At 32.6% G+C, this 119,099-nt stretch overlaps 14 protein-coding genes across 26 annotated transcripts; 11 read left to right on the top strand and 3 right to left on the bottom strand.

Moving 5' to 3' along the window:
* The first annotated feature begins 6,166 nt into the window (after positions 1–6,166).
* On the top strand, positions 6,167–8,098 carry LOC124848676 (WEB family protein At1g12150-like). The gene is made up of 2 exons (XM_047326431.2): positions 6,167–6,331; positions 6,505–8,098. Exons 1-2 carry the CDS (start codon positions 6,167–6,169, stop codon positions 8,077–8,079), a joined length of 1,740 nt encoding a protein of 579 aa, XP_047182387.2. The 3' UTR covers positions 8,080–8,098.
* A 1,211-nt stretch (positions 8,099–9,309) lies between these two features.
* Positions 9,310–13,161, bottom strand: LOC124848656 (phosphatidylinositol/phosphatidylcholine transfer protein SFH9-like). Its single transcript, XM_047326399.2, has 11 exons — positions 12,855–13,161; positions 12,713–12,744; positions 11,975–12,058; positions 11,633–11,686; positions 11,363–11,440; positions 11,160–11,213; positions 10,986–11,045; positions 10,789–10,884; positions 10,471–10,572; positions 10,291–10,371; positions 9,310–9,883 (listed from the first exon to the last, which is right to left on the bottom strand). Exons 1-11 carry the CDS (start codon positions 12,910–12,912, stop codon positions 9,590–9,592), a joined length of 993 nt encoding a protein of 330 aa, XP_047182355.2. The 5' UTR covers positions 12,913–13,161; the 3' UTR covers positions 9,310–9,589.
* A 19,336-nt stretch (positions 13,162–32,497) lies between these two features.
* On the top strand, positions 32,498–34,253 carry LOC124848657 (U-box domain-containing protein 35-like). Its single transcript, XM_047326401.2, has 4 exons — positions 32,498–32,963; positions 33,454–33,578; positions 33,658–33,773; positions 33,858–34,253. Exons 1-4 carry the CDS (start codon positions 32,645–32,647, stop codon positions 34,057–34,059), a joined length of 762 nt encoding a protein of 253 aa, XP_047182357.1. The 5' UTR covers positions 32,498–32,644; the 3' UTR covers positions 34,060–34,253.
* Positions 34,254–35,605: 1,352 nt separating this feature from the next.
* Positions 35,606–37,571, top strand: LOC124848629 (U-box domain-containing protein 35-like). The gene is made up of 4 exons (XM_047326355.2): positions 35,606–36,265; positions 36,603–36,721; positions 36,814–36,929; positions 37,018–37,571. Exons 1-4 carry the CDS (start codon positions 36,166–36,168, stop codon positions 37,232–37,234), a joined length of 552 nt encoding a protein of 183 aa, XP_047182311.2. The 5' UTR covers positions 35,606–36,165; the 3' UTR covers positions 37,235–37,571.
* A 1,429-nt stretch (positions 37,572–39,000) lies between these two features.
* Positions 39,001–42,985, bottom strand: D6PKL2 (D6 protein kinase like 2). 2 transcript variants are annotated; one of them, XM_047326405.2, is made up of 4 exons: positions 42,828–42,982; positions 42,625–42,696; positions 40,964–42,006; positions 39,001–40,011 (listed from the first exon to the last, which is right to left on the bottom strand). In XM_047326405.2, the coding sequence occupies exons 3-4, from the start codon at positions 41,917–41,919 to the stop codon at positions 39,129–39,131; spliced, it is 1,839 nt and encodes a 612-aa protein (XP_047182361.1). In that variant the 5' UTR covers positions 41,920–42,006; positions 42,625–42,696; positions 42,828–42,982; the 3' UTR covers positions 39,001–39,128. The 2 variants fall into 2 exon arrangements, with proteins under 2 accessions (XP_047182361.1, XP_047182362.1); XM_047326406.2 differs by lacking the exon at positions 42,625–42,696 and having other exon boundaries at positions 42,828–42,985.
* A 7,905-nt stretch (positions 42,986–50,890) lies between these two features.
* On the bottom strand, positions 50,891–57,117 carry PGLP2 (2-phosphoglycolate phosphatase 2). Of its 3 annotated transcripts, none has more exons than XM_088116037.1 (10): positions 56,928–57,117; positions 56,688–56,848; positions 56,525–56,596; positions 55,057–55,128; positions 54,590–54,664; positions 54,451–54,503; positions 51,807–51,904; positions 51,613–51,706; positions 51,412–51,515; positions 50,891–51,322 (listed from the first exon to the last, which is right to left on the bottom strand). In XM_088116037.1, the coding sequence occupies exons 1-10, from the start codon at positions 57,004–57,006 to the stop codon at positions 51,222–51,224; spliced, it is 909 nt and encodes a 302-aa protein (XP_087972163.1). In that variant the 5' UTR covers positions 57,007–57,117; the 3' UTR covers positions 50,891–51,221. The 3 variants fall into 3 exon arrangements, with proteins under 3 accessions (XP_087972163.1, XP_087972162.1, XP_087972164.1); XM_088116036.1 differs by having other exon boundaries at positions 51,613–51,712; positions 56,928–57,109; XM_088116038.1 differs by having other exon boundaries at positions 51,613–51,712; positions 54,590–54,649; positions 56,928–57,100.
* A 6,585-nt stretch (positions 57,118–63,702) lies between these two features.
* On the top strand, positions 63,703–67,574 carry LOC124848640 (farnesyl pyrophosphate synthase 1). Its single transcript, XM_047326368.2, has 12 exons — positions 63,703–63,982; positions 64,627–64,651; positions 64,823–64,938; positions 65,062–65,148; positions 65,254–65,370; positions 65,458–65,546; positions 66,019–66,070; positions 66,532–66,627; positions 66,787–66,831; positions 66,910–66,999; positions 67,077–67,148; positions 67,264–67,574. Exons 1-12 carry the CDS (start codon positions 63,872–63,874, stop codon positions 67,390–67,392), a joined length of 1,029 nt encoding a protein of 342 aa, XP_047182324.2. The 5' UTR covers positions 63,703–63,871; the 3' UTR covers positions 67,393–67,574.
* Positions 67,575–73,326: 5,752 nt separating this feature from the next.
* LOC124848625 (C2 calcium/lipid-binding and GRAM domain containing protein) lies at positions 73,327–79,428 on the top strand. 3 transcript variants are annotated; one of them, XR_007029707.2, is made up of 10 exons: positions 73,327–74,213; positions 74,780–76,003; positions 76,194–76,376; positions 76,506–76,789; positions 76,877–76,993; positions 77,108–77,370; positions 77,847–78,015; positions 78,174–78,446; positions 78,591–78,890; positions 79,056–79,428. XR_007029707.2 is itself a non-coding variant. In XM_047326348.2 (9 exons), exons 1-9 carry the CDS (start codon positions 73,865–73,867, stop codon positions 78,780–78,782), a joined length of 3,054 nt encoding a protein of 1,017 aa, XP_047182304.1. In that variant the 5' UTR covers positions 73,327–73,864; the 3' UTR covers positions 78,783–79,428. The 3 variants fall into 3 exon arrangements, 2 of the variants coding, with proteins under 2 accessions (XP_047182304.1, XP_047182305.1); XM_047326348.2 differs by having other exon boundaries at positions 78,591–79,428; XM_047326349.2 differs by having other exon boundaries at positions 74,094–74,233; positions 78,591–79,428.
* Positions 79,429–80,233: 805 nt separating this feature from the next.
* LOC124848639 (SMAD/FHA domain-containing protein) lies at positions 80,234–82,988 on the top strand. The gene is made up of 3 exons (XM_047326367.2): positions 80,234–80,358; positions 80,699–81,313; positions 81,716–82,988. The coding sequence occupies exons 2-3, from the start codon at positions 80,838–80,840 to the stop codon at positions 82,530–82,532; spliced, it is 1,293 nt and encodes a 430-aa protein (XP_047182323.1). The 5' UTR covers positions 80,234–80,358; positions 80,699–80,837; the 3' UTR covers positions 82,533–82,988.
* Positions 82,989–90,051: 7,063 nt separating this feature from the next.
* On the top strand, positions 90,052–97,132 carry LOC124848643 (BTB/POZ domain-containing protein At5g47800-like). 5 transcript variants are annotated; one of them, XM_047326373.2, is made up of 8 exons: positions 90,052–90,124; positions 90,572–90,655; positions 93,963–94,051; positions 94,460–94,584; positions 94,688–94,757; positions 94,848–95,246; positions 95,328–96,068; positions 96,310–97,132. In XM_047326373.2, the coding sequence occupies exons 4-8, from the start codon at positions 94,526–94,528 to the stop codon at positions 96,835–96,837; spliced, it is 1,797 nt and encodes a 598-aa protein (XP_047182329.1). In that variant the 5' UTR covers positions 90,052–90,124; positions 90,572–90,655; positions 93,963–94,051; positions 94,460–94,525; the 3' UTR covers positions 96,838–97,132. The 5 variants fall into 5 exon arrangements, with proteins under 5 accessions (XP_047182329.1, XP_047182334.1, XP_047182328.1 ...); XM_047326378.2 differs by lacking the exon at positions 90,052–90,124 and adding an exon at positions 90,134–90,293 and having other exon boundaries at positions 94,471–94,584; XM_047326372.2 differs by lacking the exon at positions 90,052–90,124 and adding an exon at positions 90,134–90,293.
* A 5,042-nt stretch (positions 97,133–102,174) lies between these two features.
* Positions 102,175–103,271, top strand: LOC148198800 (Ribosomal L5P family protein). Its single transcript, XM_088115206.1, has one exon. The coding sequence runs from the start codon at positions 102,714–102,716 to the stop codon at positions 103,269–103,271; it is 558 nt and encodes a 185-aa protein (XP_087971332.1). The 5' UTR covers positions 102,175–102,713.
* A 3-nt stretch (positions 103,272–103,274) lies between these two features.
* On the top strand, positions 103,275–103,806 carry RPS14 (mitochondrial ribosomal protein S14). The gene has a single exon (XM_088115207.1). It carries the CDS (start codon positions 103,275–103,277, stop codon positions 103,575–103,577), a length of 303 nt encoding a protein of 100 aa, XP_087971333.1. The 3' UTR covers positions 103,578–103,806.
* A 3,842-nt stretch (positions 103,807–107,648) lies between these two features.
* On the top strand, positions 107,649–113,606 carry LOC124848658 (calcineurin B-like protein 2). 4 transcript variants are annotated; one of them, XM_088115981.1, is made up of 9 exons: positions 107,649–107,800; positions 110,033–110,190; positions 110,734–110,816; positions 110,950–111,009; positions 111,293–111,401; positions 111,553–111,605; positions 112,140–112,220; positions 112,706–112,818; positions 113,130–113,606. In XM_088115981.1, exons 2-9 carry the CDS (start codon positions 110,064–110,066, stop codon positions 113,185–113,187), a joined length of 684 nt encoding a protein of 227 aa, XP_087972107.1. In that variant the 5' UTR covers positions 107,649–107,800; positions 110,033–110,063; the 3' UTR covers positions 113,188–113,606. The 4 variants fall into 4 exon arrangements, with proteins under 4 accessions (XP_087972107.1, XP_087972105.1, XP_087972108.1 ...); XM_088115979.1 differs by having other exon boundaries at positions 110,947–111,009; XM_088115980.1 differs by lacking the exon at positions 107,649–107,800 and adding an exon at positions 107,870–108,948 and having other exon boundaries at positions 110,947–111,009.
* A 1,401-nt stretch (positions 113,607–115,007) lies between these two features.
* On the top strand, positions 115,008–118,523 carry LOC124848619 (DNA-directed RNA polymerases IV and V subunit 4). The gene is made up of 11 exons (XM_047326342.2): positions 115,008–115,102; positions 115,310–115,374; positions 116,289–116,366; positions 116,478–116,537; positions 116,713–116,790; positions 116,992–117,103; positions 117,207–117,284; positions 117,461–117,494; positions 117,583–117,651; positions 118,154–118,255; positions 118,339–118,523. The coding sequence occupies exons 2-10, from the start codon at positions 115,329–115,331 to the stop codon at positions 118,226–118,228; spliced, it is 630 nt and encodes a 209-aa protein (XP_047182298.1). The 5' UTR covers positions 115,008–115,102; positions 115,310–115,328; the 3' UTR covers positions 118,229–118,255; positions 118,339–118,523.
* The last annotated feature ends 576 nt before the right edge of the window (positions 118,524–119,099 follow it).

The raw sequence follows: 119,099 nt of genomic DNA, 5'->3' as shown, positions 1-119,099 counted from the left end.
ATTATTATAACTCAACTATAACTTTAAATTATAAATACTTAAATTAAATGTTAATAATTTAAATTACAATATTATTATATATTTATCTCTTTAAAAACATAATATAAAAATTAATTTTTTAATTAGTTTGACCCTTTGATTCGTCAAATTGATGGATCAAACTAAAATGAACTAACAATCTTAAACTCGACTCGTTTCTTTCAACATGAATTGGTCTTTGAATATATCTTATTTTATCATCTTTAATCTTGCAGCTAATTTTAAGGACATGATTTTCTATGGTTTATAAGGACAGGAAAGAGACTAATTTTATATTTGGATAAGTTGCCTCTTTGGTTTCTCAAAATACTCTTATTTAAGTTATAACATAAAATATTTATAAGATATTATTTTGTCAAAATCAATTGATAAAATAAAAATTGAGTCATTTATATAATAAAAAATAATGTTATATTTTAGTTCATATAAATCTCTCTCTCTCTCTCTCTCTCTCTCTATATATATATATATATATATATATATATATATATATATATATATATATCATTTAATATTAATTTATTTTTACAAAATTCATTTATAAAGTTAAATTACCATTTTTATATGTTATAGATTCATTTTATTTGAGGTAGATTTCTAATATGTGTTTTGTTATCGTCTCACTTTACTCAAATTTTTTTTAATTTTCTAAGAATTATACTTTGACATCTTAAAAAAACTCACCTTAATTACCTTATATATATATATATATATATATATATATATATATATATATATATATATATATATATATATATATATATATATATATATATATATATATATATATATATATATATATATATATATATAAAAGGCTAACGCGCGTACGTCTGTTTTTCAGTTGGTACATTTTAGCAATGTGTATCGGGTTTTAGCAGTTGGTACATTTTAGCAATGTGTACCGGGTTTTAGTAGACAAAAATACCCTTATATATATCATGGATTCTAACTTTTAAGATTAAGGGTATTTTAATAATTTTCATTCTCAAAACTAAAAAAAAAACCCCAAAGCCTTACTCACCTCCCTCATTCCTCTCTTCTCATCTCTCTTACTCTAACCTTTTCTCTGTCATCCCAAACCCTTACTCACCTCCCTCATTCCTCTCCACCCTTTCTTTCTCATCTCTCTCACTCTAACATTTTCTCTGTCATCCCTACTGTAGCCCCAATTGAAACAATCATAAACACTTATTGTTAAACAATTTACCTTTATAAAGAGTTAGTCATTGACATATTCACCTTCAGGCAAATATTCATTCAAGATCTCTTCAATTTCACCATATTCACTAACCTCTCTAATTTCATCATCTCTAAAAAGAACCTTCCAGGCCCTTCAGATGTCATTATGCTTGTGAAAATTAGATAAAATTATATACGACAAAAATTATAAAATGAAAACTCATTATAAAATCATTTTTGTAAGAAATTGTTTAACAATGAGTGTTTCTGATTTTTTCCAAGTCAATTACCAATTCCTTTATGTTTGTGAAATGAAAACTCATTTTTGTAAGATTGTTTAACAGTTTCTGATTTTTTTCAATTGGGGCTATTATGATGAGAGAGAAAATGTTGGAGTGAGAGAGATGAAAGACAAAGGGTTAAGAGGAATGATAGAGGTAATTAAGGATTTGGGGGTTCTTTTTTTTTAGTTTTTGAAAATGAAAATTATTAAAATACCATTAACCTTAAAACATAGAATCCATGATATATAGGTTTATAAGGGTATTTTTTTTCTACTAAAATCCGGTACACATTGCTAAAATGTTCCAACTGAAAAATGAAAAACATATATATATATATATATATATATATATAATTAACCAAAATAAATGATTTTTTTTTAAACAGTACTTAAACTTACCCACTACACTATTTAATATGCTATACTTAATAACTATATATTCATTATCAAGAATATATTTATTTATAAAGTTTATAGTTTTTGAGATTCATAATTTTCGGGTATAAAAAAAATCCAAACTGCTAATGGTTCTTTAAAATATTACTATGATTTTCATCATTGCCTATTTTTTAACAAATAATTTGTTGGTTCCTTTTTAATGTTTGACAACTAAGCTATTCATATCAGATTGTGAATGTTGTTCCAAGTGCTAACGAACAAAAAAAATAGAAACAAAAAAATAACCTATGAATAACGTTGTTCAAAGAGTAAGAATAAAAAACAAAATAATGTTTCTGATGTCTTTCAAAGATGTGAAGGATGTTATCGTTAATGATTTAAAAACAACATAACTTTGTTATTTTCCATTCTAGTCTATATGAAGTCGTGCTATTGGAAAATAATCATACACGTTAATTTACTCTAAAAATCCTATATTCAAAGCCAAAATGGTGCTCCTCACTTTTGCTTTGATTGAATGGATAAACTCTGAAACAGTCAAAACTGTCACTTTACATTGCAGCTTCCAGGAAAGATCCTTTCACTTTTTCTATTGATATGTTAAAAACTATGTAAGAGAAATAAATGGAACAGAGTAGATTAATAGTTTAGAGTTTATTTAGTTGATTATATCGACATAATTTTTTGAGGTTTACAAGAAGAGAAATTTGACAAATAAAACAGACAACCTTTATTTGGATGCACCATACCGTCCCTAATGTTTTTGTGATTTCTTTAATTTTGTATTGAAATCAAAATAAAAAAAACTTATTTGTTTTACTTCTTATATAAATATTTATTTGATATATATATATATATATATATATATATATATATATATATGTTATTATCTAACTTCACTCATTTTTTTCTAATTTTCTTCTTAAAAAATTAGTGACGTCCTAGAAAAATCACTTTGACAACCAAAGTGATCTAGCTACGGATGTTCATTGCATCCTTTTAGCCAAAAGAATTATAAAAGAAGAATATTGGTAAATTGTAACTACCAAAAGTATATTTCATGTCATAGTTGTCATAATCAAAGAGTGAAGTGTCCTATGTATATATATATCTACAAACTTCCATAAACTCAATAGTTTCACCATCAAACAAATGAATGCAACAACCACAAACAAACATAAGTATATATGCAATTATATATACAATCTAACATTCACTTAAAGGTTATAATTTTTCCATCATAATAAATGTAATAGTAACAAAATTGTAAATAAGATAAGACTAAGATAAGACTTTCTATGTAGTTTATCACTAGAATAAGAATAAAAAGTTGAAATAATAACAATTTTGTAATAAAATATAAAATTTTTATATCAATTATACTTAGAAGCGGCATTGAAAGTAAGAGTGGTAATAATTTATAATAGAGTATAAATTTTGTATGTTGATTAAATTTAGATTTAACATAAAAAGTAGAAGCGGGACAATTTTATAATAAATTACAAGACTTTATATGTTAGTTATCACAAGCACGGTCATAATATCTTTAATTTCTTTCTTTCCTTCCAGTCTTTTTGACTGCACTTCTCACTCCCAACTCTCATCCCCTATGCACCTTATTTGCCTCTTCCTCTCCTCCTCACTACACTGCACACTCTCGCTTTCACTCTTGCTCTTGTTCTCCTAGGTCACTCTCACTCTCGCAACTCTCTCATTTGGCAAGTGGGTGATTTTTTTCTCATTTAGGGTTTTCTTCATTCCTTCTCTCTTCCTTTCTCTCTCTTAATCAATATTATAGTTTTTTAATATTGGTCATCACAACTCCATCACCATCGGCACCAACATGCTATTAGGCCCTTCATCTCCTCCAACACACATGTCTTCGTATTGCTTAACGACGCCTCCTTCACCATATTCTTGACAACATCAAGGTCTAGAAGCTTAATGTCCCCGACAACTCCTTCATGTCCTCCACCAAGTTCACCAACAGATTTCATGTTTGTGCCTACTTTGGCATGATGAAGCTTAATCATGAACTCGTCAAGAGCTTCTTCCTCCAAGCTCGACGTAAATATGACTTTCTCCTAGCCTTCTAAAACTGTCTTTGTCATTCGTAGAGGTCTAAAAACAATAAAAACACAAAAGTAGAAAATCACAATTTCTATGTTAGTTATAACACAACTAGCCTAGAATGTAAACTTTTTATGTCGATCCATAACTAACATAGAAAGTGAAAATTTTCTATATCAACTATATTTATGTCAACTCCATAACAAATATAAAAATATTTTTTAACTAACATAGAAAACCTGTGTTGCACTAGTAACTTATATTAATCATCGTATTTGACAACATATCACATTATTAAAGTATAACTTTCAAAAATTTAATTGTTTTGAAAAGTTATATATTTATTATTTAATCAAAATGACTTTATTTAACACTGAAAATAAGAATAATTACCTATAGTAAGAGTATGAATATTTTCAAGGGGACGGTGTTACTTAAAACAAAAGTTGATAATATAGTAAAATTATTATCCAAATTTATACTCTTCAATTCTAACATTATGTTCTTATGTCCTTCTTGTGCATTAGGTTAAAAAAGAATAGTTGAGTTGAAGAAAGAGGTGAATTGAACTATCACAAATTCTTTAAAACCTTAAAGTAAATAATGGAATTCTTATTAAATATATAAAGTGATGTACTTAAAACGTTTGGAATTAAAAGATTGATACAATCTACTCACAAACCAAAAAAAATATTAAATATACACAACTAAAACTAAAAATAATATGAATAGATTAAATATATATGAATAGATTAAAACTAAAAACTAATATACACGACTAAAAATAAAATACTTATAAAATATTAAGTTATCTTATAATTTAAAACATCACAATTCTTTGGTTTTTAATTTGTTCTTATTGTATTACGTTATTTCTAAATTAATGTATTTGAAGAAAAAGAATAAGGTCATTTCATTGAAATACATTGTTATTTGCAAGAGAACCTTTTGCTGTTTTCTTTACATTATAATTCATTTTCCTTATAGTAGTAATTTAACATTATTTTCTCAAGTCAAGACAATTTTTTCATTTTCAACGTAATTTTAAGTGAATTCTTTATTATTTGACTTTTCTCCAAGGTGCAAAGTCCTCGTATTAACACTCCAAAGTATACTAACTACATACTTTTTTATGAGGTTTATAAGCAGAGGAAAGAAAGGAGTTTGCAAAATTATAATGATAAAAATGTTCCCACCATTATTTAGATGCAACAGCCAGCAAAAAATATGGTCTGTCTGATTAATGTTTTATAATTTGTTTCAGAAATCAAAATCAAAGTATTTTTTTTGTTTATTTTTTATTTTTTATTTAACCATTTTATATTTATTCTATTATAACATTTATAGATATTTGTTATGCTATCTAACTATTTTATTTCCTTAACTTAGACTTTTTGTTTGACAAAAATCTCTTCAACCCTTTGTGGTTACAAGCTTGCAGCAACAAATGGGTAGTTATCACAATCAAATGACTAAATCCGTATATAGTTACTATAGTTGTATATATAATGGATCCAGATCAGCAAGGTATACGCAAATTTCTGCCATATCCTACCTTTAGAACCCTAAAAGAAGGAATTGCCAACCTCTAAACATGGTGAACTGAGTTGAAAAATGTTGACCCTTTGGTAAATTTTCCGACTCATATTTACTGGGGAATCATCATGGCTTTTTTGAATCTTCCTCATTTTCCGCAAATACAGAAAGGAAAAGGGTCATTTTTTGTATTGGATAACCCTTTTGCGGGGTTGGCATTTTCTGTCAGCACCACCACAAACCCATCTTCCCTCTAAAATATAAGTTATATATAGCCAATTCTACTCCAAGCAAATTTAACCAGCCATATTTTAGGGCGTTTCTTCTTTCAACGGTCTCATCAGGAAGGTAAATAAAAGTTGGACTTAAAAGGAATTCATTCTTTGAATTTCAACACCTTCACTTTCCAAACTCATTATCTGGGTCCTACCTGATCAAGTGCAAGGAGAACTCTCTGCCTCCATATTTGTTTCATTATATCTTTTGTTGTAACATCAGACATTAAGGTAAGCATTACATAAATTTATATGTAAGATGCGGTGCAATGATATAAATACGTTGTTATTACAAAGTTTCGTGTAATGAGATTTATCTGTACATTGCTCCTTACTATGTATCATCTGCTGCATGCATGCAGAAACCTTTTGCAAGCGTATAATGAGTTTCAGAGTGAGAGATCAAGAAAAAGAATCCGATTCTCCAAGAGAGGTTGGAGAGATTGACACAAGGGCTCCATTTCAATCTGTTAGAGCAGCAGTTAGTTTATTTGGTGAAGTAGCCGTGTCAAGGGACAAACGTTCTTTCAAGAGAAGATCGTCAGAGGTAAACATCAAACATAATTTTTCCTTAAATACAATTTAGTACAAGGACATCTGCTATTTGAAAATGAATAATTTATCCTTAAAAAAATATCTTTTTAAATTTAAGGATGTTAATTACCAGTTTGATTTTAAGATTAGAATATGTCGTTAATATTTTTCAATTGTGAGTTGCAGAATGTGCTGGAAAAGGAGACTCAGCTTCTCTTGGCCCAGAGAGAATTAACCACAATAAAGAAAAAGCTGGATAGTTCTGAGATCACAAAAGGAAAAGCACTTTCCGAGCTTGATAAGGCCAATTTAACACTTCAGGAATTGGCAAAGAAGCTCAACAGTGTGAGACAATCAAAGCAATCAGCCATAGAGGCTGCTGAAGCTGTGAAGAATCAAGCCAAAGAACTTGAACAGGCATTATCTCAAAAAGCTATAGGATATGAAGCATGGAAACAAGAACTAGAGCATGCAAGAAAAGAGTACACAACAACAGTAAAGGAACTAGATGCCTCCAAGCAAGAACTCAATAAAATCAGGCAGGATTTTGACACAGCTTTGGAGGCAAAACTGGCTGCATTCCAAACAGCGGGAGAGGCTCAGCGTTCTGCAAAATTGAACTCAGAAAAGCTCCAAGAACTCTCAAACCAAATTGCAACCATGAAAGAACAAATTCAACATTTGAAGGTTGCCTCATCACAAGCCCAAGATGGTCAGGTAAAGGCCATGGAAGAAAGAGAAGCACGAGTGAGTTTCTACAAAAATGCCAAGGAAGAAGCACAGAATAAATTGATGGCTTTGAAGAACGAATGTGACCAGGAACTAACACAGGGTCTAGAGGCCAAACTTCATGAAACAAGTATAGAGATTCAGGTTCTCCAAGAACAGGTGAAACAGGCACATGCTTCAGAGATGGATACAGTGAGAGTTATAACTTTGGAGATCGAAGAAGCCAAAAAAACACTTAAGGAAGTTCTAGAAGAGGAAACCTCCCTGAGAAACCTAGTGGATTTACTTAGGACAGAGTTAGAACAAGTCAAGAAAGAGCAAGAGAATCTCAAGGAGAAGGAAAAGGCAGCAGAAGCCCATGCTGCTACCCTAACTGATAAACTACGGAATGGATCAGAAGAGACAAGTTCTGCGGTGGAAAAAGAATCTGAAAACTGTGCTAAAGTAGAATTGAGGATCAAACAGCTTTCATTTGAGACAGAAGTTGCAAGAAAGGAAGAAGAAGAAATAAGAAGCAAAACTCAAGAGCTGAAGCATGAGGCTGAAAAATCCAAAGCTGTGGCAGAAGAATTGGAGAAGAAACTTGAGCTTTATATGAAACAGGCTGAGGAAGCCAGAGAAGCAGAACGAAAAGCCATTGTGGCGATGAAGATGATGTCTGAAAGTGTCGACAGTCAAGACACGGGCTCAGTTTTAGATGCTAATGGAAAGATCGTGTTGACAGTTGATGAGTTTGCAGCATTGAGTGGGAAAATCAAGGAATCTGAAGACTTGATTGACAGAACGGAAACAGCATCCATGGCTCAGGTGGAAGCAATCAACTTAAGAAAGAATGAAGTGAACAAAAAGGTGGAGGCAAACCTGAAAGCAATTGAGGAAATAAAAGCTGCGACAGACATGGCTCTGAAGAATGCAGAGATGGCAGATTCTGCTAAGGTTGTAGTTGAGAACGAACTAAAGAAGTGGCGTCTAGAAGAACAAAACTTTGAAGGCACAGAAAATTCTCCAAGATCAATCTCTCTGCGTATTTAAAAGTGAAAATCTCAGCCTCGGTTATGCAGCAAAAGGGACTAACACTTATCAGTATTCAATAGCATTCACTGGCTTTGTGCCTTAATTTCTCATGGGAGTTGAAAGGCTCCTTGCACCACATGATCAATCATTTAGCTTTCAAAGTCATATCACTGTTTCCAACTTCCATGCAAATGTGAATGCTTATTGTCAAATTCCTGGCTTCTTTAGTTCCTTGAGAACAGAAATTTTTCATGTTCTACATTTTTAGAGAAAACGTTCAGATCCTATTCTTTGGTGTTCATCGTTTACAAACGTGTCAATTAGGTGAAGAAGCTATAAACAAGTATAATCTTCAATGATGTTCTCCTAATAAGTATTTTTAAGAGAAAACAATTTAAAAAGTAAAATAAAATGGACTTCTGTCTGATATAACTAATATACAAATTAAAAACAAGAAGTTAAAAAAAGTATGCACAACTTTAATTTACGACATCAACTTCGTATTCTATTTCTATTTTTTTAACCTGAATGTATTTCCCAAGAAGTCATTCAAAATGGCTGCTGAAGCTACCTTCTGCTTATTCTTAGGAGAATTTCTTAGAAATGATAAAATAAAAGAGATTTGTTTGGAAAAAATCATAATCACTTTTATAAGGTAAAAATAATCGATTCTCTATATTAATTTATAGAAATTATTTTATATTAGTTTTCATATAAAATTTTATTTCAATTAATGTATGAGTTAATCCAACTTAGGAAGGAAGAAGTTTATTTTTTATTTCTTCTATTTTTTAAGAAGTGTTTACTTTTGAGTTTCTCTTAACATGTTTACAGAAAATTATCATATAAGAATAGTATGTGACTGTGACAATAAATCAAATGAACAATTAAGAAAAAAAACTGTTTTCAATGCATTGATTAATTATATATACATAATATAATTCACATCCCAAAAAAAAATATAAGAAAGTATCTCAACATATAACACTGTAATAATTGATTATTCTTACTTAATAGAAAAGATATACATAGTTTAAGATAGATCCTACTTATTGCATTAGATGTTGTTGGAAGAATTTTCTGTTCTCCATATAGGTACAAATTGAATGTCTTTTCATTATAATATTTTATGTAAAAAAATGGAAATGAATAGGCTCTTTTTCCCCACAAACATACACTATTTATCTCCAAGTTCAGTATTTCAAACACAAACTTTTATGTATTTGAATAGAGAAGGGAGTTTAAAGATTAAAAATGCAAATATCTAGCTTTAGAAGAAACATAATGGGAAAGATCACATTTAATAACATTTCTTACTTGCCTTATGGCATAATGCAAATCTAGGATCCGCTTTATTTTTACTACTACTCCCTAAATTTCTCAAGCTAACATAAACAAGGCTAACTTGTACTGCGGAATCCTGATGGTAGTGAAGAGGAAGAACCCTTGTACTATATTAGTTTTCAAATGGTTAGTAGGACTGGAAAAAGACCACATGACCAACATTGACAACAGTATCCATCAATCTTCAATCACAACTCCCATTGCTGATCTTAAACTTGTGTAGCTCAGACTCTAAAGTCTTGACAATCTCAGCTTTCTCAGCAGGAGGTTCAGGAAAATCTACATGGAACGATCCCTGCTTGATTGGTTCAACAGCTTCATGGATTCTGGATTGCTCCTTTATGTGATTGTAGAGCTTCTGATGGAAAGGATGATCCAAGGAATAGCAACTTTCATTTCCACTTCCATTATCTGAATGTTTCGATGATCCAGAGCCTTCTCTTTTACAGAAATGTGGCAGAGATGCAAAATCCATGATCTAGATGCAAATTTTATTTGTTAATTTCCACTGAAGGATATAAAAACAGACAACAGGTTATCAAACATTTATTTATGACAAAAAAAAGGAACTACTCCACAAGCTTATTAATAAGGACTGAACAGAAAAGTAAAGAAATTTTCAGGATAAGATTGTACACACTTCCACAGGAATGAACTACTCCGTTCTGGCTACTGCTACCTTTTATGGAAAAACAGTGCAGAGATACATATATGCCATAGAATAATTAATTTCTATGCTTGTAGATTTAAGCAGTGAAGAGCATGCATGCTGTTGAAAGAAATACAGAAAAGATTCTCATGCATAGGCATGTACTACTGTCTCTTATCTGGGGATAAAATTTCCAATTTAGCATCTCTACGACAAAATAAAAACAACCACTTTACCTTCAACAGTTCATCTCGCCCACAACCCGGCAAGACTTGCACTTTTCTTCTTGTTCTCTCTTGCAGAAGTGGCTTCACAACCTGCCAAAGCAAAGTGTTAAGCATTATCCCTAAGTGCATAACTTAAACCAATATAATGAACAAAAATATCATACAGAAAACAAAAGTCACAAGGAATACCTTCCAACAGGCTGAAAATATGTATGGGACATTTACAATGTAATAAGTATTTGTTTTCTCAGGGTAGTTCAGATCATCAATGGATGATATTATTGTTAACAACTGCATCAGCATGAAAGACAACTCAGCAATATAGGAAAATGTTTAAAAACAAAGGCAGTAGGTTGAACAAGTCTTCTGCTTTGTGCATTTCTGCACAAAGTAATAACAATAATAGTTTAATTTAAACTCAATCTTGGAGTGCAACGTTGAGTAAGTCCATTACTTCCAGATATGCTCTAGTTTACTGAACATGATAGCTGTATGAATCAGAAGTACCTTGATCTGATTTAGGGCTGACAACTTCAGACCAGTCATATCCAAAACTTTTATGCATGTGGTAATAGGCTGTCCATGCTTCTTTGATGCAGAAGGCTACAAGCATATACAGGTCAAAACAAATAAAAGGGCAGAAGCTAAATTAGCAGGTTAATAAAAAAATCAAGAATCTGAAGACTTCAAAGTGAAATGCCCACCAATATTACACGATCACGATATTCGTTAATTTGAATATGAGACTGCACATAATAATGAACCTGCAATCATACAAGCATGCAAAATAGTGTTAGAAAAGATAAGAACACAAGGCCTTTAAGATGAAGAAATAGATAGTGCCCCAAAGTCCCAAGGTAGCCGCTAAAAATGCTTACAGATGCTTTGTCAAATGTGCTAAGCCCAACACCAATTGCAAAGACAGGAAGACCCTGGAAAGTATGGAAGGCAGAACAAGCATTAAAATTGGGAAGATGTGATATAACAAGCAAGTTAGGTAATCTTGATTAATGACAATAAAAATGTAATCAAGAACAACTAAGACGATGTGTACTGAGATAAGATTGTGTTTGAAGAGCACCTCTCTTGAGTAACCTGACAAACCTATAAGTTGTGAATCACGAATGCCTCGGTATAAATCAGTAGGAAGTATGGGCTTCTGAAAAAATGAAACAGCATCCAAGCTTAACATGTAAGAACTCAGTCTTGTGCAATAAGTATACATTTTAATAAGATTTTGACAATAAATACACAAAGGGCCCCAATGAGAACATTTCCAAATTACAGACAAAACTCCAAACTAAAAAATCTGAACTGCCAAAAAAACGTCTAAACAATAAACTAGACTTACCGATAATATGTTGTCAATTTCATTTTGCACTCTCCAATTTAGACATTCGATTATCTGAAAAATAATACAGGCATCTACAACTAAGTTAAATGGATAACAGTCAATTTCCAACAATAAACTAATATTGCAAAATATCCATTACAGCACCGCCACAACACTATAACATGACTTTTCTGACCCCTCCACCATAAGAAATTTGTGAAGGGAGACCCACTTAGGTGGAGCCATATGCCACAACAGTATGTGTATACAGCAGAATTTGGGCCTTCTGACAGCCCTGTTTATCTTTGCATCAAACACATATGCAAATCATTCAATAAAACAACACTGCACATGTCTTACCATTTTATGTGCCTTGGAAACGTTCCACTCCCTTGCCTTTAGAAATCGAATTAAGGTTTCCGTAACACATCCTTGATGAACATTCTGCAAAAAACAGCAATTAAATTCCAAAAGAAGAGATAGAGTGCTTTTCTGGTGGCAAACATTTGTCCTTAAGCAGGTGCATTAAGTTGTCAAGAGATCACCAGATTTCACCAAACTCAAACTAGAATAAGTAGATAATCGCACACAATTGATTGAATTAGCAGCCATCCAGAAATAGAAAGATCTTATTACCAATTACATATTTGTCAGCACACTTAAACAATAAAAGGTGTGGAACACAAGAAATGATTGTCCCCTTCAACCAAGTTAACATTGAGTTTCGAAGAGAAACACAGAAGTTCAACATTGATACACCTACACACTTGAAATCAGATCTCATCCCCCTCCCCCTTTCTTTAGCTGAATCATCAGTATCCGAGAGAAGTCTTAAACAGAAGAGGAGGAGGAATGTAGAAGAGCCAATTAGTCAACAGCATCCATGAAACACACAGACAATCACCGGAATTTCAGGGTTCCAAAGACCACAGTAAACAAAATCCATTGAGCAATTTACACGGGTCAGACACAAAAAAGAGAGAGCTAGATCAGGGTCAGCTCGCAGATGTTGAACAAACAGACATCCAAGAAATAAAAACAGAAGAAAAAATATTAGAATGTTCAAAGCATATGGGAATGAGTAACCAAAATGGTCACCTGAAAAGTTCTCAGCAGTGGCTCCTCCTCAACTAGAAAGAAACAATTCAACAAAAGGAAGAAAGAAAAGAAAAAGGGGTGAGAGAGAAAAACAAAATAGAGAAAGATGAAAAAGAAAGAGAAGATGTGATAAAGGTAAAACCTTGATCCATGAGAGCTTGCAGCTTCTTGAGGGCATCCTCAGAAACAACAAGGCCCATTTTGTGTGTTGGTGAGAGAATGAAAAAAAACTAAAACCCCAGAAGAAGAGAGAAGAAAGAAAAAAGAGTAATTTTTGTCTGGTAGTTTTTGTAGCTTTAGCTTCACTCACTCACTATCTAGAGTGTTTGCATTGCTTGACTGTTACAGATACAGTACTGCACACCAAAGTTTGATGTTATATGCAGTCATTCCACTTAATGTTCAGTAAGTGACTCAGGTAGATAGTTACACAGATAGATATACCCAAGATTCAATCCACCATGCCATTCACCTCTCTCTTTCTCTCTTTCCCTCTTTCCCACTGTTTATATTAGTTTTAACCATTGGCTTTGCTTTTGTAATTATCTGGTTGGATGTCTTTTTCAAGACTACAATATTTTTTTATAAAATATATCATAATTGTTGTTCATGCTCAGTTATTAAAAATATAAACTAACTTTCTGTTATGTCTCTATTTTTTCCTTAATTTAAATTATATTTATTAATTGCAAATGTAAGAATATAACTAGTAATGCATGATTAAGATTGTCTTAAAACTTGAAATATAATAAAGAAAAAAAATTGGAGGGAATATCTTTCTTATTTTATCAGAACTACTTTTTCATAAATTAAATAAAATTGTTATAAACCATCAAATTTTGCTTTTTAATATTTAAATTAAAGCAATTCAATACTTTTAGCTTACTACAGTTAATTTTGTAGACAACTACTTAAGTGGCTTTGTATTAAGTAAAATATAAACAATTTAAAATAAAAATATGTACGATTAGTTTTTACTACAATTAAAGAAAAAACTGGAATGAGTTGTTGTTTTAAGAGAAAATATATTAAAGTAGTGATCATAAAAATTTATTTTAGTTTTACTGTCAAAAATATTTAATTAAATAATTAGCCTGTAAAAGATAAATATAGAAAATATAAAATCATAATTATAATTATTTTAAAATAATTTTTAAAACGTGATCACAATTATATTTTATAAATTAATGATATCGTGGTCTTCATTTATAACTGTGGAATGCTGATATAGGCATGACGAAATCTGAGCCTTCACTGCTCTGGTCCCGGCCTGCTCGATCTATATATTTTCCACCGACTGATTTAAATTTGACTTTTGCAAAGGTGACAATAATAGATAATTAAAAATCTAACTATTTAAAGTTTTAATTGGTTGTTTTCTTACTTATTTTGTCATGCACTTTATGGAGAAAAATCTAACCTATTCTCACATATTCTTTATGAAAAAAAAAAAGAATATACTTGCAGCATCATAATCCGGATTCCCTAATCATGAAGTTCCTATAACAGGTTAAATAAATGCTCCATTGGGAAACCTTAAATTTTATGGTTTTTCTTTTACTTTTTTTTTATTCAAAGTTAATGTTATTGGTTTCTTATTTAAGAGCCTCCTTTATGAATTTTACCAGTTACATAAGATAGTTTGTGTTTTATAAAACAAACCAATATTATGATTATTAGAAGATAACTAAACTCATTAACATTGTAATTGATTGGTGTGACTTTGGAAAAAATTAGTATAATTTAGATAACATGATAATATACAAGGTTAATAGTCAGCTACCAAAAATCAAGATTAATAAATAATATGATTAGATTTTATCTCTTTAGGGTTTATATATATATATATATATATATAACTAAGAGCTAATTAATCTGAACATTAGTATCAAACCATGAACCAAAACACACTTTGTATGATTTTTACTGTACCACCTGTTTTGCTAAGCAATTATAATTCATTGGTTGGAATGTATTTAATTTCATGAAACTAGTTTGTGAACTAGTTTTTATAAGCTCCAATCTTATAAAAATTTAATTTCACATTTTTTATATTTTAAAGTCAAACAAATTTATTCACTGTTGATATATAATTCGATTGTTAATAAAGAAGTGTTTTAGTTATTTAATTATAAAAATTATTTTATTTTTATCTTTTTTATTATTATTTTTTTCTTGTACTCAGTTTCTTTCTTTTGGCCACCAAACATAGCATTTAGCAAATAGGTGGTAGAATGGTGAAAAATAGATAATAAAGTAAAGGAAAGAAGATGATAAGATTGAAGAAATTACCTGGACATTTTACCTGGCGGTGGCATGGGCTCGAAATGGGCCAACAGTTGAATGTTTGATCAATTAAAGGAGCATGGTAAAAACATGCAACATGTTCTTCAAATTTTAAACATGGTTTTAACATATTCCATGGTGTTTGCCTCTATGGTCAACTTAGACATTTTCAGACTTTAATTCTGATTATACAGAAATGGTAAAAATACTTTTTTTTAAGGCAAAAGAGAAGGATGGGTGAATATTAAATGGTTTCAAAAAATGTGGAAGATTTGTCGGAAAGTAAAAACCCCAATTGTGGATGTCATTTTCGCATTGTATATAAAATTCTAAAGTGACATCAAAATACAATCAAAATTATGAGTTTTTATATCATCAATACAAATAAGTCAAATTAAAGAAGGATGAAAATATATTTTAAAAAATATTATCAATGATTTTAAAACAAATTTATTTTCTATTAAATCATTCCATTTTTTAAAACATGAAATATTCTCTCTTTTATATAAGTTTTCAATCTCAAGGCTTTTTTTTCTCCATCACAACATTTAATAAAGAGTCATAGACGATATCGAAATTTTAAATAATATAAGGTTTTTTTGTTTTAGGATAGGCTCTAACCATAGCTTTGATATCATATGAGAAAGTGAGTTTTAAGCCTAACTAAATCCCACAAAACCGGTTTGTAAGATGAGGTTTACATCCATTTATAAACTATGAATTGGTCTTATCTCTAGTCAATTTGGGACTTCCAACAATTAATCTATTACGATGTTTTGATTGTTATATTTTGCATTTATAAAGTTTTTTTAGTTTTTCTTTTCTTTTTTAATATGTTCAAAAGACTTTATAAATACTTTTGTGTTTTAGCCTATTATCTTGATATAAGAAAAACTAAACAATGTCGATGATTTTTAGAAAGTTGTAGTCATAAAATTTATATGATGGCGTAAATGTATATGAAAATGTTGATTTCTCAAAGTTATTAAGATAAACTCTTTCGGTCTTTTGTTTTGACTTTTTTTTTATAATCATAATCTGTATAAATATTAATCTACATTTGTTTAGTACTTTTTTTTATAAATATAACAAATCTATCACGGATTCAATTTAAATAAATTTGCAGATCAAATTTAATTTTGACCTAATTGTTTTAATTTAACTCGATTTAAATGTAAGATGACTTAAGATTTAAATCTAAGATGACTTAAGAGTTTTGGCCAGTACAAGAATTATATAGTTTTTATGAAGTGATTAAGTGATGATTTGAGAATTATATAGTTTTTATGAAGTAACTAATTGATGATGCTCTATGTGACATCCCAAAATATATAACAAAGTATATACGTAGAATGCATCAATTATAATAATAGAAACAGTTAGGAGTACGCAATAGATGGAATTAGGAGTACAGTTATCCAAGTCTGACTGGAAAACTTTAAAATATAAGTACAAGCTCATAATTCTCCAAAATACAGATCATGCTAAAATGAAGGCTAGAAGTTTTTCAAAATAAAAAGCTATTGAACATCATAGCTAGAAGAAATCCTAAGCACTAGGAGCTGGGTCTTCCTCATTCTCCAACGCTTGCTCCAAGGGTACATCATCACCTACTGCTCACATCCAAAGGATTGGATGATCATCGCAAGAGGGAAATCAAACACATGCAACACACACAAATGCAAGGGTGAGCTAGATCTCAAACAATCATACAATTCATTTTCAACCAATCTAGCATTTACCAGAATATCCATACACATAAGTCATCATAAACATAAGCATTTATTTAATAACACTCATCAAGACAAGTATCCTATCATGTTAAGACTCTAGACACGTCCGGACATAGAATGTATGTAGAGCTGGGGCGGGTTGTGCACTTGTGATGGCCTCTACTGCTTTGCAAAGCCATTGCCGAGGGGTTCCACCCGACCATACACAAGGCTAATCCGTTACCGCGGAATAGACCTCCAGTGATAGCGTCTACCCTAGGACCTCCCACTACTCCCACCACACGCGTCGATCCTCTCTAAGTGAGAATGAAAGACCGTTGGAGTGTTAGGGATAACCCCCCATATGGAAGCCTCTTACATTCATTCAATACACTAACTGATCTCACCGAGAGATCTAAATTTCCGATTTAATCCGACCATTTTAAATCTCATAATATTCCTTTTGAATCAACAATGTACATCATAAACCACTTATAATCATACACTTTCAACCAATCTGGATCACATGAAGATGCATTCATAAATTGTAACCGAAATATTTAATTAACAAAGCTTACTGGAATGAGAGAAAGCACAAAAGAAAATATCACTGGACGAACACTGTTTGGACGAGCGTCCAAAAGCCCTTGGGCGGACACTGTTTGGACGAACGTCCTAACACCATTGGACGAACTACTTGGACGAGCGCCCAAAAGTCCTTGGACGGACCCTGTTTGGACGAACGTCCTAACCGCTTGGACGAACTGCTTGGACGAGCGCCCAAAAGTCCTTGGACGGACCCTGTTGGACGAACGTCCTAACATCTTGGACGATCCCTATTTGGACGAACGCCAAAAGCACTTGGACGAACCCAATTTGGACGAACGCTGTTATAACTAGGACGAACGCTTCAATATCAAGCCTCATCATGACCGAACGCTAACTGATTACTAACACCGGCTCAAGGACGAACGCTAATCCCCCAACATTTGACCGAACGTCCCCAGACAAGGACGAACGCTAATCACACCAACCTTTGACCGAACGTCCCCAGACAAGGACGAACGCTAATCACACCAACCTTTGACCGAACGTCCCCAGACAAGGACGAACGCTAATCACTCCAACCTTTGACCGAACGTCCCCAGACAAGGACGAACGCTAATCACTAACACATTCCCATGGACGAACGCTATTACTATCATCTCCTAAGACCGAACGTTCATCCAACCAACATTTGACCGAACGTCACTCAGCACATGCATGGCCGAGCGTTCAGCTCCGCCATGGACGAACGCTCAGTTTGCGCGTTCTGCAGAATTTAATTCTGCAGAATTCTCAGAACTCTGCAGAATGGTAACAGAACCTCCCTTAACCATTTCTAACCACTTTTCCCAACTTCTTAGACTCTTAATTCTCATTTTAGACTTAATTAAACTTATCCAAATGATTCTAAACATTTCTACCACCATTTTTAAGTGATTAAAGTTCACTTTCAGCATCCAAAACACTAATTTCAACAACTTAGGGACCCAAATTCGATTCCACTACTTGGAACCTGTTTTCAACTACTGTTATGCTTCTAACAAGTCACAATGGACTTGTCTAGGCTGCCCAAACAGTCCAGGAACACTGCAGCCTTCATTTACTCAAAATCCCTACCTCACTTCCTCTAAAATGACCAAAAAGTGACCCTAAGACACTTGATTTTCCTTCCTATCAACACCATAACAAATTTTACACACCAAAACAGTTCCAACATACATAATTCATCACTCAAAATCATCCCAAACAGTTCACATCCATCAATCACCACATTCACGTAGCACTCACACTTTCATACATGCATTTCAAGTTAGCAAAATTCAAAATTATGCTTCCAACAACATACCAATTTGAAAATCATTATGTAATCACGTCATACAGTAAAATCAAAAAGAGAACTAGCTCCCCTTACCTCTAGTGTAGACAACCAAGCTCAAGTAGAAACCCTAGACCACTTGCTTGCACTTTCAAAAGGTTAGAATCACCTATAAATCATCAATTGATGATAGAAAACGAATCTTAGCACCAAATAGAAGCTAGATTATGGAAGAAAACGAAATGGGTTGCATGCACCAAGTTCAATCACATGCTTACAACCCTAGGGCACATGAGAAAGGGGGTTTTCTTACCGGTTCAGATTTGGGAAAATTGACCGACTAAGAGCAACACCCGCTACTTTGTGATCGTTGGGGCAGCACCTAATCAAGATTTTAATGGTTCAGTGTGAAGGATGGAAAGGGAGAAGATGTAGGAGGAGGAGAGAGCTTGCTGGAAGGGGAATGGTTTCTCAGACAAGAGGAATGAGTTAAAACCCACTGTTTCCAAACTAATGTAATTTTATTTTAAAGTACTCAACCTCTCATCCTTTGCCACTTGTCATCCCCTTTTTGCTGACTCAAATCCAAGTCCTTACATTCTCCCCAACAACAAGAATTTTCGTCCTCGAAAATTAGGACTTACCAGAAAACAAGTGAGGATATGACTTCTTCATCTCTTCCTCTTTCTCCCAGGTAGAATCGCCGGTTCTACTGTCCCAAATGACTTTGATCAGTCTGGTAGCTTTCCCATCTGGTCGTTTGGATAGCCTCTCATCTACTTTGACCGGTTGCATCTCTATAGAGAGATCTTCCTTGACTCGTACAGTGTCAGCTTCCAACACATGAGAAGGGTCGGGGACATACTTCCGAAGCTGAGAAACATGAAAGACTGGATGGAGATTAGCTAGCTGGGGCGGCATAGCTATCTCATATGCGACTGGTCCGATGCGTCTAGTAATCTGATATGGCCCAAGGTATCTGGGAGAAAGCTTCTTAGCACGGATAGCCCTCCCTACTCCAGTAGTAGGTGTCACACGAATAAACACATGGTCATCGGCCTCGAACTCCAAAGGCCTGCGTCTCCTGTCAGCATATGATTTCTGCCTACTCTGTGAGGCTCTCATTCTCTCTTGAATTACTCTCACTTTCTCAGTCGTTTGTTGCACTATTTCTGGCCCAGCCAACACAAACTCCCCATCCTGGAACCAGCATAAAGGTGTCCTGCAGCGCCTCCCATACAGAGCTTCGAACGGTGCCATTCCAATACTGGTTTGAAAGCTGTTATTATATGTGAACTCCACCAATGGTAGCACTTCATCCCAGACTCCCAGATGATCAAGTACACACGTCCTAAGCAAATCCTCCAATGACTGTATAGTCCGTTCTGACTGACCATCAGTCTGAGGATGGTAAGCAGAACTCATCTGGAGTTTACTGCCCATCTCATTCTGTAAAGTCTGCCAGAAACGCGAAGTGAAGCGGGGGTCTCTGTCCGATATGATGCTGGAAGGCACACCATGCAATCTAACTATTTCCTTGATGTACAACTGAGCTAACTTCTGCATAGACATCTTCAAATTAATTGCTAAGAAGTGGGCACTCTTGGTCAATCTATCAACTATTACCCAGATGGCATCATGCTTTCTGACAGTGTGTGGCAAATGGGTTACGAAATCCATGGCAATGCTGTCCCATTTCCACTCAGGAACCTCAGGTTGTTGTAACATACCACCTGGCCTCTGGTGTTCTATCTTAGCCTTCTGACAGGTAAGGCAAGAGGAAACAAATTTAGCTATATCACTTTTCATTCCTGACCACCAAAATGACTCCTTGAGGTCCTGGTACATTTTAGTCATGCCGGGATGCATGCTAAAACGACTGCGATGTCCTTCTTCTAAAATCACTCTTTTCAGCTCTCCATCATTTGGTATACATGTTCTTCCTCTGAATCGTAGAAGACCGTCTGTCCCAGTGTTAAAATCTTTTCCTTGTTCTTTACCAATTAAAGCCCTTGACTTCTGAAGCTCGGGGTCTACTAGTTGTCCCTCCTTAATTCTTTCAAAGATACTACTTGATATAACCAATTTGCAACATCTAATGCCATCAGGTTCAAATTCTACATCCAGCTTTAAATCACTGAAGCTCTCAACTAGCTCCAACTCTTTAACCATCAATGCAGAAACATGTACTGACTTTCTGCTTAAGGCATCAGCAACTACATTTGCCTTCCCGGGATGATAAAGAAGGTCAAAATCGTAATCCTTCAAGAATTCCATCCACCTTCTCTGTCTCATATTAAGCTCCTTCTGATCAAAGAGATACTTCAGGCTCTTGTGATCACTGAACACCTGAAATTGAGCTCCATACAAATAATGTCTCCATATCTTGAGAGCAAACACCACTGCAGCTAATTCCAGGTCATGTGTAGGGTAGTTTCTCTCATGAATCTTTAGTTGTCTTGAGGCATATGCAACAACTCTTCTTTCTTGCATCAAGACACATCCTAATCCCTGATAGGAAGCATCACAGAAAACCTCAAAAGGTTTACCTGTGTCAGGAATGGCCAATACTGGAGCGCTAGTCAATCTCTGCTTCAACTCCTGAAAGCTAGCCTCACAACGGTCTGTCCATGCAAATGGAGTGTCTTTCCTAGTTAGCTGTGTCAAAGGGGCTACAATCTTAGAGAAATCTTCAATGAAGCGACGGTAGTAGCCTGCTAACCCAACAAAGCTTCTGACCTCAGTGACTGACTTTGGTCTTTCCCATTGCAACACGGCTTGAACCTTGGCCGGATCTACAGAAATCCCATCAGCTGATATAATATGACCAAGGAACTGCACTTCTCTCATCCAGAACTCACATTTTGAGAGCTTGGCATACAACTTTCTTTCTCTCAATATCCTCAGCACTGTTCTAAGATGATCGGCGTGTTCTTCTTCACTCTTAGAATATATTAGAATGTCATCTATGAAGACGACAACGAATTTATCTAGGAAAGGTCGAAAAATCCTATTCATGTAATCCATGAATATGGCAGGGGCATTAGTCACACCAAAGGGCATGACCACATACTCGTAATGGCCATATCTGGATCTAAAGGCTGTCTTCTGAACATCATCAGCCTTAACTAATATTTGGTGATAGCCGGACCGTAGATCAATCTTGGAAAACACAACTGCCCCATGTAGCTGGTCCATCAGATCATCAATTCTAGGCAAAGGGTACTTATTCTTGATGGTTAATTTGTTAAGTTGCCTGTAATCCACACACAATCTCGAACTGCCATCCTTCTTCTTTACCAGTAATACCGGCGCACCCCAAGGAGAAACACTAGGCCGGATGAACTGTTTCTCCAACAACTCTTCAATCTGCTTTTTCAATTCGGCCAATTCGGCTGGCGCCATGCGATATGGGGCTATAGAGATAGGCCCTGCTCCAGATACAAGGTCTATAGAAAACTCTACCTCTCTTGGAGGAGGTAAGCCAGGAATCTCCTCAGGAAACACATCAAGAAATTCACTGACTACCGAGAGGTCTACGTCAGCATCTCCTTGCTTTACTTCCATGTGTGATAGTATCAGGAAACAACATGCACCTTCTATTAGGTCTTGCCTCAACACACCAAGAGTCAGAGGTGTGTAATCCTCCTCATTGGGAAATACTAGCTTCTTCTCTCCACAATCAATGAGAATACGATTGACAGACAGCCAATCCATCCCTAGGATGACATCCAAACCCTGCAAAGGCAAACATATCAAGTTTACCTTGTACTGACGCCCCTCAACCACTACTGAACATCTAACACAAACTGTAGATGTCTTCACTATCCCAGAAGTAGGAGTAGATACAGTCAAGTCATACTGTAGCTCTCTCACTGGTAACCCCAACTCTCTAGCACAAGTCTCAGACACAAATGAGTGTGTCGCTCCAGAGTCAAACAACACCATGCAAGATCTACCACCCAATACACATGTACCGAAAATCAAATCACCTGAGCTAGCTGCTTCTGTCCCTGTCAGTGCATAAACACGTCCAGTGGCCTGAGGTCTGATGCCACCTCTGTGCTGAGATCTCCCTGCATGCTGTGGCTGGGAAGTAGCTCTCCTTCCCATAGGGCAATCACGCTCATAGTGGCCCTCCTTGTGGCATCGGTTGCACCTCCGAAAATTAGTCCTCTGGGGACATGAAGACAAGTAGTGCGAACCGCCACATCCATAGCATCTCACGCCACTCTGAGATGAGGACTGGCTCGGCTGAACGGAAGGCTGAGAAGATCCTCCAGAACTACGAGAAGAAGAAGATCTGGAGTATGGTGTCTTCCTGGAACTGGACCCGCCTCTAGACATGGCTGGTCCCCCAACCCTCAGGGGCTGGGCCTGACGGCTCGAGTATCCCTCAGCTTCTTTCTTTGTCTTCTCCATATCCCTAGCCATCTCCACAAGAGCTGGAAACTCCCTCAGACGATGACCTCTCACCAAGAGCTTGATGTCGCCACGCAACCCGTTTTCAAACTTGCGGCATTGCCACTCTTCATCCACTGTCATGGTGTTAAATCTAAGAAGATGTTTGAAGCGGTCAGTATACTCAGATACCGACATATTCCCCTGCACTAGCTCCAAAAACTCCACTTCCTTAGCATATCTAAGAGTGTCAGGGAAGTATTCCCTATAGAACTTCCTCTTAAATAAGTCCCATGTGACAGGGGTTCTAGCTCCCTCCAAGATCAACCGTGTACTGCTCCACCAGTGGCCAGCTTCCCCGGTCAACAGATATTGAGTGTAGGCCAGCTTCCTCTCATCAGGACACCCCTTAGCCTCATAGATTCTCTCCATGTCCCTAAACCAATGGTCTGCTTCATCAGGGCTACATTTCCCAGTGAATCGGGCTGGATGATGTTGGAGAAAACTCTCCAGACTCCACTCCTGGGCAGGAGTAGCAGAGGAAGAAGCACCTGGAGTGGCCCTGCCGCTAGTCAACACTTCAATGAGCTGTCTTTGAGTGTTCTCAGATGCCACTCTAGCATTCTCAGCCGACATCCTAGCAGCTTCCAGGTTTTGTAGTGCAATGGTATTCTGTTGCACCAAATTAGCATTCTGTTGCTGTAATGCTTGCAGCACCTCATTCAGCATCTGATTAGAGTCAGACGGATCGGCCTGTGGGGGAGGAGGAGGAAGCCTAGGTGCCATATTCTGTTTAAGAGCAGAGAGTAAAACAATTAGTCTTACTCAAGAATTTAGAATGCTTCCGTACAATTAAGGCACATAAGCACAAACAAAGGATGCACACACCCTACAGGTTCTTTAAGGATAAAAACTGCTCTGATACCATAAATGTGACATCCCAAAATATATAACAAAGTATATACGTAGAATGCATCAATTATAATAATAGAAACAGTTAGGAGTACGCAATAGATGGAATTAGGAGTACAGTTATCCAAGTCTGACTGGAAAACTTTAAAATATAAGTACAAGCTCATAATTCTCCAAAATACAGATCATGCTAAAATGAAGGCTAGAAGTTTTTCAAAATAAAAAGCTATTGAACATCATAGCTAGAAGAAATCCTAAGCACTAGGAGCTGGGTCTTCCTCATTCTCCAACGCTTGCTCCAAGGGTACATCATCACCTACTGCTCACATCCAAAGGATTGGATGATCATCGCAAGAGGGAAATCAAACACATGCAACACACACAAATGCAAGGGTGAGCTAGATCTCAAACAATCATACAATTCATTTTCAACCAATCTAGCATTTACCAGAATATCCATACACATAAGTCATCATAAACATAAGCATTTATTTAATAACACTCATCAAGACAAGTATCCTATCATGTTAAGACTCTAGACACGTCCGGACATAGAATGTATGTAGAGCTGGGGCGGGTTGTGCACTTGTGATGGCCTCTACTGCTTTGCAAAGCCATTGCCGAGGGGTTCCACCCGACCATACACAAGGCTAATCCGTTACCGCGGAATAGACCTCAGTGATAGCGTCTACCCTAGGACCTCCCACTACTCCCACCACACGCGTCGATCCTCTCTAAGTGAGAATGAAAGACCGTTGGAGTGTTAGGGATAACCCCCCCATATGGAAGCCTCTTACATTCATTCAATACACTAACTGATCTCACCGAGAGATCTAAATTTCCGATTTAATCCGACCATTTTAAATCTCATAATATTCCTTTTGAATCAACAATGTACATCATAAACCACTTATAATCATACACTTTCAACCAATCTGGATCACATGAAGATGCATTCATAAATTGTAACCGAAATATTTAATTAACAAAGCTTACTGGAATGAGAGAAAGCACAAAAGAAAATATCACTGGACGAACACTGTTTGGACGAGCGTCCAAAAGCCCTTGGGCGGACCCTGTTTGGACGAACGTCCTAACCGCTTGGACGAACTGCTTGGACGAGCGCCCAAAAGTCCTTGGACGGACCCTGTTGGACGAACGTCCTAACATCTTGGACGATCCCTATTTGGACGAACGCCAAAAGCACTTGGACGAACCCAATTTGGACGAACGCTGTTATAACTAGGACGAACGCTTCAATATCAAGCCTCATCATGACCGAACGCTAACTGATTACTAACACCGGCTCAAGGACGAACGCTAATCCCCCAACAGTTGACCGAACGTCCCCAGACAAGGACGAACGCTAATCACACCAACCTTTGACCGAACGTCCCCAGACAAGGACGAACGCTAATCACACCAACCTTTGACCGAACGTCCCCAGACAAGGACGAACGCTAATCACTCCAACCTTTGACCGAACGTCCCCAGACAAGGACGAACGCTAATCACTAACACATTCCCATGGACGAACGCTATTACTATCATCTCCTAAGACCGAACGTTCATCCAACCAACATTTGACCGAACGTCACTCAGCACATGCATGGCCGAGCGTTCAGCTCCGCCATGGACGAACGCTCAGTTTGCGCGTTCTGCAGAATTTAATTCTGCAGAATTCTCAGAACTCTGCAGAATGGTAACAGAACCTCCCTTAACCATTTCTAACCACTTTTCCCAACTTCTTAGACTCTTAATTCTCATTTTAGACTTAATTAAACTTATCCAAATGATTCTAAACATTTCTACCACCATTTTTAAGTGATTAAAGTTCACTTTCAGCATCCAAAACACTAATTTCAACAACTTAGGGACCCAAATTCGATTCCACTACTTGGAACCTGTTTTCAACTACTGTTATGCTTCTAACAAGTCACAATGGACTTGTCTAGGCTGCCCAAACAGTCCAGGAACACTGCAGCCTTCATTTACTCAAAATCCCTACCTCACTTCCTCTAAAATGACCAAAAAGTGACCCTAAGACACTTGATTTTCCTTCCTATCAACACCATAACAAATTTTACACACCAAAACAGTTCCAACATACATAATTCATCACTCAAAATCATCCCAAACAGTTCACATCCATCAATCACCACATTCACGTAGCACTCACACTTTCATACATGCATTTCAAGTTAGCAAAATTCAAAATTATGCTTCCAACAACATACCAATTTGAAAATCATTATGTAATCACGTCATACAGTAAAATCAAAAAGAGAACTAGCTCCCCTTACCTCTAGTGTAGACAACCAAGCTCAAGTAGAAACCCTAGACCACTTGCTTGCACTTTCAAAAGGTTAGAATCACCTATAAATCATCAATTGATGATAGAAAACGAATCTTAGCACCAAATAGAAGCTAGATTATGGAAGAAAACGAAATGGGTTGCATGCACCAAGTTCAATCACATGCTTACAACCCTAGGGCACATGAGAAAGGGGGTTTTCTTACCGGTTCAGATTTGGGAAAATTGACCGACTAAGAGCAACACCCGCTACTTTGTGATCGTTGGGGCAGCACCTAATCAAGATTTTAATGGTTCAGTGTGAAGGATGGAAAGGGAGAAGATGTAGGAGGAGGAGAGAGCTTGCTGGAAGGGGAATGGTTTCTCAGACAAGAGGAATGAGTTAAAACCCACTGTTTCCAAACTAATGTAATTTTATTTTAAAGTACTCAACCTCTCATCCTTTGCCACTTGTCATCCCCTTTTTGCTGACTCAAATCCAAGTCCTTACACTCTACATATTTATTATTATAAAAATTATGGATGTAAATACATGTGCAAGGTTGCTTTTCTTATCTAAAAGAGAAAGTTGCACTATCTCACATAACATACAAGCACCACCTATCATGATAACTCTACGTAATGCATCTTTTACTTTTCACAAAGGATATTACTAAAAGCAATTCATATTTCTTTTTATTAAGATAGCATTTGAAGGTCATGAAAAAACATATAAAAAAAGTTTTAATGAAAAAAAAATGTCCCTCAACAAAAGAAAGCATAACATGAAACTTTACCTTTTAAAGTGTCATCCTTCCACCTTGTTAACATGAACGGATTGATTGGTTTTGATATTGAATGTTAAAATGTTATGATTGCTTACAAATTAGTTTTGTTTTGATTCAAGATGAAACAAAAAAAAAAAAGCTATACATTTTGGTTTTAAAAATTTTATTCAACTCAACCTATAAGTTAAAGTATTAGTTTATTTTGATTATTAGGTTTAAGTGAAAACATAAATTGTTATATTTAGAAAATTATATAATCGTTCATATTTACCAGTGTATTGTATTAGCCATTAATAACATGAAATATTTTTGTAGACTATTATAACATTCATTTATTCTTGTTAAATTATATTTTATTTCTCTTTAAGTAAAACATGAAATCTACCATGTGTGATCTATTTAATATAATAATAAATACACAAATTATTTAATTCAAATGTTATATGAAAACCAAACGGTTGTTTCGATAGGAAAAAAAATAGATTGGATGGAACACGGTTTTTCTTAAATTAATAGGTTTAAGTAGGATAATCATAAGATGAATGCGAGTTTGTAGCATTTCATTTCAATATCTATATCCATATTTAATGCTTATAAAATTTATATTTCATCCTGTTTTGATAAAATATATCCATATCCATGATTTTAGCGATGTGTTTATTGTTTCAGATATTAATTAAACAATCATTTTATGAAAAAATAAAAAAATACGATAAAGAAAAAATAATATTATGATATAATGTCATAAAGACTTAAATATTTACACAATTAAATACTTGAAAATGAGATATTTAAAAAAAAAAACATAAACAGTAAACAATAAATAAAAGTAATAAGAAAATGTGAAAATAATTAAATGTGTGTTGTGAACTTTATTTAATTTAAATACATTATTTAAATGAAAATGCATAAAAAATTGTGTAATCAAAGTTGTAGTAAGATAAAAAAATATTTTAGTAATATGAAATGAATTTTGTAGATATTAAATAATGAATTAAGATAAATAGTGAAAAATTATTCGATTAAAAAAATAAGAATTTTTCAAATGAAATGAAATTAAGAATAAGAGATCTCGGTAAAAAAGTAAGTTTGTTAGATTATTTATTTCATTATGAGTGTTTTAATAATTAAAGACGAGAATATAAACACGAAAATAATTATAAATATGAAACAATTGTATATATACTCATACTATTCCTAAACTCAATTTAAATACTTAAAAGTTATTTATTCATATATTCTATACTTAATCAAAGCAAATTTTTCTTATCAAAATCGAGACAAATTTAACACTATTTTAGACAACATCGGTTATAACGAACTCAATAAAATATCAAACAAAAAATAATATTTTCCATCTTTACATTTAAGAATCAAACACGTGTCATGCGTTATAGACTTTTTTATTTGCTTTCTATGTGTTCGTTTGAAACGATTAAGGAAAATATATGAACGGCTCCGTTAACTCATCTAAAAATTTGTTTACTTATTAAAAGTTTAGATAGGTTTTTACCTAAACAATTTAATAGTCAATGAGAAAAATATTTATGTAAAACAAATTATAAATCATCATGGTTGAAATAATTTATCATGGAACATTAATGAAAGTTAATAGGTTTGACTTTATAAGAATCTTCGAACAGCTAATAAAATATAAATTTGTTTTTAAGATCCCATCTTATTTTCATTCATAACAACTCATTTAAATATACATTTTACAATCAAACCAATAAACACTATTTTTTTTTAAGTTTAAAAAACTTGTTTATGACAGAAACATTTCAACACTAAAAATAATAAATAACTATTTGGGTTTCATATATATATAATTAAAATAATAGTACTAACAGAAAAATATTATTTATGTTTACTTAAATAAGTTAAACATTTTAGAATGAAAGAGCTTTTGAATAATTTCAAACTTAATATATGGCATTCGAAGTTTTATTCAAGGTGTATCCCTAGTCTAGGCGAATAGATGGTTTGTCAAGCCTATGCACATATTTTGACTAAGTTTAATAGTCAAACGTCATTATTTGACAACTAAATTATTTAATGTGTCATCTTTTGCAAAATAATATAAAGTAATTAATTCTTAAAAACATACAATTTGACATATATAAATATAGAGAATATAAAAGTATACTAATATTATATATAAATATCAATATTAATACTATTTAAATAAATTGTATATTTATAAACATACATAAATACTAAGATATGTTCTTATAAGATTTTTAAAAGATTGAAAATATACAAACAAAAAAAGTCATAATAATAAAAACTATGAACAACTCCGACACTACCTAGTTTGTTGGTATAATCAGGTTAGTTAGTCACTTAAAAGTTCAGCAAGTTGGGTTGATTTAGTATAAAAAAAATTATGATAATATTTTTTAAGATTTGTTCAAATTATATTCAAAATTTTATGTTATTTTAATTTTGTACAAATTTATATTTTATTTTAAATATTGTCATTTCTCTTTATATTACATATATATTCTCAATAAAAAAAACTCATTATTATAATAATAAAAATATAGAGGTGTAAGAGTATTTAAAATAATCTCATAAATATCTTACTTTTTTTTAAAAATAAAATCATATTAATTCTCTATGAGATTTTTGTCAAAATTCTCACACTTTTCTCTTTATACTACTATTTGATTTTTTATAAACCTTTACATTATATTTTTTATTAATTATATGGACATTGTGTAACATCCCAAAAATACAGTATAAAACAATATCATAAAATACTCACATATTAACAATATTACAGTTAAGTTCAGAAAGGAAGATTACGCTTATGACCGAACGACCTTACAAAATATTACAGAAATTAAACTTTACAAAGCTAAATACTTGACCGAACAGTTCCAACAAAACAATCTTAAACCGAACGGATATACAAAACGAAGTAACTATAACTACCGAACGGTTCTATGGTTCGGCCTTAACCTCCACTTCTTCAAGAGCCTCTTCCAGCAACTCCTCTCCTTCTGCTCACATCCACAGGATGATCATTGCAACAGAAAACGACAACAGGAAAGACAAAACAAACAAGACAGGAAATAGGGTAAGCTTATATAATTTAATTAATTCAATACACATATAATTCATATCAATCTGATATAATTCCATAATTCAATCAATCCCTCAATCATACATTAATGCATGCAATGACCAACCATTTGACTCTGACTGTCCGGACTGTGTGAATTCTGTGTAGCTACGACGTTTTTGCACACGGGTGATGTAGTAGTTGGGATGTCTCAACAACTGTCACCCGAGGTTAGTCCATTCTTACATCGCCCATCTTAACCTTATGGACTAGGACCTCATGTCATTCTCACACATGATTTACTCCTCTCTACTTGAGAATGAGTAATCATAGAATATCAGGATAAACGCCACCTTAGCATGACCACATTCATACTTTACCAATCCATAACAAATCTTGAGATATTCCTCCCTAGAATACTCTTTCATATCCATACCATTCAAATCACATCATACTTTAAAGTCATCATACTTCATTATCAATACATTCAAACTGAATCAAGGAAACAATATTCCATCTTAGAAGCAAGACCGAACGAGAGAAATACTTCTTAAGCTAATCTAACCAAACACTTAGTGTAAGACCGAGCGGTCTTTCACTTATCCACCAAATAGGACCGAGCGGTCCATGAGAGGCAAGACTTGTCATAAGCCTAACACTTATAATAATGATAAGAAAAGACTATGGGATACACAACAACTTTGAACGAAAGATCTTTATTAGACAGAACCCAAGAAATAGGTGGAATACTATATAATACATCTACTTAAACCTGACTGAATGATAAGGAAAGTTTTTATCAGAGACCTAAGAGTTTAAACCGAACACTACAAACTAGGCCGAACACTTTGGAGTTTGGCCGAACACTCTTAATACCCAAAGCAGATATATTAAGGAATATATTGTATAACCGAGCACTTATTTCGAAGCCTAATACTACTGAGATTGAGCGCTTGGTTTGTGACCGAGCACTACCTAGACCAAGAGCTAGGTTTACGACCAAGTACTACAGAGATTATGCAATGAAGGAATATATTCTAATTACAATTACATATGACTTATTTTCAACAAAGGATAAATATAATATTTAAGAATTTAGGTATTTTTGAATATCTTAACTAAGCTGATTTAAGAAGTACAAAGGAGAAACTATACGTAGACCGAACACTCATTTACATATATAATAATATAAAACCGATCGGTCATTAACTAAGTTCTCTACAGAAGAAGAATTCAGTTTAGACCGAACGCTCAAAGGAAAATCGAACAGTCAATAATGACTCTCGGTGTCAAACACAAGATTATACAGAAAGTTGCAGATTGAAGATCAAACTCTATCTCAACCCAATCTACCTTAGTTATAAATCACCCACTCATATAAACAACATACAGTAGCATCAATACTTCATATTCATCAAATAATCAAACCAACATACAACCATTCAGAACAAGAATCATAATCAAATTATATAAGTTTCCCTTACCTCTTAAGCTTAGCCGAACGCTCATAATTTGTATAAGATAATTCACCACTAGAAATCTTACGCTCCTACGGTCACGACTTATGAAACTAAACCAAACAAAAGACCAGAAGTGTGCTCAGAATAAGATGGCAAACTCATGCAACCAGAAACTCGGTTTGCATGTGACAGAAGACAACATTGTTGAGAGAGGAATGAACTTACCAGCTCAAACCAGCAATTTGATCGGTGTAAAGTGAAGCTCTTGGCACCACGAAGACTCAGACATGGTCTGATTGAAGATTGGAAGAATAAAAGGGTAAGATTCTGTAGAGAGAATAAGAAGGTTGTAGAGAGAAGGAGGAGAAAATGAAAGGTTCAAAAGGTTGAAGATGAAGGGTGCATGCAGAGAAAGTGACACGAAAATTGAAAGTTTAAGTTTTACATAACCGTCAAAACCGATCGGTCACTCAGCTGCTCACACCTGTCCTTCACTTTCTGATTTTCACTAACACCTGGCTTCCACTCACACAGGATTTTTAAGGGTTAACTACAACTTACAAAAATCAATACCTAAATATTTTTAAATATAAAAATAACACTGCTATAATTAAAAATTAAACAGTAAAGTTTTAGTTAAAAACCTTAATAATTTTACTTTTAAGTATATAAATATTTAAAAAAAAACAAATAGTAACTTTAAAGGAGATTCTTTAGTGACAACGTTAGTGTAAAAAGAATTAAGACTACTTAAGTAACAACTTTAAAAAAAATAATAATAAAGTTATCAATCGAGTGGAAGTTCTTCATATTTCAAGAAAAATACCTAAATTCTTAAATTTTAAAAAAAAACTACAGTATCGAGTGGCAAAATATCTTATAAAAGACATTTGGGTCGGTCTAGAGAAAAATAAAAGTCAAAGTTGATATTCAAACTCTAAATTTCCTAGTCTACGAATCACATGCCTTTTCACACCCTCAAATCTGTCTCTGAGGCCGGTGCTACTATTAATTAAACTCCATACATTTCTCTCTCTCATTTACACCACACTTTCTCTCTTCATTTACACCTTCAACTCTCTTCTAAACACAACTATTATTGCCCTTTCACCCAAACCAACACCACACAACAACAACTGTTCAGTCATATAAATGTCTCAAACCTTAACTCACACCATGCACCGTTCACCTGAACCTCTGTCCCTTCAGGTGGACAACAACCACTCTGGAAGAAGCACCACCGTCACTGAGATAGAGGAAGATAACTCCTCAGACTTCCCCTTCAACAATGATTCTCTTGTTACCATTAACGAACAAGACAAGGAGGAGGAAGACACTGTCTATGTCGCCGTCGGAAAGAGCCCCAGCAGCATCGAAGCCTTGTCATGGACCCTCACCAACTTCACCACTCCATCTACCATTCTCTATCTCATACACGTTTTCCCAGAGATCAAGCACCTTCCAAATCCATGTAACTTTTCTTCCAAATTTCTCATCTCCCTTTTCTTTGTTTCTTTCTTTCTTTTGTTGTTTGCTTTTTGGATTATTATAGTTTTTCAATCATTCTTTCTTTTCTGCCTCTACGGTAGATAGGTGCAAGTTGTTCACACCCTTGCCCTACCTGTGAGGTTGAGGTCTTAACCACCATGCTGTTTTCAAGACCACAGAAAAATTATTAATCGCTTCTGAGATATGTATACGACGGTTTACAGTTTGAAAGGTCAACACGGTTACTTAAATTTTTAATTTTTTTTATTCGGTTTTCTTCAGTATAACCCGGGAATCAATTTTGAGGGCTTATGATAATCCAAGAGTGAAAAATGTCTGCTAAAGTTAAAGTTGTAATGTCCTAACATGATTGAAATAAAGGAATGCGAAAAGGTCAAACATCTTTTGTTGAACTCTTGTGATTTTTATGCAAATAAGATTTTTCTTGTGAATGTGTGTTTGTGTCATGACAGTGGGAGTTGGAGTGATTCCGAAGGATCAAGTGAGTCCTGAGCAGGTAGAGAGCTACATGGCACAAGAAAGAGGCAAGAGAAGAGAGCTCCTTAACAAATTCCTGCAATTATGTTCTGCTTCCAAGGTACTCATTCTACAACTATATAAAATGGAAACTACTTTCCAATTTCACACAAAATTGAAGTAAGAAAAATATCAAACAGGTTAAGGTCGAAACAATCTTGATTGAGAGTGACTTGATTGCAAAGGCTATCATCGACCTCATTCCCATTCTTCAAATAAGAAAACTAGTGATTGGAGCAAGCAAATCTCAAATACGGTAGAATATTTTTGAAACAGTTAAGGATGTTGATTTATGAGAAAAGAATCGATAATTTAGTCTTGTAACATTTTGGTTGGACAGAAAATTGAGATCAAAGAAAGGGAGTGGCATAGCTGATCAGATACTTCAGAATGCTCCGGAAAGTTGCAATGTGAGTATTGTATGTGAAGGAAAGGAAGTAAATGAACAGATAGCCGCTGCCATTGCCACTGATACTTCCATGTCCCAGAAAAACAAGCATCAGCAAAATGCTTCGGTTTCGTGTGTTTGTTTCAACTTTTAAGACCAAAGCTTTTCATACGTACTGTGTGTCAGTCACTGAATTTCAGCATTGGGAATAGTTCACTATATCAATGTTGGTTTTAGATTTTACCCTTTGAAAAACCAACAATGTTCATGAATCTACCATTGTTTATATAGAGATGTGGATTGGGTTTAAGAAAATCTAGCATATATTTACAATTTTTTATTTATTCAGTTGCTGGGAGAAGAGTAGATAAAATAGGAGAATTTATCTTCAAAATCAAAAGGAATATATATACATATATCTATCATTCATTTTAAAGTACATATTCATCTGAATTTATTAAAATTAATAGTCCCTAAGAATTTTCGGAAAAAACAAATATTAATATTAAAATATATGTTAAAGTTTTTTTGTTGAAATGTAGTTAAATTGTCAATTCAACTTTTTTGGGAAAAAAAAATTTGATGTGTTTAACCATTGATTACATTTTGTTGGGTCAAGCTGATCAAGTCGTCAACTTCATTCAGGGTGGTTTATCCAGCAATTTGTGGGCTGGAATCCACACAGTTTTTGAAAAAATTTTCTTATGTCGATTTTTTGAATTTTGTAGACTTTTTTTTATTATTAAATATGTTCTTAATTCATGTAAAATAATTTATTTTGGTTCGCTCTAAAATAATTTAATTCCAATTACCACACATATTCAATCACAAGTGAAGTTGTACAGTGAGGTTTTTCTAAGCTACAATGCTACAAATGAACAATTACATAAGATGGAACTTATTGTATGGTATGACTCAATTAATAAAGAGATCTTATATTCATCGTAATGCACTGCATGCTTGATTAAAAATTTATCATTATAAGTTAAAAAAAGATATCTAACTCGTAATATCGAAGTTTATATTACTATTATAATCATTATAATCAATATCTCCATTATCATATTATTTCTCTGTCATATTATAATAAGCATTATAATTGTCATTATTATTACATTATTATCCGTTATCCTTATTTTTTTTCAATTGTGGCCAATGAATCAATTCTTCATTTAAAATCCTTAAACTTATTTGTCACAGATTTTTTATTAGAGACCCCAAACTATAATTATCAACCAACTAAAAATTATAGGTATGTATGTATATATAGTTCAAATATAAAAAACAAATAATATTGAAATTATAATTCTATTATTACTAACGAAAAACAAAATCCGCTAGCTACTTGTTACGGTCAACAATTGGCTATAGTATAAATCTTAATTAATTAACACAAGTGTCCAATGTATAGTCATTATCTAATCTTCCATTTGAAAGAGATGAGATAATAATATTTGATATGTTAACATGTTCCAATGATTGACTTTAAACTCAGCTACTTCTCTTACTTTTCCTCATCACAACCCCATTAATTTCTATTTTTAATCTTTTTAAAGAATATTTCTATTCATCTTCGTATCACTTTCTTACTAATTAAAAATCCTCCTCTTCCCACTTTCTTTATTGTTACAAAACAAAACATACACCATTGAAAATGTATGCCAACTCACTTCAACTTACTTTAACTTAATTCCAATAACATTTGGTTCAAGTCTTAAATATGAAAATGAATTAAATTATTGTATAAAACTTTCCTTCATAATAATTTTGTCTAGTTTGAACAACATCAACTTCAAAAACAAAATACCTATTTTCTACGTAAAAGACAAAAAAATGTTCATAAACCGCGTACTTACTCATTGAAGTTTCGTTTTAGCTATGCTAAACACAGTGAAACTCTAATCCAGTTCCCAGTTTCTTCTTAAATTTTTAATCAGAAAGTCTACAAATTCATCATAAGGCAAACCAAGCTGATGTAAAGTTGTCACAGTTGCTACCAATGATGTCAAGGAAAACGTGACATGATTGTTTGCACCACGAATCCGATGAAGAATGCCGTTGCGGTTTCATTCAGGTGTATGACTGCAGCGCCAATGAAATAAACAATGAAGATTCAGAGGAGCTATTTGAGATCAATCTGAAGGAATCATTGGAGACAATATCAGAAGACTGTGAGAGCAGCGTGTTCTCTTTTGACATTCACAACAACAACGACACAGATGTTGTTCATGTGGCAGTAGACCACGTTGGAGAATCAAGCATGGAAGCCCTTTTATGGACTTTGAACCATGCTGTCACACCCTCTACCACTGTCTATCTCATACACGTTTTTCCAGAAATCAGGCTCATCCCAAGTCCATGTGAGTCATCATCTTCTTGAAGATAAATTGTTGCATAGTTCATCGTTATCACACGGTCCAGACTAATTTATAAGTTGAAATTTTTGGTTATTCGTCATGAAAAGATTGGTTGGAAGTATAAACATATAGTGGTTTTAGACCATGTAATAGTTTTGCTGGTATAAGACTTCACAAGGTTAGTTGTTGTTGGAGTGATTCGAGGAATGAATAACATGGTTCTTACCTTTTTTATTAATCAAAATGCTGAAGTCAACGAATGAATGAAGTGGTTGTTTCCATTGATTAATGAAGCCATTCATTAAGCTATGACTTTGTTGCTTTTGATGTTTGATGGCAGTTGGAAAATTTCCAAGGAATCGTGTAAATGCAGAGTATGTTAACTTTCACTTGACTCAACAGAAAGGCAAGAAAAAATTGCTCCTTCAAGAGTTCATTGACTTGTGCTTTGATTCAAAGGTAAAGAAATCTCTCTCACACAAAAACAATACACAGTTTGATAGTTGAAAAATATCACTTTCGTGGAATTTAATATGCAAAGAAAAGTACAGGTTAAGGTGGAAGTGAATGTTGTAGAGGGTGACAACGTTGCCAAAGCAATAACAGAGCAAGTTAGAGATCATGATATAAGAAAATTAGTGATTGGAATCACCAAATCTAATTTAAGGTACCATTCCTTGCAATAATGTAAAATTAAATTAATAGCAATAATTGTTTCTACTAATCTGTCACTAATATTTTACTGTGATGTGTAGCAAATCCGTGTCCAGAAGGAGAAATGGCATAGCAGATAAGGTCCTCAGAAATGTACCAGAAATCTGTGATGTTAAAATAATATGCGATGGAAAAGAAGTAACAGATCAAATGATTAGCAGTTTCAGAGTTGCACATGAAGAGAATGAATCATGTGGTTTTGTTCCTCTTATGCGTTTTGTGTCCAATCCCATATGGCTATTTAGACCCAGATTTTGATCAATGACCCTGTTTTAATATAGTATTACAAAAAGGTGCTGCATAAAAATGTGATTAATTAGTGAATAATTGATGCTTAAAGAGCTAATTATCATTATGCAGATGTATACATTAGAGAAATGTAATTACTGAAAGTGGCAATTGTCTATTCCAAGCAATTAGTGGTGAGCGTGTGATGCATGATGATGTGGTGAGTTAGGCTGAAAGTATTTTATGGTAATATTGCTGTAACATGTGGTGGTTGCAGAGCCTTCAAATTGTTGCTATGATACTTTACAAACCACATGCATCACTAGTCTGAGATGAGATAATATTTATATCAAATATGATAAATTCAATTGACCAAGTCCTACTTCAAATTATCTACTGTTTCTTAAAAATGGTTTAATTTTAAATTGCTCTGACTTTTGAAACAACTCAAATATTCAATTACCTGTTTGCATAATTATTTGGGATTAATTTTTGAAATAAAGTTACATTTTTTTATTTTCTAAAAAAAAATTTGTTTTTTTTTTTACTTTTCATCTATTTTAGCTCTAGTCCTTGTTAGTTTATTTTAGTACCTTTAAAGTTTTTTTTCTATTGTGCTTTACTGAATACTTTTCAGGGATTAATTTAAAATAAAAAATATTATAAAGACAAACAATATTTATGGAACAAAAATCAAGATAATAAATTTCATATAATTTAAGTGCTTTTCAAAAATAAAAAACATAGAAAATTAAAAAATTCAATTATATTTCAAGTACTGGTGAAATCTATACACATAAATGATACTCCTATCAGTGGCGTGTAATTTGACTAATTCATATTTTAGTTTCACTAATGTCAGAATGAAGAGATTAAAACATTCTTTATTAATTAGTATTGTATAGTTAACATAATTAATGAATAAACTCAATTAACATTCATTATTGGGCCTAGAAAAGATGCTGAATTTGGCTGACGAGTGATAGTATAAGCTGAATATTTAGACGAGTAAATACAAAATATATTATTAAAAAAGTATTTGTTGAAATCTACTAAGAATTTGTGTTTTTTTGTTTGTTTTATATTTGTACTCCTCATTTAAAACAAACACGAACAAAAGTGTAATTGATTTGTAATCTTTTCCTCTCTTTTAAAAAGTAAATTGATAGATAGAACTTCTTTTTAGAAAGTAGAAGCCGCATTCTCTATAGTGGTCAATGCAGCAATTTTTAAGAAAAGCTTCTTAAATTAAAATTTTAATCATCTATACCGAAATAAAGTGAAACTAGCATTAAATTTAAATTGTAGCACAGTCTAATCTATATTCATACAAGTTAAGAATCATAATTTTATTTATTTTAAAAAATGTTTTAACTTAAGTTTTTTTTTTCTTTGCATGTCTATCACCCAACATTCTTTTTTATCATCACTGTTTACAAAAATAATTAAAAAATAAATAAAAATAAAAGTATGAGTGATGATGTATAAAGTTGAAATACAACCATGAAATTGCGTTAGAAAGGGAATACAAAATTAGAAATATTGAGATAAAAGAAAAACATTTAGTTGCATTTGATTGAATTAAGATTTTAGATCCAATGAGAGGGGTTTGTAGGCACATGTGGTGATGTTGTTGTGGAGATTAAAATGAGGATGTTGGATGATGCACATGTGCTCCACTATCCAAAATTGCACAGTTACCAATTGGGGAGCTTAGAGCATCGTCACCAGCATTGGCTGGTAGTGAATAAATGTTGTTTTTATGTGACTTTGTTTTTGAGATGACAGAGAAGCCATGCATTAATTGTGCCATACAAATTTGAAACTGCAAATAGCCAACAAAAAACAAACATACAATTCCTCATGGTCTGTTTTCTGAAACATTGAAAAAAAGTTCCTCCCCTCTTAAATAGTGTCTCTACCTCTAGAAGAAATCAAACTCCAGATAATTATCAGAACCTTTCTGATTAGCTATTGACATGTGGTTAACAGCCTTTTCACCACCACCTGATGAGGCTGGGGAGGGTATCTTCTCAAACTCTACAACCTTTGGGATCTCTGGTGGGGTAGCACATCTGATCAATGCCCAGTTCACACCTTCAAAAAAAGGGTGTTGCTTTATCTCAGTTGCCCCTCTTTTGTATGCCAATCTGTGCTGAGGTTCTTTCACCAGCAACCCCCTTATAAGATCCCTTGCTGCAAAACTCACAACAGGTGCTTCTGGAAAACGCAGCGGCTGCCCGACAACGTTAAACAGCGTGGCTCGGTTACCGGATCCCTTGAATGGAGTTTTACCGAACAACAGCTCGTATAGAAAGATCCCAAAAGTCCACCAATCAACTGCACTCCCATGACCTTCACCCTTGATGATTTCAGGTGCCAAGTATTCATGAGTTCCAACAAATGACATGGACCGAGCATCAGTAGGCTCTGCAATCAGCTCAGGTAATGGGCTCACTTGGTTGCCAATTTCAGTTTTTGGCTTCCGGTCTTTCTTTGATTTGCTAGAGAAGAGCCGGGGTGAAAAGCATGTGGTGGGTGCAACACAGGATGGTTGGATGCAGGAAGGTGGTTCAATACATGCTGGTTGGACACAATAAACAGGGTTCTTTCTTAAAGGCTCAGAATCCGTGGATGAGGTTTTCACAAGGGTCGGACTGACAGCACATCGGAGGGAGAGATCAAAGTCAGAGAGCATAATATGTCCGTCGTCCCTAACAAGGACATTTTCTGGCTTAAGGTCACGGTAGACAATCCCAAGCATGTGCAGGTACTCCAAAGCCAGAAGGACCTCTGCTACATAAAATCTGCAAGTTACAAGGAAATTGTCTGTGATTACCATCAGATCATATATTAACATAACTGCCAAAACCAGGCAAAGTACCCAAAAAGGAAGAAATCATGACTAAGAAGCTTAAGGAACATTCAGACAACTCATTTTCGGCTGAAAGAATTTATAGAAAATGAAAAGGCATGCGCACAGTAAAATAAACAGATGCCCTAGAGTTGTTTTGATATACTAAAGACAGTTACGATTTCCACTAAATTTATCTTCCCACAATGAAGCTTTCGAAGATTCAATTTACTATGTTTGAGATTATGTATAGATTTGTTCATTTGGAAAAATGAATGCAGACATCAAACCCACAATTGATCTATGAAATTGTCTGGAATACAGTATCTGACTTCATATAGGACTTGAATAAATCAACCAGAAGCATCATAAACATTTGAAAAGTAAAACAAGTAAGCCCACATGCAAAAGAACTCGTATCACAACCTCCACCTATACTTCCATGCTTGCATGAGAGGAAGATTCTACACTAAAAATGTTATGTTCTTTACATATTAAGCAATTAAGTGGTCATAGATGCTTGTATAATTGTAGCCAGGACCTAGATACGAGGATTTAGTGATCAAAGCATTAGAATTAGGTTGGTTAAATCTAGTGCAGCAATTAGAGCAATAAGCACAAATAAGGATGAGACCACTCTGCAACCACCTACATTAGAATTAAGGGGTTATCCAGGGACAACTTTGAAAAGAAACTAAAAGATAAATGATTTAGTTGTAATTACAACACCCTGAGAGGACTCAAATCTAGTTTCTTTCCCAGTAGAATAACAAGCCGGTAAAGCACTGTATCTGAAATCGGATCCAGTTTTCACTCACAAGTAGTATAAGAAAATGGAGAAACTCTAAAGGAGAAATACTCAATCAGCATGCATAAACCAAAATTAAATTGTAATTTAAACATACTTTACTGCCTGCTCAGGAAAATGCTTCCCTGGTTGCTTCTGCCTGAGAGTATGGAGGTCACCACCTGGGCAGAATTCCATTACCAAACATGAGAATTTCTCAGTTTCAAAATGAGTATACAAAGTTGGGAGAAATGGGTGATCAAGAGACTGCAGGATTTCTCTTTCTGTCTGGGCACGAAGTAGCTTTTTGCGACTCGCTAGGGACCCTTTGTCCATTACCTTCATTGCAAAGTAACATTTAGTTCCACTCAACTCGGAGAGGTAAACACTGCCTATATCCCCACAACCCAGCCTCTTCAGTAGTCTAAAGTGACCTAATCCCAACACCCCATCTCTACTTCGAACTGCTTGAATGGCTTCCCATCTCAAGTCATTTGCCTTGTGAGGTTTGTTTATGCTGCTACTAAAGCTACTACAAGTACTCTCATCACTCACATCACTGCTTGTACTTCCTCTGTAAATACTGCTCTTACCACTCTCAACAAAATCAGCTCTGTCACTAATCTTGGCACTTCCACTTGTCTTTGCAAGACTGCTCGCCCCATCACTAACTTTGGCAGAAACAGAACTGTTCTTTACACTTCCATATTCCGATGTCTTTTTGTCTTGGTCAATGGAGCTTTCCTGTGAGCCTATGTTCTCATTAACAGCACGATCCGCCTTGTCGAGAACAGATGAAGAAGCACCAGAACTACTTTTATTGCTCAAGGAATCGGCAGACCCCTTTTGGATTGAAACTCCTAACTTCTTGTTTTCAGCAGTTTCCCCAGTATTCTGTTTGGAAACGGTTCCTACAGACTTGGATAAATCCTCTGGACCAGCCAGTTCACTTTTCCCTGTTTTCAGAGAAGCTGGATTCCCTGAAGACCCGTTGTCTTTTGCCTCAAGGGTTTGAATTCCAGCCGTCTTCTGATGGTGTTTCGGAAGAGATCTAGAGCTAGTTTTTGAGTCCATCAGAAATACTAAAAAGTTTCAATCAAGATCAAATCGACCAAAACAGTGGCTCAGCATCCATTTATCTCTCCAAAAACAACAAACAACCTATAAAAAGCCACCAAAATCATAAAAAATCAGTCAGCCATCAAGCCACAGTATGAAAAACATGCTGGTTAAACGGGTACGCGTTAACAGATATTCATGAACCAATCCACGGAACAAACACTTCAAACATCAATAAAATCAGAACATAATTTCCTCACATTCAGAATCAGACAAATAGATCCTTTTAACAGATAAAACCAAAACAGTTCCTCCACTTGACACATAACAGCACAAGTACATCACAACCTAACCAAAACACAACAAGATAATTAAACAGCCAAGACCTCAGACTGCACCAGAAAGGTGAACCCCATCCCATATTCCAAGAACAAACAGAGGACAGAACCCTAAGACCAATTTTAGCAAGAAGAGATACCATATATCTACATCCCTAGCAAAGCTACATGCAAAGCACGATCCAATTAGTAAAGCAGAACAGTCACGGAACACCAACAAGACAAGAATCAACCAAAAAAACACAAAAAAATCAGAGAAGAAGAACACGGGGTGGACTTAAAAGACCAAGAGAAGAGTAAAGTAAAAAGGTCAAATTTGCCGGCAAAAACGGGGAAGCATATTTTGGAGAGAAAAGGGGTATTGGGGTTTGAGGGAAATTACCAGAAGCAGGTAGAAGAGAGTGATCCTGAGAGAATTGTATAAAAAATGGATCTTGAAGAGGAAAAGTGGAATCTGAAGCAGATCGGAAGGGGGAGAGAGAAACCCAGATGGAAAAAGGGTTAAACTTGAAGAGCTATGGCGAAAAGCAAATGAGAAGTGAAGGATTGGAAGAAAGGGAAAGTAAGAAGAGAACAAAAGAGTACCTAAATTGAAGGATCAGAACACAGCTTCGTTGCTTTAGCAGAGAGAGAGATAGCACTGTAGATAGGGAGCTGGTGGTAGCTTAGAGAGAGAGAGAGAGAAAGAGAGAGAGGAGAGAGAGAGAGGGGTCAAAGGTAAAGCAAAGCTTTTTTCTTGATTCAATAATTTCAAAGGGTTTTTGTCGCCAAAACCAAGAGAGGTCCAAATCACTAAACAGTTCTGAGGTCTTGCACCTGTCTGTCATGCCTTTGCCCAAATAATTCTTTTATCCTTTTCATTTTTATCTCTTTTTTTTTTCTCTTTTCTTCTCCTTTTATATTCATTCTACTCTTTTTTTTTAATTTATTTTTCAATAGTGATGTATAAAGGTATGCATACATCGATGACTATTTTCATATCTTATGCAAATTATTCAAACTTTTTCAATATATTAAAGGGAAAGTCTAACTATGGGTATTAAATTATTAGTCCAATTCTTTTATTAGGAAATGTTATTATTATATTCATGAACTTTATTACATCTCAAGAAAAAAATTAATATTGTTATGTACTGATTTATACTCAGTGTTTTCAAAAAAATCATTTGACTAAACCCTTTTAAACATATTTTTGACTGGTGTTTTGTGTATATTATTAGTATAAAAAATGTTACGTTACTTGTATATGGAGTAGAATTAAAACTATATACGGACAAATAAGGCAAAACTATATAGTACTGAAAAGTTAGTTAGTTAGTTATGGTTGAAAAGTTAAATAGAATCTGAAAGTTAATTAGTTGAAATTTGTGGATAATTGAATTATATGGAATTAGTAAAAGTATATGTCAATCGATAAATATAAAATGATGTATTTAGATAATATTTTATATCAAAAATAATTTTATTTTGTTTTATGAAGATGTGTTTTAGGTTTAATTATTACAACTTTTTATATATTATGTTTGATTCTTTTTCTTTATAAATATTTGTAGTTATCTTTTATGAAAATCATTTTCATAACGAGAAGATAAACTGTGACGATGATAATATGAGTCAATCTTTTTTATTTTGGCTCCCATGACTTGTAAGAATTATAAGTTTATATTATTGAAAAAGAAAGTATGCTTCGTTTATAAGAAATGCAGCATAAGAGTACAAAATTGTGATAACATTAATTTTATTAATTAAATTAGTAAAATAATAAATTTTATAAGTCTGTCTGTAAAAATAAATAATATTTATAATAGTTTTTAACTTTTAAATACTAGTTGAAAATAAAAATGACTTTGAATTCAATTGAAATAAAAATAAATAAACGCGAACGAAAACTACTTTTGTAGTTTTAGATAAATCGAAAAAAAAACATGAACGAACTTAAAAGAAACATACACGATATGTGTACGTACTACCAAATTTTAGGAATTTATAAACAAGTTAAAATATTTAATTTATCTTTTTTATTTATTTATCATCCTAATAACACGAGTTAAGGAAATGTTTCAATGTAATAATGTTACTTTTATTATATTATTTAATATAGAAAATAATTATAGTTTATAGGAAAATCAACATTTTACTTTTTACTTTAAAATTATAGGATATTTCTAGAAATATTGACAAATAACTAAACAAAATGTAATTATTTTTAAAAGAAATAAAATTTCTATAATTCATGAGTTATAAACATAACAAAATTCTTTAACGTCAAACACTTGCTCTTTCTCGGTTAATCGCTAACTTTAACTATGTTTGTTTGTATGTATAGTGGTTGAAATTTCCTAAAGTGTGATGAAATCTAATTTATTTAAGAAAATATATATACATTTAATGATTACTACGACAGAAAGAAAAAATAAATACGAAGAACGATTTCCTTCTTATACATCTTAAAATAACATTAAAAGTTTACAATTTACTTAAAAACTGTTTTTATTAAATATTTATAGGAACGGTACGATCTACTTTAAACCTATTTATATCAAACACAAGTTGTAAGTTTAAACAGGTTGTTCAAATGATAAGAAACATAAAAACTAGTTTAAATATTATGAAAGCCAAAATCTTCAATTTATTTTCTTAATATTTCGATGAAATAGATAATTACATTATGGTATACCGAATTTTGGTGATGATTTAAAAAAAAATATTTTTAACCTGTTTGACAGCTGTGAGTATAATAAATATAATGAATTGAATCTTAACACGAATTCTCATGAAATACTGAGCACAAGTTTCGAACTAGAATATTAGTTAAATAGTTAATAATTGGAAATATACATTTAAAAAATAGTGAGTTCATGTTATTGAGGAAGAAAGTGTGACCAGGTTGAATAAGACGACAACTTCGTTATTGTCGGGAGAATCTAATGCCCTCTCAACCTCCTTCCATCCCATAGGAAGGCCTAATTTCTTTATATTATTGTAATTTAACTTAATTAAATTTTTATCAAAAAATTATTTTACTGAGGGTTAAAAAAAGTTATATTTTTCTAACTTCTGTTCTTTGATATTTTGGTTAACTGAAATAGATAGTTTTTTCTATCATGATTTTTTTATGTATTTTTATTATTACCAGATGTTTAAAATATTTTGAATCTCTATCTGATACTAATTCAATCACAAACTTAAACAATAATTCTAGTTGAAGATAAAATTAAATTTACAAACTCAATCGATAAATTTTGATCTTTTTCTTAAATAAAAACTCAATTGAAGATATATGTATTTATAATAGGTTTAATTGAGTTCTTTTTATCACTTTTATACCTAAATCAATTTTCATATTTAATTTTACAATGTTCAAAAAAATCAATTTTCCAAATTTATAAAATCATGTTATATTAATTTTGTCTAATATTTTAAAAAAACCATGTGATTACTTTGTTTAAAAAACAGTAAAATTTGTAAAAATGAAAAAAATTGATGGTCAAATGTATAAAAAGAATGAGATAAAACTTATAAAATGTTAATAAATAAGTGATAAAATTCACAATTAAGATAAAAATGAAAACATGAGAAGCAAAATTAAAGGAAAAAGAATGAAGGGAATAATAAATAAACTTCCTATAGACAATAATTGTTATTATGATTATGTTGGCATTGTTCATTTGATGGAAATACAAATTCCCATCACTTAAGCCGACATGAAGATTTTTGGTTACCTAAAATGGGTGCTACTTTCCTCTGCAGTCAATAAAATCACCAAGTAATGGACCAACGGTTCATGGAATGTTTGGATGATCCAATGAAAAATAGAGGTGTATTACTGAATCATCCACCCTATAATAACTTTTGGTGGACCATACTCACTCAATCACTCACCCCATATTCTTATTAAGAATCACATAATCATCATATACATTATGTATAATCTCATTCTAAAATTAAAACATGACTTATAATAATATTAATTAACATATGTTCATCTCATTCATTCATTGCAGGTTTGTAATAATACTTGGCAAGCAGGGCCCAGTTTCTAAATGCAATTCCTATGATGGGACAAGGAATCACACAAGGATCACTTAATCCCTTTTCTGTTCTTTATGTCACCAATTCAGAAAGAGAAATATATATATACAAAGAGCTTGCATTAATTAATAACTTTTCCCTCATACTGGTTTCATTAGTGTGTGTGCAAGTAGATGGAGCTTTAGGTCTTTGTTTTTCTGGAGATGAGTACAACTGTATAAGGTCCCAACTGAGTATGAAATCTCATAAAGAATAACAATGGAGGTGGTTGGAATTCATTTTCTCACATATGAACACCACCCAGATAATAAATAATCAAAAAAATTTGATTTTGATCTTCTTTTCTGATTCCTGTAATCCAAATATCTCTTTCCCAAAAGCACATCCACAAACACATCTTATTTTGACAGCCACAGTGAGATGTGCAAGCACCAGAGCCAAGCAAAATATCAGCAACTCTTAAAAAATTTGAACAAGGGTTTTCAAAAGAGTGTACATTTCTTGAGAGGTATCACTTAAATAACCACCACAGAAGTGACACTTGTCAGTCCATATACATGGCCCTAGTATATAACATATATCTTATCTACTATATGACCAAAAATGTCCACTTCAAACATCAACGAAGTGTTTTCTTTTTCTTTCTAGACTTTTTCTTTCATGTATATTGTATTTTTTTCCTGCTATGATGTTTTTCAGACAGTAGTTACGTATGAGGCATTGCTAACCAAATTGGAAAAATCTGAACACGGAGCTGAGAATCTAAGTGTCTAAAAACGACAACAAATGAAGTTTGAAGTGTGACTTGAAATTTTTACCATGGTTTTGTTTGATTGGTGGTGTGGTGGAGACCTTTTTGGTTCTTGGTTTGTGTCTTGTCTAGAGTCATTCAGAAATAGCCACATGGGGGCAATAAAAAGAAGGTTGAGTTAACATTAGGATTAGCGTGTTTTGGAATTTGATTCCACAAAATGTTAGCTAAGTTTGGTCCCAAAATAAAAGCACTCCACGCTTCTTTGGTCCTTTCCCCCTCTCAAACAGACACTTTGTTTTCTCAGTTGCTTTCCTCTTTTTTATAGACCATTCCCCCTAAAAATATTTTTTCCCGGGTCAAACCAAACTTTATTATTTCCCTCAGTTTTATCCTTTTCTGTCTAGGCTTTTTTGGTTGTGGAAAATGTTGAATCATCATAACATTTTTCTTGCCTTTTATTTTTCTAGGTTTAGAAACGTGTGGCGTGTTAAGACTCAGTGGAACCAAACTAAGACAACTTTTCTCATATACAAAAATAGTGTCAGCTTTTGCATTTTCAGTTGCATCTTGAGAATATATATATATATATATATATATATATATATATATATATATATATATATATATATATATATATATATATATATATATATAAATTTCACTTCGGAATTTTTTCTTTTAAAGTAATATTGATTGATTGAACTATTTGGTTTTGTTTATTCTAGTCAAAGTTATCAACTCCAGCTATAGTGATTTATATTAACTCACTGCTCCAAATAGTTTTAAAACATGACTGCTATATAACAACTTCATGAATTCCAATGTAGAGATTGAGCAATGAATAGTCGTGAAACGTAGGCCGGTCGTCTTCTTTCTCTTTCATTTGTAGGAATTACAATTTCAGTGAAATTCTACCAAAGAAAAAAAAAATGAAGTTTTATTCCGACCAATGAGATTATGGTAACAGTTAATGTAAGGTCTCTATCCCCTTATTATATATTTTTAATTAATTTTATTTTTAGACGATGTAAAACTTCTAACATACCTCTTTATACCGATATATATATATATATATATATATATATATATATATATATATATATATATATATATATATATATATATATATATATATATATATATATATATATATATATATATTTTGAGCATGAGACTAGATATTAATGAATAGTCTGATAGTAGGTGAAATAATATGTTCATACAAATTTTGTTAAAACAGGTTTTAATCTGACTCTAATGTCATATTAATAAGTGAATTTTAAACCTAACTTAATCTCTTAAAACCGAATTTATCATGATTTTATACTTCACTTTCATTAAAACAATTTTGGAGTTGTAGTTAATTGAGAACTAATAATCAACCAACGGCTTCAATCACTGTCTCAGAAACCGACATGGTCTTTAGATATAACATTGTGTGACGATATAACACTTTTTGACCTTTTTAGGGCATTATTTGTGACTTTCCAAACCATGCAAGTTGAGGAAACCTTTGCATATGTTTCTATTAACCCTGGTTTCGATTTTCCTCTGAGGCTATGAAACAATATAGGGGAATACTAAAAAAATGCATAAGAATGCAAAGGGAAAATTAAATATAAGAGAAGAAAAAAGCAGATCTGAGTTCCATGCATAGAGTTGCGAGCTACTTACTTACCCCATGCCCACATGCAGCTCTCTGTATTTTGAATAAAAACTAGCAGTTTCATGCAGTGGTCCTCTCCTCCTCACTCATATTAAACTCATTATTATACTTTCTATGATTAAATATCACTGAGACACTGATATAATAAGAACAGCTACCAAATGGAAGGAGCAGTACAATGAGATTTTAACATGTGGCATGCATGTGAGTCTTGGGCCCCTCAACATAATTTACATATATAGTTATTTTGTTAAAAATATATGGGTCTGGGCAAAGTTTGAATTGTTTTTTGTTTTACTGGTAGAAGGGAATATATTCCTTCAAGCGGGAGAGTCTGATGATTCAGAGTTTGATAGTCTCACCAAGCAGAAAAAGCTTTTAAGAAAAGCATTGGATATATAGGATTTGGCTGCTAGCTTCACTTTTAGCTTTACTTTTTAGTTTCTTTTGATGTCAAAATCTACACCACCAAAGGAACTGTTAAAATTTTGGCTTTGGCGATTGGTTGGATAAAAATTTGACTGCTACTGTGAGCCTGTAACCTATTAACAAGGCACACACAACTCAAGGTTTTGGCATGGCTAAATGGTCCAACCTTTTCCTTTGAGGAACCTTTCTCATACTTATCATCATTCACATCCTTCACCTGTAAATTGTCTAGAAAGAAAAAAAATATGTGGACCAATTATGATATGTGGATTACTCAGTTTAAGAGCTGTTCTTATCTTTTTCATTGGAAGGATGGATTTTTTACAGCATGGCTGAGTCATGGAGGAGTGAAGTTCAATGTTGTTAGTTATCAAATATTCAGATATTAAATATTTTATGTAAAATATAGTTTGACAGCATGTGAAGTGAGTAACGGTAGAACCTCATCAAACCTGTATCAATGTTGATTGGTGTCACAGCCGAGGGATGCGGGAGTGTAACAAGTCAATTATTCTGACACAGCACAGCCTGAGAATATTTTTCCAGATGCGACAAAACACACAACCCTTCTCTTTTTTTTTTCATCTAGAATGTGGCTACTATTGGGCCATGATCCCATTTAGATACATTGGGCCACCATGGTCCAATATGTGCATTGAAGGAAGTTGAGAAAATACTTATGCTCAAGAGATTGGTTCAATGTGAAGAAGAGGACAGAATATTGGTATGTGTATTGAAGGAAGGTAAGAAAATACTTATGCTCAAGAGATTGGTTTAATGTGAAGAAGAGGAGAGAATATTGGTAGTTTATAAGAAAGCATAATTCTTTTAACAGGGAACAAAAATGAACATAAACGAACTGAAAAATATACTGAAAGAGAACAATGAAAACTTATATTATTAAATCAGAAAAAATTACAAATTATAATACGTAAAAAAAATAATCACCCACTAAGAATTTCTACAAATAAGGATATTGATCTCGAAGGATTTAGTATCATGACATGTATGATGTCCCAGTTACAACTTATGTTGCCATTCCTGACGTGGCTCATATCATGAAACCAAACCATGGCAAGCATGTGAATGTTGAAATGATCAGAGTGATGTTTGTGACAGTGGAGTGTATCCAACTGAATTTTACCAAAAATTTCGGGGTTAAAACCTGAAGAGTCATCTTTCTGATAAGACTTCACCTAACCTGCCACCATCAGGACCAAAATATCACATGCCTATTCCAAGTAATAGTCCTGTACCACCTGAATTGGCAAGGTAGCTTCCAAATTCAATCTGAGCACTATTCATGATGGTAGACCACCCAGATGTTTGTGTTTGTTCATTTGGAAACTTCTATAGTTCGAGGTTGGCACGTTTAAAAGAGACAAGTCATAATGAAGTGTTGGTGTGGGACGGAACATCTTGCCAGTGATACTTAATAGCATAATCCATTTTATGCGGATATATGATTGCTTATTAAGTTTTTTTACTATAGTCCTTCTATCCTCCTATACTAGGCTTAGATAGAATTGTTATGCTGCTTACTTTTTGCAACATGAATAGATATTTGTAGTGGATAACTTTTTATAGTCTTATGCGACGTTGGCCCTTGTTCCCTAATGACTTAACGTGGCTTTATCCAAGCATATCTAATACTTAACGTTGGAGTTTCTAAAGCATCTGAATTTGAATCCAATGAACCCTCTTGGATGAGCTACCCTACTGAGACTGTGAATGAATAAACCATACAGTTATACAACAGAGCCAAACTGGTAATTTAAATGAAGTACTGCAGCATTGGAAATATAAAAATTTGCATTACAATGTCTTATTTATTGAAATACCAGAACGAGTAATTTCCCCTCGTCGTGAAGAAATGAGTATACAGTGCAATTATAAAATAGTTCTGCTTCGCAAAGGAGAGCAACCAATATCTCTTCCATTAATGCTTGGTGCAAACCACCCGACAACGAAGTGATGTAACAGAGATCCAGATATAAGCTATAATTAGATTGTGAAAAAATTAAATAGAACAGTGTTCTATGTGGAGCATAGCTCACGATATTGGTATAAAAGAATGTCTAAATTGGGAAGAACCCATTCATACTTTTGATAAGTCAACCATGTCAGAAATTGTATTTGCATAGTAATCAGGTTGAATATTATTTGAAGGGTCCTGTAAAGCTGATTGAGTTGTGACACCTGTTTGTTTCCACAATAAAAATGATCGCAATATATGTTATGAACGACTTCTCTGGTAACATATATACAGAAAAAGACAACCCCATTACCTGAAAGAACTAGAAGTGTTTTGCAACCAGCATTTTGTCCAAACAAAATATCAGTATCTAGTCTATCACCCACCATGCACATCTTGGAGCAACTTACGTTGAATCTTCCAAAAAAGATTAAGTTATATATGCTGAGAAAACTATAACATAAAAGATAACATTCCGGAAATACCAAGACATTTAAGCATTTAACTTTCTTACTTCTTAAGTAAAAACTCCATCATAAAGGTTGATGGTTTCCCTACCACAACAGGTTCCTTCTGGGTTGATCCACATATAGCAGCAACCATACACCCTGCACCTGAAATCCAAGTTTTATCAATTATGAGGACATAAAATCAAGTTACATACTAATTCTACACTGTTTAAGAGTAAAATGGAGTTGAAAGAAGGACCAGGCCATTCTTGCAAAGCTGTCATATGTCCAACTGCATCACGGTTGGTGGCAATAAAAAGGCATCCTGGATTTTCTCGTATGCAAAGGGTTCCGTACCTACCAGATGACATTGAAATATCCAAATATCTAACAACTAAAAATGCAAGTAATTAAGTACACGTTGCTAAAAAATAAGATAATGTTGGCATATATAAATATAAGATTTTGATGATTTTATTCACCTATTTTGTACTAACATAAACAAAACATTATATGCAAAAGCCTATTCTTAGTTATTCTGCTTTGGGTTAATTAACTAAAAAACCTCTTACCACATCATTAGTGTACTCAAAAAATGTAGTTTGTTTATTAAATCATTCTCACAGTATTATGAACTTATTAGACATTTCAACAGTCTACAAATAATCCATAATCCATACAAAGCTTTAGTGTAAACAAATTGTTATCAACTAAAGTCCTCTAAAGATCTGACCACAAAGATCTTACCACTCTTAAAGGATAAAATGACATACTTCCCTCACTTAGAGGTAACTAACATAATTATAGAAGATCCTAACCCTTTTTGTTTCTCAAGGATTTCACTTTATATAACTATCATCGAATGGTGGATCACTCTGGAAAATGGTTTTGCACGAAGCATGTCATGCGGACAAAGACCTGTTTGGTTTACATAGTGGTAACATATGGATGAGCGATTGGTGGCACCGGGGTTGCCAAAAGTAAGCATCCATGATGAGAGGGGTGTGCCGATGAAATGCCAAACATATTACTCACCATGAAGGACAATAATTGCAAAAGAAAAGAAAAAGATAGAGAGAACAAGGGATCAAACTTCAATCCTAAATATTTTTGCATTTTTCCATGTTATAACTGATCTCTTTTCTATTTGTCCTTTATTTTGGATTTTGTGTTTATTCCCAAGTCTATAGGTGAAGGTAAGGCTAATCCTGTTGACAAATGGTATTTGAAGACATGATTGTTTTACATACCAGTGGCATATGGGAGATGGTCCAATTACCTCCAGGCAATACTACTATTGGCTGTCGTAGGGTTTATACAATCAAGGTTGGATTGGATGGTAATATTGATCAGTTCAAAGCTTGTCTGATGGAGAAAGGCTATACTCAAATTACTTTGGTTAATCTATTTTCTTGCCGTGTTTGTTATCTGTGGTTGGCAGTTTAAGGAATTAGATTACTAAAACTACATTCTTACATGGTGAGCTACAGGAAATGGTCTACATGGATCAACCCCCAATATTTACTGTTTCTAGTGGCTCTCATTTTGTTTGTCACTTGTGACACTACTTTATGTATTGAAGCAATCTCCTCGTAGCAATCTCCCCGTGCCTAGTTGGCTCATTTTAGCTCGGCTCTAGTTCAGTTTGGTATGACTTGTTCCAAAGTTGATCACTCGATTTTCTTCCTCCAATCTTCATTTTTAGCATATGTTTTTATTTGGTGGTATATCTTGATGGCAGATGGTTTTGAGGTGTATCAACGGACTGATGTCTCATCCAAAAATGAGTTCCAAATAAAAGATCTTTGATTTCTCAAATATGTTTTGGGTATTGAGGTTGCTCAATCTACTTCAAGATTGTCATTTCCCAAAGGAAATATGCTTTGGATATCCTCATTGAGACTAGCATGTTTGGGTGTTGTCCTAGTGATACCCCTATGGATCCTCATCTTAAAATTCTTTCGAGCAAAGGGAACCTTGGAAAACCCAAAAAGGTATTGTAGAGTCATTGGCTGACTCAATGACCTTAGGCACTAGGACCAATGTCACATTATGTAGTAAGTCAATTCCTCGATGTCCCTTGTGATAGTCAGTGGAATGTCGTCATGTGCATCCTCTGTTGTGATAGTCAGTGGAATGTCGTCATGTGCATCCTCTGTTACATCAAGAACGCACTAGGTCCCGAATGCTTATATGAGAACAAAGCCAATTCCTGAATTGATTGTTACTCTAATGCAAATTAGGCAGAATTATCATCATACAAACAATCCACTTCAGGCTAATGTTTTCTTATTGGAGGTATTTTACGCTCAAGGAGGAGCAGGAAACACAATATAGTTGTCAAATCAGTTGTTGAACCCAAATATCATGTCATGGCAGAAGCTGCAAGCGATAATACACGGCAATGACAACTCTTTCAGCAGCCCCAATTGGGGGAGATTCAGGGCACTAAGCTTATCTGCAATCAGTTGCTTGTCATATTGCTTCTAATACAGTCTTCCATGAACAGATTAAATACAGAGAGATAGACTGTCATTTTGTGAGGAAGTGTTCTCAGCAAAAATCACTATTGATTTTTGTTAGCTTTAGTAACCAGCTGGCAGACATGTTCCAAAAATCTGTCAAGGGGTCTCATATTAATCATATTTGTAACAAGCTTGGCACATATGACATATATGCTCAAACTTTTGAAGATAAGATTTGATTATTGAAGATATGATCTGATTAGGTTGATGTAAAGGGATAAGATACATTTAGCAGATATATAGGGATTTTTTTGTTACTTTAATTATCCTGTACATAAATTATAATTAGATTGGTGTGTGTATGAGGCACGAGTCAGAGGAAATATGAACCAGAATGTACAATTTTAAATAAAAGAGGAAAGGAATAGATACTCTTACTGAAGCTTGTAATAGTTAATGTTTGGGTCTATACCAACCACTACAGCGCCAACCTGAAAGAAACCCATCAGTTAACTGCAAGCACCGATCTCAATGAAGATATTCAGTAACAAATTAAAAATGAGCAAGGTGTCATTACACTCTTATCATGCTCAACAAAGCAGTTCTGCGTCAGGTCTATCGCTTTATTTGCATCTTCCTGCACCAACGAATGCTTTAGCGAGAATAACTTATGTCACAATCATGTGATTCACATCCCTCTCTTATTGTTTTGCTTGAAGTATGCATTGCCTTTAAGAAAACGTAGCCTAATAATAGACTTGACTATGATCACTTGAACCAAACATTAGTGTAAGGGTTTCCTTTTCAAAAATAACACAAGCACAAGTACTTGTTTATCCACAAGTCGTTTCAACTCAATCAAGGTGAATAATCATCCAAACCAACAAACTTTACAAGCAAAAAGAGAACATGAACTAGAAAACTAGCCTAGTGGAACAGCAAGGCGAGGCTCCTAAGTAACTCTTGGGACAACATGAATTCAATTTCAATGAGGGAAAAAGAGAAAGAGGGAGAAAGGTTATAACTCATAAATTCACAACTTACTGGTCCACCAAACGCTGTAATGCCAGCAAGCTGCAACTCCTCCAGTATACCGTCCCCACCAATCACATAAACCTGAAATAAAGAACACCAATAGAAAAAATTATCACATAACTGTATGCAAACGGGTGATTTACTATGAAGGCAAAAGTCTAATGAGAGGAAAGTGAAAATGTAATGTGAAGAAAATATTCTATGTTTTCACTGCGGTAAGAAATCATCACCCTGGTTTTGTTTTAATTAATTAGCAACCATTCAATGTCAAGTCAGTTTAGTGCTATTTCAGTCAGCCTAGCCGTTAATCATCAGTCACCACCAAATGTGCTTTGTATATAAAGCTTGATGATCGTTCAACATGGATTCAGTTTTCCATCATCCCTGATTTGAAACCATATTTGAAAATCGGGAAACACAACAAAACAATGCATCATTTATCATTCCAACTAAGAAAAACAGTTCCTTAAATTCTGAGTTTTTTAGAATACTATTTTCTTTAATATCATTCAAGAAAATTTCAAATTGCCGAGTATTCTACAAATTAACATGTCAAACTTTTGCTAATTGTGAAAGAGATACACATGAATAAAATGCTATTGATGTAAGATATAAAAACGGAATGAATGCTTCCATCTCATTCACCAACTCTATATGATAATAGTCTGCTATCAATCATAAGTTCTATTACAGATTTTAATGTTTGAGCTTTAACTCTGCAACCTTGTCATACTCACCAATCACTACATCACGGGTATTGTTTATATAACATTTTCTACAGGTACTGAAAAGAGAAGAGAATAAGACAAAAAATGAAATAAGTTTTTCCAAACACTGAAATTAGCTTGAGTAAGTTAGTTCAATATAGCATGGCAACTTAGTAGGGATGTCATTATTCCACAGTGGTACTTAGCGTGTTTATCTTTTCAAAGAAGTAAAAAAAAAAAAAAACTTTTGGAGATATTAATCTGAGAGAGTTTCTACATGTAAGTTAACAGAATCAACTGTCTGTTATGTAGAGCTCATGGTCTTGTTCTTGAGAAGAGCCTCGTTGTTTAGGGAACAAAGGCGTTTAGCAATGACCCTCGGTCAAGTCCCGGTACTTAAGTACTGTAAGACTTTTTCTGTGAACCAAAACAGTAGAGGCCCCAGTCAGGGGTAGGGGCCTTTAGGCTCACACGTGTATGGCCTATGCCTCCTCATAGTTTAAATGGTGTGATGTCAAGTCTGCAACATTTCCATGTTCATCATATTGTAGATATTGTCGACTTTAACTCTCGTGTGTGCCATACAGTTTTTAAAAGTGCATTGGTGAATTAATAGAACAAAGGCTTATAAACTACCTTGACTTCAACTCCTAGTCAATTTAGGACTCTGTGTGTATGGCACACAGTAGCACCAAGAACATTCTCCATTCACGAGTAACTAATAATCCCGCGAAAAGATATTAAAATAAAAGAAACTATGACTTTGGAACCTTGTTTTGGGAAGGGAAATCATTGGCCTTCAAGTACATAGCAGCTGCAAACGACGAGGAGAATATCTCGTCCTGGGGAACGAAAAAAGAACAAGATTACAAAAAGAATTCATCGAACATCGAAGTCGAAATCGTAAGCGAATGAAAGAGAAGACAAGAGAACCTGCGAAACGGAAATTCCTAAGGATTGGAACTTTTGAGCGTACTGAGAGCGCGACTTCCAGGAATTGTTGGTGACGAAGATGAGCTTCTTTCCCTTGGAGCGAAGCATTTGGAGAGTTTGCGGAACGCCTTGGATGAGTTCATCGCCCTTCCAAATCACACCTAATTCAAGAGTGCGAGATGGAATGATTCAATACATGGAATTGAAAGTAGCTGAGAAGAATGTTTCAGAGTCACCAACCGTCGCAATCGAAGAGAAAAGCTTCCACGGAATCGAAGAGATCCCTGAAATTGCTTGGTGACAGAGGTTGGGAACTCATGGCAGAAGAAGATACGGGATGAAATGTGCTTTCACTTCGCCGCTTTGAAGTTCAAACGCCAGCAACAATAACGTGTCTGTCAGTTAGTGGTCCAAATAAAAGAAAAAAAAATAGTTTGGGGGAGAGTGTTATCTTTTTACACCTTTTAATTTTGTGTCAATTTCCAAATTTATTAATTTGCATTAATAAATATTTGTCTTTAATTTTCTTAGAGTGAGTTAATGTGGCAAAATACAAATATATAATGTAAAAATTTGTAATTATATAATGAAGAGGTTAAGAGGTTTATAAAATATTATCAGAGTTCAACTAAAAGTGTGGAGAACTTAAATAATTTTGTAAAACATTTAGATAATTCGATTAAATGTATAGAAAACTCAAATAATTTGATAAGATATCCGAAAAGTTTGGTAAAATGTATTGAAAAGTTAAATCGCTTGATCAAATATTTGGAGAGTTCGGCAAGTTAGATTGAACAATGTGGACTTTTCACCGAACTATATGAGTTATCAATGTATCTTACAAGCTGACTAGACTTCCTACCGAGCTATTTGACTTCTTGATGCATGTTACTTAGCATTAGAGATGTATTGTCAAGCTATCTGACTTCTCCATGCACTTTATTGAACTCTTTGTATGTCTATTCGAACTATTTTAGTTCTTCATGCACTTAGCGGAACTCTCTGAATGTCTTATTGAGTTGTTTGAGTTCTCTATGCACTTAGTTAAATTTTTTGAGTGTCTCACTAATCTCTTGTGTTAATTATGTGGTGCATAACTAATGTATGTCGAAACAATATTGAAGAAAAAAATTCAAAAGAAAAAAAAATTCAAGAAAAAAAAATTTGTGTGGAAGAATTCAAGAAAAAAATCAATAGAAAAAGAAGAAACAATAAAGTAATTAAACTTCAAGAAGATAATTAAAGATTAAAAAAGATTAAAAAGATGGATAATGTAATATTCTATTTTAATAGTATGTTACTACCAAAAGAAACATCATCTAGGAAGGAATGAAAGAGTAAAAATTTATTAAAAAATATATACAAAAACCTATTATAGTTATCTTTTCCATAACAGTAATTGAACATATTCATGTAAAATTCTATACTTCTATGAATACTATTACACAAAAACTAAAACCATAATTAAGTTTTACAAAAAAAAAACAATATACACTAAAACTAAACATCTTACTTTATATTTTAGCATCACTCCCATCCTATAGTGGATCGACTAGAAGATCTTCATCTGCTTACACTATTAAAGTGATCATTGCAAATAAGAAATAATACATGGACAGACAAACAGTAAGGAAAAGATAAGTTAATGTATAAAAAACAAGCATACTTCACCTTTATAAAAGTAAGCATATAACACAAATAAATCAATCAATCCTAGGACATACGATCATTTATAGACTTGATCGTCTGAATACATGTATTGATGTCGAACTCTAGGGGGACCTGTCACATGTGTGGTGAAACAACTCGCCCGTAACAAACTACCATACACTGAGGTTAATTTGTCAAACATATATGGCTAATACATTACCATCACAATAAGAACCTCTTGCTACTCTTTATGACATAACCGTCATTTTCTACTTGAGATGAGAAGTTATTAAGAGTGTCATAATCGTCTCCCATTTCAGAGTTTCTATATCAATACATTACACTAGTAAACACCACCATAGATTTCTTCAATAGATTCCTGAAATTACGTCAAACACAAATACCATGCACATTCTTTATCATGAACTCAACATCATTACCATATCATAATTGAATAAACACCGTATCATGTGTGAATAAACACCATACCTACTCATATTTAGATTTCAACCCATGAATCATCACTAATATAATAATACACATGCATAAAATCCCAAGTGACTTAATTCAAAGAGAGCAAAAGTCAGAAAAAACACAAAAACACGCAATGGCTTAGAAGTAGGGAGCGCTCAACACACATTTCTGATGCTCAACACTAGTGCTCACGCAACCATGCTTGCCTAGTGAGCCCACATTGTCGCCCAATGAATTACAGAGGAAAGGTTTCAAACCTGCAAAGAAGAAATGACGCTCAACGCCCAAAAATGTCATTTAGCGCCACACAATACAGGAGTTCTCTAACTTTGCAGTGCTCAGCGTCCAAAATGGTCGCTCAGCACCTTGGAGCCTAGAGGCTCTCTAACTTTGTAACGCTCATCATCACACTAGAAACCAATAACTTTGATTCTTTATCCGATTGCACTAAAAACCTATCCAAATGACCAAATTGGTATTCTTGACTCTAAAATTGATTTGAAAACATGTTTAAATATCATATTGAATACCAATTTGCTCAACTGGCCAGTTACTCGGTCCATCAAATTAAACCAACAACCACCACAAGCCCAAACAACAACTTAGGATATCAAAGACCAAATTTCAACAAAATAAGAAGCTAAGTACCTCTTGGGACAACATGAATTCAAGCTCACTCGATGAGTAATCCCCCCATAACTTTACATGTCAACCTACTAATTATATATCAATTTCAACCAGTATTCTAACTTATTACCCAAAACACAATTTCAGCAGCAATATTTGTTGGAAGTCTCACATCGATTAGAGATAAGGCCAATTTATAATATATAAGTGGGTGCAAACCTCACCTACAAGCCGGTTTTGTGGGGTTGAGTTAGGCTTAAAGTCCACTTCTTAACATAATATCAAAGTTATGGTTAGAGACTATCCTAGCGATATTCGTTGTTTGTTGGGCATGTTGTTCCACCCACTACTATCAGACCGTTATCAGACCACCCATCAATGTCTCGTCTAACGCTCAAGATGATGTCTATACTTCGACACGAGGTTTATTAATTTATTTACAGTTTTTATTTACAACTTATAATTATATTATATAGATTCACAATTTGATTTTTTTTATAAACTATAATGTTATTAAATTAAGTTTGAATAACTTGGATTTAATTTATTTGTTTTTAAGTTATATATGTTGATACTTTAATCTTTACATATTACATTTATAATAACATTTAGAGTTTAGGTGAACACTTTGATTTTATTGTTAAAAAAATAAATCAAGTCTATTTACTTGTATTGCAATGAATATATACAAAAATTATAAAAATAAAACATTTGTAAGTGAGCCAACTCATTATCTGACTATGGTAGGTTGAGTTCGATTACAAAATTTATGACTCACCAAAAAGTGGTTGAGTTGTGGTGAGTCATTGTAAATTTAATTGACTCACTTTGACACTCTTAGTTAAAATTTAAATTTTTAAAAATAATCAAAACTTTTAGTATTTTTATATTTTTAGAATCATAATTTTTTATATTTTAAGAAAATAATATTATACTATTTTTTACATTTTTTTAATGTATATTTTTAATAATATTACGTAATAAATTATTACTTTAATATGTAATGCATTTTTAATTCAAATTATATAAAAAATGAAAAAGGTATAATAAATATTGAAAATAATGTAATAATTAAAATATATATTTAAGTTTCAAAACGTTGATTCACTAAAGGTTAATATTAAAATAATTAAATTGTATATATCTAATATACTTATATATGCTTTTTATCAATTATATAATGTTTTAATTAATAAGATGATATACTAAATTAAGGTTTACAATTTATATATATTTTCCTAAAACATTTTTTGTAATTAAGGTAGTAACTAATTTATATTTTGTGTAATTTTAAAAATATCTACAATTATTAAGAAATTTTGAGCCTCATGGCATTTCTCTTATTAATTTCGGACTAATTCCTCAACCAATAATACCGTTTTAAAACTCTTTTATGTGCTAAGTTAGAATGTCTTAAACAGAAATAAAACTATTTTTCAAGTGTTAAACTATAATGTCAACATAAATAAAACTTATATATTTGTTTGAAGTATGTATATATTGTTTTTTTTCCTATCAAACGGTAATTCAGTTTCTCAAAATTAAAAACAACACACGATGACAACAAACTAATATCCTAAATTTGTAGCATTCTACTTGAGAATGTAAAAGACATTCCTTGATTTACGAATTTTATATTGTTATCACAGCTATTTTGCAAGCTATGGGAAATTAGTATTCTCTTAGCTAGATAATATTTTAATTTCGTGTTTATATAAATTATGCAATTGATTTTAACTGTTGTTATTTCAATGAATTTATGATCAAAACATCGAAGTTGTCTATAAAATGGAAACTTTATTAACCTTCAGCTATTATTTATTTCGATACAATAATTTCACATGACTAGAAGTTAACATCAAAACATTTTATGCCTTCGATTTTCTTTTTAGGTTTCATGTTAAAAAAACAACAATATTTTCAATGTTATGATATTCAACGATATTAATTTTAAGAGTAGTGTGTACTCTTTTTTATTCTATTCGCTGTATAGAATTTAATATTGAAAAATTACTTTAACAAAAAAAAATTATTTTACCATCTAAATCATTATAATCCTCTTTCTTTAAAGAGTTATTAATTTATTATTATTTAAATCATTATCAACCAGTCCTATTTCTTTAAAAAACTTAATCATTACTATTTGTTTGTTTTATTTTTATCTTTATCCCCCAACATCGTATTTTATAATATTTTTAATATATACTTGATGAATCCTATAAACAACAATGAAATCTAAGTCAAATTCTACTATTTATAATAAGTAAAAACTTCAAATAATATATTTATAAATATTTTTAATATATGGTTTAATTTTCTCAATTTTACACCATATTTACACTTAAATTTCTCATTAATATTTTAGTGAAAAAATTGATATGCACTTTTTTAAGAATTGATATTACTGGCAATTTGGGATAATTCTAGTGGAAGGTTCAAAACTTATTTTCTTTATTAACATACATAGCACGTCACCCAATATATGTATGCAAATTTAAATTTAGATAAAATTTATGAGTAATTAAGAAAAAAAAAATACTATAACACTTGGATTAGTAACATTGTATTATAAATATGTGCTGTTTTGGGGTCATGAATACAATTATCTTTAAACAATTTCACTATAACAACAGATTATTCAGAGATCTATTAAATAAATACCTCGTGTACCATGCAGACTTAGACTCAAATAGGTCACTTACAATATAAAAATAATACAGATTTACTAGATAAATAGTTTACCTATAATATAATGTAATTTTTGAAATATTGACATCAATACATGTTATTATGTTATATTACAAAGTATAGATTTTATAACGTAGAATATGACTTGTATTTTTATTGGATTTTTTTAATTACAGTTATTTTATTTAAACAATGTGTACTTGGTTCTATTTATATTAACAAAATTTTATATTGAAAATATATTTAAAGCCATATAAGTGGACGTTAATTTTCTATCCGTTCCTTGAGATACTAATTTATGATTTTTTAGCATACTAGGGAAAGAGCCAGAATATCAACCATTGATAATGACAGGGATATACAGTAAAAATCTATTTAATAAAGATGCCACGTGAACCATACACTCAGAGATTAAATATTAAATATTAAATATTAAATAATTAATTAATACTATGTTAACCACATATTTTTCAATGTGAAAGAGTACAACTTAAAAGAATAAAATATAAATAACTTCCTAAAAAATAAGGAGTTATTTATTTATGTATAATTATCATTACTTATTTTTAATTAAGAAATGTATAAAATTATATATTTTATCAAATAATAAAATAATTTTAATTTTAAATTTTTTTATCTAATTAAAAAAACACGAAAACAGTTATAAAAAGTTATAAATATAATAATACAGATATCCACGTTTTTCTCAACAGCCAGATTCATCTTGACCTCCCAAATTGGCTTAACTTCCACCGTTGGATCTAGGGGTTCAGAGTTTTAGAGACGCAGTGGACCATATCTCGCAACTCGCACACAGTCCTCGTGGGGTTCATGTGGAGAACAAACGAGGCCGTCGTGGTCGAATATTTTCTATTATTTTAAGGACATTAATTTGAAAATTTAATGTAAAACTATTAAAAATCACGTTATAAACACCGGAAAAAAAATTGTAAGAATTTAATATACAAGCTTTATCTATATTTGGTCAAAAATATAAAATAACCTGTCATCAGCAAAAATCACATGAACAATTACAAGCAAACCCATTCAATAGACTTTGAAGACTATACATATACTTTCAATATTGAAAATATAGATTATGTTAATTCTTTTATCTGTTTAAATTAATATTTTAATCATAAATTTTGAAAAGACGGATATTTAGCAATGTTCAATACTATTATTAAGATAGGTATTCCTGTTTTTATAATTATTACACCTACCAACTTGGAAACTTCCTTAATTTAAGTAACACGAAAATTCAATGGAATTTAATAGAACAGTGATTTGAAAAAGACAAGTAGATGGTGGTTGGCAAAGAAGACGAAAGAGAGTTAGGGGTGGCAATGTTGGTAATTTAAGCTATAACTTTATACTACTATCAAAGGGTGAAATTAAAATAAATAAATAAATAAAGCAAAACAAAGCTAATTTTATTTTAGTGTTGATTATTGTGTTGTTCCAATTCACCACCCATTAGTTTTCCTTAAAAAAAAGAATAAAAAATAAAATTGTGGGTGTTTCTTTGGTACCTGGGTTATATAATTGCATTACACACGTGTGACAGAAGACACACTCACATGCAGGGTGAAGAGCGCCTCCTTCCTTAAAGTCATCACTTCCCCTCTTTGTAGCCATTTCATATTTATAATCTCAAAATTCCAAGACCAAAATTTGAAACACCTACCCAAATTTCTCTGTTCTGATTTTTACCTCTATTAAGTAATTAATTCTTCTTCTGATCCATGGCGGATCTCAAGTCCACATTCTCAAACGTCTATTACGTTCTCAAAGACGAACTCCTCCACGACCCCGCTTTTGAATTCTCCGATGACGCTCGCCAATGGGTCGACAGGGTATTTTTTTTTTTCCTTTTAGTTTTACGAGTTTCTGCATTTTGATTTAATCGGAGTTGATGGAGAAGAGTTATATAATTGATATTTCAAAAAAGGAGAGTGGATTTGGTTTATTACGGTGCTGGCGTGTCTTTCATCGAACACTGACTGAGTAGATCAACCACTAATTGGGAGTTTAATATTAAAAGGCCACACTAGTAGATTAGCAGACATGAGTTTAATCAACTTAATCAGTAATCTCGAGTTAAATTATACAACAGCTTTATGGAAATAATATATTTTTTTTATCTGGTTCGAGTACAATTATATTCCGTGAAGAATATGTGTGGTTTAAAAAATGTGTTTCATTTGGTTAAATTTGAGGTTGATGTGACGTCGGTCTGAATATTTCTCAGATTCAAAGCAGTTTAATGTTAAAAATCCGTAGTAGTAGATCAGCAGACATAAGTTTAGTCAACTTAATCGGTAATCTCGATGTGACGTGGGTCTAAAAATTTCTCAGATTCAATGGAGTTTATTGTGGGATATTTAAGTTATACCATTACTTGTGTCTTTTGCATTACAGATGTTTGCTATTTCATTGAAATGTATGTTATGAATTTTGTTGTGTTACTTACTGTGTTATGTATTACAATTTATTGCAGATGCTGGACTACAATGTGCCAGGAGGTGTGGCTTGAGAATTTCATGTGTTTGTGTTGAGTGATTTTTTTAGTTTATTGTTTGTCTGTTGCATTCCTTTCTAGGAAAGAACAGAGTGGAGGGGAAGGGGGTGTTCTGTTCTGAAGCACTGTTAAAACGAGATAAAGAGTATTGATAAAAGATGGATTATAACTGCAGGAAAGTTGAACCGGGGACTCTCAGTCATTGACAGCTACAAACTGTTGAAAGAAGGACAGACGTTAAATGATGACGAAATTTTCCTTGCTAGTGCTCTTGGTTGGTGTATTGAATGGGTATGGCAGTTGAAAGCTTTTGCTTTTCTTGTTTAAATGATTAAACTAGTTCTAATGGTTTCAGAGTTTACTGTGATGATTGCATTGGGGGATCTTAAAATAGTGTGTTGTTGAGTTTTGCAGCTTCAGGCGTATTTTCTTGTCCTTGATGACATTATGGATAATTCGCACACACGTAGGGGTCAGCCATGCTGGTTTAGAGTGCCCGAGGTTTGCAGAAAAATAAACATGAGCCATTGTGTTATCTTTATCTGCTGTTCTGATTAAGTAATTATCACTGATAATGTATTAATCTCTAATTATTGTATCGTGTAGGTTGGGATGATTGCAGCAAATGATGGAGTTTTACTAAGAAACCATATTCCACGCATTCTTAAGAACCATTTTAGGGGAAAGCCATATTACGTAGATCTTCTTGATTTGTTTAATGAGGTAGTACAAATGTCAAAGTTTACCTTATGTGGGACTATTCTAGTCAATATACTAAAATGTGACCATCTTGCTTTTTTTTTCGTTTAGGTTGAGTTCCAGACTGCTTCAGGACAGATGATAGATCTGATTACCACACTGCAAGGAGGAAAAGACCTGTCCAAATACACATTAACTCTGTGAGTACGGGAAAACAAGGAGAACAATTGGAGAGAAATTATTATTGCTTAACCACTTTTTTGACAAACATGAAATCCTGGAACATATGTAAATGTGACTAAAACAACTAAAAGAAAAAAAGTATAAATTCTTCTGCCAGAGAGCAAATCACGTCCGTTCTATAGAGTTCAATCAAGAGTATTCCGTAAAACCTGACGGGAAGCTGACACCAGAAGAGAGATAACTGCTGGCTTTTCCTAATTGATTCTGCACATGCCTATTAGATATAGACGTGGCTATCTTTTTTGGCTGGGCGTGGTGAAGAATATGATGTGAAATTTGCTTGTTACTAGTTCCTTCTCTTCTTGCTAGCTAGCAATGTACTATGTTTCAATGCGATCTATACATTTTCTCTTCAGTTTCTTGTCCATTATCCTTTTCTGTCTTGAGAAATCAGTACTAATGATTGCATATGGATGTCATCTTCTGCAGGCATCGGCGTATTGTTCAGTACAAGACTGCTTATTATTCGTTTTACCTCCCAGTATGTATTATTATCCTTTTTTTGGTATAACCTCGCTATTTTTGGTTTCGTCTTTGCCCTTTTCTTAGAAACACTGGTGCCAAATAGCTATCAGTTGCTCAGTATTTTACACTGCTAGAATCTTTAATACTTTTCTGATTAAACTAGAAAACAGATAATAAAATGCATGTAATGTGTTATTCATTTGAAATCACATATTTTCTTTTGACCTCCTTCTGGATTGAAAGTTCGATATGTTTCTAAAGAGTTATCATTTAAATGTAGTTTTTTTATTATTATCTATTTGATTCATTTCGAATTGTCCTGTAGGCTATCATACAACTGAATTGAAAGTTGATATGTTTCGATGAGTGTCACTTAAAAGTGTGTTTTTATTATCTATTAGATTCATTTCCAACAGTCCCGTTGGCCATTTGAATACATGGTCTGCTATTTATCTATGCATATATCTCCTTACACAGGTTGCATGTGCATTGCTCATGGCGGGTGAGAATCTGGAAAACCATGTTGATGTGAAGAACATTCTTGTTGAGATGGGAACCTACTTTCAAGTACAGGTAATACTTTGCTAGTATAGTTTTGATCGCTTCTCTTAAGACCATTTAGACTCTAGAATGATGTATGTCTAGTGTATACTTTCACTATCAGCTTAAAATATTTCATAAAAACTGTATTTTGACGTATCTTTTCTCTTCCCCTTTCCCCTCTAATTTTAGGATGATTATTTGGATTGCTTTGGGGATCCTGATACTATTGGAAAGGTGAGCATCCTGGATAATTAATGGATACTGGAAACATCAAGTTCTCTTTAATCTCATTCTAGTTATCTATGGGACCAGATAGGTACAGATATTGAAGATTTTAAATGCTCTTGGTTAGTTGCAAAAGCTTTGGAGCTTAGCAATGAGCAACAAAAGAAAGTTCTATACGTAAGTGATCATCTTAATATATCCCGCATTTTTCCTGTGATAACGCTGCACTAAATCACTTATTTTGCGGTTTGCAGGACAACTATGGTAATGCAGATCCAGAAAATGTTGCTAAAGTAAAGGCCCTGTATAATGAGCTTAATCTTAAGGTTTGAACTTCATTTACATCTACCTCGTTAATAATTTAGTTGCAAGTATCTAGCTAGCACATTATGATTGATGTTGATTTTCTTTGGATTATTTACTCTGAATCCAAATGAATAGGGTGCATTTGAGGAGTATGAGAGCAAGAGCTATGAGAAGCTTGTAACTTCCATTGAAGCTCATCCTAGCAAAGCAGTTCAAGCTGTATTGAAGTCCTTTTTGGCTAAGATTTACAAGAGGCAGAAGTAGAGTGAGTGTAAGGCGAGGACCAAAATTGTTTTAACGTGCAATAGAAACTAGAGTTCTGATTTCTGTCTGGAGCCGAATATTGTTCCTGCAAAATTTTCAACGTTGATTTTCTTGTCTTCTATCTTGTAAGCTGTCATTGGATACTGGTTTGACTATTAATAATCTCTTCATCCTTTTGCTCATTATCATTAGTTATATTATTTATAATAATATATTTTAATTACTATTATTATTATGTTTTATATAATATACATGAATAGAAAACCATTTTCTTTCAAGTTAGTTTTATAATATTAACATGATAGTTGATCCAATTTGTACTTGAATGATTTATGTGAGGTTATGTTTGATCTAATCACTAAAAAAATTCAACCCAAATTTATTTGTTCTGGTTTGGGTCAAATCAAGTTCAATTTAAACAGACTGTGGGTGAACTGATTCGTTTTTATATTTTAAAAAAAGGAAAACAATTATGCAGTGTTCTGTTCTGAAATTCTTAATTCTTTGAATGAGTTAGATGTTGAATTTGTTTTAAAATTTCTATTTCGTGTGTATTTGATATTTGAATTGATGCATTTTAAACTCAATCTCTGTTAAGTCAATCCGAATTAATGCATATTCATACTCATGAAAGATATTGATCTTAATCAAACTCATTTATTTATATTCATTTCTACCTTTTTTATATCAAATAAATTAAATTAGATAATTTTCAAAATGTTATATCTATTTCTCATCCACTATTACGCAAATAAACAATTAAACCTTTAATTTATTTCTTATTTCTTATAAATTTCTCTCAAAATATATATATATATATATATATATATATATATATATATATATATATATATATATATATATATATAATATAATATAATATTTAAAATATCTGTTCTCTGTATCTCTATTTTATTAAACAAATGTAATGTAATTAAAAATAATAATAATGAACAAAAAACATAGCTGTAATAAAATTAAACATGACAATTATACTTGTATTTATATAATCAGAAATATAAATTATTCTTAAAATAATAATGTAATAATCTAAAATAGAAAATGGTAAAATAAAAATATAAAGATATGTATACCTGCCTGTCACACAACAAGTACAAATATAGTACAAAAATCAGTTAGCACCCTGACAGTTGACTGTGGGTATCATATTTAATTTGATATATAGGGTAAAGCACAGAAATTGAAGTTGATAAAATTAACAGAAAAATAAATGAATTTATTAATAAAGATACTGTTTCTTGGATATAAAAAACTATGCAAGGTAATAATTAAGCATGATAAAAATAATTGTTATCACATTTGTAAATAAAATTTGAAATGAATAGTTGATATATATATCTATAGGTAATTATAAACAAGTATTTTAATACTGGTTTATAGATAATCCACACTTATATGTTATCTAAAAATTAAAATTAAAATTTATTTTATATTTTATTAAATTTAATTTAATTAAAATTAAAATTTATTTTATTTTATTATATTATATTTACTTAAAATAAAATGTAATTTATATTATATTTTATATATTTTTTATAATTTTATTTAAATTTTATTATTAAATATTATAAAATATTGTTTTAAATATTTATAAATATCTATAAATTATTGCAAATTTTAAAATACATGTAAATAAGATAAATAATAAATAGATTTTTTTTATTGCAAGTAACCGATCCAATATGTTGTTATTTTCAGTAATAATAACACTTGTTTTTCAGTAATAATAACAGTTGTTTTTGAGATTCAATATGCTTATTAATTATATTACTCATGTAATGAAACTTAACATTGTTTAATAAAATTGTATAACTGTTCATTTATGGAACCTATGTTTAAATTGTAAAATATTAAATGTAATGAAAATGAGGGGAACAATCATTATTTTTAAAGAGCATTACCCACATGTAGGTGACATAGCCATGTGATAAATATAATGAAATAGTTACTAAACCTTAGAATTTAAATGTGAAAGATCATTGGATTATTTTGTAATTAATCTCACTATCACATTACAATGTTATTCGATGCTGATATTGAAATAGTTTTTCTTTTATTAATTAATGTTGGGTGTTGTTTCCCGTACCACCACAAATCTTCTCCTGCACCATCCCATTCCACAATTATCCTTAAGTAAAAATTGAATTATCATGTTTAAAACGTTCAAAAAAATAAACGAAAATGGAAGATTCAACATTCAACGGACATCAGTTAACGGATATCTATGTTCGCTGAAGGACGAACGGATTTCCACATCTGTTTTGGTCTTACCAGTACATATATATATATATATATATATATATATATATATATATATATGGGAAAGCGTGGAGTACGCGTGCAAGAAGCTGAGGAAGGGGAGGAGACGGTGCACCGCGAGATGGAGAAAATACAGCACGTGTTGGGACACCCTGGGGTTGTAACTCTGAAAGTGGTGTATGAGGATGCGGAGTGTTGGCACCTTGTGATGGAGTTGTGCTCCAAAGGAAGGTTGGTTAATAAGATGAGGGAGGGACTATGTTCGGAACACATGGCTGCTGGGATACTGAAAGAGGTAACGATGGTGGTTAAGTATTGTCATGATTATGGACGTGATCCATAGGAATATTAAGCATGAAAATGTTCTGATTAGTGGAACTGGAAAGATAAAAGTGTGAGAGTGGGTGATGGAAATGAAAAAGAGAAAGAAAAGAAGGGAGGAGGATGGGTGATGGAAATGAAAATGGAAAAAAGAAGGAGAAGAGGAGGGGGGGAGGTAGTGGGTGACGGAGAAGAGAAGGAAAAGAGGAGGGGAGGGGGGTGGTGTCCACTGGAATGAGGTATTGAATTAGGATGTTTAATTAAAAATATAAAAAGTTATTGGTAAAAGTAAAAAAAATTTAATCTAATGATATTTTTGGAAAAAAAATAAATTGGAAAGTACAGTAAGAAGACTTGGTGATGGAGAAGTGTTGACTTGGGCTCTCAGGTGTTTTAAAAGTCCAAATCTTGGAAAAATTCATTTTGAGTTTTTTCTTTTTTTACACTCTTAATTTCTAACTACACCACTATTTCTTAATATGATGTTTTGCCTTTTTGTAAAAGTTACTTCGACATTACCTGTTCTACAAATCTTTTAGAACAATGTTTCCTAAATTTTCATGATACGGATTTCTGAAATGAGATTTTTAAAATAGAATTTTCAGAATAATTTTTTTGAAACACGGGTTTTTCGGAACAATTTTGCCCTCAAGAAATAATGTTAATTTTTGTAACCTTTGAAATAGAGAAAGAAAGTTGAAAAAAATGGTTTACATAATAATTTTTTTTAATAAAATTATGATTTTCAATTTGTTAAGCAACCATTATATTAGTACGAAAATTCGTAAATATTGTTTTTCATTTTAATTATTCAAATCGTTAATCAAAATTTTATGAAGAATCTGTTTCATACTTATTACTTTTTCTAAATTTGAAATATTATCGTTTTGATGTGTTAGTAGCTGTAAATTCTTGTTTATATATTTAATCTCAGTCTCTTATATTTGCATTCAATTCAAATGAAATTTATTTGACTGAATTTTGTGCACGAATATATTTTCAGTAGTTATAAAATATGTTAAAATATCAATGAATTGATAGACTAATTAAGGTCATTTTTTATTACAAATTTAAACGTTCATCATAAACTAACTATAATACTTTTTATATTTTTTTATTCTCATAACACTTTTGAAATCTAATGATTATAAATAGTAATGAATTTACTGCTTTCATTAAATAGAATTATGAAATTTTATTTTATGTCATAGTCACATCCCATAAAAACAGTTAGGTATGGAAGATGGTTGAAAGCAACGGAAATCAATTCACTTTCATCTCTACCGTTCCATAATTTTGGTATTGGTAGTTGATTCAGACTTTTTTTAATTTATTATGATTATACATATATAGATATATTAAATTCCTTTTATAAAACCTAAATCATATTTAAGTTATTTAAAAAATAAAATGAACAAAATAAAGTTATTAATAAAAATTGAATGATTGAAACTAGAGAATGACATATATTTATTATGGAACAATTAAGAATTTCTAATAAAAATGAAAATAAATTGTATGATAATTGAGAAATGAAATTCCACGATGGCAACAGACTTGACGTATACTTGTAATTATATTTATAGATTTTCTCTATTTTAATAGGAAAATTAGGTGGAAAGAATCAATGTAATAACTTAGAATTTTGTTTTCTTTTATAAATTGAATCAATGTAATTTTACCAACACTTTCTACATACTTTTATATGTCCTGTAAAATTTTCAATTTGAAAGAAGTTTGTTTAACTTTTCACCAACATACCACATAAGTGTCAATTAATTCCCAAAAATATTATAAATTAATAATTTTAAACACTAATTTCATTTTTATCGCATTATAATGCCTTTTAAAAGATATTTTAGATTAATCTACAACTTCTAAAATATCATTAAAATAAAATACCAAGCTATGTGGAATTTTTTAGTATAAGATTTTCATTTAACTCTAATAATTACCATTTAAATAGATTAAATAAATATTCGTATTATTGTTATTAATGCATACATTCCTCGTGTTTTCTAAAACATATATAAATTATAAAATTTTACTTTAAAATATTTAATTATTTATATTTCGTTAACAAATTTAAGTAAAAATTTATACTAAAAATACATTGGAAATCTAATAACGAATGTAAATTTTACATTAAATAATAAGAATGAAAGAATTGAATAAAAAAGTTACAAAACTTATTATTTTTAAGTTTTAAATTGAAAATAGTGTCATCCTCCAATATAAATTAGATTAGACTCATATATTTGTAGTAAATCTTTTTACCCATTAGTAAACTTTAACTCTACATTTTTACATAACTTTTTATGGTTAGTTATACTTTATTAACTATTCAAAATTACTTTATATTTGCGGAAAACCATAATATGTCATCCAATAACAACCTAGGAGTGTTTAAGAAAACTAAAAACATGTTGAATAACTTTTCTGATATATATGTGTGATGAGAGGCAGAGAGGAGCAAGAACGAGTCAAACACAACGAAAAATTTCACTCCTTTTCCAGCAACATCATGATTGATGAAAGGGTTTCTATGCAATTCATGAAGAAATTAGATAACCCAGAGAGAAAATCTCACTAAATATCTTTCTTGAAAGTTTTTTTTTTCTCTAGGGTTCATAGCTTCAAGCATATAAATTGGATTAATTTTTTTCCAACCCACAAGGAAAATATGCCTGTATTTTTAAATGCTACCACACCCGGTAGATACATTAATGAGTCTACATTGACTTTTTCTTTAAAGAATATAAAGTAATAATTTAAGTCTTTGCCCTTAGGAGGGGCTACAAATTTTGGGTGCCCTCCAAATTGGACCCCCAAAGCATGTGGTGTCGTCTTAGAAAAGGGTGAGAACTCTTCCAATCAATATTAAATTCATGAACCACTTCAGCAAGAAACAAAAAGTGGGAAAAAAATATCACAAGCATCTACTATCTTTAATCCAATTTTCTTGATAACCACGTTTTTAAGACACAGAAGTTTTAGCATAATTTAGTATAAAAATACTTGATATTTAAATAAAATTACTTCACCAAACATGGATATACCAATCTACCATAGAACACTTGCTTTTTCATTACTTAAAATCAGCCTTGAAACCAGGTTTTAAGATTTTCTTTTTAATTGATAAGTTGGTGAAAAAGAAAAAGGAAAAAAAGTTACTTTGTATAAAAGTAAAAATAATTTAATAACAGTGTAGATATGATTAGCACTGTATACGTAGATACCGCGGTAAGGTCCAATATGAGAAAAGTTCAACAAAATTTGTCAATCTAATATGAGAAAAGTATAACTACTTAAAACTTGGTTTCATGTTGTTCTATCCTCTTTTCACACTTTCATATCCAAAATTTATTTTTATTGATTAAATAAAATCCTATTTCTCTTCCAGTCTCGATCATTCATTCCAGCAGTTATATCTCCTTGATTATCCTCTCACAAAATCTTTGTTCCTTTTTTCATGCCCTTCTTGCTTTGGTAGTTGACAAAGTGTTCTGATTCCTTCTCAAATATTTAAGCTGATCACGCTTAATTCGTCGCAGAAATTTAGTTCTGAATTCGTTTCCACATAGATCAGCAATTCTCTTGGCCCAACCAAGATTTCTGTTTTTCCATATGTTTGTGTCTGATTCATGGCTTGGTTTTTCTTTTGCTGGCTGAAGATTTTATGTTGCTTGGAACAGTTTGATTCATGATTTTCCACTTTCAGTTGATTCTTTCTACAACTTTGTCATAAACTGCATTACCCTTTTGGAAGATCTTTCTAGGGTGCTCCGTATTTTACGTGGCGGTTAAAAAAGTTGACTTTTTTACCTCAAGATTCTGATTCTTGTTCCCTTTTGAGTTCTAGAACGTCGTAATGAAGCTTGTGGTTCGTGTGATCGAAGCAAAGAACTTGCCACCGACGGATCCCAATGGGTTGAGTGATCCGTACGTGAGGCTGCAGTTGGGGAAGCACAGGTTCAGGACCAAAGTGATCAAGAAGAGCTTGAATCCAAAGTGGAATGAGGAGTTTAGCTTTAGGGTAGATGACCTTAACGAGGAGTTGGTTATATCTGTCATGGATGAAGATAAGTTCTTCAATGATGACTTTGTGGGTCAACTTAAGGTGCCAATTTCCATTGTTTTTGAGGAGGAGATCAAGTCCCTTGGCACTGCTTGGTATTCTTTGCAACCCAAAAGCAAGAAGTCCAAGAACAAGGAATCTGGTGTGTTAAGCTGCTGAACAGTACTTTCCTCTACCTTATCCAATACTTTGCTCCTTACCTAACATTTGAGGGACCATGTTTGTTCTCTCTCCCTTTAAACTATCAGTTTTATTGTTTGATTATTTTATATTGACACTAAATTTATACTCAAACAATTTTGTCATTGCGTTACATCAATTTGTTGCTAGTGAACATATACTTTTAGACTATCTTGGTTTTGAAAAAAAAGTATCATAGTAGGACCAAACTGACGTTGTAATATTTCAGGAAACAATGATGTTTCATACTCTTCATAAGATGAAATGAGAGGTTTAATCTCATTCCATAGAAACTACTCATACTGTTGTATTGGTTTTTTTCTTAAAGTTGGGACTGATAAAATGGTGTAAATTGCATTACGTCTATTTGAGACTATGAAATCTGTATCATACCTCTCAAAGGGTTATCCACTTAAACACCATCTGGAAAATAATTTGGTCACCAACTCTGAACATGAATATATGAAACGTGGTTTTGTTGTTTACCTTGAACTTAAATTCCTTCTTCTTTTTACCTTTTCCTGGCAGGTGAGATTCGTTTGAGCATATATTTTTCACAAAAGAATGCATCCATGGAGACACACGATAGTAGTGATGATCTATTATCACATCCAAGAACAAAAGAATCACCTTCAAGATCATCCCCAGCCCGTTCAAGCTCGTCCTCCCCTTCCAGTGAAGAAATTACATCTGCTAAGGATGAAAAATCTAGTACACAGAAAACAATAACAGGTAGAATTGCTCAAATTTTTAATAAGAGCACTGATGTGTATTCAACCCACAGAAGCATTGACTTGGATCAATCTGAAATTGACAAAGTTGAAGTTAGTGAGGTGAATGACGAAGATCAGTCCTCTAATGTGACATTTGAAGAAGCTATGAGAAAAATACAGTCTGAAGATCAAGGCAATGAAATTCCTAACAATTTACCAGCGGGAGTGTTTATTGATCAACAATATGTTATTGCACCAGAAGACTTGAACGAGTTACTATTTTCATCAGATTCAAATTTTCTCAAGTCATTGGCGGAGGTACAGGGTAGTACAGAACTAGAAATAGGACCTTGGAAGTTTGAGAATGATGGGAAGATCTTCAAAAGATTAGTTTCTTATCTCAAGGCTCCTAGTAAATTAATTAAAGCTGTCAAAGCCTACGAGGAGCACACATATTTAAAAGCCGATGGCAAGAACTTTGCTGTTCTAGCCAGTGTCAGCACTCCTGATGTTATGTACGGGGGTACTTTTAGGGTAGAAATACTCTATGTAATCACACCCGGAGCGGAGTTGCCTACAGGAGAACAGTGTTCACGTCTGATTGTATCATGGCGAATGAATTTTTTACAGAGCACAATGATGAAAGGAATGATAGAAAGTGGGGCTCGGCAAGGCATGAAAGAAAGCTTTGATCAGTATGCCACTTTGTTATCCCAAACTGTTAAACCTGCTGATCCAAAGGACCTTAGTTCCAATAAAGAGCAAGCTTTGGCATCATTACATGCAGAACCTGAATCAGATTGGAGGCTTGCAGTGCAGTATTTTGCTAATTTCACAGTATTCACAACAGTTTTCATGGGGTTGTATGTTCTTGTTCACATTTGGCTGGCTGCACCCAGCACAATTCAAGGGCTTGAGTTTGGTGGGCTGGACTTGCCAGATTCAATTGGTGAATTTGTTTTCTGTGCAGTCTTTGTTCTTCAAGGTGAACGCATGCTGGGTATAATCTCACGTTTTATAAAGGCCAGAGCACAAAAGGGTAATCTCAGTTTTAATATACTTTACATTTCAGCAATCTGGTTTTCCTTTTTCTCACTGACTTAGTGTTGCTTTTAATAAAAGATGATGAGTTTGTCACTTTTGTCTTTTAACTGTTTAGCGCCTATTTGCTTCATTTAATGACCATGAGTCTGTGATTATATTGATTTTTCTTGGTACTCCAATATTAGGAAGTGACCATGGAATCAAAGCACAAGGAGATGGGTGGTTGCTTACTGTTGCCTTAATTGAAGGATGTAATTTAGCTTCTGTTGATTCTAGTGGGTTGTCTGATCCATATGTAGTGTTTACTTGCAATGGGAAAACAAGAACTAGTTCAATCAAGTTCCAGAAATCTAATCCTATATGGAATGGTGAGTGTTTACCTGGATCAATTGTTCGAATCCAATGATCTAATAGTGCAATACGGAACTTCAGTTTTCCCTATACGGGATATGTATTTTATATGATTTTTTTGTTAAGAACATTGTCAATCTTTGCAGAAATATTTGAGTTTGATGCAATGGATGATCCTCCTTCTGTGTTGGATGCGGTTGTTTATGACTTTGATGGACCTTTTGATGATGCTGAATCTCTAGGACATGCTGAAATTAATTTTCTGAAAACAAACATAGCAGATCTTGCTGATGTATGGGTTCCCCTTGAAGGAAAGTTGGCTTTGGCATGTCAGTCTAAGTTGCACCTAAGAATTTTTTTGGACAACACTAGAGGTGGCAATGTTGCAAAGGAATATTTAAGTAAAATGGAGAAAGAAGTGGGGAAGAAGGTATTAAAACACTGTCTCTGTGCTGTATCGTACTTCTGTTCTGTCACCTTTCTTTCTGGCTTATTCTTTTATTTAAAAAATTTGTAGATTAACTTGCGGTCTCCTCAAACAAATTCAGCATTTCAGAAACTCTTTGGGCTTCCAGCTGAGGAATTTCTCATCAATGATTTCACCTGTCATTTGAAAAGAAAAATGCCCCTGCAGGTGTGGTTATTCTGTTATGTGATGTTGAAATTCTGGTCTATTTTCCTACTCTGGATTTTACTGGTACGTGCTTGTATAGTATAATCTCATCAAATTGTGAATATTTCTCTGCAGGGCCGCCTGTTTCTTTCAGCAAGAATTATTGGATTTCATGCAAATTTGTTTGGAAAGAAGACGAGATTCTTTTTCCTTTGGGAAGATATTGAAGACATTCAGGTCGTTCCTCCTACATTTTCTTCAATGGGGAGTCCAATAATTGTCATAACTCTTCGGAAGGGTAGAGGTGTGGATGCAAGGCATGGTGCAAAAACACAAGATGAACAAGGCAGGCTGAAGTTCCATTTTCAGTCATTTGTGTCTTTCAACGTTGCACACAGGTAGAAAATTATATAACATCTGTCGAATAACTTATTTCTTATATATCTGCAACTTGTGTTAAAATATCTCTATTCTATGTTCAGTCTCTCTTTCATTTCTTGTATTACTATGATGAAGAACCATATCATTATGAGGATTTTGTCTAATGGTGACAAAGGTCTGGTTTTGTAACTTTTTTGTACAGCGCCTGAATAATGAAAAGGAGAGCTTGTTATATGGAAATATCTGGAGGTTTTTCCTTCCAAATTATCTTTCACCAAATCCAGTTGCTTCTCAACTGTCCTATTCTCCACATAGATTTTGGTGTGAAAGTTTTCTTAACCACCACAAAATGATTCCTTTGTTTTCGGAGGCTTATCTCATGAGATTCTTCTCTATAGATGCTGGCATATAGAAAAAATTTAAGGTGTAGTGATTAAAAAAGAATAGAATAGAAGATATCACATGTTACTAAGAAAATATTTCTGTGATGCAGGACTATCATGGCTCTCTGGAAAGCCAGATCTTTGAGTCCTGAACAGAAGGTTGAGTTTGTTGAAGAACAATCTGATAGCAAAAGCCTTATAAGTGAAGAGAGTGGCTCATTCCTTGGTCTGGATGATGTTAGCATGTCTGAGATCTATTCTTGCTCGCTTTCAATTCCTGTAATCTCTCTCTCTCTCATCGTGCAAAAATATGCACTATATTCCATGCATGTTGTGTTATTGCCATAACTGCAAATTATTGAGTCTTATTCATCATTTCTTTACAACTTTTCAAATGTTTCAGTTTGATTATAGTTCTTTTCCTTTCATTAATACAGGCAAGTTACCTCATGGAGATATTTAGTGGGGGTGAGTTGGACCGACGCGTCATGGAAAAACTTGGTTATCTTAATTATTCTTATACTCCTTGGGTATCAGAGAACCATGACATCTCCGAGAGAGCTGTATATTACAAATTTGAGAAGCGTATTTCAAGTTATAAAGGTGAAGTGACAAGTACTCAGCAAAGATCTCCCCTTTCAGATGGAAAGGGTTGGCTTGTGGAAGAGCTTATGAACCTTCATGGAGTTCCTCTTGGTGATTACTTCAATGTGAGTTAGCCAAGTGTAGCTTATTTCTAGACTTTCAGTGCTTGTCTGTTATCTCTTGTTTTTCATGATTTCCTGTTGTTGTTATCCTTCTGTTTGTTTTCACTTTTTGCACCACCACTGAATTGTCTCCTATATGCCACACAGATACACCTACGGTACCAAATTGAGGATTTACCACCAAAAGCAAAGGGATGCAAAGTGCAAGTATTATTTGGAATGGAATGGCTGAAAAGCTCAAAGAATCAGAAAAGACTTACAAAGAACATCCTACAAAATGTGCAGGAACGTTTGAAGGTGACCTTTAGTCTAGCTGAGAAAGAGCTTTCACCAAAATAGGAAATGAATCTTCCCGTAATATGACTTTAACAAGTATTGGAGCTATCTGAAATTCTGTTACCAAAAATGTTGGCTTGGACTGGAATATATGGTGCATCAGATCATAAGGTTCGTGTGGTTGTGCTGTTTGGAGTTGGTTTCCAACACTATCCATTACTTCATTGAAAATATCAGTTGAAAAAAAGTACATTCTAGTATGGGGGAACTTGTATAATGATGCTGAAAGACTGTTGTCATGTGCTGATTTGCTATCAACTCTATTCTTTGAACCAGATAACCAAAGACTAACAGAAAAGGCTACCATTTGTTCCACTGTACATGACTAGTTTGACTCTGGCAGAAGATACTCACTCAGATCAGATTTCCAACCCCTGTTGCAAGCAATTCAAATTTTGTATTTTGTTGTTGCTGTAAACATCATATTACAAAGCTCACCACCATTTAGTTGCCTCAGTTATTAATTGTTACAAGATATCAACAGCTGAGACTTTGGTCATATGGGAAATGTTGTAAAAGATTATTTTTTAGGCCTGAGACCTTCATGACTCGAAGCTATTCCTTGTAGAGATTCATTTGTTAGAATTATTCATTATGTTGTGGCCTTCTGACTATGCCATGTAGAATTTATTGATTGCTGATTTTCTTAGATAGCATTCTTCTATTCTGGTTTGAGAAGACTGTATAAAGTTTGATATAAAAACACAAGTAAATTCTAAACTTGACTGTCAGAAAATTGTTAGAAGAAATCTTGTATGATATGAAATCATAAATATAACATTTGCTTCATTTAGTACACTGCTATGTTGATCTTTCAATAGTTTATATTGCTATTAAGTCCTCTGAATTATTTTCTGAAAAAAAAATGGTTCTTTAGGGTCAACAAATTACTTGCTTGTAACTTAAATGATTAAATTATTTGATTGGATCACATATGACTGTAACAATAATTTTCTTCTATTGTTTCTCTTTTATCACATCAATTATATAATTATTTTCTCTCTCTCTCTCGGTTCAAATGAATAATAAACTATTTGTTCCTGCTAATAATTAAACAATTTATAAAATAAATATTTAGTAATATTAAAAAATTAAAATAGAATATCTCTTTTCAACGTTCAACATATTATAATTTATATATTAATATAATTATAAAATTACATAATTTCAATACTAATATTTTATTTATCTATAATTTTATTAATATGAACTTGATTTATTTTAAAATATATTTTAAATTAAATTAATTTTTAATAATAAAATATATCTATCCAAGCTTATTTTTCACTTGTTTCTAATTGATTTCTACAATCAGTGGTTTGACAAGTTGTGACCAATTATTTTTATTAGTCACATAATTTCGTGGATATATTAATCTATCATGGATTAAAATGATTATAATAAGAATATATAAAACTTTAAACTATTACAAAATAGTGCTCATTAAATTGTAATTAAAATTTATAAATATGTTAATTGAGCAATTTTGTAGGAAAACAAACAGTTGTTTGTAAAAAATCAGCATTTCTCGTTCTCTCTTTCCACTCTTCAAAGACGCAGCTATCTAAAACCCTAATCGGTAAGATTCTCCAACTCCCAATTTCCTCCTCCATAAAACCACAAAAATTATACTTTTTTCAGGATTTCGATTACACTTTCGTACTTAGACTTCAATTTGCTTTTGAATGACTACAATCATTGTTAGATTTATCCTCAATATTATAGCAGATTAATTCCATGTTATTGTCTAGGGTAGATTCATTCAAGCGATCTTACTTTCGATTACTCATTTGGCTTATAATCACCATGTGTCACTTTTATCCTTTACGACGAATCTCTTTGTTGTCATTTCTTGGTCCTCTTACACACAAGGTGTATTTGACGTTTTTTTCCTTAACAACCTTTTATGATATGTGCAGAGAGAGCTTTGTAGCATTTTCTTAAGGTATGTTTTAAAAGTTGCTTGTTTCATTGGTTCCTTTTGATGTCATGGTGACATTGTGAGCTCATACTGAGAAGGAGCTGAAGGAGCTCATGTTCTAAGACCATTTGAAGAGAATGTATGGAAGGACTTCTTCCGGTCTTGATAGATTTAAGAAGGCTCAGACCTTGGAACCGTTCTCTGTTTCTGTCAACTCATCATCTTCCAGAAATGGAGCCCAACCCTCTAGTAAAGTTGTTGGTCATTCCTCTGCTTGGCCTCCACAGTCTCATGTTTCTGGGCACCAATCCCAGCACCAGCAGGCTTCTCAGAAGACTGTAGGAGTGGAGGCAGCCCCCTTGTTGGAACAAAATCAGCAGGCAACTCAGGTTGGGGGAGGGCAGTCGACATGGCAGCCACCAGATTGGGCGATTGAGCCACGGCCAGGTGTGTTTTACCTGGAAGTTTTGAAGGATGGTCAGGTGCTAGACCGGATTAATCTGGACAGAAGGAGGAGTATCTTTGGGAGGCAAATCCAGACTTGTGATTTTGTGCTCGATCATCAATCTGTCTCTCGCCAACATGCTGCTGTTATTCCTCACAAGAATGGGAGGTTAGAACTTTGCTCCCGCTAATTTAATATTATTAGAACATTATTAGAACGGATTCTCTACTTTGGGATATGAATATCATTGACATGCCTGTGAATTGCATATTCTGAATAAACTGTCTCAAACCTTGGTCAAACAAGTTAATTTCTGTTACCCAACCATTCCAAAAAAAAAATGAAGGTAATTACAGTTCTGGTAAAATTTAGAAGTGGTGTCTGTGTGAACCTCAGGGGAGCTTGAAAGGAAAAGAAACATTATCTTTCATTGTTAAATGGCAGGCACATGCCATGTTTTGGAGTTCATAGATTAGTTGTTCTCTTTTTGGGTTTAATTAAGTCCTATGAAAAGTGAAAATCCCTTGCAAATTGTGATTCATTGACGTTAACAGTTTCTTTTAATTACAGCATATATGTAATTGATTTGGGGTCTGCACATGGTACATTTGTTGCAAATGAGAGGTTGACTAAGGATTCACCAGTTGAGCTTGAAGTGGGACAATCTTTGCGGTTTGCTGCATCAACAAGAACGTACATATTAAGAAAGAATGATGCAGCTCTTTTCCCTCGTCCTCCACCACCAGCAGAGATAAATTTCCCACCTCCACCTGACCCATCTGATGAAGAAGCTGTTGTAGCATATAATACGCTACTGAATCGTTATGGTATCAACAAGGCTGATCTAGTGTCCAAATCTGGTGAATCTGGTATTTCAGCAAGTGGTAGAACTAAAGACTATCAATCTGAAAGACCGGCCAAGAGAGTTAGGAAAACAAGAGTTGCCTTCAGGGATCAAGTTGGGGGAGAGTTAGTTGAGGTGGTTGGAATATCAGATGGCGCAGATGTAGAAACAGAACCTGGTCCAGTTGGGGTCAAAGAAGGTAGTCTAGTCGGTAAATATGAATCTCTTGTACAGATAACTGTAATACCAAAGGGGAAAGAGCAGACCTCTGCCAAGGAGGCAGAGTCGTCCCCAAAAGGTGTGACTGATAAACTACAAGAAGTCTTAAAAAAGATCAAAACCCCAGTTAAAACCGGCATTTACGATGACCTTTATGGAGAATCATTATCTACGAAAGTTGGATCTTCCTGGGCATATTCACCTGCACTCAGTACTGGTGAACGAGTTCCAGATAAGGACCGTGAAGGAAGTGGAAAGCCAGAAAGTAATCCTAACACTCTTGATGGAGATGAAGATGATGATGATGATGATTTGTTTGGGTGATCATTGAACTTACGCAGACTGGGTACTGAGATACTTTTGTAGTAGCTCTATATGAGCAGACATCATAGGGAGTTGAAAACATGCAAATAATTATGTTGCATGCTTCTTGTCTTCTGGAGTTAATTGTTTCAATGCATAGCCATAGATAGCTATTGATTATTTGCATTGCATTCCCCCATTTGCTTTAAAAGACAGCAGATTCGTGGCTAAATGGTGTGTTAACTTTGTATGGAGACATTAAGTATTGGTTTGTCAGTATTTTCTTTCTGCTATCCTTATACTGACATGTCATCCCTAATACGGATTGACCAGAAAGCCACATCTTGTGTTGTTTTGTCTTGAACTTGATGTTCGCACGCTTTGGTGTTTTTGTCAAGCTTCAAGCATTCATCTTTGCCTTGTATTTAGGGAAAATCTTTCGGTGAAAACAACACATGTCAAACTTGATTTAGCTGTCGTCTTTAACTCTTATCTAACCTATCTCTCTTTCATCTATTTTAATGAGTAGAATGTTTCCTTGCCATCATGACTTTCTTTCTTCTCTCATCACTTCTTATTCTACTCTAAATCCGTCTTATTTTTATCATCTTACTATTGAGATTTTCTTACAAGTGTTCTTTCCATTAGAATTTTTTATATTTTTATGACTTATTATTTGTATTTCAATTTTTTACAACTTAAAAAGTTCATTTAATTATTATGTTGAGATTGGAATTTTTAAAACACATGTCAAATTTAATAATTATTTTTATACGTTTTTATTCATACCAAATGTCGTGAGAAATGTCATGAGAACACAAAAGTGAAAATATTTTTTAACTTTTAAGAGTGAGTTTTATATTTAAAATCATCTCCATTTTTAGTATGTTTTAATTAAACTATTTTGTAAGACTTCAATTTTAAATTTTGAAATCTAGTAACCTATTAACTAGTAAATATGATAATAAATGGCTAAATTCACTTTCATTTATCATATTTTTTGAGTCAAGCTATTTTTTTTTTATCTTTTAAAAGGTTCAGTTTTATTTACTAAACTTAAGGTCAAAATTTGACTTTTGTGCAAAACAATTTCTGGACAAATTTTACTAATGATAAATCTTGTTCAGGGATAGAAAAAAGTAACTCGGTTTAAGTTTTAAAATGATCCTAGTGTCAATTTACAATTAATATGGTTGATAATGTTAATTCTTGTGTTTTTAGTACACAGATAAAAAGGATCAATTTGGAATGAAAAACAAACACGTAATGCCTTTCAACGAAATGATCATATATTTAAGAGAAACTTTTAAAAACATTGTATGCACTAATTTCTGCGAAACGGAATTTGACATGTATAGTTGCAGTGGAAAAGACGATTAAAGTTAAAAAAAAAAAGTAAGAGTCAAAGAAAATTGTTGCAGTCAAAAAAGAGAAGCGAATGGAGAAGCAGAGGAAGTGATAAGCACTTTTTCTAATGATTGAAACAAACACAGCATAACCCAATAGAGAACTGAGGTGACATCCTTCAACACACAACTTTTCTCTGTCCCAACTTTTAGACCAACCTCCTTCTCTTCAAATCATTTTCAACACTAGCTATCTGGGATAATTGCAAAACTTTAATTATTTAATAATTAATTATAATTGTAAGTAGTTTTAAGTTTATTCAAAACATTTTTAACATAATTAGTTTCATATCTATTATAAGTCAATTCATGAAAATTGTTTATTTTGCAGAAAACTTTTTCTTACTAACTTTTATTCAATGTCTAACTTATTTTATCTCATTCAAATAAACAAATAAATAAAGTTTACCCAAACATTTAATGTATTTTTCCATCCACTTCTTTTACCCTTATACATACTATTTTGATCAAACTACTTATTAAGATCATATTTTTTACAGTTAATATTGCTAACATGAACATATTTTTATCTTTAAATATCGTATTATTGATTTTTTTTTCATATTAAACTTATATTTTCAAAGTTTAAAATAAAATTAATTACTCTTTTATCATTTATACCCTTAACTTTCATCTAGTTTTTTTTATATATTTCAACACATAAAAACAATTTGAAATAGTGATGCATCTTTTTGTAGTAAATATGTGAAAAAGAAGATGTTTAATATACATATGAAATAACTATATAATTACATATAAATGTGTATATCTTTGATTGTTAATGACAATTTTATTTTGTTTGTATAATTTATATTGTAATATATTTTCATGTAAACATTTACATTTCTGCAATATATGGATTCCGTTTTGTGATTTAGTCATTGACAATCTTTTATGTAAAATATTAATTTCTTAATTATGTAGGTATTATCAATGTCACTTTAGATACATTATGCACGCGACAAAGTCATTAGAACCATGCCTTGGCGATTTAGGTATGCATAAATTTTCAAATAATTTTTCATCCTTTTTGGAATATTTCATATATCTTAGTGTATAAAATTAGTTATATCTCTTTTAGTATTTGTCATTAGGAGACTTTTTTAAACTATTGAATTGGTTAAGAAAGAGCCATGTCTGAAGTATTATAATCTTGAAAATTGTGTTGTTGATAGACTTTTATATTCGGTTCATCTTGAGATTTTTTTTTGATAATTAAGAATATAATACTGAAATCATGTTCAAGTATTGTTGTTTCATTTTAAAAGTGATTGAAATTTATATTATTGGGATTACAATTGAGATTAAAAAAAAGAACTTCAATTAAGTTAGAAAATTCATGGTATAATCTTAAATCGCTTCGTAATAATGAGTTTTGGCGAAAATTTTACTAGAAGCTTGTTGAGTCAATTGGATATATGGAACAAATCACGAAAAGTTCTACAATCCACTTTTTCTTTATTAGAAAAAATCAAGTACAACTAGGAATTAGTCCTAAATTTACTAACTAAATATATGAGTTTTACTAACTTAAAGTTCAGGTTTTCCGTTGAAAAAAAAAAAGACTTCAGTTGCAATTTTGGAACTTTAAAAAATGAATAATAATTTAGAAATGTTTCATATTGATAACAAATTGTACTTATGATGGATAATTTCCTAAGCCAAAACTATGTTTAACTATAAATTCTAAAACGAATTTTACACTTAATAATAAGTTCATATTAATCTCAACAGTGTTTGACAACAACGAATAATAAGAAAAAAAAGAAAAATTACATATATAAAGATTAAAACTCATTTTTTTAGAAGTTTCAAATTAAAAAAAATGTGACATTCAACATCAAAAATATTTTTAACTTAAAATTGTATGTAAAAAGTTAATCAATCACAATAGAAAACCATCAAAAGTTGATGGAAGTTATAACAATAAAATTCATTCAACACCAAGATGGTCAAATGTTTTACCTAATATTATTATTCGAGATATAAAAAGATTAGATTTTCCTAGTAAAATCTAAGGAGCATCTCATCATTTCTATCTAATTACCAGATAAGCTTTCAGTTGTTGTGTGTAGATGAGCGAGATAATGAAGATGAGAGAAAAACAAATTGAATAAGTAAAGAAGGTGAGATACGATGAGATGAATGTTTCTGATTTTTTTATTTTAAATTAAAAATAAAAATTATTAAATATCCATATGTTTATATGTATTTTTTTATAAATAGAGATTTTTTTATAAATAGAGATTTTTTTATTTACTAAAACTTGACTTTCTTAAAATGTATCAACTGAAAAAATAACTTAAGTTAACAAACTATATATATATTATGAGAGTGTTTAGCTTGTGGATCAATGACATGCATATTAAGTGCATGCTTATCTTTGTTATTACTTATCTTCATTTTCATATTTTTCATATTGTGAGCATGCAATGAGATACCTCTCCTTGTATTATGTGTTTGTATGGTTGTCGATTAGTTATAGACTCCATCCCAAAAGTCACAGAGTTCAATATCAAAAAGACATAAATCTCATTCACCTAACTTATTTTCCGTTCAACTTCGAAAATTGTAAAGTTTTGATAGATTTCGAAATCAAAGTTTGAGTACTCATGCTAGAATTTATTTAATAGATTTTCTATAATTATTATGGTTGCATTAGGACAATTTATATGTATTCTAAAAGTAATCAAAGGATAAATAGTTTCATAAACAAACCAACTAATAAATGAAGAAATTCTTTACAAATAGCATCTCATGGAAACCTAACATACAATCAATTCGAATAGAACCAACGAAAGAAGCCTAAGATGTGGGGTACATCTTTTATTATTGGTCATGGCTTGGAATGCATTGTTTCAAGAAATTGTTAATTATTTACATAAAAGAATATAATTAATCACTTTGTGCCTTGTCAAACATTCTTTTGTGCACTAAACTACTTGTATGCTCAAATGGGTAGCAAAAGAAAACCCTAATTTGCTTCCAATTAGTGGGACCCATTATGATGAAGTAGCCTTTGACCATAGCTGTATTATTTTAATTGGAGGCTTACACATATATCATTGCCATTATTGATAAAATCTTTACCAATTAATTAATGCCCCATGCCTCACCATATGTATCTTCACAAATTATCAAAGCAACCCATTAATTAAATGTCAAGTTTCAAAATCTCCCACTTCACATAAATATAGACATAATAATCAATAATTAAATGCTATTTTTTAAGTGTCAAAACATGTCTACACTTGCATCATTGTAGAAAAGGGTCATCATATTATGTATGAAAATGGTAAGAACCTTAGCCATTTATTTCCCCACCAATATACATTAATGTATTTATACTTAATTACCATATTCTTTTAGGTTATAATAAATAATATAATAATAATTATTATTATGATAGTTATTATATGCTAGAAGCTGCGTGGGTAAAATAAAATAAAAAGTAATGAAAAGGAAGATCTAAAATGGGGTAATTAATTAATCCACAAAATAAAAGAAAATAAAAAGAAAAAGCTAAACCAGAAGATATGGAAGCATGAAGCTGTTGTAAAAGGCTAAAAGCATTAGATTTCATAGATTTGTTGTAACATCTCATAATATCAACAATAATTGATGTAACAAAAAAGTTACAAGTTTCCTTTTAGTGAAAGTCGTGTATATATATAAAAGAGACTTGTATATATTAATAATTGTCAAATTCAAAACTAGTGCCGAAGAAGATAGTTTGGGTATAAATTAATTTAATAATTATTTAGATTAATTTATTTTATGTTTAAAACAATTTATAATGAAATTCTTCTTGTATAAAAGAAGGGTTTTCTATATATATATATATATATATATATATATATATATATATATATATATGTGAAGGATAAGACCATAGAAAATTGAAGGTGTGAGAGGAAGACAGCTGGAAGGGCATTGAGTATTAACGTACTAATTCACTAAACTTTACTATTTTCCTAATTTGATATGTTTGCTTATTTGCTATAAATTAAAATAGAAAAACTAGGAATGAACTATATCGTAAATTTAGGGGTTTTTAATTGAATTTTATTAATATTTATGTCATCTAAGTGTTTAAATTTATAGTTCTTAATTGATTTTTCTTTTAATTTTTTCTGAATCAGGTGATACGTGTATATTATCTTATTCCGTCAACTTATTTACTTATTTTTTAAGTGATAAGATTCTATAATTAATATAAGGTAATTTAATATAAATTTACGGTTAACTTTTGTTATTTTGATAATAAAGATAATATGTAATAATGGAATAATTTATTATTAATTGATGACATGAAAATTATTTACCAACATAAAGATCTTCTTATTCAAAATTTTTCAAAGAAGAATAATAACAATTATTTATAAATTTATATTAATATTAATATTATTTTTATATCAACTAAAAAATCTTAAATTTTTTTAGGTTGAGATAAATAAACAAAATAAAATAATAATATAACAAAATTGTCGTTTAATTAACAAAAAATTAAATAACAAAAACTCAATTAAAAATATAAAAAAATAGAACTATGTAAATAATTTTTAATAAAATCTAAATTAAAAATACTTAAATTATTAAAAGAATAAAAGACATTTAACTTTACAAATACGATTTTTAATTTGATGTGTATAGAATTAAATCACTATTACTAATGAAAAGGGTATGTATATATAAAAATTTGAGGAGGGTCAGAAAGAAAAGAAAAGCACATTAATTAAAGTGGTGCATGCACAATAAACAACACAGGTTGGCATGGATTCGCACAGAAATTACTGACAATCTTCATGGAAAGTCACATGGTCGGTTCGTAAATCGCTTTGGACACTGTACAATAATACCAACATCTTATTCACAAACTATAAACAAATTCAAGATAATCATCACCGTTATCATGATCATGTGTTATTCAGATCATCATCTTCATCATTCCAATCCCATCATCCCTTAGTCATAACATCATTTGGGTTGGACTTGACCAAAAATTAATCAACCAAATATATTGCTTTCACCTTATCTTTCTACATTTTCTTCTCATTTTTCCCTGTTTTTTTTCCTCCACATGCATCTCTTTCATAAGTTTCAGACGCAAACAATAATTATACGTTTAGATAAAAATAAATACAATGAAATTCCAAAAATATTTAGATATTTTCATTAACACATTTAGATAAAAAAAAATTATTTTTTCATAAACTAGTTTATGCAGGTAAAGAAAAACAATACAAGAGTTTGTATAATTAACTGAAAAAGGAATTAGTTTTCTATTTCAATAATAATTTCTTTTCACTAAAAGTTGAGTCCTTAATTGACTATGTTCTTGCTAAACCCACTTGTTGGTATACACATTCTGCTAGCTAGCTGTTAAGATTGACACCAAAACCAAAGCATTAAGTTTTTTGCTCTCTATCTTGTTGTTTCTTAGTGCTAATTAAAGACTTTTTGATAATGGTTACCCCATCTTCTTTCAGCGGAAGGGATTGCTGAGGGGTCCCTTGTCCTTCTCTATGACACCAAATAAAATCATCTGGGGACCCCAGTGGGGAGCTCAACACTCCATGCACGAATGAATTAATGAACAGGAGCAGAGAGAAGAAGCTTTCACACATGAATCATTAACCAAATATAAAAAGACAATTTTTTTTATGGGTGCTTTTAGTTTTCATTTAAGATTAGACTTTTATTCTAGTAATACGTGTGGTCAGATTTATGTTAAAGATCAGCATAGTAATGAACAGACTTTTTTTCTCATGCATCAATATCTTATAGCAGCCTGAGAGAGAAAAATGGATGCAAGTTTTTACCAAAATAAAATCATGCAGTGACAGAGAATGGGGATGAGAAAGAGAAAGGTTTGTCTGTGTTTGGCATTGAAAAGAAGGCAAAAGAGAGAAGTCAGAGGAAAATCTGATGAGGGTTGATGTAACAAACGGCAGAGAAATGGACACGTGGGCAACATGCACACAAGGGTGGCCCAAGCATAGGCCTAATCGAAGAAGAATATCCCAAGGTTTAGTGGGGGGAAGCATGATGATGAATGCACAGTGTATCTTTCACCTATGTTGAGACTAGGTCCCACTACAAGCTTCTTTTTCAATCAGTATAGGAGAGCACTCCAATGCCATAACCCACTTGCTTTGCATGCTTTTTGTGGTTTAATCATACAGCACCAATTTTGAAGCTGTTGAGGTGAAGACTGAAAGACTTCTTTTTCAATTTTCCCTCTCTCTCTCTGTCTCTCTCATTTGCTATTCAAAGGACTATATCATGCCATGCTTTTGATGCATTACTATGTTGACTAATTCCAACGAACCACTCCTTCTCTCTCTTTTCAATGTTGTACTCTATAGCACTCTTGGTAAGGAGACATTGTGCTACTAGTTTTTCTTCACTTGGTGTTGGTGCCTTCCCTGGTTGCTTCTACAAGAGCCTTTTCAACTATAGCCTAACCCTCTCTCTATTTCTTTGTCTCTGAGGATTACTTGCATGAAACTAGTAAAGCATTCACTTTCCTGCTTCACATGTCCATGCATATATGCTTCTTTCTGACTTTAGGCCACCACATATCTCTACTCTGCCTACCTTTACTTCAAAAACTTCTGCTTCTGCTTCATCTACTTTCTTCGTTTTGTACAGTTGCTTCGGAACTGCAGCTTTTTCAGTTGTGAATGCTTTTCTCTGGTTCATATCATTCAACTAACATCAATGATGTGTTCACGGGTACGTCTTCTGCTTTCTTTACTTTTTACATTTCTTTGGACATTTCCAAAGCATTTGCTTAGTACTGTGATGAGAGGCCTAATTGTGAAAGCGTTGGAAGATAACTAGGGAGTAGGGAGCGTTTTTTATTAAAGCATTTCTGGTTGACTTGCCACTTCACAACCAGTTAAAAACCTTTTTCATTATGTTATACAGACGAAGAGCACTTTTGTCAGACATAAATTTGTTTTTCTGAAAAAGCAATCCAAGAGAAAAAAGACAAAAAGGAAGTGGTAAAACCTTCTTGTGAAGGGTGAGAGGAGAGTGACTAGTAGAGAGAACTTTTATCAATTGGAGAAGAGAAGAGCCACATAATTAGCTAAATGCCACCAAAGAATCAAACATGGAATGTCAATGGTTCTGTGTTGAGCAAAGGCAGCTGAAATTAACTATACACTTTCTGAGTATTGGCGGTGATCATTAAATTGGGATCTGTGAGAGTTATTACCCCTAAGAAAATAGTGCCTTGTAAGATTCTGATGCCATATTATTTGGAAGAAAAACACATGAAGCCCTTTTTTTTGTGTCTTGTTGAAAGCAATTGGTGCTGTGCTACAAACACGGTGCTTTTTGCTTTGCCTCCACTTGTCTGTGAAAGCACAGACCAAATTCTATGCCAGATTTTAACAAATGAACGGTGGAAAAGGCCTCACAGAAATAGCACTATTGTCCTCAACTTTCAGAAGCATTGTATATAAGTTCTTCTTTAATTCCCTTATAGTATATGAAGCTTGCCTAAAAACTTGCTTTTGTGGAACTAATAATGCTGTGCTCTTTCAGCTATTATATGAACAAAATTGGGAAGAAAAAGAGAAATAATGGAAGAAAGAAAAAGTTGTCGTCCGTCTTTCTTGGTTCCTATGTACTTAATAAAGGGTAGGATAATTGAGAACACCAAACTTTGGATAATGACCAATCTGACCAATTATAATTTTCAATAGAAAAAAGAAGGTTTATGTTAGTTTATATATATGTAAGTTCTTTGGATACACAATGACAGCGGCTGAGCTAGGTAGCCTCACAAAAATTATACATGGATGACATTTGTATTATCTTAGGAAGCTGTTGGTCAGTGGTCATGTGATTGGTGCATCACTTTCTCTCGGATTTCCATGCTAGTATTTTCTTAACATAATCATGCATCCTTGTATATGTGGAATCAATAGTTTTTTTTCTGAAAAGGTAGCTGTGTGTATTGGTCCATATTTGCTTTGGATTTATATACCCTTACGATCCAACAGGAAGGCACTTTTAAAGCTATAGTATCTTTTTTTTGGTCTCACATAACAGTTAATTTTCAACTTCACAACTCAGGCACCATCTATCAACGTAAAACATGTATGTTTTGCTGTATAAAGGCAACTTTTTCGATGCTGCAGCTTTTTTCTTTATATATAATTTTTTGGGTGGGTTGGATGAGTTTTCATCAGTACACAAAATATTGAAAAGTCTCTCAGCATATTAATTATTTGTGTGCTTCTGTTTATATAATTGGTTCTCTGTCATTTTTTTTTTCATTTTACCTATGTTTATTACCCCATTCTCAAATTAGTGTCACTTTATAGTACTGTACAAGGATAGGAAACGAATAACTGTTCTAAAAAACTATGAAAAAAACCAGAACAGGAAAGTATTGTCATTTTCTTGAAAGCAAATGGTGTTAATTTATGCTCTTGGAGGAGAAGGGAATTTTGGTGAGGAAAAAAGGAAATAAATTTTTGCTTGGCAGTGAAAAACAACAGATCATTTAGAACAATTTTTTGCTGAAGTGACATTTATTTGAGAATTGGGGCAATATATACTTTTCAGAGGAGTGTAAAAAGGAAATAATGTTATATCTTTACTTACTTGGTTGCTTGTGTTTTTATTATTGCTTACCAATGTTTATCATTCGATTAACAAACTACTCGTGCTTTTTTCCATCAGTAGATATAAACCATTATCTTATATGATAAATAATTGGACCAAGTACGAGTAATTGAAACCACTGAGTCGTATTTAATATCACATACCGCCAAATTTCCTCTAGAATACCAGAAAAGAAAAACTCTAGGAACATTAGTAAGGTAATGAAATGGGAATGCATCAGTTGGGAGATTCAATGTAGCTTGATTCGGATAGGTCGCTATACAAAGTTGTATACCAGGGTCTGACACCAAAGTAAAAGTAGGTATGCATCAGTTAGGAGATTCACCTTTCGGATTTGTCCAACAAGAAACTCCTAAAGTTAGTTTTGGATGTAAGGATGATTTTCTTCTACAAAATCAAATTGAGCAGTGCAGCCAAGTATTAGTTCTAGATATTTATCCACTATAGTTTTCCAAGCTATACATGTAAAACGGCTGTGCAGTTTGCAGGAAAGTTCGAAATTTATCCTGTTTTCTGCATTATATGCTTTAGAGTAGTTATTGAGATTTTACTTTTCACCTTTTCCAATAAGCATTGGAGATATTTAGAGTAGGAAAAAGATGCTGGTATATGCAATAATTTAAGTCAAGTTTAAATCATGCTGTTGCTTTATCCAATATGATTTCTCAGAAAATAATATATGCAGACATAAATAGAGAGTTTGGTACAAACCCCTTTAAGATCATTTGAATATTTGCCCAAATGGTATGTATAACTTATAATAGAGGGTGGCTTTTTAAGATATCAACTGATCGCCTTAGAGACAAAGCTCTTGAACAACCATGTGCTATAACTATTAAGGTAGAAACAGGACAAAGAAACTTCACTTCTAATCAAAATCAAATGGATACTACTTTGTCGGCACAGGGCCTTCAGTAGCAGTCATGTTATTATAAGGGAACGTTGATATGAGTATTTTCCAATATCAGTTTCCTTGTGCTTCTCTTGTTGGTTGACATAGATTTTCCTTTCTCAAAACTTGAACAGCCCAATTCAGATTAGTTGCATAGCGTAATGAGTCATCACGCATTCATCAGTACTCAAATTTTAGAGTTCTTCAGTTTCTTATCAGTCGTTACATGTCTGGACCTGGCACAGTGGGCATAAAGATCTGAAACCTGGTTTAACTCAATTAGAGTGTCGACAGCCACCTAATTTTAATCATTTTGCTTCACTTGCTTAATTTAGCGTGAAGTTGGAAATAATTTCCAAAGGCTCTAGAGTGGAGACAAACTTGCATCAACGCATGTCATCTAGCATAAGTAGTACACCTCTATATAGTTACTGCTCTGCATACTTTTTCTCAGTGCATATAGACAAAAGCTGGATTTGATTGTTTCTTGTTTCCTTTGATCTGCAGATGAGAACACCACATCTATAAATTGAAGTTCTTGCAGAATTATACGCAAATAAATGAGGTTGTGAGGGCATTGTTATATGAAAGTTTCGGTAAGGTTTTCTTGCATATCTTTTCTTCTCATTTATTTTCTGATTTTTCTCTCACATAGTAGTATGGGGATGACATGGTATCAAATGAGTTCATGTCCTGGTCTTTGACCTTCATCTATAGCTATTTCTTCACTCTCCTCCACCTCTTAGATTGAATGTTGCATAATCATGAACCAGAACCATGATATAAGTCGAGCAAGCATGTTTGTTCACCATGTCTTTCGAGTTTGCCACTACTACATGACCCTTTTAATTCAAGCATGAAAACGGATTTCTTATAAATTACGTGTTGTTGTTCTCTCTCTCTCTCTCTCTATCTATCTATCTATCTTTCTTTATGTTCGATTGCACGGTATCTTAACCTTCACTTTATGGGATTTGTAGTATCATTAAAGTTGTGGTATGCAGAATTTGTTCAGGCTTTCAAGTAGAGGTTTTTCTTGACCATTGGGAAATAGATCACAATAAGTAAATATGAAGTTCATGAAACTTGGTACAAGGCCTGATACTTTCTACACTGAACAAGCCACCAGGTATTTTTATCGAGCTTTGGTCCAAGAGTGGCATGCAACCTATTCTCCCTCTCTCTATTTATGTTTACACAAACTAACATGTATTGACATATCTTAAATGCAGGAGTCTGGTTTCAGATGTACAAGCTGACCTTGTGATAAAAATCAATGATACTACTTATCTGCTACACAAGGTATAAGAATTAGATAGAGTGCGATGTGTGCAAAAAGATAGTGGTAACTCAATTTTTGTTAAATCTATAATTCATTTTTGTTGGCCGCAGTCTTCGCTTCTTCCAAAATGTGGCCTCCTACAAAGACTTTGCTCAGATTCTAGTGATTCTGAGAATGTTCCTCTAGATCTTCATGATATGCCCGGAGGTGCAGATGCTTTTGAACTCTGTGCTAAGTTCTGCTATGGAGTTTCAATCAATATCAGTGCTCATAACTTTGTACCTGCACTCTGCGCCGCTAAGCTCCTACAAATGAATGAGTCCATTGAGAAGGGAAACTTTGTAGGAAAACTTGAGGCTTTCTTCGGTTCATGCATTCTTGAAGGATGGAAGGACTCTATTGCAGCACTGCAGGCCACTGACAAGTTACCTGAGTGGTCTGAGAATCTTGGCATAACAAGAAAATGCATTGATTCAATTATTGAGAAAATTCTTACACCCCCACCCCAGGTCAAGAACCGAGACCATAAATTATTTTCACAGATAGATACTCTACACATATTTTTGTTTAACAAGGATGATTATGTGCAGGTCAAATGGTCCTACACCTACACAAGGCCTGGTTATACTAGAAAGCAGCATCATTCAGTCCCAAAGGATTGGTGGACTGAGGATGTGTCTGATCTTAACATAGATCTTTTCAGATGCATAATAATGGCTATTAGATCAACATATGTGCTCCCACCACAGCTTATTGGTGAAGCTTTGCATGTCTATGCTTGTAAGTGGCTACCTGGCATCACAAAGCTTAAAAATTCACTTGGTTCTTCAGCAATAACAGAAGAATCCAAAGCGATTAACAGAAAAATTCTGGAGACAATTGTGAGCATGATTCCCGCAGATAGAGGGTCAGTTTCAGCTGGCTTCTTGTTACGGCTCCTCAGCATTTCAGGCCCTCTTGGAGTCTCCCCAGTGACAAAAACAGAACTGGTGAAGAGAGCCAGTATACAGTTTGAGGAGGCAACAGTGAGTGACCTGCTTTGTCCTTCAACATCCTCTTTGGACCAAAATTTTTATGACACCGAGTTAGTTCAAGCAGTGCTGGAAAGTTTCTTGAAGTTTTGGAAAAGACTCTACCCTGGTGCTGTGGATAACAGACACTTGTTAAAATCAATCAGAAATGTTGGTAAGCTTATTGATTCCTATCTTCAAGTGGTGGCAAGGGATGATAATATGCCAGTGTCAAAGTTTGTCTCTCTGGCTGAAACTGTTCCAGCTATTGGCCGACTAGAGCATGATGATCTTTACCAGGCTATCAACATTTATCTGAAGGTGAATTTCTATGCCATACATAACATGTATAAGCTTTTTGTATTACATACTAATAAAGATGCTCATCATTTTAGCACTCTTTTGAGGACCTTGAGATGCCAACTGTATGCACTAACACACTTTTCACATCAATACATTATATAAAAGTTAATTTTAGTTTAAGGATCAACTTCTATTTTTTTGTACTTTGGTTCTTATTATGATGCATGCATGATGTGACTTATGTTCAATGCATACACAGGTGCATCCTGACCTGAGCAAGGCAGACAAAAAGCGTTTGTGTGGGACTCTGGAGTGCCAAAGGCTGACTCCAGAAGTGCGTGCACATGCAGTTAAAAATGAATCTCTGCCATTAAGAACTGTGGTGCAGCTCCTCTACTTTGAACAAGAAAAAGATTCTATGGAAACCACTAGTTCCAAGCTGCAAAAATCACATGATCTACTTCTAGGAGCAAAAATGAGACCAGTCACTAGAGATAGTCATGGCAAGAGGTCTTTAATGAACAAAGAAGAAGTCACAAGAAGAACCTCTCATGCTGAAGATAGAGAAAAGGGTCAACACAAAGCTAAACAATCAGATGCTAAGTTAGCATTGGATTTGGAAAGAAAGATGGTTATAAGAGAAGACACTGAAGAGATAGGATCAGAAAAGTTAAGGGTAGCTAAAGAAGAGAGAATGTCAAGCAGCAAGTTGGACTTGGATTCTAAGAACAGCATTCAAAGGGCAAGAAGCAAAAAATCAGAACATGGTCGTCAAAAGGGAAGATAGAGAGAATAGTAATTGCAATCTTTGAAATTGAAACATTCAGAGCAATCCTCATTTCCCTATATATGAACTTAGTAGTCTCTATTCTTATCATTTCTTTTTTACAAGTGCATAAATGTAAGCAAGGTATTGTCCTTTCTACTTTCTGTCACTGTTAAAGAGTTGTATTTATCAAAGAGGTCATTGCAACAAATGCAGTTGACTTCTCTCAGATTGATACTGTTTTCATTACATTTCAATTACCTTATATGAAAAGGAATAAAACCACTTATCGTGTTTGTGGCAGGAAAACGAACAACCTTAGCCTTAAAAGTGATGTTATTACTGGCCATAGTTATGCTTATACCAAAAAATAAAAACTGGGGTATGCTTGAATTTCATTTTCAAAAACTGTTTTTAGTTGTTAAAACTAGAAAATAGAGAAACTTGTTTGGTGGGTAAAATCAGTTGTCTTGCTTAGTGTATCATTTTCTTTCTTCATATTTACTATGTAACATACCATCCTTTTACTGATAAGTTTGTGCAGCTTCTGTTTTCTAACTAATTAGATAAAATATGGCAGAATCTACAGTGTGGTATTTTGCATCCCTTTTCTGTAGTAGTCTTGGATGAACATGCTATTTGATTCTCTCCATCTATCACATTGAGAAGAGAAAGGGGAACATCTCAAAGTTGTTTTAGTAGTTTGGTTGTTAATTTAACCTTTTATTATTGTGACAAAGAATTATAAATAAATGATAACTCACTCACTTTTTTTACTAAATACACTTATATATTTTCTGTTTTCTAAAAAAAAAAAAGTTCTTATTAACTTGAATGTTGAAAAACATTTTGCAAATGGGTTTTGATATTCAACAAATAATATGATATCCATATCTTGAAGGCATATCTCATTTCACCTTGAACGTATACACTCATTTCTGATTAAAACATTTAATAACATAAAACCATAAATAAATAGTTAAAATTGAAAAATAAGTTTGTGATTTACGTATTTATATTTATAATTATTTCTTTATAATAAGAAATATTTTTATTTAATAGCAATTGCATACATTATCTGGTTGTTAGATGCAAAATAATTAAATTTAAACATACTTACAAGGGTTTACAAATCTATATGTATGTAATGTGTTTTTCAAAACATGGTAAGAAGTAAATATAACACAAAAATATTAGTTTAAGTGTTTTATGTTTGTTTTTGTCACGTCTCATTTATTACGGTGCTGAGTCACCTCCTTGCTTCCATTAATGCACCCACGCCCCACGTGCGGTGCCATTAAAACGCACTCACATTCTCTGACTCCCCTCTGACATGTGTCAAATTGGAAGGTTCTGAATTCAATATTGGAAGCCAGGTGTCAGCGCAAGAGAGAACGTCCGTTTGACTATGGGAAGGGAATTAATTTCTCTCAAACATTCTTCCCTTCTCTGCGTGCACCTTCATCTTCCTCAGAAAATCCAACCTCCATTTTCTCCACCTTCTCTCTAGAACCTCTCATCTTCTCTCTATTGTAATTCACCATTCTCTACTCCGATTCCATTTCAGAGACCGTAGAAGAGATTCCGGCGCCCTAAGCTTTCCAGTAAACCGAACAAGTTCACGTTCGAAACTGGTAAGTTTCTCTTCTTCGTCGAACGTTTTTCTGTCTCATGCAAAGCCAAATTCTGGTAGCATGAAGGGTTAAGTTCTTAGTATTTCTTGGTTTTATGGTTAGATCTGGTTGGAAGAATTAAGTGATCCTTGGAGGGTAGAAAACTGTAGTGGACAAACCAAACACCTTGAGTTAGGACGTTCACTTCTGATCCAAGTAAGGGAAGCTTATTAAATTTAATTCTTGCGTTGTACTGTGTTGTATGAATGTTCTGTGAATTTTATTAAGTATGATCTGTGTTATTTGATTTTGGTGTATGATATGATGATGAGATAATGCATGAGAAGTATGGAAAATATTATGAGATGAGTAATTAAATGTATGGAAGGTTATACTGAAAAATGTGTGTTTACTGTAAGTTGAATTTGAATATGAAATTATATGAAAATGAACGTTCGTTATCGAAACGGTCTTTGATCGTTCGGTATTCTCATTAACTTCTTTGAAATAGCTGAACCCTTTCATTTGGAAAGGATTCTATTTGAGGACGAACGCCCTCTTATATTAGTCTTACGTTTGAGCGTTCGGTCAAACGTAGATATCCTGAGTGTTGTGTGAGAATTTGAGAAGTTTGAAATTTTACATTCGGACACTTAGCCATTTTGTTAAAATCATGACTGTAAACCTCTCATCTTATATAAATTCTATTTTCTATGATTTTGAATCAGCGATGGGTCTCGACCCAAAGCGTACGTCCTAAGTGGCGCTCGGTCTTATACCGAACGCTCGTCCCAATGCGTATGTTATAAAGGAACCCTCGGTCCTATACCGAACGTTCGTTCTTCCCGAAATTTCCAACGAGCCGAAATAGCGTTCGTCCGTAAACTTAAATAGCGTTGTCCCAAACTTCAGTGAATTCGCGTACCGCGTTCGGTTATTTACTGGCAGTCGGTTTATTCTAACTAAATTGTACTTAGTACATTTAGTACTCGTCTTCTGTATCTTCATTCAGTAGGATTGACTCTGAATCTTGGCAAGTGAATTATTCTAAGTATAAGTTGAATTGTTCTAGAGTCAGTTCATTTAACTGATTCAAATTTGTAATAACGTTCGTCATGTAAAATGTGTCAGCTCTATCCCTTCGGAAAAGAAGATCCTTCGGTCTCGCTTTTGACGTTCGTCCTCGTTATGAAGAGGATTGAACGCTCGTCATTTTATGTAAGTGGAACAAAGAATGAAAATGTTATTAAGAGGAAGTATTATGATGTGCGAACACTATAAGAACTGAAATTATGATTGTGGATTTTGAACGAGCGTTCCAGGGAGGAACGACTCTTAAATGGAATTGAAATGGTAAAGTATGAACGTGGTAAGCTTAGATGGTGGTTCATCCTGATATTCCGTGAGTGCTCGTTCTCAAGTAGAGAGGAGTATGTCATGTGTGGGAATGGCAGGAGGTCTTAGTCCATAACTGTAACTTGGACAGAACGAACTAACCTCAGGTGGCGACTGATGAGCATTCCAGTCATTCCACCTGTGTGCACGAACGCCTTAGCTACACAGGATTCATACAGTCCGGACGGTCAGTCTAGTATCAGGAATTTGACTGAGTTAACGAATGAATGGAACGTATGTGTTGTAACTTATTTGATGTGTTTGATATGTATGAAATGTATGTTTTACTTGAATTAAATTCAATAAGCTTACCCTTCGTTTTTCATTGTGTTGTCTGTATATGTGTATCCGTCTTGTCCTTGCAATGATCATCCGTGTGGATGTGAGCAGAGGTAGATGCTTCTCTGGAGGAAACACTTGAAGAAGGACTAATTGCTGAAGAGAACCTGGTAGAGGTTGAAGTGAAGGCTGAACAGTAGGACGTTCGGTGAGCTGTTAGCTTAGTTAAGTTAGCGGGCCGTTTTAGAACGAGCGCCCTTTTGCTATAGTTGAATAGTTGGACGTTCGGTATTTATTTTTGTAAACCGTTCGTCCTTATTACCTTTTTGAGCGCTCGTAAACTTTTGTGTATTTATGTAAGGCCGTTCGGCCACTTGCGAGAATTATCTCCTTATCTGTAAGACTGTTTTGTTATATTAATACATGTAATTATTCTATTATATAGTTCCTGACTATATAATTTTGGGATGTTACAGTTTTTGTAAAAGTCTTATATTTGTTTAATCATCTATTAACATTTTGAGACACAATCACTAAGTATTAAAATAAAAAATATTTAACACGAAAAATAAGATAATATAATGTAATTAAAAATATAAAGACCAATAATATGAACTTTAATATTTCATCATTTGTAATAAAATTCTCTAATCCCATATCTCATAATACACAATCATAAATATATATATATATCAATCAAAATTCATAACAACATCGAAGATATGAATAAATTAAAACTAAAAGTGCACTAGAAGTATTAAACCTGTCTTAACACTTTATTTGAATTTTGAACTTACTCACAAAACAGTTTACTAAATCACGATAGCTCCTTGTACATACCATGTCATAGGTTTCTTCCTTTAAGATCTTCATATAGCTTCACTTTAATATTATTAGGCTCTTTTTAAGAAAAAAAAAATACTAAGAAAATTTTATACCCATGATCATGAATAAATTCATATGAAAAAACAAAAACATCATAACTTTTGAAATAATAAAATTTTAGATCTATTCCTTTTACATGAGATAATTGATTTTAGAACACATTTTGTCTGTGTTTATGTTATTTAAAATAAGTTTCAAAAATATCTTCACTAAACATTAAACTAACAATGTTATCTAGATGCTAATATTCACTTCAAGATATTCAACTAAAAAGAAAAACTGATGAACTCAATTAAGAGAATGAAAATAATAAAATAAACAAAGTCAATGGATTGTAAAAGCATAAAATGGACGAAAAACATAAATGATTTGAAATAAAAGATCAAAAATGAAAAAAGAAAAATAATGGAAGAGATGAGAAAGATGACATGTGCTACTTAAGAGATGGACCAACTCAAGATGAGTGATGATTCTAGCCTATGAATCAAGGTTTAAGATAAGACTAAAAAATAATTCACTCTAAAAGAGAGCCAAGCACACAAAAAATGACTTTAATAATTTTACTTCTTCATTACATGGAATTCGATGCTTTACTTCCTCATTCTAAGTCCATGTGGACCTCCAAGGAACGTCAGCCAGAAAAAGGTTCAGCACGACCCTGGTTCAGGTGGAAATACTTTCAAACTACGCATCCACTCACACTAGGATCGTCAAAGTGAAGAAAGCTTCTTTTCAGCCTTGTTCTCTGTTTCGTGGTCAAAGTTCGGAGCTGCGGAAATCTTGCCTCCTGTTCATAGGGAAGATCCTTGTGTGCTGGTATCAACCGAGAAAGAAAATATCGAGCTTGAGAGCTCCCCTATTTGAATGCAAGGACCGACTCCGGTTGGTGCGCAACCATGCCTGTTGTTGTGTGTGATGCGAGGTTATGCAAATCAAGAAAGAGGACTTATAACACTATAATAGATTCAGGGCCTAGGGTCCCATACCCGGGATAAGACTAACTGCAATTGTCTATCTCAAGTCCTTTATCGAATGAAAAGTCCTCATCCTCAAGGAAGGAAATAAAAAAAAGGAGTGAACCTTAGCTAGGTTGGCTCCTAGGCTAAAGCAACTGTACAACAGGCGATGCCTCGCAGCGGTGACCAACAAAGCATTATTGAAAGAAGACAACAATCGTCCGGTGGCTTGGTCTTCAGTGTAAAAAAGTGAAGGTTCAAGTACAAGATCGAAAAGAATGCATTGCATGAACATTGAGATGCCCAAGAGAAAAAGAAGGAGGGAAAGCGTCGTTTAGTTAGGAACGAAGATAGTTGACCGGTATAGAGAGGGTTTTAGCGGGTAGAGGACCGATAGGGCAGAGAAGTCGTCTGGTTATCAAAATTATGTATAGAAAGAAGATTCGTCTTGCTGAGCGCGGTAAATGCTTTTGACTTTTCCTCAAGTTGTTCTCTATCCGCTAGCACGCAGACAATAATAGGACAAATCAATATATGGCAAAGTGTGCAGCGAAGGTCAAGATACAATAGTGAGAACATTTTGAATAGTGCGTAGGTGGGCTCATTCCGAATTTCTGCATACCTTTCCTTTGTGCCGCCTTTTTTCCCATCCCATTCTTGACTTCTGTTGGTCAACAACCAACCACAACAAACAATCAAAACACTAGTCCTACTCCATCAGCTACAGGCTTTTCGGAGTGTCTGGAGGGAATTTGGATTTCTCATCACTATGTTTCCACTCCATTTTCATTACGAAGATGTATCACGTCAGGATCCGTTGCTCAAACTGAATCACGCCAACGTTATGGAAGTTCCTGGATCGTGTGAAATAAGAGTAGTACCAAAGGCACCCTATGATTTCATAATCAAAAATGGAAAATTGGCTATGGAGATTCCGCGCGGTCAGAAATTCATACAGACACAAAGGGGTTCGACAAGAAAGTCGTTTCGATCCAATCCATTCTTGGGGTCAAATAAAGAAAAAGGATATGTCAGTGACCTAGCACGACAAAGCACTCTCCGAGGGCATGGAATGTCTAATTTTTCGGTCAGAATCTCGACAGTAATGTCTCTGTTAGATTCTCCGGTCGAAATACGGGAAAACTCCATTCAATTCTCGATGGAAACGGAGTTTTGCGAATTCTCCCCGGAACTGGAAGATCATTTCGAGATCTTCGAACATATTCGAGGGTTCAATGTGACTATTGTCACTTCGGCCAACACACAAGATGAGACTTTACCACCGTGGAGCGGCTTTTTGCAAAAAGATGAGGGAGAAACTCAGTAAGAGATGTCGGAGAAGCGAAATATACGAGATAACAAACACAGATTGCTCGCGGCTAAATATGAATTGAGACGAAAGCTTTATAAAGCCTTTTGTAAAGATTCCGATCTTCCTAGTGATATGCGGGACAAACTTCGTTATAAGTTGTCCAAGTTGCCAAGAAATAGTTCCTTTGCACGAGTAAGAAACCGATGTATTTCCACGGGTCGCCCTCGTTCCGTATATGAGTTCTTTCGAATTTCTCGTATCGTTTTTCGTGGATTAGCATCTCGAGGTCCTTTGATGGGCATAAAGAAATCGTCTTGGTAGCAACCGCCAAACCAATAGAACAAGGGTTAGCTCTGCAGCTGGTCCACAAGCAAGGTAAGTAGGTCCATTACCGGCCGGCTCCGGACCGAAAAGACCTAACGGAGTAATCCCTTATCTCGGATCGGAGATGCTATGCTAACGGGGCTGGAATCGAAGTGGGGGACCTATCTACCGCCTGTGTCTATCTCCTGTCAAGTATGCTCCCCAGACATAGACTACGTACAGGGTAGTACTCAATGTGGAAGAATAATCTTAAATATATCAAGAGATGAACATCCTATCAATAATACAAAGATGAAGAACTTCTTAACAAAATTAAAAAGTATCTTTTACAAAAATAATGATTAGGAGAGAGTGGTAAAAGGATCACAAAAATCTTAAAAAAAATACATTCTTTCATTTTCATGTGTATATGGTGGTTATTGCTCTTAAAATGCTTTTCTTTTTTCCTTCTCATAGTCTTCCTAACAAAACTAGGAGTGTGGTGAAAACACTTTATTGAACCAGATTTCTCTTTTGTTCACTTGAATGAATTTCGGAGAGAGTGATTGAATGAATTTGAGAGGATTTGAAAATAATTTTTGTTATTGTTTATTTGAATAAATTTGGAGGTAGGTGAGAGTGGATTTGAAAGTAAATTTTTTTAATCTGTCACATCAATCAAATCCTACACTAATTTTCACAAACGTTGCTTCCAAATTCACTCTCATTTACCTCCAAATTCACTCAAATAAATAACAACAAAATTTATCTTCAAATCCTCTAAAATCCACTCAATCACTCTCTCCCAAATGCATTCAAGTGAACAAAGGGTAAGCCTTTTATTTTTATAGAATGTGACAACCTGAAAAGAGAATATGTCATTAGAAACTTAAAAAGAAAGGTGAAAAAAATTTCTCTTAATCATGCTTATTTTTTTAAACACTTTTTTCCGTATTATATTTAGTCAAAATTAATCCACATGTTAGTTTAACTTTTTTTCATTTATATTATATATAAATCTCAAACTCACGAGTGTACACTAATTACGTGTATATGTAATAAATACATACAACAAAATCAAGATGAGATATTTAGTTTGATTGCTTTATAAATCTTGCAACTACTCTTCAATGTGAAAGCGGATTTGGTTGGTTGTTTACCGTTAAAAATATTACTTTTTAATATTTGAAAAAAAATTATTGTCCTCACAAACTGTGTAAAATAGACAAATCATTATATTAACTTTTTTTTTATAATATTTTACTTTTAAGACTTTTATACTAAAACGAGTTAATCACGAGTTAGTTAGTCATGAAAAAAAAATCAAACTGAATTATTGTAATATAGCTAACATTTTCAAAATTGAGTGCCTTCATAATTAATGTTACTGATCTGTATTGACTTTTTATTTACAAATTCTTGATAGATAGTATGAACTTATTTCATATTTTTCAAAAGCAACTTGCAAGAATAATATTTAATTAGAGTTATGTTGTCGATCGCTATAATATTGTCCAATTCACAAATCACTTTTCACAGAAAATGCTTATACTCTTCACAACAACATTATCAAAAGATTTTGGCCAAAACTAAATTACTATTATGTTAGTATCTCATTAACTATATTATCATCAAAATATATTTAATTAATATTGTTAAATACTAATTCAACAAGTGCTATATTAATGGAATTATTAATCAGTATTTTTACCTATTTAATAATGATCTATTTTTTTAATTGTTTACATGCAATATAGAACTTATTTTATCAATATGAACATAAAATGATGACAGACAGACCAAATCAATTCATATAGCCAACCTATCAAAACTTTTCAAATAATCTAAATTATAGAAGTTTTGTGTTAGTATATAGTAAATATTTAATATATTATTAAAAGTATATTTATCAATACTGTTTAAATACTTATTGAGCAATGGTTATATTAAATAAATATCAATAATTTTCTTACCAATTTAACGATTTTTAAATTGCTTACTCGATTTAATAATACATAGACGTTTTTTATCAGTCAGAAACATACTTAGTAAAAAACAGAATATTGAAATCACTTCAAATTGTAAACAATTGTCCATAACGTTTTTTTCTTTAAATAATTAGTTTTATTTTTTTTGTGTGAACATTTCTTTTTCTTTATATTTATCATCTTAAACAGTTCACAAAATGGAAAGATAAATGTCACAGTATATAACAGTAGTTACATTAAATTAAGGGCTAAATATGTTTTTTTCCCTTAATTTTAGTGAAAATTGAAATTAGTTCTTTTTCAAAACTTTGGTCTAATTTAGTCTCAAACTTTAAAAATGTGTGAATTTAGTCCTTTTAACTAAATTTTGCTAGGTTTATTTGATGTTTCAGGTGCGTTTCATGATAGCATTTGAGTTGTTTATACCGTTTAAGACATTTTTGCTTCAATGTTAACTAAAAGGATTAAATTAGTCCAAAGTTTTGAAGAGGGACTAATTCCAATTTTGATTAAAAGTTAAGGGATAAAAACATATTTAATCCTTACTTTAATATATCATACATTTACAGCAAATTATATTAATATTATTTTTAATTTGACCACATTAAATTAAAAAAACCATTTTCAGGCATTGCATATTTTTTACATTTTCATTTGTCATATATTTATTTATTATTTTTTTTTTGTATAATTTAATGTTTATATTCAGAAATTAAAAAAGACAATATTTTAAGACAGTAATTATTTTTATTCTGATTTAACATTTTCTGCATAGCAAATTAATAAAAAACTATGAATATAAAAGAAAGTAGTTAACAAGAGACAAGTCGCTAATATATTTTTAATTAATCTCTTCTCTAAGAAAATAGTTCACTAATGCTATTTTATTATTATATTTAATAATAATTTGACACACTAAAAGTCATACGTTTTTTTACTTAATAAGCTCATAATTACTTTTGAATAATCTGCTAAATAGGCTGACAAGTGAGAAGAAAACTTGATAACTAGAACAAAATTGTGTCACTCCAGCAAGTTGGTGAAGTGTAAAATTTAGTTGTCGACAAAAACAACCTCATTTGAAAGAAATAACTAATTTATTTATTTATTATAAAAATCATATTTGTAACATTATTTTTGGTTGATTATTTTTTTCATATAAAAACTATTCTTTTTTTAAATTAGACATCATAATAAAGTTTTTTTGACATACATGTCATGTTCACATTCTTAAAATTCATAATCTTTTACAATCACAATAAAATTTATTAAAAAAATACAAAAATATGGATAATCACACTAAATTCAGAATAAAAATTATATTCTATAAAACATAGATAAACTATATTTATTATAAAAAGATTTAAATAAATATCTAAAAAAAATTAAACGATTTATATTATTTTTTATAAATGAAAATTATCCATATAATAATTTTCTTCACGTAAATATAAGAAATTTGAACTAGATATACATACAAAAGTTTAAACAACAATGTTATTTCTTTTTAAGATACCAAAAAACCACTTATTAAAAAAAACATAATATATTAAAAAATCCTAATTTCACAAGTCACACTCACCTTAAACCAATTAATACATCAAACTTGTCATATTATTTTGATAAATGAAATCACTCCAACCTTTTTAAGAAAAAAAATTAGTGCTTTTTAATTTAACATAAATTTATACTGAAATTATGAACTTAAAATTCATCTCACAGTAATTAATATATCTAAAAGAGAATATAGAACATTGTTAACAGAAACATTTAGTATTTGCAATCATCATCAGTATTATCAAATGATTATTACTTAGTTCAACTACCAAAAAAAAAACTGAAACAACCAGTCAAAGAACCACATGTCACTGGTTATGAAGCAGCTAAGCCATAGCAGTGAAATTTCTTTCTTCCAATTTTTTTTATTTTTCTCTCCTCTCCAATTTTTTTTCAATTTTGCAAGCTATTTAACAAAACAATTTTTATTCTTTTATCAGGACACAACAAAAGAAAGAAGATATTTTTTTTTCAAAATTATCTTTTATGGATCCATGGCTTTCAATATTTCTATTAGTCACCTTTTTGCCAAGGACGTTGATTAGTAAAAACCCAGCAATTAATGAAAAAACATTTCTTTGAAAAATAAATATAAATACACACAAACAAAAAATTGTTTCTCCCATTGAGTTTCATAGTAAAGCACACAGACAAAAACATGTCCATTTCTTCTGTTTTCTCTGGTTTTTCTGAAAGGTAAACCCCACTACTCCATTTCACTCAGTTCTGCAGTGTCTAGTCTTTATGATTTGCAAGTTTTATTTTTGTTTTGTCATTTAATTAATCCAGAGATTTTGAAAGCTTTAACTGTGTGTTGTTTATTCAGCAATCAAAGAAGATGAATCCGATTAATTTTACACTATTCGTGTCACTTATTGTTTTTAAAAGCTTTTCAAAAATGCCATTTTGAAATCTCAATGGGATTCAATTCAGGGCCTCGTGTTGTGTCACGAAGTTCTTGTCTTTCTTGCCTTGCTTGATGCATGTAAAGGAAACGTGAATTTTGTGCCATGTTATTGAACCTGTGATTTTCCATTTATCTGGTTTTCAGAGTCACTTTTAGTTTTTTCTTTTGTCAATAACTGTGCTCACCTCTAAGTTAGCTTTTGGCCCAGTTTATCGAGAGAATGAGTTCATGTGCGTGTTTATTCAAGATCATGTTTCTGCTTTCCATGGTTGTGGTTGTAGAATATTTGCTTAAAGGGGAATTGGGTGAAACTCTTTGATGGGGTCTGCAATGATTTTAAGTAATGAAAGCAACTATTGTTAAACTATTCGACTTTAAAGGGTGGAATATGGGACTGTTTGGTAGGTCTGGTACAAAGATTTTTCTTGACTTGTTGAATTCTCAAGAAAGACAACGAGTACGTGGTTGAATAACAAATTTCTGGATGGCGAAACCAGAAATTTGTTCTAGCTATTTACTGCATGGAAATATTTTGCATGGGTGTGCACATGCTTCAATTATCGATCTACGATATAACATATTTTCTTCTTTTTTGTTTTTTGGATTGACTGTACGAGTAATTGCATATTAAATTCAATAATTCGTGTGATGATGAAGGTAGGTAGAAGGCTTCCTTTAATGGTTGCTGAAATGGAATGTAAATCAGATAATTTATGATTGTATTGGTTTTGGCTGATATTCCAGGATTCAAGCAAACATTTACTTGTAGTTATATCATTATAGATGCATTTCTTGTCTTACAATATAATTAGTTTTCTCCTCTTGGACTAGAAGGAAACACTTGAAGCTGTCTATCTTATATACCTTCTTTTTGTCTGGGCCTCTTGTCTTGTGTGAGTGGTGATGGAGTAAAGGGGAATTTTCAGAGGGAATTTATGTGAGTGTTAATTCTTTGATTAAAAGATTTCTCTTGTTTTTGCCGATTTCATTACAGGGTGTGGTTCTATTGCTTGTGTTTTTTATGGTTAGTGTTATGTCGAATTTAGTATACCATGTTTGTGCTTAGCTTATCTGCAATGTTGTTTGAATATACTACGGGTAATTGTTTTCTGTGACATTTTGTTTGCATTCCTATTGGTAGTGTACTCATAAACATGGTGAATATTCGGTATGGTAGTGTTCAAGATGAAAATATAAAACCTTGGCCAGGAGTAGTGTATCACTTCCTCTGCCTCTGTCTCATCTGCATCAACTAGCACTCCATGCTTGTTTTTCAATCATTATGTGTATATCAATGCCCTTCTCCCTTTTGGAATAATATTTTTGTGAAACCTAGTATTGTAGACAGATTCCATCCTTTTCATTCCTGAAATCGTATCTATAATATGTTTATTAAAATACAACAAACAATCTTTATTATGATGTAACTAATATGAGATGCTACTTCAACTTTGTGTTGCACCTTTTTCATTTAATAGCGAGTACTCACATAAATTGTTAAACATTGGGATGTGAATTTCAAGTTTATGGTAGTAAATGCAACCATAATTTGGAATTTGTATAAATATTATTAAAATCGTTAATGGTGTTTACCTTATTAATTCAATGCCATTCAAACATGTGTGCTTTGAGTGTCCTCATTTTTCTGTGTATGTTGACAAATGTCTTAGGACTGGTAAATCAGTTCCCAGGTGTATGTTCAATTTGGTTGTCCGTTGTTTCATATTTTACATCTCGTTTTAATTAATCAGTTCTTTCCCCCTATCTCTGGTCTTTCTTTTTACCCCTTGCCCATGGGCATATGAAGAAACAACCTAGACCGAGAAAATGTAGGTGATAATAAAAATTTCACCATAAGTTTTTGTACAGTATTCCTTCTGCTTCTATAATCTTTCTGTGTGCTTGGGTTATTTTGGTTAAAAGAATTGTTTTATTTATTAAGTACTATGGTTGGAGTTTTTCTTTCATGATACAAGCACTTTTTATTGATGTTACTTTTTCTTTTTTGTGGGGATTTCCAGCTATGGAATGTTTTGACATCTGGAAAAGATCATGGTTCAGTGCTTTGATGGATTAAAGCAGTTGTATACTGCTGTGATAAGCTTTTGTGCTGCTGATCTGTCCCAGCAGCAGCCCAGAGGTTTAGGAAATCCAGAAGCACTTGCAAGAGAAACAGTGTGTATGTTATTATCTCCGTTTTTTTTTTCCATTTTATGATATTTGGAACTTTCGTGTGATTTTTAATTGGAATTGGAATAGATTGGAACTTTAATTTCGTACATAGTATTTGTAAACTAAAATACTTCAATTTCGTATTTCTATTCCTCCAAATAGCACTGATAGAATATAGTTCCTATTCCAATTTATTATCACCGTATATAGTATTTTGCACCAATCTATTCCCATTCTATAATTAGAACCCTCAACTTGGAGAGTGAAAGTCTCACTCACTCGATTAAGCTTTTTAGCACTCTCTTCTCTCTCCATGGAAGTGCATTTCACACACTATTTTCAAAAGTAGAAAAAAATATTTTCCTCTCTCCTTGGGAGGTGCCATGCACGAATATTAAACTGAACAAAAGTGGTAATAAAGACAGTGGCCTTTTCAAGGCCTTTGAAGACTCTGATGTTGGACTGAAATGGATCTGTATACTAACCTTTAGCACTCTCTACTTATCCTTTTATTAAGACTTGGAACCTAACTTCTTTTATTTAAATGCAGTTAGTGTAAGTGAGATTGAAGCACTGTATGAACTATTCAAGAAGATCAGCAGTGCAGTAATTGACGATGGACTAATTACTAAGGTTGGTAATTTTGTATCATGCTCAGTGCTTCCATAATGTTTTTATAATTATATTTATCTTTTCAACCTCTTGGAACAATGAAATTATTTCTATCATATCCATAAAATAAAAATTGCTCTGTTTTACATAGCAGGATGAATTTCAGTTGGCCTTGTTTAAGACAACCAAGAAAGAGAGCTTATTTGCGGATAGGGTTCGTAAAATATTTAATTTCTTGTGGTGTTCTCTTTAAATTGTTTTAACCTTTCCTACTCAAGGAAATGAATAAAGATTACACAAAACCAGTGAAGTATTTTGATTATTTTTTTTTTTGGAAAATTCAACTCTTCCAATATAGTTTACCTATAGTTTGTTATTTGGGCGATGTCATGATCCACTTACTTTGAACTTAGTTACATGCCATATACATTTGATATGACCCCTTTTTACAAATGTATTTGCCCCATTCATGATTTTTTATTGTTTAAATTTTGTAGGTGTTTGACTTGTTTGACACAAAGCATCAGGGGATACTTGATTTCAAAGAGTTTGCACTTGCTCTTTCTATTTTTCATCCCAATGCACCAATCAATGATAAGATTGAGTGTAAGCAACTAATATTTCTTAAGACTCTAGATATCTTGTAGCCAACAACAATTATTAAGGATTAGAAAGGAAAGAGTATTTTTAGAATTATAATTATCTGTTATTGATATTTATATGCTTGGTGGGGATTCCTAACTTTCCCTTTTTGCAGTTTCATTCCAATTGTATGATCTCAAACAACAAGGATTTATAAAGAGACAGGAGGTGATTTAATTTATTCTTATACGACGTTGAATAAATAGAGTTTTGGTCACTCACCATCTCAAACTTAATTACAGAGGAAATTAAAATCATGTTTCAGAACCAAAGATCAAAGTTTTGTAATTTGTTTCATTGTTCCTTGGAATTGGTTTGTTCCAACATGCTTTTGGAATCAGTATGTGCATGTATTAGATATGTGATAGAATCACGAAAAGGACAACTGGAAACAAGACTCCGTGTAGTAAATCTGTATTGCTTTATTTCCAATTCTGCACCTACCAATGTAAAAGGCATAGAAATGGCTTAGAATGTTACAACATATTTTCCCCAGAGGTTGTTCGAGAGAACCTCACTCTCCACAATAATCCGGAACTTTTCCTTCTCTTCCTCCCAAAAAAACCCCTGCTCACTTCCTAATAAGACTATTTATAATAGTCTGTTACAGTTATGTAATTACAACTATACTAACTACCTTCTCTTTTCCTTCTTTTGTAAAATGTATCAAACCTATCAATATACTCGTTTTTCTATGTGTAGTTGAAACAAATGGTGGTGGCTACTCTAGCCGAAGCTGGCATGAGTCTTGCAGATGACGTGATTGAAAGCATTATTGACAAGGTATTCTTTATCTGACAACTTCAACGTATATTTCTAATCTTCTGTTCATAAGTCTAGGTATATTGAAGCAGTAATAAGTTCTTTTTTAGTTATTTCTTAGTTTCATTTTATGCTTGGCCCTTTGTTAGTGTGTATGAAATTTATTATCTTTCTCCCTCTTCTTTATAAAACATGTTAGTTCTAGCCAATGCATACTTTGAAAACGAGCAGTATAGGGTAGGAGTTTCTGATAGTTGTCATATCCCAAATTTCACTGTTTAGGTGTTATTTTTGAGAAAGACGTCTGACCTTATTGATCAATGTGACTAATTAGTGTTATTTTCGTCATGTACAGACAAAGTTTCAAGTTTGTACATAATTTCTCTGCTAGATAAAGCATACTAAACATGTTATTGTTGATTTGATGATTATGACATGCCAAGTCATTCTTTTGCTGTTACAATCTTCTCCATTCAGCTTTCACTAACATTTCTAAAACTAATCAGACATTTGAGGAAGCGGATACAAAACATGATGGGAAGATTGACAAGGAAGAATGGCGAAACCTTGTCTTGCATCATCCTTCCCTTCTTAAAAATATGACTCTTCAGTATCTTAAGTGAGTTTCCTCTTGTTACTAACAATCAAATCTTGATACTTTATATTTGCACGCTTGCATGTTAATTTGTTTGTGTTTGCACGTACATACCTCTTTCTATTTGTTAACATGTAGAAACTCAATCTATTTGTTTTGAAATGATTCAGAAATCAAGACTTTGGACTATATAATATGTAAACAAGCCTGACTTGACTTTGATTGTCTTGGTTGTCCATATTATGCATACAGTGTTTGGTAGTTTGGTTGAACCTTGATTCACATTTTGTTATAAAGCTTAAGCATCTAACATCTCTGAAACTGTTTATTGGCAGAGATATTACAACTACATTTCCCAGTTTTGTATTTCATTCACAAGTTGACGATGTTTGAGGCAACTACATTATCTGTGTCTGTTTATTGGTCTTACTGAAAATGCTCCTGCTTCCCTAGAGACGGATGGAATGCTGTGAGAGATATGGTTGAAATGGAAATGCTTTGTTTTTTGTTTTCATTGAATTGAACTTTGGCTTCCTTTTTGGGTAGATAAGGTTTGTATATGGAATAAATGGACTATCATTGATTTGTTCATTAGGAATGAACGCAGAAGAGGATATAAGGTACACAATATTTACAGAGATAGCAGCAGGAACTTTTGGATAGAAATATATTTGCCATTATGGCTTGTAGATGGTTCTGATGAGCTGGGAAGACATCAACTAGCTTAGGTACAGAGTTTAGAATTTTTGGTTCAAAATGTTGCAGGTTTTAGCCCCTCTGTCTTAAATGGTTAAAACCAACATTTCACTTTCTATTATCTCTCTTGGGTTTTTAAATAGGTAATAAATAGTAAAGAAAAATATTAGTAATATATTATTGTTAAAATAATTATTATTATAATACAAATAGTAATAACAGTAGTAATCAGAAGAAGAATAAAAATCATAACAATGAGAATACTAATAAAAATAATAATATAATAAACAAAAATCAAGAATAAAATAATAATAATAATAATAATAATAATAATAATAATAATAATAATAATAATAATAATAATAATAATAATAATAATAATAATAATAACAGTAACAGTAAAAATAATAAGAAGAAGGTAATACTAGTAATAATAGGAAAATAATAAGAATAACAATATAATATCGACATTAATATAATAATCACAAAGAGTCACCTCTCAAAAAACCTATGTTATTGACACGTTAACTTTCTACGATTATCAAATACAATTCTTTCTAACACCACAATTTAGATATAGGAATTTTTATTGAATTTCACAATATTTTTCTTTATAAGAATATGATAATTAATAGAGTTAAGATAATCTTTTCCTTTTAATATGCATCATAAAGTCACTTGTCACAGTATTTTCTCATTGAAATAATTATATTTAATAACATATACAATGTCAATAACTCTTACATGCATCTTCTCATTTTAAAATCTCAAACTCATTGAATTTTTTCACCAAACAATCAGTCTTAGCGAGTTATTCCTGAAGATATATTTGCTCATGGACGGCTTTCCTCTAAAAATATATTTAGTCTCGTTTTGTCTTTTCATTTCAAAATTTGATTTGTTTTTACCCAAATAACATAATATGTGAAATTATTATCCAAATAATAGTGTAACGTTTTAATAAAACAAAAAATAATGATAAAAAAATATATTAAATGTTCCAAACCAGAACTTTATGGAATAAATATATTACAAAACTCATTCATATGTTTAATATAAAACTAGTTTTACATTTATAATATTTTTTAAAATATTATATAATTTATTAATAAAAGTTTTTTTAAAACTTTTTTATAACTATTGAATTTAACATAATTTTACTCTAGAATGTAAATTCTAATTAAATTTATTTAATATATTTTTATTTCATATGATAAGGAATGGAAAATTCTAAATTAGTCCGAAAAATAATGATTTAAATGAACATAGTTGGAGATAAATTTATCTGAAGCTAGTAATAAAATGATTTTTATATATGCAATTGGTTATCAGTTTTATTTTATTAATAAATTCATTTTTTATTTTATTTTATTATTTAAATTTTTTAATTAATTTTTTCATTTTAATATTTTCTTATCTAGTGGATACATAGAATATGTTTATAGTAATTCATATAAAAACAGTGCCACCTGGGACTGTAAAAGCCTACACATCTTTCTATAATACATTGTGTTGTTTCAGACTCTCATCTCTCAACACAAATTCTCGTTTTCTTATTCTTCTTCATTCCCTGTTCCCATTTTTCCTCCCCAGCATCTTTGCTCATTCTGTGGTAAGTGAAGCTTAGCATACTGTTCCTCACTAACCCATGTTTTCCTTTTCAGTAAAACTGTCTCACATGCCACCAAAATCCTTTCTTTTTCAAAATCTGAATTCAATCACGTTCCCACTTACACTCTGAACCCTCCAACACCACTTGCTTTTGCGATCATTAGGTTGTTTGTTTTACCTGCATTGTTCTCTGTTTGATATTTTGTAGGGTGAAGCGAGTTTTTGCGATGTCGGAGAAAGGAGGAAAGGGCGCTTCTCTATTAAGCAAAGGGGGTATGTGTTGGATTGGACATTCCATTGCTTTCGGTTTTACCCTCAATTTTTTTTTTTCTCTCTTTGTCTTCTGGGTATTTGGTTTTCTCTCTGTGGTTTGAATTTTCTGACTGGTGTATTGGTCAACATGCACAAATATAAGGTCGGGTTTTGAGTCTTTTGACACCGAGGACCGATGTTGATGCTGCTGGTCTCTTGGGAAATTATGATGTTTACTCGGTTGTCAGATATCATATGGTGGAACTGATTTTCTGATTGAAATGCATTTGTGCCCACACTTTTTTTTTTTTTTTAATTTAAAATTTAGGGGGAGGGGTGGAGTTCAAAGAGCTTACAATCATACTTACAATTACTTTATTTGGGAGAGATGAATGGGGTTGTAATACGTGAATTGTTAGATGCAAATTTGGGTTTGCTTCCACCCCTTTCGTTGATGTCTTTATCCTTTGATTTTGCATATGCTGTTTTGTGCCCTTATATCTTAGGGTTCATATATGGTTTGGAAAACAAAGTTATGTCCATTTTTTTCTTAATTACAGAAATGGTGTGCTGTTTCCACATTGGTTCTGTATTAAAAGAGTTGCTCAGGAAACAGTGAAAACAGACAAATGAAAATAATGAAAAGTTGATTTCATTATCTCGTGTACAATGTTTTCAAAATAGAGGACAAAATGAAAGTAAGGTGGTATTTTTATAATAAAACGTAAGACACAGAAAACGCGTTTTAAAACCAGATTACCCTAAATATTTTTGTTTGTTTTTATTATTGATTTGGGATTCTGTTTGGATAACATAAAACTTGTGCTCGTTTTGCCTTCATTAACCAGGAGCACATGATGGGTGGTAGTATTTTAAACCAGTTTGTGATTTAAGCATTTAACTAATCATTTTTTTTTCTGCTTTGTCCCTGGTAGGACTAGGATCCATGAAAGGGAAAGATGACAGTGCGACAAAATCAGCGAAAGGGAGGAGGGTTCAGTTTTCTAAAGATGGTTAGCTTCATTATTATACATCGTAGTACTGCTTTTCAGTGAAGTATGGAAATACTAAAGCTTCTTTGTACAATCACCTTACTGAAATTATTGCTTGATTTTCTATTATAGGTCCATATGAATCTGGAATAAGTAGTAGTTCACCCATTTCACTAAAATCTGTTGGAAAAGGTGAGGGTGTAATTCCTGAAGTTCTTATTGTATTCATCAGTTTGGTAACATTGCATTTGACCACATGTTCAGCATGATCTTTAAATTGATTGCTGGTTATTCTTTTGATCTCTTAATCATGTTCCTTTTTAGTGGATTGTTGTTTTTTATTATTTTCATGGTGATTTTATTAAAGGAGGAAAAGGAGATAAGGTTGCAAATGGAGGAAAGAGCTCTCAGTCAAAAGACTCACAATCATCAGAACTGGATCAAAGTTGGTGCTTGTCTTCATTGTCTCTTGTGTGTTTTTTCGTTTAGTTATTGTAAATCAGTATACTATTAATTTGTACTTGTATTACAGTCGCCTTGTGATTTAACCATTTAGGTTAAGCGACCATATGACCTTATTCTCTATTGCATGAGATCATACTTTGCCTCCTATTATCAACCGTACTATTTCTTGGTTGACATGCAGAACTTCCAGAAAATATCAAGTGTCTTATGGACTGTGAGGCTGCAGATATTTTACAAGGAATTCAGGACCAGATGGTCATGTTATCTAGAGATTCAACTATCAAAATGCCCACGTGAGGGAGACACAACCTTTTTCTTTTTTATTGAAAATGATCATGATCATTAGAGTAGAAAATCTATTTGAGTGATCTGAATCTCTTTTTTGTCCTGTTTTAGGTCATTTGACAAGGGACTGCAGTATGCCAGAAGCACTAGCAAGTACACAAATGCACAGTCTGTTAGACACGTTCTTGAGTATCCTTAAATTTTTACTCTGGCGTTTGTCTATGCATCTATTGTTGTATAACTTCCGTGGGTGTTTTTTTACTTTATAGACATGAACATGTGTAATTATTTGTTGTTATGCTTTGTGTCAATCTGCTCTCTTTTCTCCACAAATGTTGATGTTCATCTCTTGACTCAAATATCAGACCTCTTGCAAATAATGGTCTCAATGACTGTGAGGTATGATATAGAGCATCTTATTACAATTTCTATTGTCCTTATGTGTTATGTAGCTTTCTTGACAAGTTGACGTCATTACCCACTGCAGACATGTGTGATTGGTAATGTATGCCCAGAATCTGCTGATGAAGTTTTTGCTCTTCTCCCAAGATTGAAGGTATGGTGGAACATTTTCTGTTCCTTTTGTTAAAATCATTAATGGAAGCAGGCTAATGTTTTTTTCTTGATCATGGCAATAAGGTTTTTTCACTATTCATGGGTAAGTGTTTATTAAGAAAAAAATTGTCTTCCTTGTATAAGAAACTGTAGTCGTAATATATAAAAAATCTTGGAATAGAGTGGGTGTCATTTTGATATTGCATACATTGATGATAGTTTAACTAAATACACGTAGTAAGTCATGTGTGGAGTTTGGCTGTTTTCTTAGCTCATTGTTAGAATGTCACTGACTGACTAGTTGTCTGATTATTAATCCAAAGCTACATTGGTGACCAAGCGAAAATTGCTAGTACTACATTCTTTTTTATTAAATTTCAACCAATTAAGAGTGTTCAACAGAGTGAATTAGAGAGTGTGTTGTAGTACTTCTTGTAACGAATATTATGTCAAATGGGTATGAATGAAAATGCCATCTCACGTTATGTATGTATGTTTTTCAGGGTAAGAGAAACGTTGACAAGGAAGTTCTTAAAGATTCATTGATTGAGCTTGCGAAGCTTAGACAGCCAATGTAGAGCCTAATAATGAAAGAACTTTTATGGGTGAGTATTATTGTTTCATGCACTGATGCAGAACCTTTCTTTGTAAGTGGTATACTTCTCATTGACATTATATTTTATGACAGGTTTTGGCGTGTAGGAGATATGTAGCACATGGAACAGTTTTCAAACTTTACACCTTGTGTAAAACTTCAATGAATCCATGTTTATATTGATTATCAGTTTCTAGTCATATTTCCTACTTGGTTGTACAGATGTCTATTGTAGAACTTGTGCATGACAATTTGATGATTTTGCATTGACAAGACCATGGATGGATCTTGTATATGCCTATGGTTTGACAGAAAGAACCTACAGATTAAGAAAGTTTCTACACACACTAACATGGGAGTCATGTGCCCGAAACTACAATTATCTGCATGAAATAATTTCTAGAAGGAAATTAAAGGATATTGATAACTAATTCTAAAAGTATTTGAACCAAATTAATACAAATAAACTCGATTCGGGACAGATATAGAGATAGTTTCAATATTTTGTTGGTTAGAACCAGTGATGATAGAACCGGAAAGTAGATTTTTCTCTTTATGACAATAATGATTTATTTTTATTGAATATAAAATCCTTTTCAACCTGCTTTAGCTTGTTTTAATGTAAATTTCCATGAATACTATATCATAAAAAAACAAAATTGGTGGGTCAGTCCACCAACCGTAATCCTGCAACTCAGATTATAAATTTCAAACCGTTTTCAATTGACAAACCAGTTGGGCCTAATTGTTTTTTAATTGAGCTGACTGACCAGAGATAAACGGCCCAATTGGCCCATTTTGCCTTTCCTATATAAAAGTAGCTAAAAAGATTGATAATACTTTTTAATTCAAAT

The sequence above is a fragment of the Vigna umbellata genome, chromosome 5 (genome assembly GCF_029865625.1).
Source record: "Vigna umbellata cultivar VRB3 chromosome 5, Vumbellata_1.0, whole genome shotgun sequence".
NCBI lineage: Eukaryota > Viridiplantae > Streptophyta > Magnoliopsida > Fabales > Fabaceae > Vigna > Vigna umbellata.
This window is presented reverse-complemented; position numbering and strand designations above follow the sequence as displayed.

What these genes read in the sequence shown, in the direction of transcription:
- D6PKL2 (XM_047326406.2), bottom strand. Translation starts at nt 41,919, where the DNA reads ATGGACTCAAAAACTAGCTCTAGATCTCTTCCGAAACACCATCAGAAG. An exon ending in TTTCCTGAGCAGGCAGTAAA is followed by an intron (nt 40,012 to 40,963) that starts GTATGTTTAAAT and finishes TGTAACTTGCAG; the next exon opens with ATTTTATGTAGCAGAGGTCC.
- LOC124848676 (XM_047326431.2), top strand. Translation starts at nt 6,167, where the DNA reads ATGAGTTTCAGAGTGAGAGATCAAGAAAAAGAATCCGATTCTCCAAGA. An exon ending in TCAAGAGAAGATCGTCAGAG is followed by an intron (nt 6,332 to 6,504) that starts GTAAACATCAAA and finishes TGTGAGTTGCAG; the next exon opens with AATGTGCTGGAAAAGGAGAC.
- LOC148198800 (XM_088115206.1), top strand. Translation starts at nt 102,714, where the DNA reads ATGTTTCCACTCCATTTTCATTACGAAGATGTATCACGTCAGGATCCG.
- LOC124848625 (XM_047326348.2), top strand. Translation starts at nt 73,865, where the DNA reads ATGAAGCTTGTGGTTCGTGTGATCGAAGCAAAGAACTTGCCACCGACG. An exon ending in ATCTAATCCTATATGGAATG is followed by an intron (nt 76,377 to 76,505) that starts GTGAGTGTTTAC and finishes CAATCTTTGCAG; the next exon opens with AAATATTTGAGTTTGATGCA. An exon ending in CTTGCTCGCTTTCAATTCCT is followed by an intron (nt 78,016 to 78,173) that starts GTAATCTCTCTC and finishes TCATTAATACAG; the next exon opens with GCAAGTTACCTCATGGAGAT.
- LOC124848658 (XM_088115979.1), top strand. Translation starts at nt 110,064, where the DNA reads ATGGTTCAGTGCTTTGATGGATTAAAGCAGTTGTATACTGCTGTGATA. An exon ending in ACGATGGACTAATTACTAAG is followed by an intron (nt 110,817 to 110,946) that starts GTTGGTAATTTT and finishes TGTTTTACATAG; the next exon opens with CAGGATGAATTTCAGTTGGC. An exon ending in GATTTATAAAGAGACAGGAG is followed by an intron (nt 111,606 to 112,139) that starts GTGATTTAATTT and finishes TTCTATGTGTAG; the next exon opens with TTGAAACAAATGGTGGTGGC.
- LOC124848639 (XM_047326367.2), top strand. Translation starts at nt 80,838, where the DNA reads ATGTATGGAAGGACTTCTTCCGGTCTTGATAGATTTAAGAAGGCTCAG. An exon ending in ATTCCTCACAAGAATGGGAG is followed by an intron (nt 81,314 to 81,715) that starts GTTAGAACTTTG and finishes TTTTAATTACAG; the next exon opens with CATATATGTAATTGATTTGG.
- LOC124848629 (XM_047326355.2), top strand. Translation starts at nt 36,166, where the DNA reads ATGGAAGCCCTTTTATGGACTTTGAACCATGCTGTCACACCCTCTACC. An exon ending in CAGGCTCATCCCAAGTCCAT is followed by an intron (nt 36,266 to 36,602) that starts GTGAGTCATCAT and finishes GTTTGATGGCAG; the next exon opens with TTGGAAAATTTCCAAGGAAT. An exon ending in ATCACCAAATCTAATTTAAG is followed by an intron (nt 36,930 to 37,017) that starts GTACCATTCCTT and finishes TGTGATGTGTAG; the next exon opens with CAAATCCGTGTCCAGAAGGA.
- LOC124848619 (XM_047326342.2), top strand. Translation starts at nt 115,329, where the DNA reads ATGTCGGAGAAAGGAGGAAAGGGCGCTTCTCTATTAAGCAAAGGGG. An exon ending in TTCTCTATTAAGCAAAGGGG is followed by an intron (nt 115,375 to 116,288) that starts GTATGTGTTGGA and finishes TGTCCCTGGTAG; the next exon opens with GACTAGGATCCATGAAAGGG. An exon ending in CTCTTCTCCCAAGATTGAAG is followed by an intron (nt 117,652 to 118,153) that starts GTATGGTGGAAC and finishes TATGTTTTTCAG; the next exon opens with GGTAAGAGAAACGTTGACAA.
- LOC124848640 (XM_047326368.2), top strand. Translation starts at nt 63,872, where the DNA reads ATGGCGGATCTCAAGTCCACATTCTCAAACGTCTATTACGTTCTCAAA. An exon ending in ATTATTCGTTTTACCTCCCA is followed by an intron (nt 66,071 to 66,531) that starts GTATGTATTATT and finishes CTCCTTACACAG; the next exon opens with GTTGCATGTGCATTGCTCAT. An exon ending in ATCCTGATACTATTGGAAAG is followed by an intron (nt 66,832 to 66,909) that starts GTGAGCATCCTG and finishes CTATGGGACCAG; the next exon opens with ATAGGTACAGATATTGAAGA.
- PGLP2 (XM_088116036.1), bottom strand. Translation starts at nt 57,006, where the DNA reads ATGAGTTCCCAACCTCTGTCACCAAGCAATTTCAGGGATCTCTTCGAT. An exon ending in ATTTCCCTTCCCAAAACAAG is followed by an intron (nt 55,129 to 56,524) that starts GTTCCAAAGTCA and finishes TCTTTATTTCAG; the next exon opens with GTTTATGTGATTGGTGGGGA. An exon ending in AACACTTCTAGTTCTTTCAG is followed by an intron (nt 51,323 to 51,411) that starts GTAATGGGGTTG and finishes GGAAACAAACAG; the next exon opens with GTGTCACAACTCAATCAGCT.
- RPS14 (XM_088115207.1), top strand. Translation starts at nt 103,275, where the DNA reads ATGTCGGAGAAGCGAAATATACGAGATAACAAACACAGATTGCTCGCG.
- LOC124848643 (XM_047326373.2), top strand. Translation starts at nt 94,526, where the DNA reads ATGAAGTTCATGAAACTTGGTACAAGGCCTGATACTTTCTACACTGAA. An exon ending in TTCTTACACCCCCACCCCAG is followed by an intron (nt 95,247 to 95,327) that starts GTCAAGAACCGA and finishes GATTATGTGCAG; the next exon opens with GTCAAATGGTCCTACACCTA. An exon ending in CTATCAACATTTATCTGAAG is followed by an intron (nt 96,069 to 96,309) that starts GTGAATTTCTAT and finishes ATGCATACACAG; the next exon opens with GTGCATCCTGACCTGAGCAA.
- LOC124848656 (XM_047326399.2), bottom strand. Translation starts at nt 12,912, where the DNA reads ATGGGCCTTGTTGTTTCTGAGGATGCCCTCAAGAAGCTGCAAGCTCTC. An exon ending in CACTGCTGAGAACTTTTCAG is followed by an intron (nt 12,059 to 12,712) that starts GTGACCATTTTG and finishes TGTTTTTTGCAG; the next exon opens with AATGTTCATCAAGGATGTGT. An exon ending in ATCGTGATCGTGTAATATTG is followed by an intron (nt 10,885 to 10,985) that starts GTGGGCATTTCA and finishes ATATGCTTGTAG; the next exon opens with CCTTCTGCATCAAAGAAGCA.
- LOC124848657 (XM_047326401.2), top strand. Translation starts at nt 32,645, where the DNA reads ATGTCTCAAACCTTAACTCACACCATGCACCGTTCACCTGAACCTCTG. An exon ending in CAAGCACCTTCCAAATCCAT is followed by an intron (nt 32,964 to 33,453) that starts GTAACTTTTCTT and finishes GTGTCATGACAG; the next exon opens with TGGGAGTTGGAGTGATTCCG. An exon ending in AATTATGTTCTGCTTCCAAG is followed by an intron (nt 33,579 to 33,657) that starts GTACTCATTCTA and finishes AATATCAAACAG; the next exon opens with GTTAAGGTCGAAACAATCTT.